The 140,211-nt window shown below is 38.4% G+C and overlaps 14 protein-coding genes and 1 long non-coding RNA gene across 20 annotated transcripts; 8 read left to right on the plus strand and 7 right to left on the minus strand.

Moving 5' to 3' along the window:
• Positions 1-13,768: 13,768 nt before the first annotated feature.
• On the minus strand, positions 13,769-15,628 carry LOC112199633 (high affinity nitrate transporter 2.5). The gene is made up of 2 exons (XM_024340616.1): positions 14,496-15,628; positions 13,769-14,144 (listed from the first exon to the last, which is right to left on the minus strand). Exons 1-2 carry the CDS (start codon positions 15,626-15,628, stop codon positions 13,769-13,771), a joined length of 1,509 nt encoding a protein of 502 aa, XP_024196384.1.
• Positions 15,629-30,594: 14,966 nt separating this feature from the next.
• On the plus strand, positions 30,595-31,955 carry LOC121052472. The gene is made up of 2 exons (XR_005809196.1): positions 30,595-31,284; positions 31,578-31,955. It is a non-coding gene; the product is annotated as an uncharacterized LOC121052472 (long non-coding RNA).
• Positions 31,956-32,995: 1,040 nt separating this feature from the next.
• LOC112196764 (alpha-glucan water dikinase 1, chloroplastic) lies at positions 32,996-44,573 on the plus strand. 5 transcript variants are annotated; one of them, XM_024337185.2, is made up of 33 exons: positions 32,996-33,223; positions 33,668-33,945; positions 34,028-34,075; positions 34,211-34,320; positions 34,422-34,500; positions 34,592-34,683; positions 34,781-34,934; positions 35,619-36,014; positions 36,120-36,230; positions 36,391-36,486; positions 36,602-36,742; positions 36,834-36,922; positions 37,274-37,408; positions 37,663-37,825; positions 37,938-38,027; positions 38,109-38,294; positions 38,681-38,743; positions 38,820-38,882; positions 39,004-39,063; positions 39,156-39,308; positions 39,469-39,552; positions 39,724-39,900; positions 40,035-40,141; positions 40,341-40,554; positions 40,633-40,736; positions 40,848-40,980; positions 41,197-41,322; positions 42,119-42,229; positions 42,685-42,783; positions 43,232-43,405; positions 43,484-43,576; positions 43,929-44,044; positions 44,169-44,573. In XM_024337185.2, the coding sequence occupies exons 2-33, from the start codon at positions 33,691-33,693 to the stop codon at positions 44,371-44,373; spliced, it is 4,227 nt and encodes a 1,408-aa protein (XP_024192953.1). In that variant the 5' UTR covers positions 32,996-33,223; positions 33,668-33,690; the 3' UTR covers positions 44,374-44,573. The 5 variants fall into 5 exon arrangements, with proteins under 5 accessions (XP_024192953.1, XP_024192956.1, XP_024192955.1 ...); XM_024337188.2 differs by having other exon boundaries at positions 34,034-34,075; XM_024337187.2 differs by having other exon boundaries at positions 32,997-33,223; positions 34,031-34,075.
• Positions 44,485-45,486, minus strand: LOC112199634 (heme-binding protein 2). Its single transcript, XM_024340617.2, has 2 exons — positions 45,117-45,486; positions 44,485-45,039 (listed from the first exon to the last, which is right to left on the minus strand). The coding sequence occupies exons 1-2, from the start codon at positions 45,350-45,352 to the stop codon at positions 44,622-44,624; spliced, it is 654 nt and encodes a 217-aa protein (XP_024196385.1). The 5' UTR covers positions 45,353-45,486; the 3' UTR covers positions 44,485-44,621.
• Positions 45,487-55,231: 9,745 nt separating this feature from the next.
• Positions 55,232-58,825, plus strand: LOC112196144. The gene is made up of 7 exons (XM_024336452.2): positions 55,232-55,975; positions 56,083-56,169; positions 56,260-56,472; positions 56,877-57,041; positions 57,275-57,328; positions 57,417-57,563; positions 58,187-58,825. Exons 1-7 carry the CDS (start codon positions 55,649-55,651, stop codon positions 58,562-58,564), a joined length of 1,371 nt encoding a protein of 456 aa, XP_024192220.1. The 5' UTR covers positions 55,232-55,648; the 3' UTR covers positions 58,565-58,825.
• A 6,711-nt stretch (positions 58,826-65,536) lies between these two features.
• LOC112197714 (lipase) lies at positions 65,537-68,621 on the plus strand. Its single transcript, XM_024338513.2, has 8 exons — positions 65,537-66,110; positions 66,227-66,321; positions 66,424-66,527; positions 66,654-66,754; positions 66,850-66,953; positions 67,356-67,793; positions 67,886-68,017; positions 68,119-68,621. The coding sequence occupies exons 1-8, from the start codon at positions 65,847-65,849 to the stop codon at positions 68,276-68,278; spliced, it is 1,398 nt and encodes a 465-aa protein (XP_024194281.1). The 5' UTR covers positions 65,537-65,846; the 3' UTR covers positions 68,279-68,621.
• A 6,816-nt stretch (positions 68,622-75,437) lies between these two features.
• LOC112199635 (L-tryptophan--pyruvate aminotransferase 1) lies at positions 75,438-78,173 on the plus strand. Its single transcript, XM_024340618.2, has 5 exons — positions 75,438-75,704; positions 76,014-76,317; positions 76,932-77,233; positions 77,356-77,657; positions 77,752-78,173. Exons 1-5 carry the CDS (start codon positions 75,469-75,471, stop codon positions 77,949-77,951), a joined length of 1,344 nt encoding a protein of 447 aa, XP_024196386.1. The 5' UTR covers positions 75,438-75,468; the 3' UTR covers positions 77,952-78,173.
• A 448-nt stretch (positions 78,174-78,621) lies between these two features.
• LOC112199923 (AP-1 complex subunit mu-2) lies at positions 78,622-83,316 on the minus strand. The gene is made up of 11 exons (XM_024340914.2): positions 82,922-83,316; positions 82,608-82,754; positions 82,434-82,496; positions 82,167-82,343; positions 81,973-82,076; positions 80,336-80,443; positions 80,126-80,222; positions 79,907-80,004; positions 79,611-79,752; positions 79,360-79,482; positions 78,622-78,992 (listed from the first exon to the last, which is right to left on the minus strand). The coding sequence occupies exons 1-11, from the start codon at positions 83,048-83,050 to the stop codon at positions 78,894-78,896; spliced, it is 1,287 nt and encodes a 428-aa protein (XP_024196682.1). The 5' UTR covers positions 83,051-83,316; the 3' UTR covers positions 78,622-78,893.
• A 7,174-nt stretch (positions 83,317-90,490) lies between these two features.
• On the minus strand, positions 90,491-94,630 carry LOC112200570 (lysM domain receptor-like kinase 3). Its single transcript, XM_024341606.2, has 10 exons — positions 93,695-94,630; positions 93,026-93,229; positions 92,765-92,904; positions 92,561-92,650; positions 92,378-92,483; positions 92,110-92,261; positions 91,835-91,932; positions 91,589-91,727; positions 91,130-91,228; positions 90,491-90,977 (listed from the first exon to the last, which is right to left on the minus strand). Exons 1-10 carry the CDS (start codon positions 94,332-94,334, stop codon positions 90,813-90,815), a joined length of 1,833 nt encoding a protein of 610 aa, XP_024197374.1. The 5' UTR covers positions 94,335-94,630; the 3' UTR covers positions 90,491-90,812.
• Positions 94,631-96,755: 2,125 nt separating this feature from the next.
• LOC112195883 (peroxidase 57) lies at positions 96,756-98,307 on the plus strand. Its single transcript, XM_024336111.2, has 2 exons — positions 96,756-97,104; positions 97,346-98,307. The coding sequence occupies exons 1-2, from the start codon at positions 96,847-96,849 to the stop codon at positions 98,135-98,137; spliced, it is 1,050 nt and encodes a 349-aa protein (XP_024191879.1). The 5' UTR covers positions 96,756-96,846; the 3' UTR covers positions 98,138-98,307.
• A 2,100-nt stretch (positions 98,308-100,407) lies between these two features.
• On the plus strand, positions 100,408-101,745 carry LOC112198538 (peroxidase 57). The gene is made up of 2 exons (XM_024339681.2): positions 100,408-100,754; positions 100,966-101,745. Exons 1-2 carry the CDS (start codon positions 100,518-100,520, stop codon positions 101,743-101,745), a joined length of 1,017 nt encoding a protein of 338 aa, XP_024195449.1. The 5' UTR covers positions 100,408-100,517.
• A 319-nt stretch (positions 101,746-102,064) lies between these two features.
• Positions 102,065-105,021, minus strand: LOC112198539 (protein POOR HOMOLOGOUS SYNAPSIS 1). Its single transcript, XM_024339682.2, has 8 exons — positions 104,662-105,021; positions 103,922-104,038; positions 103,721-103,786; positions 103,486-103,589; positions 103,144-103,412; positions 103,007-103,059; positions 102,777-102,804; positions 102,065-102,444 (listed from the first exon to the last, which is right to left on the minus strand). Exons 1-8 carry the CDS (start codon positions 104,938-104,940, stop codon positions 102,386-102,388), a joined length of 975 nt encoding a protein of 324 aa, XP_024195450.1. The 5' UTR covers positions 104,941-105,021; the 3' UTR covers positions 102,065-102,385.
• A 1,624-nt stretch (positions 105,022-106,645) lies between these two features.
• LOC112198000 (anthranilate phosphoribosyltransferase) lies at positions 106,646-109,911 on the plus strand. Its single transcript, XM_024338981.2, has 9 exons — positions 106,646-107,638; positions 107,726-107,883; positions 107,967-108,050; positions 108,160-108,212; positions 108,306-108,387; positions 108,726-108,833; positions 108,985-109,108; positions 109,245-109,330; positions 109,463-109,911. The coding sequence occupies exons 1-9, from the start codon at positions 106,780-106,782 to the stop codon at positions 109,703-109,705; spliced, it is 1,797 nt and encodes a 598-aa protein (XP_024194749.1). The 5' UTR covers positions 106,646-106,779; the 3' UTR covers positions 109,706-109,911.
• A 93-nt stretch (positions 109,912-110,004) lies between these two features.
• On the minus strand, positions 110,005-112,152 carry LOC112198001 (beta-amyrin 28-monooxygenase). Its single transcript, XM_024338982.2, has 3 exons — positions 111,128-112,152; positions 110,847-111,037; positions 110,005-110,745 (listed from the first exon to the last, which is right to left on the minus strand). The coding sequence occupies exons 1-3, from the start codon at positions 112,089-112,091 to the stop codon at positions 110,449-110,451; spliced, it is 1,452 nt and encodes a 483-aa protein (XP_024194750.1). The 5' UTR covers positions 112,092-112,152; the 3' UTR covers positions 110,005-110,448.
• Positions 112,153-130,169: 18,017 nt separating this feature from the next.
• On the minus strand, positions 130,170-133,018 carry LOC112200962 (ribose-phosphate pyrophosphokinase 4). 2 transcript variants are annotated; one of them, XM_024341973.2, is made up of 8 exons: positions 132,551-133,018; positions 132,130-132,445; positions 131,942-132,037; positions 131,753-131,821; positions 131,286-131,414; positions 130,837-130,936; positions 130,512-130,644; positions 130,170-130,360 (listed from the first exon to the last, which is right to left on the minus strand). In XM_024341973.2, the coding sequence occupies exons 1-8, from the start codon at positions 132,901-132,903 to the stop codon at positions 130,354-130,356; spliced, it is 1,203 nt and encodes a 400-aa protein (XP_024197741.1). In that variant the 5' UTR covers positions 132,904-133,018; the 3' UTR covers positions 130,170-130,353. The 2 variants fall into 2 exon arrangements, with proteins under 2 accessions (XP_024197741.1, XP_024197742.1); XM_024341974.2 differs by having other exon boundaries at positions 130,512-130,641; positions 132,551-133,016.
• Positions 133,019-140,211: the final 7,193 nt, after the last annotated feature.

The raw sequence follows: 140,211 nt of genomic DNA on the forward strand, positions 1-140,211 counted from the left end.
CCTAAAAACTGAATGGTTGAAATGTGGATATGCGGCCGAAAAGTAACCATAAACCTTAACCTCGCTCTGAAATTTCAGAGTGAGGCCTCACTCTGGATAAGATCTATATATATATATAAATGCTCATTTTGGGTTCAAACAACATTAGTACCTAAAAACTGAATGGTTGAAATGTGGATATGCGGCCGAAAAGTAACCATAAACCTTAACCTCGCTCTGAAATTTCAGAGTGAGGCCTCACTCTGGATAAGATCTATATATATATATATATATATATACACATATATATATATATATACACATATATATATATACACATATATATGTTTAGTAATAACTATAATTCAGAAACAAGCTAAGTTAATATTTTTAAGGACTAAATTATACTATATATTAAGCGTGGGTTTACTGTTACACTGTTCACAAGAGCGGGTGGAAAAGACGCTTATGTCCCTACTGTTCAAGGAGAATATCAGGCTGGCAAAAAAGTCGTTTTTGTCCTTGATTTTTTCTCAAAATTGCAGGCTGCCATTCAGGGGGTTGAAATGTCGTTTTTGACCCTGTATCCCTCTCTCCCGCATTGCTGCGGGGCTCAGCGACTAGTATTGTTTAGTTCTTGAGATTTTGACCATAAAACACTTCAGTCCCTAGCATTCTAATTTCACACGTTTAGTCCTTATACTTCAAAATTTCGGACCAATAGGTCCTTGCCGTCTAAAACCTTAGTTAAGTCGTAGTGAAATGTCTATTATGCCCTCAGTTCTTTTTTTTAATTCTTTTTTCTTTTTTTTATTCTTTTTCTTTCTTTTTATCTCTTCTCCTCCACCCCCTACGAGGAATGATGAAGAAAGAAAGGGGAAGAAAAAAAATTCATTTTCCAAAAAAATAAAATAATTAATTAATTTTTTAAAAAAAAGAACTGAGGGCATAATAGACATTTCACCACGACTTAATGGAGGTTTTAGACTGCAAGAACCTATTGGTCTGAAATTTTGAAGTACAAGGACTAAACGTATGAAATTAGAAGGCCAGGAACTGAAGTGTTTTATAGTCAAAAGCTCAAGGACTAAATATTGTTTAGTCCTATTTTTAACAAGTTGACATTCATATTTTTTTATAAGAAATAAGGCGTACGGAACTTAGGTATATATATAATTTTTTTTTGGATTATTATCACAAATAGTAGGTGAACTTATCCTCTATTTTATCGATAGTACCTGAACTTCAATTTTAATCACAACCAGTACCTGAATTTTTCGATTTCATTTTAAATGGTACCTAAGGCCACATTCGATCACTATTCCGGCCAAAGAAGCCAAATCTAAAAAAACAAAAAATAAAAAAACAAGTTCAAGGCAAGTCTATTATCAAAAAATTATCACTATATATGATCGCAACCCTCGAAATCATCAAAAATCATCACTATGATCGCCTCCCATGCCCTTTTTAGTCGGAATAGTGATCGGAGGTGGCTCTAAGTACCATTTAAAATGAAATCGAAAAGTTCGGGTACTGGTTGTGATTAAAATTGAAGTTCAGGTACCATCGATAAGATTGAGGTATAGTTCAGGTACCATTTGTGATAATAACCCTTTTTTTTTTTAGTAATAACTATATTTCAGAAACAAGCTAAGACTTATTTAATAATTTTAACAAGTTGACATTCATATTTTTTGATAACAAATAAGGCGTACGGAACTTAGGAATCTGGTAATGCTCTGCAAATTAAAGATATATATCTGCTTATGGTGATTTAGACATGGAATCATTTTGATATTACTCATATCGAGTCCTATCTTTGGCTTCTCCACATATACACGTCTTCAGGTTCTGCACATGAATAGGCCTGATTCGTTGCAGGAATATCCCAAGTCAACCATTCGGTTTCCTCACCAAAAGATGATCGTCTTGGGAGCACTAAACATGAATTCGGAAAAGACTGCTGGTGCTGAAACTTACTTTGTTTAAAATATCAAATATCTATAAGGTCTAATAGATCAAATTATCTTCATGATTTTGGATGATAAGAATGTTTCTAATTTCCAAAGTTCATACAGACTAACCCTCGGGGCTCAAAATTGATTAAGGGTGCCATGGTGGAAACCATACCATGTAATCTCAACTTTAGATTGGGAAGTCAGTACGTAGTGGGACGTTTTAAGGGTGGATTTTGTTTTGCAACTTCTACCACTACCACTAGCACTACAAATACCATAAGCTATCATATTTGGTTTAATAAGTACTTGATTTATTGGTGGTAGGTAAATGGTCTAATTTTCTGTGGATGGTGATTGAGGAAGAAGGTAACTCCAATTTGGAAACGAGTATCACGCTGCTCTAATTCTATAAAGAAATCGATTCAGTATCACCATGTGGCATGTAGTGTTGCAGGTGATTGGTAAGACGTTAATGCGATTGTAAATGGTTTAGGACATATAATACAAGCATTAAGAAAACACATTACAACTAAAGAGGACTTGATCGATCAATTATCACATGTCATGATCCAGCAGTAAACAGCACTAAGATATTGGAATAAAAAAAGGACCAACACTTCCAACTTCCCCTCAAAAGATTGAAGAGACATTCCTTTTTAAATTTCATTTTCAATTCCACATAATATATATTGTCACATCAATCTTACAACACCAACTTTATCTTTTTATATTTCCTTTTAAATTTTAGAGAGTGAATCAATGATATCAATGAATTTAATTAGGTGATGAAAAAAATATTGCGTGTTAATAGCAACCATTAATTATGTATTAATTTAAGGGATATGTTTACAGATTCTTTGACCAATATTTTTCTTCATTTAATTAAATTCTTTCCTATAAGTTTTCTTTCCAAATAGGTTTAATACATTGAATTAGTTGACAAAAAATAGGCATGTACTTTTTTTTTTTTTTTTTTTGTTAAACCAAGGTATCCCCCACTCGTAGGTAAGGACTAATCCCTCTCAAGCTGGGTTTACTTTTCTTTCCAAATATTAATTAATTTCGTCCAAAAAAAAATAGCATTAATAAATTGAATTTGAAAAATACCGTTTTTTTTTTTTTTGAGTCAAACTTCAAGAGCTTTATTGATCAATTCGATCGAATACAATCAGAAGCTAGAGCATCCAGAATATTTACTGGAGCAAGGTCTATCCATACATTAGTAGTATTGGATTCATAAGCAAAAACTGCTAATCTATGTGCCACAAAATTGGCAGTCCTAGGGGAAAAGGAGAATTTCAAATTATGCACAAACTTACTACACTGTTGGATGTCGAGCAGCAGGTTCGCATTTTCAATCAAGTCACAATCCCCCGTATTAATGTCTTGGATCACTCCTTGACAGTCACTTTCAAGGCATACATCATGAAGGCCTCTCTGCTTGAGAAAGTCCAGGCCTTCTCTAATTGCTAATAGTTCCACTTGCATTGGAGATGAGACGTGCTGCACAAGTTTGGAGAATGCAGCTACAAAAGAGCCATCACTTCGTCGGATTACTCCACCAATACCTCCAAAGTCCTTTGAAGGCAAGAAAGCTCCATCAACATTGATTTTGAGCTGATTGCTAGATGGTGGAGACCAATGTTTACTCAGTTTGGCAGCTGGTTCATGCACAGAAGGCTTCTGCACTTGTATAAACTATTCATACCAAGAGAACGTTGTAACGACAATTGCATGAGCATTGATGCACGTATTGTGCCACAACTTACTGTTTCTATTCTTTCAGAGAGCCCAAAGGAGCATAAGTAGCTTTTCCCATTGCTCATTATTAAGATGATGGCTCTGGTGCAAAAGCCATTCTTTGAAACTACCTGGCAGACAGCTACCAGTTGGAATATTTGATGCTGCAATGGCCTCTCATGCAACCTGGCAGTGGCAGAACACATGAGTACTTGTCTCCAAGGCCTCATTACAAAGTAAGCAATTGAAGGGCCCAGTATATCCCTTGTAGCTTAAACTTTCACGAGTAGGCAACGAGAGAAAATTGTGCGAAATTGGAACAAATTGGAGTTTCCAACAAAAGGACGAAATAGTCAATGCGGATCAACCATGGTCAACACCATTAAGGGAGAGGAATCCAATTGCCTCTTATAGTGTACTTACATAGCATTTGCAAGCATAATTAGCTATAAATGAGCCACGCTCATGTTACCACCAGCGGTACCAACTACCGCCAAAGGTATGACCTACGGAAACACCGCCAAGCAGGCTACCGCTTGAGCCCCGGCTCGCCCTCAGATCACCGCTGACGCGCCGCGTCAAGATGGCATCAGAAACTCCAGAAGCTGGGAACTGAAGAACATCAGTCCCACATCGAAAGCATGGAAGAGATCAGCCTCTTCCCCACCTATAAAAGGTTCACTCCTCTCTCTTCATTAATTACGCAACTACTACTTACCTACTGTTATGATGTCAGCACAATTACATTGACTAACTTAGGCATCGGAGAAGAGAAGACCGCCCAACGCGGTCTCCCTCTGACGCCCTTTGTATTTCACTTGACAGATAGCAGAGATCATCAATACACTCAAGTAGCGATCCGCCCACCAAACCGGCGTTAACCCAAGGCTTGGGTCACCGCCCAAATCTTAAACATTAACATATAGTATACCGGAAGTGCATTGAGAAGAGAGAAAAAAGAAAATAAAAGAAAGAAGAAGAAGAAAGAAAGAAAGAAAAGAAGAGAAAAAAAATTCATATTTTTTTGTGTTGACGTCAGCAATGATGATGTCAGCAGCCTTATCTTTTACTTCCTCCCCCCCCCCCACCAAGCATAATTAGCTATAAATGAGCCACGCTCATGTTACCACCAGCGGTACCAACTACCGCCAACGGTATGACCTACGGAAACACCGCCAAGCAGGCTACCGCTTGAGCCCCGGCTCGCCCTCAGATCACCGCTGACGCGCCGCGTCAAGATGGCATCAGAAACTCCAGAAGCTGGGAACTGAAGAACATCAGTCCCACATCGAAAGCATGGAAGAGATCAGCCTCTTCCCCACCTATAAAAGGTTCACTCCTCTCTCTTCATTAATTACGCAACTACTACTTACCTACTGTTATTATGTCAGCACAATTACATTGACTAACTTAGGCATCGGAGAAGAGAAGACCGCCCAACGCGGTCTCCCTCTGACGCCCTTTGTATTTCACTTGACAGATAGCAGAGATCATCAATACACTCAAGTAGCGATCCGCCCACCAAACCGGCGTTAACCCAAGGCTTGGGTCACCGCCCAAATCTTAAACATTAACATATAGTATACCGGAAGTGCATTGAGAAGAGAGAAAAAGAAAATAAAAGAAAGAAGAAGAAGAGAGAAAGAAAGAAAAGAAGAGAAAAAAAATTCATATTTTTTTGTGTTGACGTCAGCAATGATGATGTCAGCAGCCTTATCTTTTACTTCCCCCCCCCACCCCCAAGTGTTTGTTTTCTTTTTCTTTTTCCTCTCTTTCTCTCAATTTTGGACACATGTCCCTTATCTCTCTTCTTTTCTCTAACAAGCCACGACCACACACACCCATTAATCATATTCCAATTATCTCATTTTCTCTCATTATCCCATCATACTCTATTATCTCTTACCTCAACCCCAATTCCACCGAACACACCACCTCACCAAAATTCCACTTTCTCATCTTTTCTCTCTTCACCGAGAACACCACCACCAACCATTTTTCTACATTTTCTTCACTACACCAAAAAGCTTCATCAATTTCACAAATTTCAAAGAGAAAGCTTAAGCATCAAGAACTTCTTCACCATTAAATTTGGGTAAAAGTGGGGAGCATTAAATCAAGGCTAGCTATAATTGCTCTATAGCAATTTGTGGCTTGTCCTTGTTATTCTTTACTTCTCTTCACTTTTTTCTCTTTAAATTATATATTTGATGTTAGTTTGGTGATGGGTAGTGAGTAGTTTTATTGTAAGGGGGCTAGGGTTGTGTGCCCTAGTCCAAATCTTGTGTAAAATATGCTTTTTTTAATGTAATGATGCAATTTTCATATGATGGATGCTTATATATATTTTTGTTGGGTTAAAATGCATATCTAGGAGCCTAGTCAACTCTAGGGTGTGAATTTTGATCACGTTTAAAACGGAGTTAGAGGCTTGATCCCCTCTAATTCCCAAGCTAAAAACCTTCAATTTCATATTTGAGGGGTTATAAGCATGGTGATTTACATCCGTTGCGTGGATGAATGCGCGAGCAGGTATCTTAGTAGTCTAATTCTTCGATCTTTAGGCCTCTTGATGTGAATTATAGACTCTTGAACCAGCTCTAATTCATGCCAAGTGAGTTCCTACGACCCTTGAACTGGAGTAGGAATACCATGAAAGGGAATTTCAGTCCTTGAGCCTTGAACAGCCTTGAATACAACTACCGCCAAAGTAGAAAATTTGCATCTATATTAGATTAGCTTCCGACACATCAGATTTGAGTGAAGGAACCTCCCTAACACCCGACATTCTCATTCATCTTGTTTACACTTTTATTAATTAATTTCTTTGCATTTTATTACTTTTTGTTAAGTTCAAATCAACTCTTAAACATTGAATCCATCGACTCATTTGTGCATACCCATCTTGAGGCTACAAGTTAGTAGCTTTGAATAGGCTTGGTGTGAGCTAAGCCGAGCATTGCCAAGGCTTGGTGCCTTGATTGTTTATAGTTTTTTATTTTTACTTTATATTTTTCTTGTGTGCTTTTTTAGTATCCTACCGCCAATTATCTCGGTTAGGTCCAACACCTACTCCCAGAGGTACGATAAACGAAGGTCAAAATACTTCCCTTACTTGACATAGTTCGTACGCTTGCGAGAGTTTATTATTTAAGTCACCGGTTCAAGGGATACTAATTCATATCAAGAGGCCTAAAGATCGAGGAATTAGATTACTAAGCGACCCGCCCTCGCAATCACGCAACGGGTCTAAATCACCATGCTTATAACCCCTCAAATACGAAATTGAGGGTTTCTAGCTTAGGAGTTGGAGGGGGTCAAGCCTCTAACTCTATCCTAAACATGCTCAAAATACACATCCTATAATTGACTAGGCTCCTAGACATGCATTTTAACCCAACAAAAATTGATATAAGCATTCATCATATGAAAATTGCATCATATATTTACATTAAAATAAGCATATTTTATACAAGATTTGGATTAGGGCACACAACCCTAGCTCCTAACAACAAAACTACTCACTACCCATCATAAACTAACATCAATGTACATAATGTAAAGAAGAAAAAGTGAAGAAAAGTAGGGAGTAACAAGAACAAACCACAAATTGCTATAGAGTAATTATGGCAAGCCTTGATTTATGGCTCCTTACTTTTACCCAAATTTGATGGTGATGAAACTCTTAATGCTTGAGCTTCCCCTTTAAAATTTGTGGAATTGATGAAGCTTTGTGGTGGAGTAGTGAAGAAAAGAAGAAAGAAAAATAAAATGGAAATATGGTGGTAGGAAAATTCAATTGTAATTTTGAGGGGTTTCTCTTTGTAATTTTCCTTCTTCCATCGAAAAAAATACACCCCAATTTTTTTCTTTTCCTTCTTCTTTTCTATTTTTCCTTTCTTCCCCACGACACTTTCACATATGACCTCGTGGGTTAGACTCCACTTTTTCGCTTGAGTCAACTATAGTTGACAAATGTTGACTTTTTGTCATTTTGTTAGGAACTCCATTTTGCTTCAATTTCGAGCACCATTTGTCTCGGTTTCCACAACTCCACTTATTTCCTACAAATAAATAAAAATGGATTAATTACATGATAATTGGCTTAAATATTAGCTTAATTCTAGTATTTTAGATACAATTACATGCATAGAAATGCGTGTAATTAGCTAGGATGGTGCGAGGTGGTGGTCGCGCTAACAGGACCGGCAATTGAGCCCCGATGACGGTTTTCTTGGTCGGTGGCGCCACGGGTCTAACTCGATGGTGGTGTGAAGTGCGAGGACTTGGATCGGGGTTGGGTTTCTCCGTGGTAGCGTGGCCCATGGCAGTTTGGGTCGCAGGCAGTGAGAGATCGTGGCGGCGCGGATCGAGGCGGAGTAGGTCATGGAGGCATGAGGCGGATGGAGCTTAGGTTGACTGTTACGTACGACAGGGATGCAGATGGAGCAGGTGGACTGGACTGGACCAAGCTGATGGGCCTTGGGTGGATTTTCTTTGGTGGCTGCCCTATTTGGGATTTGAGTTTTGGGCTGGGGTTTTGGCCCTAGTCCATTTTTTTTTTTTTTTGGATTTGTCAATCACACGGTGTCCTCAAAAGCTTTCTAGGCCCAGAGACTAATCCGTGCTCAGGGGATCTTGTTAGTCCATTAATTATGTTTTAGTTACTCTTTTACAATAATTTCCTTTTGGGAAGTTAATACACGTTATGTGCACTCTATGTATCTCTAACACATCTGGAGTAATACCAAAGGAGGATCTCCACTATATCTACGTACATGAAATGTCTAATGAGTGGGTCTATTTTTATGTACCGCTGTGGGTACTACCACTATCTTCTTGTCTGTTTGTAGATGACAGCGAAGGGTATGTAACAGCCTATTCTGGCTTTAGATGAATATATTGGCACCCGACCTATTGGTTTGGGTTTGATTCAAAAAATTAATCGAGTGTATGTGCAAATCTATTGATCGAATTACATAAAAAAATTTCTATTCTTGATTGAAGAAAAATAAATTTTATTTAAATCTAAGCATGAGTACAATGAAAAGAAAAAATTAAACAAAATAAATTTTTTTAAGAAGAAAACCAAAATAATTTAGAACCATTAAATTTTAGAATGATAAGATAACATTTTTCTCAAGAATTACATGGCATGATTTGACAAATAGGTGATGTGTGTAGGTGACATGACATAACACCTAACATTGAAGCTACAAATCTTAAGCCTTATTTGAGGCCAACAATCATTTTCCTAATCAAAATTATTTTATACATATTTGATTTTTTGAGAATAAACTATTTCAAACTATTGAATAGACTTTATTTCTGCCTGAATTATAGCAAAACTTTCACGGTATTTGCCTGATTGGACCGAGTTCTGCATAGGCCCAAACACTAGATGGATTGTTACTTGGGCTTGATCTTAAGCTATATAAAATCACAATTCACAACCCCAGTGAGAGCCCCTAATTACACCACAATTATCTTGATGGAGATCAAATGATATATCATCAATTCCTTGCCAAACGAAATAAGCATGCCTCAATTACGACAATGTTCTAAGCTTCTAGTCAAGAGCAGGAAAAAGTTTACAATCAAATTACAACATTTTGTTTCTATGCATATATGAAGAGGAAAAATAACATCTAACATGGTGAATTGGTGATCAGATATACCAACTCAATGGCAAGAATGTTCTCTAAAGTCTTTTCTTTTTTAGCGGTGAAAATAAAATTCTATTAAGTAAACACAATATTACAAACAACATCGAACAATGGGCAAACAGAACAACAAAAAACTAAACAGAATACAACAAAAGCTCAACTATCAGCCAGCCAAGGTGCAAACCCTTTCAAGAGAGGAAACAACAATAGTAAGACACATGATCGTCACCGCTACAAATCGAACCGCTTTGAGACACATAAATATCACTAATTCGATGACTTAAAGCATGACAGTTAACTTTTCCACATTTAGAACAATTGTGGACATCCTACTACCATCAACAACTCTATATTGGGTGTATTTAGCACTGTTGTTGTATTTTTCACTTATCGAAAAAAAAAAAACAACAACCCTATATTGGGTTTAGAATCAGAACCCCAAATTCTTAGGTTCTATATATGTTTTTTTTTTTTTTGTGTGTGTGTAAAGGATATGTTATTTGTTTCAAAAGAAGAAACTCAAATAGAACATCATTTTTTTTCGACTAGTCAAATAGAAAATCTTTTTTTTTTTTAAGGGAATGTGGATTTCATTGACGCATGTCAAGATGGTCATTACATATCCTTCTGCTGCCTTCAACTAGACAGATCAAGAAGTTGTAGCAAAATTACTGTGATACATAGAAATAGACCACCTATATTCGAACTAACCGCTCACTGATTTAAAGTGAGCCTATAAACTATGGATAAAATGGAGACATAGAATATAGGCCCCAACCACATAGGGTTGTTAGGTTCCAAATACAAGGGAACTTAGTGTAATTAGACAAAAAAGCTAAAAACATAGGGTTGGGCCAATGGCCTAAACCCTAGCCCAAATAGCAATGGACTAGGGCAAAACCCTAGCCCAACAGTTCGCGGTCCAACAAGGGTAGTCCACCATGGAGGCATGCTCCAGGCCCAGCAGCCTGATTCGGGCCCAGTCCACCATCTTCTTCCATTCCCTCGTCGTCTATCACCTTCCGGCAGTGTTCCAGCCGATCCATAATGCCGACCCCCATAGACGCGATCCACGTCGCTGACCATCGTCATCCCGAACCACGTCGTCGATTTGCATCATCATGGAACAACCCTGTCCTTGTTCTGGGTTCTCACAGCCCCACACCACCGTCTATTGAAACTCCAGGCGGCGCCGGCGATCCAAGAGACCCATTGCAAGCACCGGTTACCGACCGGTAACAGCACGATCTGATCCTCCATCACCAGCCCAGCCGGATCGAAACTGACCAAACCGGAATCACGACCCCTCCGACAAAAACTCATGGGTGTTAGATATTGATCTCCCGTCCGGCAGCAACCCCATGACGATGGGGAGGCCGGAGGCCAACCAAACGTCGAGGCGCCGCCGGACGAGCACAATGTTGTAGCAAACGGAGACCTCCCGGCTTTAGGTTTTTTTTTTCTTGTAATATTTGTTCTTTTTATGTCAAATAGAAAATCATTTTGTTTAGCTTTTGTCTATGAAATTGAAGTGTTGTACGAGTATTGAATTTGAACATATGGTGCTCGAAGAACCAAAAGCTGGTCGTCCATGAGGTTTTGACTCGCTGACTTCATCTCTGTTTTTCCTTTGATCAAATCTCCTACTACGTGGGCCATTTTCGCCGAGCGTTACGTGGGGTGTTTCAAAATCAAAACTTACCAAATCTACGATCCATGAGCCAGAGTTACCGCTTAAAAGTTAAAACTTTGGCAGTGAAACCAAAATCCAAAGCAAAAAATTAAGCAATTAATCTACACAAACAAAAAGGGGTATCAAGCACTTTTACACCTCTTTGTCACTGGTCTTTCTTCTCATGGCCACCGCGTTATTCCATGCGTCGAGCACCGAGCTTTGCGCCGGAGCCGACTACAAAACTCTCTGTCGGTCCATCGGGGAAGAGCCAAAACCCCATACGCGGCGGCGGAGGCCATCGTCAAGCGACTCACTTCCGAGACCAAGAAAGCAAAAGCGTCCGCCGCTAAGCTCCCCAAAAGGACGCCTGAGTTTGCACGTCTCTGTATAGAGACGCCATTACCGACCTGGAGACGAGCGTGGAAGATATAAGGAGCCGTGACGTAGGCAGCTTCAACGTCAGTCTCTCGGCCGTTAGGAGCAACTGCGAGACGTGCAAAGACTCGTATGTAGAAATGGACAAGAAGTTTCCTCTTGCCAAACAGAACACACTCGTCCGGCAATTGACTAGCACTGGTTTGGTTTGTATATTTCAAATCTGATGAACTAAGGGGATCATATAGATTCAGATTGTATGTATCTGCTTTAAATTTAATAAAGAAAGGAAGTTCAGGATTAAATGGTCATATTTGCATTAAGAAAACAATCTTGCAACATAGTATGAAATCATTATGATGTCTATATTGCACTTCATATTAGGAGTCAATGTACTATGACTTCATATTGTTTTCAAGTTACTGTAACGTGTCGGCCCTTCCTGATTTTTAGTTTCGTGGATTTGATTCATTTAGGGAAATTCGTCAAAATAGTGTCTGAACTTTTCCAGACTATTAATTTTCATATCTATACTTTGAAAAGTGTCATAATGGTACCTGAAGTTTTGGCCCCGACCCAATTTTCGTACCTAGCAACAGTAAAATCGTCAACGGCGTTAAATTTTGAGGGGTAAATCTGGAACTTCAGGTATTCTCGACCAAAAAAAAAAAAAAAAAGAGCTGGCTATAGCTCGAACTGTGCAGCCTAACTCGCGATTTGCAATTGCCATGTCTTTCTTTCTTCTTCTTCTTCTTCGAATTGCTGCTACATCGAACCAAGGACAAAGCGCTCTCTCTCTCTCTCTCTCTCTCTCTCTCTCTCTCTCTCTCTCTCTCTCTCTCTCTCTCTCTCTCTCTCTCTCTCTCTCTCTCTCTCTCTCTCGACTTCATGCCTCACTCCACTGGTGAACCCAAACCCGGCCACAACCCTCTCCAGATGCGCCCACCCACGGAGGTGTCTCTGCGCCCCCGAATTTGATTCAACCCTTTCTACTATTTCGATTTCGATTCTGATTTGTTTTTGCAGGAGTTGGCAAATCATGCCTTCTTCTTCAGTTCACCGACAAGGCGGCAAGTTTTTGAGCGCCGGCCTCGATGAGAAAGATCTCCGATCTGGGGCGGCTGGAGAGACAGCCTCGACGAGAACAATCTCCTATTTTCTGGTCGGCTGGAGCGCTGGCCTCGACTAGCGCCGCTTCGACTCTGCCTCCAGAATCGCCACCGTCTCCGCCGCCGACGACTCCTCCTCCGATGCGGAAGCAACATTCAAATCCATAGGCACGCCTTCGTCTCCCTCAAGCCCTTCAATTCTAGGCAGAAAATCCAAGTAGTCCAAGAACCCTACTTTGTGAAATGAGCATCATCAGTTCACTTTTCTTTGTTGATCTGATTTGGAATTTACATCCATTTCAGTGGGTTTAGTTCACTAGTGTTTGTTCAGACTGCAGGACCAGCAGCTGGGACGAATTGGTGAAGCCCAGAAGGTGTTCGATCAAATGCCTGAGAGAGATGGTTTTGCGTGGACTACAATGGTTTCTTCTCATACTCGTGTAGCCGTGTAGGGAATATGATTTCGGCGAGGACATTGTTTGATGAGATGATAGAAAGGTGTACAGCTACTTGGAATACTATGATCGACGGCTATGTGAGACTTGGTAATGTGGAGTCTGCAGATTTGTTGTTTAATCAAATGCCCATCAGGGATTTGATCTCGTGGAATCAATTGTTATTCTCAGAACAAGATATTTGGAGAAGCATTAGCAATGTTTAATGATACAAGGTGGGTTGAGAGAATTCATGGCTGAGATTTTGAGGATGGGGAGACTGTAGGATAAGAATTTGGTCCAAATGCGAGGGTGGTGTGGAGAATTTGGTCCAGAAGAGAGAACAAAGCGTGAAGTTGCAGAGAGATAGGAGGATGAATACTGAAGTTCCAGATTTAACCCTCAAAATTTAACGCTGTTGACGACTTTATTGTTGCTAGGTACGAAAATTGGGTCGGGGCCAAAACTTCAGGTACCATTATGACATTTTTCAAAGTACAGGTATGAAAATTAATAGTCTGGAAAAGTTCAGACACTGTTTGAACGAATTTCCCGATTCATTTATGAAAGGAGGATGAGATATGCACCATTAAACACCTAGTGTTGGGTTTTCCTAATCTTCAGTTTCGATTGTTGATTTGATTCATATATAGTCATTATTTAGTGTCAACCAATATAGTCATTATTAAATCTAAAAGGTACAAGCATCAGTCCATTATTTGGAGCTAGGTATTGGTTTAAGCTTCCAGCTATATATCATTTGGAGCTAGCTTTAGGTTTGAAGCTTTAAGCTTCTTACAGACTTACAGTTGATGCAGTACGTACTAGCTAGTTAAACATGTACCGTTGGTGAAACCTCATCAGAGGTCCTGGTTAAAGAGTCAGACTTTCCCCTTTCGCTTCTGCTGTTCTCAGCGAATTTCACACTTGCACAATGAAAACCTTTCTCCTTCTCCACTGAAGTCCATTCGGACATGTAGTACTCCTCTTCAGTGGCAGTGTTTATAGATGATGGACCACTTAGCATTCCACCCCATTGCGGGAAATGTATTAGAGTCATTGGGAGAGTGCAGCACATGATCATGACCCCCATTAGAGTAATCCCTGTTTCTTTCGAATACTTGGTTCCTTTGAAGAAAATAAGTTGGGTCAGAACTGCACCCAAGCTTCCACCACCCCCTGTCATACCAGAGATGACACCTAGTGACCTGAAAATGAGATTCAAATTACAGTCAAGCCTAATCATGCACAAATGGATTTGCACATGTAATCTTAAACCGGAGGACAAAATATCATATCTATCAATGGTCTGAAAACATACAATAATGACTGATGACATATCAAGTAACAATTGCACACCTATATCAAATACACTACTAAACCGTCTAAACATTATCAAATACTATATATTTCTATATAAAAAAGTAACAATTCGATAACTAAACATAATCCTATGTACTTAGAGTGAATCAAATATGAAAACTGCATTGATCATCATATTGGGACATCAATATAGCATAAACTAAAGTAATTTTAATGTGTCAAAGTTGAAAACGTACCTTCTGGAAACAAAAGGTACCACTCCATATGTAAGCCCACAAGCACTTTGGCAACACAAGGAGAACAAAACCATGACACCAATAGAAGCCTTCAGAGAACCAACTCTCCCAAGAATCACACAGAACACACCCCCCAAAGTTTGCAGCACCCACAGAGTCCACAGCCTCCCCCTCATCCCAAACCTCCTCGCCATCAAATCTGATAAAACCCCTCCTGTCGGTCTAGAAACAATATTGGCCAACCCGAAAGTCGCCGCTATAATCCCTGCAGTGTGAAGCTTGAGATTGAATCTGTCGTAAAAGTACTCAGCTATGATATTGTCCACAGTGAGCTCAACCCCAAAGCAATAGCCATAAGTCAATGCCAGAATCCACCCTCTGTAATTTTTAACCCCATGCCAGAAAACAGTCGAAAACTTGTCTTTCGGTTTGTCACCGGACTTCTCCAACCGGTGGAAGTTACCGTCCGGCATATCCTGCCCGAACAGCAAAATGGCAAATGCGGAGAGCACCTGAAACACGGCAGGGATTTGGAACGCTATTCGCCAAGCAGTGAACTTGGCAGCGCCAACGTTATGTTGAATGAGGCCAAACACAAGTGGCATGATCAGCTGCGTCGCACCACCACCAAAGTTTCCCCAACCGCCGGCGAAGCCATTTGCCGTGCCGACCACCGGAGGCGAAAACATAGAGCTCATCCAGAACATGGTTGGAACAAAGTTGGCCAAAGAGATGCCGACGCAAAAACGCAATAAGAGAAAAGAAATGGGGGATGAGGCCATTGAGAATAAGAAGACAGCTGGTGCAGTGAGGAGTAGGAGTGAGGCAGAGGCGAGACGCGGTCCGAATAAGTCGGAGAGAGTCCCCATTGCTATTCGGGCAAAGACTGCGCCGGAGACAGAAGCGATTCCGGCGTTGCCGATGTCGGTGGTGGTGAGGTTGAGGTTGTCCCGGATGACGGGGAGTAGAGGTGCTGCGGCAAAAGTGGTGAGGAAGCATGAGAAGTATGAGAACCAAGCTAAGTGAAAGGCTCGCATGTGCGGTTTGGCTATGGAGAAGATTTTGAACTCTGTTGCCTTGTGATCAGAGTCCACAGTCAGAGCAAACTTTGGGGACTCGGACTGGAATTCCATGACAGGATTTTGCTACAAATTAAGGAAAGGTAATTAGTTAGCTATTGGGGTATAGAAGAAGATGGAATTTTGAAGTTATATGGACAAATTATAAGTACGTGAAGAGACTACCTAACACCATATTCTTAATTCATATGTGGTAATCTCTTAGAATGTGATGTAACTATAGTTTAGGAATACTACGAGGATTAATGCATGCAATGACGTTTAAATATTAGAAAACAGAAACTTAATTGTTTGTATTATATACAAATCAACTGCTAGCACCTCTGACTTTCACAATAACACCTGATACAGCATCTCGAAAAAGAAGAGAGTTACCCTCGTATACGGGGGAGGTATCCCTATTTATATATAAAGGACTGGGAGATCACTCGTATATTATCATGTGCTCTCCCCATCACTATTGAGTGGGAAACTCCTCCACTTATAACCCATAAGTTTGTACTTAATTAGTTGGTAAACGCATATGATTTAGTTGCATGTATGTTCATATTTCATTATTAAGGTACTCATGGAATGGATCGGACAGTGGTGAAGACGATAGAGGTCCCTTTTTCATCCCAACCAATGAAAGGTGACTAATTTGTCTGAAGTCAGACCTCACAAACTAACATATATAGAACTCTAAGTGATCACAAATCCACAAAAAAATTACCTAACTGGTTAAACTTTTCCACTTGAGAACTTTTACCAGAGCGCTAATCAGTGGATGTCATGGGATATGCTTGATTTCATGTTCGACTATATATACTTAAGTTCAAAGTAAGCTGGACCGAATCATTTAAATTCTTTGTAGTTTGTCTCATCGATCTCTTTATAGATTATTATGATCGAAACTCTTTGTTAGTCAATAATGACTAAATCGTACGCGTTCGGTAATATTTGAACTGACGAAGAACAATTTGTTTGATAAACAGTTAAATAACTATACAATATACGATAAAATTGACGCCTTTCAACAAAATAGGGAAAGAAAATTTAGAAGTTTGCCCTTGGCCCCTTGCGCGTAGTGTCCTATAAACCAAACAATAACATTAGGAGATTGCCACTTGGGCTTGCAAAAGATGGGGCTCGTCCTTTGGGCCTGGAGCAAAGGGTCGGGCTTAGCAACCTGTGTAATATTGAAGGCCTGCTTCCGCTAAATGATAAGGCCGGCATCGATCAAATCATACTTCATAACTTTCAATTCCCAATTCTTCTGGCAATATAATCAATAAAGCTCTACTGGCTAAGCAGAGATATGAAGTTATTCAATAAAGCTCTGCTGGCTAAGCAGGGTTGGAGATTAGTAAGAAGGCCAGAATCTCTACCTGCACGGGTACTCAAAGCCAAGTTCTTTCTTGATACGGGTTTCATGCGAGCTGGATTGAAGAAGGGGTCTTCATTTACATGGAGAAGTATCTTCAAAGGTAGAGAGCTGTTGTGCAAGGGTTTAAGAGTTCAAGTTGGGAATGGAGAGGACACATTGGTATTGAAGGATCCTTGGATTCCTATGCCATATCATTTCAAACCTTTCACACCACCAATGGAAGGCACTGAGGAAATGAGAGTAGCAGACCTTATAGATGGAGAAAGTGGGGAGTGGGAGATTTGGTTGCTGAATGAGTTGTTTACGGAGACTGAGGTTAATTATATTGCTCAAAATTCATTAAGTTTGAATGGGGGAGCAGATCGGTGGATATGGCATTTTGACAGGAAGGGAATTTACACTGTGAAAAATGGTTATCATGTTGCCAGAATAACGGAGCAAATGGATATGAGAGCGTCTTCTTCTGGGATGAATACAAGAAGCGAAACTATGTGGAAAAAACTGTGGAAAGTGAACGTACCTCCAAAGGTACGCATGCATGCATGGAGGTTAGTTAAGGGGATACTACCAACAAAAGGTACCCTAGCAAAAAAAAGGGGTACTATTGGATATGAGGTGTCCTTTCTGTTTCGTGGAGTGGGAAGATGGCATGCATGTGTTCAAAAATTGTAGTGTGGTGAACATATTCTGGAAGTGTGGTCCTATTAAGTTATGCCCAGCAATGCACCCAGCTCCAGACTTGGTGGAATGGTTCTATGACATGATTGATTTGCTGCATGGTGAGCATCTTGAGTTTTTCTTATTGTCTCTTTGGGCTATTTGGAATGAAAGGAATATCCTTGTATGGAAAGGTGGATGCTTCATTCCAATGAATGTGGTCAAATGGATGTGTACGTACTTTGATGAGTATAAGAAGCTCCATGCACGTTGTGCTAAGAAGAACGTACAGAAGGCATGTTACCAAATGGAAGTGTCCACCAAGTGGACGACTTAAAGTGAACATTGATGGAAGCTTTAGAGCTGGAAATGGCTATGGTGGTATAAGAGTTATTGTCCGGGATGATCATGGAGATTGCGTAGCTGCGTTGGCTAGACCTCTCCCTTATGTACAGTCTGCGTTGCATGCTGAGGTGGAGTCACTCCACGCCGGCTTGTTAGTAGCTATACATCAAGGTTGGGATGAGATTGAGGTAGAGTCAGATTGTGCTATGCTTGTAAATGCCCTTGATGGGGAGGTGGAGGACTTGTCAGAGATAGGCCGGATTGTAGAGGATTGTAAAAGATACGCTTGTTCTTTTAAGTCCTTTCAACTTCGGCATGTCTTTCGTGAAGCAAATGAGGTGGCCAATAGGTTAGCACACCTTGCTAGTTGGAATAGTATTGATGAATTTTAGGTAGAAGAGACGCCTGTTATTTTTCGGGACGTTCTCTATGAGGATATATGTAATGGTTCTAGGGGTTCAGGCAATTGTCCCCCCCCCCCCCCCCTATTGTATTCTTTCCCTATTAATAATATGAACGAGGCACCTAGTTAGATTGGTGCCTTTGCTATTTTCCAAAAAAAAAAAAAATTAAGAAACATGTAACATGGTGAATTGGTGGATAAGAGAAGACAAGAAGCAAAAGACGGGAGGAAATCTTTTGTCTCATTTCCTGTCCCTCCATTAATCAGTAGACACATGTACTTCCATTCCGTCTCACCTGACGAACATCTCATTCTGTTATCTTGTAAATAGATTTCCTTATATTTTTTAAAAAATGAAATACAACCCAATTCCATAGCTCTCAAATCTCTCATCCAGTGGTCACACCGTCATAGTACAACATGAGCGATCAATCTCTCACAAAGTGGAAAATTAAATTATGGTTTTCATGAGAGGCTCATAAGTGAATCTCTCTATTGGGCTAATTTGCACATCATACTAGCTTGAAGCCTTGAAATGCAAATCCAGATCTTGATACTGAGCATGAACCCATAACTTACTCGGGACCCCAGATCAAAATTATCTTACTCATGAACCCAGATCTTACTCATAAACTTTGATCAAGATGATCCTACTCATGTACCCGATCACAATAAGATCAAAATGACCAACATGGGCAAAATTCAGAAAAGCAAATTCAATTCCAAAAAGGAAGATTGGAACCTGTGGTTGTGGGTGGCAAAATTGAATTGAAACCAACCAAAATCTCGAAGATAGACCCCAATCGTAGAAAATTAAATCCTAAACAAGCTTAGCAATCCAACGTTGACCACATCTAATCCAAACCAAAATCTACTTCTCTGGTGTGCATTCGACCCGGGGAAGACGGTTCTCAAGTTTGAGAGTTGAGACGCGTTGTAACATAGTTAAATGACTTGGTAATTTTCATTATTTTTTAATTACATTTTTATTTTTGAAATTATAGGTTAACTGAGTTAACTAATTGTTAGATGAGTTGGACAGAAAGTACAGGTGTCAGCTGATTAATGGAGGGACAGGAAAATAGACAGGAAATTTGGGACAGAAGATTTCCTCCCGCTGATGCATCATTACTTTAGTGTTGACGAACTCCGTGTATAGATAAACCGCTAAGAAATGATGCTGCATCAGTGCATTTCTTAACAAATTAAATTAGACAAATTAATCCCATATGCTAGTGTTCGAACTTGCATGGAAAATATAACAATCACTGTAAGCACATGAATCATAAGCCTCCCTCCAGCCAAGGAAGTAAACGCCAAAAATTTGTAATTTAATATATAAACGGTAGTTTGAGGCGAAGAGATGAAACAGATCAGAGAAAAGGTGATAGATTGAATTCCAGAGTACTACAGTAGAAAACAAGAACTGAGAAGAGAAGGTAGAAGAAGAAGACAGGAATGTGATTGAGATTGAGAAGATGATGAACAAAAACTGGGAAGAGAGGAGATAGAAGCAGAAGAATAGGAACAGGATTGAGACTGAGATGACGGACAGAAACGCCGTTAGTCCGTGAAAATGTCAGAACTTGAGTCATCAAGAGTCATTTGCTCATGTGGATCATTACAGACCATTGGTATTGAATAAACGGCTGAAAACAGAAGGCAAGGATAAACGAGGATGAGAAGTAGCCAAAGAGAGGATCCTCTCCAAAGACTAGTATGTTTCACACGATGCATCGATCATTGCATATGCTCTACTTGTGGGAAACTGGAAAATAATGACACTTAATAATAAGTTAATAGGCTGGTTTGGCAAGATTTGAACCCTAAGCCCTCATTTGGTTGCCCGAAATGAAATTGGTTCATTGGTTTTTCTCATGAACATGGGAAAGTAAATTTCCCACTAGTTTCCCTATCAATGTTTGGAAACACTAGGAAAGTAATCGGAAAATGTATTTTACTTTCCTTTCCGATGTTTGGTTTGTGCATGAATAGGAAAGTAGGTAACATCAATTTTCCAATAATATCCATATTATCAAAACATAAACAATCAAAGATTTAAAAGTTTCTTGGATAATTTGGTAATAATAACCATTAAAATAATATTTAGAGTAGGTAATTAACTTGCAATTAATGTAAAAAAAGTATAAAGGAAAATGAATCTCATGAGGTGTGGGAGGATCCATTTTCCCCGTTACTTTCCCTTCATGCAGGAAAGTTGTTCATTTTCTTGGATGTGCCAAACACAAGAAATGATCAACTTTTCTTTCCCAACATTTCCATTTTGCGAACCAAACAAGGCCTAAATTCTATCATTATAACAAAGTGTGGACATTCTACTACTTGGAAGTTCAAACCATCCTTTGATGGAAGATACAAGCTGAAAATCATAATCCACCTCTCTTTGTTAAGCTAAAGTTTTCAACATTTTCATTTGTATAATTCTAACACTTGAGACAACTTGAGTGTGTGTTGAATTTGACTTATTTGAGGTTGTCTCATCTAAGATCATCAAATACATAAGTCAAGCACAACGAAGATTGAGTATGTAAGTGTGCTCAGAGACTAACTCATATTTCCTCACAAGACCATTGAAAATTAAGCTTAACCACGGCTCAGTAAACTGTTCATGCTGAGATATTGAAGTTTAAGCACTAATGCATAATTGTATTAAGGTTGACGAACTCCGTGTATAGATAGACCACTAAGAAATGATGCTGCATTGGCCTATAATTTTTGCATCCATTTAGTACACCACCAGGGACGTAGCTGTGCCTAAGACTATTTTGGATCAAAAGTTGTCAAGTATAGGTATAACCCAAATAATAATTTAAAAAATTTACTAAGTCTCGACACTTTGTGTAACGTCCCGAACCTAAATCCACGTGTTTACTAGTCATTTGGACGGTAAACGACCTTTACTTTCACTTTTACTTTCGGTTTAGTACTTTTAGTGGCCCTAAAAGTTGACTTTTTGTTCGGGTCAAAATTTGAGAAAATGTTCTTCATGGAAGTTGTAGAAGACGTTTAACCGAGCGCGTGCATATGTGGTACGTAAAAATCGGACTTCGTATGTGAGAGTTATGACCAAAATTGTAAAGTTACTGTTCATGGTAACTTTTGATAAAAATGGAAAGTTACCCGGGTAGGTTTCCATTTCCGGAAACCACCCCAGCTCTTTCTCTCTCCTCTCCCCCCGAGCTCTCTCTTCTCCGGTTCGGCCTCCTCCTCCCCCCTCCGATTTCCGGCGATTCCGGCCACCACAGGGCGTGCCACCGGTCACCAGAGGAGCGCCTCCTCCCTCTGAGCACCCCAGCAGCCTTGGTTTTCCACGATTTGGCCGGAAAACCACGGATCGAAGCCTAAACCACTCCGGCTGCAGTTTGGGACTTTTGCCGATTCCCGGCGATTTCGGCCACCTCCGGTCCCCATTTCTTCGTCGAAGGTTTGGTTTTTACCACTGATCATTTCCCCTATGGTCTTGTAACGCGATTTGAAGTGTAGAGGCCGGATCGAATTAGGGTTCTTGAAATTTTCTGGGTTTGTGTTCTTGGATTGATTTCGACTGTTTCTAGTTGTTATTTGGAATTGTTGTAGTTATGAAGTTGAATCAGTGTGTTGAGAAGGTGCTACTGTCAAATTTTGGTGGCCATCGGAGATGGTGGCGGCGGCGCCGCCACTGTGGGCGGCGGTAGCGGCGGCTAGGGTAGCTTTTTAATTTCAAATTCTGGCTAGTTAAATTCTATAATTATCATAGAGCATATATGTGAAGTTTGGTGAATTTTGGAGGAGTTTGGAATTGTTGAAGTTTGGAGTTTTGTGGTGGAATTATGGGAAATCCGACGGTCGGATTTCCCTCGTTTTCATTATGGAATATGTAAATTGAGGAATTGGAATTGTGGAAGAGATTTGGGTTGAATTTGAGAAGTATTGGAGATAGGGATTTTCGGATTTCGTTTAAGTTCGTAATTATTTTATCGGATTACCGTTTATGAAAATATAATTGTGTACAGGGCAATGTCGCGAGCTACGGCTAGATGAAGGAACTCGTTTGCGTGGTTGCCCAATAGTACTGTGAGTGGACGTTTGTTTTAAATAAGTGATGCATGCATTTATTTATTAAAGCATGTTCTATTTTATTAACATATTTTCCGAGCATATAAAGTTGATTGCGAATTATCTCATGGATTTGCTTTTAAGTAATGATTCTCACGAGTAATTATGATTTATACCGGTTGTGAGTTTCGGTTATTAAGTTGTTATGCTCGGATTCGAAATTATAAATGATGTTGATTTTCGACGAATTGATTTTCGATGTGATTTTCGAGATTTATACTGTTTATATTATCTTTATAATCGTCGATTTGAGATTTCTGAAAGATTTTCGAAACGGGATTTCGATGGAATAAATTCTTGTTTATTTATTCGATTTTTGGCATTGGGAATGCCTCATTGACAATCTACTTATTTCTTTAGCGTGTGGGACACGCTGTTAATTTATACGACTCTTTGAGTATTTCCGGGTACGGTTGGGAATCGTACCCGTGTTGTCTTTATACGTGGGACATGGGGAAGCTTTATTGATTTATATTCGATTTTTGGCATTGGGAATGCCTCATTGACAATCTACTTATTTCTTTAGCGTGTGGGACACGCTGTTAATTTATACGACTCTTTGAGTATTTCCGGGTACGGTTGGGAATCGTACCCGTGTTGTCTTTATACGTGGGACATGGGGAAGCTTTATTGATTTATCGGTTTTTAACCACCATACCCAGGGTCGTTATATATATATTATATTACTGGCTAGCCTATTAGTACTCCTCCCTACTTACTATGTGTTCGTAGGTGAGTAGAGGAGAGCATGGGATGCTCTAGAGTGTGGGACACTCCGACCCGAGCCAATAAGACTCCCTTCTTTTGTATGGTGAAATTTCTTCCCCATATTTTATTGTTGCTTGACTAGCGGGGCTAGTCCGATTTTCACTGTATCCAGCGGGGCTGGTCTTATTTTCTTGAGAAATGAGATTTCGGTTTTACGATATAGTTTTCGAATGTGGTGACTAGCGAGGCTAGTCGATTTATCGTTTTGGAATTCTTGGATTTAAAGCTAAATGTATTTTTCTAATTGTTGCATGCATCGGTTGTTAAAGAGAATAAATGTGGGAAAGTATGAAATCCTTTTTCCTTTAAATTGTTTATTTTTGTCCACTCACGCTAACGTTTTTCGTCTACTTTCCCCTGGGCCTTTCGGTTTCTAATGCCCAGTTTGCAGGCGAATTAGTGGAGGTCGGGCGTACATGACATTTGAGGCATAGTTGTCACTACTTCCGCAGTGTAGGATCACTTGATCCTTTACTCCTCTGTTATATCCCTGTGTATAGTAGTATTGCTCTGCATAACCTTGGGATTTGTATTTTTGAGTTTTGTGTTTTGTGAAAGTGGAGTTGTTGGTAATTGGGAGCAGGGTGGCTCCAGGAGCATAAGGTTGGTTTGCTTGAAGTGTTTAGTGTGTTTTACAGGTTTTTGGGTAGTCCATTTTAGAGGTGACTCTGCCGAATTTTTGGTAGAGTTATCCCTAAGGTGGGTCCCACAGGGCCACCTCGGGTTTCAGGGTGAAATTCGGGGTGGGTCCTGTCAATTTGGTATCAGAACATTAGGTTGTTAGGTTCTGTAGACTCGTTTCTATTCTGTTACCTTATATGCTTGGTGTTGCCCAGTACCTCTCGAGTGATGGCCCGACTGCAGCGGTTCCCCATCATGTACTCTTCGGTGCTGTGGTATTCATCAAGTGTGTAAGGTACAAAGTTAGTTGGTTTTCTTCTGGTGCTATGCCTCTTGTACGCCGACCTCCTAGGGTTTTCTTTGCGTATTCGATTGGTTAACTACCTTGCGCCTATCCCTGGTGATGGTAGAGTAAAACTACTCTACAGTTTCGAGTTGTGCTACGAAATGTGATTCGAGGAAAATGTTGTGGTTGTCGTTTCCTTGATGCCAACAAGGTTGTTGGGGCAGGGATTAAGGTGCGGAAACCGGAGTTCAAGTTTGTGTTTGAGTGTCTGAGACGAGCGACAATAGCTTTGGGCTGTCTCTAGATGATATGATTGCTTCGGGAATCAGGATTGTGGGTAGAAATGGACTTGGTAATAATGGTGGTTCTGACTTTGAACCAAGTTTCGGGAAAGATGTTTTGTGATGTGATTGGTTGTTAAGTAGCATTTGAAATATTATTGGAAATTTTTGGTGGTTCTTTGGGAACCTCAGTGTTGGAAACCATTTATAGAGAAAATTAAATAATTATTCTGGGTTGTTATGTCTAGAGGTTGTGTTTTCAAGTGGCTATGGTCACTGATGTTGGTAAGTGAGAAGTGATAATAGTAAATGAGACTTGTAAGTAGAATGAGATTTTTTAACAATTGTCGATTTGGGTCGTTGACCTAACCAAGGTGTATGAGCATAGTTTTGCTCGGAATAAAAGAGATTGATTTTTGATACCATGACTTTTAGTTTTGTCTACCTGAGTCTTGGATGGTAGCGAGTAGGGAGATTAACAAGAATGGGCTTTTACAGTTGATATGTGCTTGAAGTGCAAGAATCGGAAGAATGCTTAAGGTTTTATAATAGAGTTACGACTTTGGTCGGAAAATAATTGGGAGAGTTGGAATCAACTCTTCGTATGTGGTATTATTCAAACGGATTCCTTTGTTTATCCATTTATGAGTGAAACGGTTGTACGTAATTTGGGGAATAGTGATAGTGACATAGTTCGGTGTTCTTAGAAGTTCAAACGGAATTACTTTGTGATACGGAATCTGATTCGAATTTTAAATCACGGAGCCTTGAAGGTTGAATTGTGATAGACTCTTAGTGGAAGTTTGCCGGACGAATGGGTTGTGATATGATATTAGTGGATGGTGGAATAACTTAAAGGAAATAAGTTTTCTGTTGGCTCTGGAAATATTTTAAGTTAAGGCTTGACCAAGACTCTTGTTATCTTGGGTGGAAGGTATTGTAGTCTGTTTTAAGTGATGTACTTCAGTGATGATTACTTTGAGGAAATTGGATCATTATTGTGGTGGGACCACGTTCGGATCCGGATATCGCTTGGTGTGCTACAAGATGTTGGACGGGTGTCCTATGAATTATATAAAGGAAAGATCTTGTGAATTGTGTTGGCTACCTTGGGGGATTGATTATTGCTTGAATCGATTATGTGTAAGGGATTTCTTTGGAGGAATTGAGCGAACTTTGCCACCCTGGTGACCTTTAATTGGAAATGTATAGGAAGTTGTTGGTATGAGTGAAATCCGGTCACTACTTATCTAAAGTTAAGACAACTTGAACAGGAAGTAGGAGGTGAGTTGAAATAAATTGATTGGGCTTATGTTCTATCAAGGGTTCAATAGATATTTAAGTACTAATTGTTGAGCTACTATGGTTATGTTATTGAATTAATTCTTGGTGAAAAGATTTGGAAAGTTTTTGGTACAATTTTGGTTAGCACAAGAAAGTCATTGAGATCCTTGTTGTAACTAAAATTTTAGAAGTCAAGTGTCGATTGAGGAGTGGATTTGTGGTTATCTTATCCTCTTTTTGGTAAGGGCAATTGTTGTTTATCAGTTTTGGCCTTAAGTTAAATAAAAGGAGTTGGCTATATTCTAGTACTTGCAAGTTCAACGTGGTTTGACATAACTGATTTCCATTGATTCTTGTAACATCAGACAATGAACCTCTTCGATATCATATTTTCCTATCTTGAGAAGTAGACTCCGTTTCTGTGGTACACAAAGTGTTATTTGTTTAATTAAGTGACTTTGAGTTTTTTCTATTTGGGCACTTATTCGACTTTCTCTCCAGGTTGTTTTGAGCAAAAGAGTTTTTACGAATTTTTGCTTAGCAGTGGCTAAGAGTTATTGGTAATGCTTGAGGGCATATCTATACTTTAAAACTGTTGAGTCAGCAAGGGATGCTATTTTATTTGAATTTGATCAGAATTCCAATCAAGTATTGTTTTCGGTGGTGAGAATTATATTGGCATACGAAGTAGAATTATCATTTGTGGCATTAGAGGACAGTGAGAACGAAATGAATTTAACCAGATTTCTGACATATGATTATTAAAGAAGTGTATCCTTTGTTAAGAACAATTTTAGTGATGCATCTCCTCCTGGATTTGAGTTTTTGGGCTGGAGTAGAGTGAGTAGTAATGGTTTTGCTTTACACCGAGTTTCGAACGACTGGGTACTCGTTGCGTACCGTAAGTATTATCATGTGAGGAATTTTAGCAGTTTTGATTGGGGACGTTGGTAATTAGTAGATTCCTTGAAACACATTTGAGTCAGAAAAGTTTTCCACCACATTATTTTTATAAGAAGTTTTCAAGAGACAATGTTAGTTAACCAGTTTGAGATACTATAGGTGTGGCCAGCAGGGCAACTATCAATTGAGTTTTCGTAGTCGACTTGGAACATAAATTCAAGGCTGGACCAATGATTTTTAGTCAGGTATCAGGGTAACGCAGTGGATGTGTAGGGGCCCCATAACTACATGATTAAGAACTTATAGGTTGTTCGAAGCTACCTTTGTTATATTTGACAATTGTGGGATCTTTATGTGAATGATATTTGATCAATAATCTGTGCACAACAGGCAAAAGAGGAAGTGTTGTTTTGGGGTAGCTAAGTTAATTGTTTTGGACTTGTTGGTTAACAGTGACTATTTTGTGGCATATTAGTAGCGGTTGGGTTACCCCCATGAACGCACGTACGAAGGGAAAGGTATTAAGTATGGAATTGATATACTATCACAATATTATTGGAGAACGGGGTGGATCTTCACTGTGTGACGTAATTGAAGAGGTTACGAATGCTACTATTTCGATCGAATGGTTAGTGATGTCAATACCTCGTGCTATCTGAACTATAAGCATGTTTTGATTTGCTTGAGTAGTTGGAATTATAGGAAAATCTTTGGGGTTGTCAAAGTAGTTGACTTGTGATTGTAAGAGAAAAATTTGACCAAGGATAAGTCGACAAGCTTCAAGGTTTTGGAAACATTGGATGAGATATTGTTTTGATTAGTCTTTTGGGAGACTATGAAAAGAAGTTCATTCTGGTTGTGGGTTATATCGTTATTTCCACATCTTGGTTTTCTTGACGGGCGAGACGATTATTCCTTATACAGTATTCAAGATTACAGTGACTGGTTATATTTCTGCTTGAGGACTGTTCCTTTTTATATGTCGATTCCCTTATTTTTTTTTGGCCACCTCTTGGACTAGATCTAAAGTTAGTTTCTGCATGAGTTGAGCAGACTTGCATATCGATCGTGCGATATCATCCCCACTTTGTTATGATCTGAGTACTACCTTCGTTGAGGATGTTGCATTGCAGATTAGTACATGTGTGCTACCTCTACTTTAACAGTATGAAATTTCGAGGACGAAATTATTATAAGGAGGGGAGATTGTAACGTCCCGAACCTAAATCCACGTGTTTACTAGTCATTTGGACGGTAAACGACCTTTACTTTCACTTTTACTTTCGGTTTAGTACTTTTAGTGGCCCTAAAAGTTGACTTTTTGTTCGGGTCAAAATTTGAGAAAATGTTCTTCATGGAAGTTGTAGAAGACGTTTAACCGAGCGCGTGCATATGTGGTACGTAAAAATCGGACTTCGTATGTGAGAGTTATGACCAAAATTGTAAAGTTACTGTTCATGGTAACTTTTGATAAAAATGGAAAGTTACCCGGGTAGGTTTCCATTTCCGGAAACCACCCCAGCTCTTTCTCTCTCCTCTCCCCCCCGAGCTCTCTCTTCTCCGGTTCGGCCTCCTCCTCCCCCCCTCCGATTTCCGGCGATTCCGGCCACCACAGGGCGTGCCACCGGTCACCAGAGGAGCGCCTCCTCCCTCTGAGCACCCCAGCAGCCTTGGTTTTCCACGATTTGGCCGGAAAACCACGGATCGAAGCCTAAACCACTCCGGCTGCAGTTTGGGACTTTTGCCGATTCCCGGCGATTTCGGCCACCTCCGGTCCCCATTTCTTCGTCGAAGGTTTGGTTTTTACCACTGATCATTTCCCCTATGGTCTTGTAACGCGATTTGAAGTGTAGAGGCCGGATCGAATTAGGGTTCTTGAAATTTTCTGGGTTTGTGTTCTTGGATTGATTTCGACTGTTTCTAGTTGTTATTTGGAATTGTTGTAGTTATGAAGTTGAATCAGTGTGTTGAGAAGGTGCTACTGTCAAATTTTGGTGGCCATCGGAGATGGTGGCGGCGGCGCCGCCACTGTGGGCGGCGGTAGCGGCGGCTAGGGTAGCTTTTTAATTTCAAATTCTGGCTAGTTAAATTCTATAATTATCATAGAGCATATATGTGAAGTTTGGTGAATTTTGGAGGAGTTTGGAATTGTTGAAGTTTGGAGTTTTGTGGTGGAATTATGGGAAATCCGACGGTCGGATTTCCCTCGTTTTCATTATGGAATATGTAAATTGAGGAATTGGAATTGTGGAAGAGATTTGGGTTGAATTTGAGAAGTATTGGAGATAGGGATTTTCGGATTTCGTTTAAGTTCGTAATTATTTTATCGGATTACCGTTTATGAAAATATAATTGTGTACAGGGCAATGTCGCGAGCTACGGCTAGATGAAGGAACTCGTTTGCGTGGTTGCCCAATAGTACTGTGAGTGGACGTTTGTTTTAAATAAGTGATGCATGCATTTATTTATTAAAGCATGTTCTATTTTATTAACATATTTTCCGAGCATATAAAGTTGATTGCGAATTATCTCATGGATTTGCTTTTAAGTAATGATTCTCACGAGTAATTATGATTTATACCGGTTGTGAGTTTCGGTTATTAAGTTGTTATGCTCGGATTCGAAATTATAAATGATGTTGATTTTCGACGAATTGATTTTCGATGTGATTTTCGAGATTTATACTGTTTATATTATCTTTATAATCGTCGATTTGAGATTTCTGAAAGATTTTCGAAACGGGATTTCGATGGAATAAATTCTTGTTTATTTATTCGATTTTTGGCATTGGGAATGCCTCATTGACAATCTACTTATTTCTTTAGCGTGTGGGACACGCTGTTAATTTATACGACTCTTTGAGTATTTCCGGGTACGGTTGGGAATCGTACCCGTGTTGTCTTTATACGTGGGACATGGGGAAGCTTTATTGATTTATATTCGATTTTTGGCATTGGGAATGCCTCATTGACAATCTACTTATTTCTTTAGCGTGTGGGACACGCTGTTAATTTATACGACTCTTTGAGTATTTCCGGGTACGGTTGGGAATCGTACCCGTGTTGTCTTTATACGTGGGACATGGGGAAGCTTTATTGATTTATCGGTTTTTAACCACCATACCCAGGGTCGTTATATATATATTATATTACTGGCTAGCCTATTAGTACTCCTCCCTACTTACTATGTGTTCGTAGGTGAGTAGAGGAGAGCATGGGATGCTCTAGAGTGTGGGACACTCCGACCCGAGCCAATAAGGCTCCCTTCTTTTGTATGGTGAAATTTCTTCCCCATATTTTATTGTTGCTTGACTAGCGGGGCTAGTCCGATTTTCACTGTATCCAGCGGGGCTGGTCTTATTTTCTTGAGAAATGAGATTTCGGTTTTACGATATAGTTTTCGAATGTGGTGACTAGCGAGGCTAGTCGATTTATCGTTTTGGAATTCTTGGATTTAAAGCTAAATGTATTTTTCTAATTGTTGCATGCATCGGTTATTAAAGAGAATAAATGTGGGAAAGTATGAAATCCTTTTTCCTTTAAATTGTTTATTTTTGTCCACTCACGCTAACGTTTTTCGTCTACTTTCCCCTGGGCCTTTCGGTTTCTAATGCCCAGTTTGCAGGCGAATTAGTGGAGGTCGGGCGTACATGACATTTGAGGCATAGTTGTCACTACTTCCGCAGTGTAGGATCACTTGATCCTTTACTCCTCTGTTATATCCCTGTGTATAGTATTGCTCTGCATAACCTTGGGATTTGTATTTTTGAGTTTTGTGTTTTGTGAAAGTGGAGTTGTTGGTAATTGGGAGCAGGGTGGCTCCAGGAGCATAAGGTTGGTTTGCTTGAAGTGTTTAGTGTGTTTTACAGGTTTTTGGGTAGTCCATTTTAGAGGTGACTCTGCCGAATTTTTGGTAGAGTTATCCCTAAGGTGGGCCCCACAGGGCCACCTCGGGTTTCAGGGTGAAATTCGGGGTGGGTCCTGTCACTTTGTGTCTCAGTCACTGTCTGTTTGAGAAGTGAGAATCAATTACGCAGCTACCGAGCCACCTCCCTCTAAGGCTCAGTCCTATCGGTCTGACTTCCTCAGTCCCTCACCGCGACTCCCCCTGACTCTCTGAAGCTCAGACGCTCAGTCCCGTCACCGAGCCACCTCCACCGCTCCACAAATTGAAGTAAGGGTCAATTAGAATTGCTGTTCATTTGAGTTTTAATCGATTCTGTTTGTATATGAATGAATGGGTTTGTCCTTTTTGAGGATTGTTCGTTTGTTGCTGAAAAAGTTTATAGATGCGAGTCAGTTATATGCTCTCCGGGCCAAGATGATGATAATGATGTGAGGGTTGAATGCCATTTTTGGATGCGAGGGTCAATTGGAGTTGCTGTTTATTAAGGTTTTAAACTTTTAATTGATTCTGTTTGTATATGATGCATTGATGTTTGTATAATCAAAGTTTGATTTCCTTAGCAGCCATGGCTTCCTCCACGGTTTCATTTGGGTTATAATCAAAGTCTGTTTGTATGATGCATTGAATACATTAATTGTCTGTTTCCGTAGCTCCTCTTTGCTGTATACAATCAATTAGAATACCCTGCTTTTGTTGTGTAGACGATGATAGTATTGGAAGGGAGCAGCGGAGGACAATTTGGTTGGGGGTTTTATCCCTTCAAGTCTTCATCTTGTGAGTTTAATTTGGTCATAATTTTCTCTTGGGTTCCAAACCACAAAACAAAAAATGAGTTATTCGTAAAAATTTTATATAGCTAAAATTAACCCAACCTAAACTAATTCCTGGCTATGTCCATGTACACTGCATGCAACTAGTCTATAATTAAGTACCATTTACAAAATTTACTACCCAATAATGATGCATATGACTTTTTAAAATGTCTAATCAATAGAAGCCTTTTCTTTTTTTAAGCAACTTCATTCTACATCGTTGAGATTTTATATGCTTAATTTTCATTTCGACAGGGACATGAGGATCGAGGGCATCCCTTAACAAAATGAAGACAAACTAATTCCATATGCTACGTTTTAACTCGTATGGAAAATAGAACAATCAATGTAAGCACATGAATCATAAGCTTCCCTCCAGCTAAGGAAGTAAAGGCCAATTAAGGCCCCAAAAAGTGATCGAACTGCTTGCGTGCATGGTTGGGTAATTGTCTTCCCTTCACATGAATCGAGTACACCATTTTCCATCACTAACCAAACTTTCCTTCATTGATAATTAAAGCTTCGGTTTAGTTTAGTTTAAGCGATTCCTTTCGTTATCCTCGCACTAACGTGTTGTGTGTGCATTTTTTCTTTTCTTTACAAACCTATTGAAAGTGACAGGTTTGTTTTCGATGGTCGACTTCTTATTTCTGGATCTGAAAATTGCAAAAATCCAGGCTGAATGAGAAACAGAGAGAAAAGAGAAAAAGGAATGGTAGATATTGAAGACCGACTTCGTCCTTAGAATAATGGGTTCTAGCTAAGATATTGTATAGTATAATATCTGTCCCGTTATAATAAATATCTTAGAAATCTTGGATCCATCAATGCGTGCAGGGACTGAATCTAAGAGTACGTTGCTGTGCTTAAATTACATTATTGAGAAATGACAATTCTTGCAACTTGACAATGGGGAGGTAATAATACAATTCGAGAAGAAAGAGGTCTACCTTACTAGAATTGAAGCGGATTAGAGCATTTTATCAATAGTCACAAATAAATTGGACATTTCAACTATGTAGAAGCTAATTATCAATCAGTATTGAAAAAAAAATTATTTTTCATTTTTTAAGTCGATTAAAGTGTGATTTTGAATTATTTTACCTATAATGTAATCTGTGTATTGAAAATAAAAAGCATGTAAGATTCTTTGAATATAATTTTCATGTTTGTGCCTTAATCGGAAAGAAAGAAAAAACTCAAAAAAGGCTGAAAAAGTTGGTGGAATTGTCAATAACAGATCATTCAATCTCTTCACCAAATTACACTACAAGCTCAAAGTGGTGAACATAGTCGGGATGATCTTCTGTCTCAATGCGAGAGTTGAAGTTGGTTTTTACTAAAAGATGTAACTGGAGTCCCTTTCGTTTCGAGAACATACGAGGAGCTTAGAACAAGTCATGAAAATATCAGAGGGAAAAATGGAGGCCATTTATTGAAAATTTGTCAAAAACCCAAGGGCAAACGAAACACCACCCTTTTAAACACACGAGTGTAATAACGGGAACCGTACACTTAGAACAGACTTTTTCCGGTGAGGTCAGGACGACCCCAGACATCTCTTTCAGAGAGAGAGAGCCAGGTCACGTGCGAATAATGGGCCACGTGTCCTGGCCTCGACGGACATAAAAACGCCATGTCACTCACGTAGACTCGCTCTCTTTCTTTCTTTTGCTTTTGCTCTCCTTGATTTCCAGAACTGGTGGGAAACCACATGAATTCCCGGAGTCTCACTCACTGACTCTCACTCCAAAACCTTCTCCTTTTTTCTATTACAACCTTCTTCCATTTTCTTCTCTCTCTCTCTCTCTCTCTCTCTCTCTCTCAAAAAGAATCTGATCGCATATTCATTCTATCTTCCTCTCAAGAATCCACAGCTCGTATATCACAGAATTTCCCAGGTATTGTTTTCAAATTCCATTTGCTTCAAAACTCCCATCTCTTTTCTTCTTCTCTCTCAACTGTTTTAAAGTGTCGTTCTTTGCTCTTTGATTTTCGATTTTACCCAGTTTCAAAGAAAATGTGCCGAAGAAAGAATCAAATTTTGATTTCTTTCTGCGAAAAAAGGAAACGGCTTTATTCAGCGTAACAGATGTAATTTGCATATCACTTTAACTGTTACAATCTTGTTGGCTTTTACTTTGATTTTCAATTTTACCGATTCTCGCAAAGAGAATAGAAAATGAAAGAAATTTTGATTTCTTTTATGTTCCTCGGCTTTTTTGGCAAGCAAACACAGAATTAGTATGGGAATAATCTTTTAATTGTAACATGGCCTAGGTTGCTTTGATCTTTTTCTTTTTCATGGGGTCTCTCACTGTGTTTCAATCCTATGATCTGTTCAGAACTGTAAAGTGTGTCGAGGAATATGAGCAACTCGGTGAGCCATAATTTTCTCCAGCAGAATCCGCTTCAGAGCAAAATCAATTCTTCAGGCATTCCTGCCAACACATTGTTACAACCCAAGTGTATACATCCAGTGCCAGCGCAGCCGCGCAAGTCTTGTTCTATATCCAAGAAATTTTGTGGCAACAGTTTGCAGAAGCCGAAGCTGGCCATGGGGTCTCGTCGGCCTGTTGCATTTGTTCCTTGCGCTGTACTAACCACGGATCCGCATTCTGATGTAATGTTCCCATAGCTCGAAATGTCTATTCGTATTGTTGGTTTGGACATATTTCAATGCTGATTTAAGTCTTTGCTTGTAGCAGCAGCTTGCCGGGAAATACAACCTTGATGGTAACATTGAATTGCAGGTACATGTGGCGTAAGTGTTAGATGCTTACTAATCCGAGCCAATTTTACTGCTTGGATAAGGACTTATTGAATTTAACTGACCGAATATATGACACAGGAATCTGTGCTAACAGAAGCTGTATCTAAATGAGCAGGTTTATGTTGATGCTTCCTCTCCAGGGTCTGCCACTAAAGTAGAATTTCAGGTCTCATATGGCAGTGATTCTTTGGTTCTTCATTGGGGTGGGATAAAAGATAGAAAAGAGTAAGTTAACCTGCATTTACTTCCTTCAGTGAATACGACACTCAAGATTTCTACCTTGAAATTTCATACGTCTTCTTTCCTTGTGGTCATTTGCCATTTAGAAAATGGGTGCTTCCTTCTCGTCGCCCAGATGGAACCAAAGAATATAAGAAGAGAGCTCTTAGAACTCCTTTTGCGAAAGTAAGTTCTTAAAACAGCACAAATGTGCCTCACCATGCGTCTCTCATTTGATTCGATTAAGGATTTATTTGTCTATCCATTTTGTCTCTAGTCTGGCTCCAATTCCGTACTTAAAATTGAGATTGATGATCCTGCAATACAAGCTATAGAGTTTCTCATAGTTGATGAAAGTCAGAACAGATGGTAATCTTTTTCACGGCTTTGTTTTTCTTGACTTAGAATCTCTGCTATAAGCAAACAATATGGATTTTATTCTTCTTTATATTTTCTCTTTTTACAGGTTTAAGAACAATGGCGGCAACTTTCATGTTAAATTACCTTCGAAAGAGAAGTTGATATCAAATGTTTCAGTTCCTGAAGATTTAGTGCAAATTCAAGCATATCTGAGGTGGGAGCGAAAGGGTAAACAGATGTACACACCAGAGCAAGAGAAGGCATGTGAACTATACTCTCATATTTTACAAAACCCGAACTGTCATTGCTACTACAGCTCCAACTGTAATAATATCTTTTACTTCCCGTGGGGAGAAAGAAACACTAGAGAAAGAGAATGCATAATGCATGTGAAAATTAAAAAGTTTGTTTTTATTCTTACTGCATCTCCAAAAATCCTTTTCTTTTTTCATGTCCTGCAGCGACGAAGAAACCCATTCATCCTCATGGTTACACGAATGATGCCCATAAAAACTGCGTCTCCAACTTTAATTACTTCTTCTTTTTTCTCTGTTTTTAATTTTCTTTGCTTCGTGCTAGACCAATAAAAATCTAGTTATGTATCAGTCCTTGTCATTGAGTTCCCGATGGAACTTTTCCAAAGATAATGCTTGAAGTTTTTCATAAGGGTACAGGGTTCTTCTGTTGTAAGATGTCATGCTATCAAAATTCTGGACAATGCAAATCGACTAGTCAAGGAGAAACTTGTTAGGTTGATTTATCGATTTTTATGTTTCTTTTGTTTACTGTGAAAGTGTTAAATGAATGTTGTAAGATGTCATGCTATCAAAATTCTGGACAATGCAAATCGACTAGTCAAGGAGAAACTTGTTAGGTTGATTTATCGATTTTTATGTTTCTTTTGTTTACTGTGAAAGTGTTAAATGAATGTATTGGTTATATAGGTGGAGTATGAAGCGGCCCGAACTGAGCTATTGGAGGAAGTAGCCAGGGGTGCTTCCATACAAGAGCTCCAAGCAAGGCTGACTAAGAAAACTGATGCTAGTAACAGTCAGGAACCATCTCATGCTGATAACAAAGAAGTTTCCAAGGCCGCAAAGAAACATGAGAGTAAAAAGGTTTCCAGAACTGAAAGAATTAAGCGGAAGCAACGAGATTTAATGAAGATTCTCAACAAACATGCTACTAAACCTGTAGATGAAGCTAAACTTGCGCATGAAGAATCAAGGAAACCAAAAGCCTTGAAAGCAGTTGAGCTATTTGCCAAGGCAAAAGAAGAACAAGATGGTGCTTCCGTCCTGAACAAAAAAATCTACAGGCTCGGTGATAAGGACCTGCTGGTGAGAGAATTATGTGTTTATTCGTTCTGCTTATTTTGTTATTTCTGCTACAGTATGATCTTGTAGGGATTAAACTAATTTTTAGAATCCTGAAATATGTACAAGGTACTTGTGACAAAGGTTGCTGATAAGACAAGGGTTCATCTGGCAACAGATATCAAAGAGCCAATTAACATTCATTGGGCTCTATCTGTAAACAAAGCTGGAGAGTGGTTGGTAAATATTTTAAACCTATTAACTGATCAGGCATACAGGAATGCTAAATGTTTGATCAATTATCGTTGCTCTCATTTATATGTTTCTTGGGTACTTCTTCTTCCATGCATTGCTTGTTAATCAATCTGCATTAACTAGTCAACTATATTGGCATTTTCAGGAACCACCTCCAAATGTACTGCCCCAGGGTTCAGTTTCTCTAAATGGGGCTGTTGAAACACAATTTGTATCTAGTTCTGTTGATTCTACTTATGAGGTATGCCAAAGGGAAACATGTATTGTTCATTTGTTCCATTGGCTTGGAACTTTAAACTGGCTTATATATCCGAGACCCGTAGACATTAGTCTTGATATTCACAATAATTGTACAGGTTCAATCTTTAGAAATAGAAATGCAAGAGGAAAGTTTCAAAGGAATGCCATTTGTCCTTTGTTCTTCTGGAAACTGGATTAAGAACCAAGGATCAGATTTCTACGCTGACTTTGGTGTTGCGGTCAAGAAAGTTCAGAAGGTTGCTCCTTTCCTTTGGTCATAATATGTATCTACTGCCTTATTTAGACTCTGGATTCCATTACCTTACAAGTTAATTTCTCCCATTGAAGGATGCTGGTGATGGAAAAGGTACTGCAAAGGATTTATTAGATAAAATAGCAGGTCTGGAGAGTGAGGCGCAAAAATCCTTTATGCATCGGTCAGTATTCTGTCAGGAATTTAATAACAAAACATTTTATTGATTAGCTATTTCTTATTCCACTTTATGCTGTTCTGCTGTATATGTTCCCAACTTTTTAGGGTTGTAAGCTTAAAATGAATTCTCTTGTTAATAGACTAGAGAAGAATAGAGCTCGAAGAATGGTTTGGGTTGCTTTACTTGGGACTTTTAGATGTTTCAGTCATGCCAATTAAAGCTCTTTACTACATTTCAAAAAGAGATGAAGATCCTCTGACCCTGTGTATTTTGTGTATAAGAGTCTTTCAACATAAGTTCAATATAAATTTCATTTGCTTCTCTGTTTAAATCCGTTTGTTCTTTTCTTTGCAGGTTTAACATTGCAGCAGACTTGATAAATCAAGCAAAAGATGCTGGCAAATTAGGTCTTGCAGGTATTCTGGTGTGGATGAGGTTTATGGCTATGAGGCAGCTGATTTGGAATAAAAATTACAATGTCAAACCACGGTAAAGTTCTTTTTATTTTGTTGAAATACTTATATTTTTTTGGCTTCTGGACACTGAAATATGTGGATATCCTCTTAAATAGCTCCCATGTAGCATCAATTACAAGTTCCACTCACCGTTTTTGTTTCTCTTTTCTGATTTAGATATCAGCTGAATTTGTTTTCTATGAAAATGTGCCTTTTCCTTAATGTGATGGTGGCCATGTTTGATCTCCCTTTAAACCCATCAATAATTCTTACTCTCCGTAAGTGCAGTGAGATTAGTAAAGCACAGGACAGGCTCACAGGCTTGCTCCAGAATATTTACACAAGTCATCCACAGTATCGAGAGCTTCTACGGTTGATATTGTCTACTGTTGGACGTGGAGGAGAAGGGGATGTGGGACAGCGAATTCGAGATGAGATCCTTGTTATCCAGGTGGAGATTATTTATTGATTATATTGGACGTTCTTTAGGTGGTTTCGTATTCGACTCCCCTCATTTATGGGCTATGTTCATCATTGCTTGAATAATTTTTTGTTGGTGACAGAGAAACTGTGATTGCAAGGGCGGAATGATGGAGGAATGGCATCAAAAGTTGCATAATAACACTAGCCCAGATGATGTTGTTATATGTCAGGTATTGGACCCATGAGCTAGTGAATATCTATTCCATGTTTTCCATTGTTTGAAGTTTTCTCATTAAAAGTTGCCACTGCAGGCGCTAATTGATTACATCAAAAGTGACTTTGATATTGGTGTTTACTGGAAAACTTTGAACGAGAATGGAATTACAAAAGAACGTCTTCTAAGCTATGACCGTGCAATCCACAATGAACCAAGTTTCAGGGCAGATCAGAAAGAGCGTCTTCTGCATGATCTGGGGAACTACATGAGAACTTTAAAGGTTGGGATCCCTAAACCTTTCAGTTTTAAGTATTATGGTTTTCTTTTTTATTTGAATATCTGCATCACATAATTTTGCACATGATTATTGCAACCAGCAGGAAGATTTGTTGTGTTGCATGTGATATTGTGCTTTCATTCATGCAGTTTTTTCTTATAATATAGACATGCAGTTTTTTCTTATAATATAGATGATGGGTTGTGACAAAATGCATGTCATCAGAGGAATTCATGATACATGTTTCCCATTTCTATTATCATGAGAAGGGATAGTATCCAAGTCTATATTCTGATAATGAGGACAGTTTTTTACTCCTATTGCTTCCTGTTTATTATGTTTCTACTTTTTTGCATGACAAGTTTCTACACATCCATGTTTAAATGCAGGCAGTTCACTCAGGTGCAGATCTTGAGTCTGCCATCACAAATTGTTTGGGTTACAGTGCTCAGGTAGTTTTGATAACTAATTGGAATAGCTCAACACAATGTGGTTTTAGCATTTGACTGGATATTTAATTCTCTCCAGGGTCAAGGCTTCATGGTTGGAGTACAAATAAATCCTGTATCTGGCCTGCCCTCAGAAGTTCCAGTAAGATTCTTATCTTCATGTAAAATTCTTATTTGTTCAGTCCAACAAATTCTTATGATGCTTGAATTGAATGAGATAACTAACAAGAAGTTTCATATTGACATTTTTTTTTTCCAAACAGGGACTGCTGCAATTTGTAATGGAACATGTTGAGGACAAGAATGTGGAAGTCCTTATTGAGGTTTTGCGAAATGTTGATGTTGACAATTATTTTTGAGTCTTTCTCCTGTGCTTCAAGTCTGATTGTCAATGCTCTTTTAAATTTTCATTCAGGGTTTGCTTGAGGCTCGTCAGGAGCTGTGGCCATTGCTCTCTAAGCCTAATGATCGCCTGAAGGATCTCTTATTTTTGGACATTGCCCTTGATTCTACTGTGAGAACCGCCATTGAGAGGGGATATGAAGAACTGAATAATGCTGGGCCGGAGGTATCTTGTTGTTTAGGCTGTTACTTATATATCTCATCCCTTCCCCGCTTTCTTCTTCACTAACGTTGCATCTGTCTTGAGTCTCGTTTGAACAGTTCCAATGATATACTCCCAACTCTAAAACATATTATCTTGATCAGCTGATTTATACGTTATGCAGAAAATTATGTACTTCATCTCAATGGTTCTAGAAAACCTGGCATTATCATCAGATGATAATGAGGATCTCATGTACTGTTTGAAGGTAAGATAGCCACTACATGTAAATCCTGGTGCTAATGACGTTTAAAATGTCTAAGATATTAAACATGGTCAGAGGTCTTTTTTTTTTCTTTCTTTTCCTGTGTGTTTGTGTGTGTTGTGTGAGAGATGGAGAACTTGCCCAATTATTTGATTTCTTTCATTGTTTATGAAGGGATGGAATCATGCGTTAAACATGTTAAAGAGTAATACCGATAACTGGGCATTATATGCTAAATCAATCCTAGACAGAACCCGCCTGGCGCTTGCAAACAAGGCAGAATCGTATCACAGTATTTTACAGCCATCAGCAGAGTACCTTGGATCAAAGCTTGGAGTGGACCAACGGGCTGTATGTATTATTTAAAGCATTTTGTTCACTTGTGCCTCATGACTTCTATCTTTCACTTTAAAACCAAAGCATTGTGTTTCACATTTTGTATGATATAGATTCCTTCTTTCTGTCCTCATGATTATTTCTTGCAGTTGAGCATATTTACTGAAGAAGTTATCCGTGCTGGATCAGCTGCCTCTTTGTCCGCACTCGTTAATCGACTTGATCCAGTTCTTCGGAAAACTGCTAATTTGGGAAGGTTGATTGCGTTGCCATTTCTTAGCCTATCATATCATGTTTGATATCAAATAGTCAGACATTGAAATGGCAAATAAAGAGAATCAATAAAATGATGTTTCTAAAGCTAAGAAGTTTAACATGTGCAATGTCAACATCAATCACTTAAATGCCATGAGCCTATGACATGTTTCTAATGTTACTTTGGTTTGCTTGGACAGTTGGCAGGTTATCAGCCCAGTTGAAGTGGTTGGATATGTTGTAGTTGTGGACGAGTTGCTCACTGTCCAGAATAAAGTATATGAGAAGCCGACTATTTTGGTGGCAAGAAATGTGAGAGGTGAGGAAGAAATTCCAGATGGCACAGTTGCTGTGCTAACACCTGATATGCCAGACGTCCTATCTCATGTTTCTGTCCGAGCAAGAAATAGCAAGGTAATTTGTTTAATAATCATAGTTTTCTTTCCTCTATAACCGACATGTTTGGTGAAATAACCAACCTATTATTTACAGGTTTGTTTTGCGACATGTTTTGACTCCAATATTCTAGCTGACCTCCAAGCTTGTAAAGGGAAGTTATTGCGTGTAAAGCCAACTCCTGCTGATGTAGTTTATAGGTACTTCCCTCTGTTTGGTGAAATAACCAACCTATTATTTCAAAAATGTTGATATGCTTGATGAGGGTGAGCTGAAAACAATTTATACTTTCTTTGCATAAATAATTGCAGCGAGGTTAATGAGAGTGAGCTAGGAGATGCAAGTTCAACTAATTCAAATGAAGACATCCCAGCTCTGACATTAGTGAAGAAACAGTTTACGGGTAGATATGCCATATCATCTGATGAGTTCACAAGTGAAATGGTAAGGCTTGAAACATCATACAGCCAGCAAAAAAAAAAAGAGTTTTTTATTTTTTATTTTATTTTATTCTTTCTTTATTTTCTGTTTCACTGTTGATTAGATTTTTGCAAAATATCTTGCATAATAATCCTTTAACCTACCTATAAATGAATATCCTTAAACTCAGGCATCTTCTTAATTTCTGACAGTTTTCTGTGACGTCTATGGTGATGGCAGGTTGGAGCTAAATCACGTAATATTTCTTATATAAAAGGAAAACTACCCTCTTGGGTTGGAATTCCTACATCAGTTGCCCTACCATTTGGAGTATTTGAAAAAGTTCTTTCTGAAGATTCAAATAAGGTTGTCACCTCTAAACTTCGATAATCATATTCTGCACATATATTACTCATGCAGCTGTCATTTCTACTAATACCTTAACCAGAACAGACTGAAGTTATATTAATTTGTTTGGCTTTGTGTTTTTGGAAGTTAACCTGTCATTTTAACTAGGCGATGCATAGAAATTTAACTTCAGTAGTAATTTAATTGCTCCTTTCTCGAGCTAATGGTCAAATTGACTATGGTAGTCCTCCAAAATTGTAAGAAGACGAATGTACTTGATAATGAATAGAAATATAAAAAGAAGTTAAAGCTCAAGTGTTTATAAGGTGGAACTCTTAAAAATGTGAGTAGAACGATGGAAATGCAGCTATAGGTGCTGAGCTTCACTAGTGCATCTTTGCCGCGTGTCTCAATTGTAAAAGCATTTCTAGATGAAAATTACTTAAATAACTGCACCAATGTGTTGATATGTTGAAAGAGCTGCTTTTTACTGATCAATTAAAAAAAGATGTAGCAAATAGTTAGGAAATTTGCCAAATGACTAGAAAGAGTACTTCAAATGGCTTTGGTTTTGTGCCCTGCCTTCTTTCTTGTCTATTCTCGCTCTACAGTACAATAAAAGGACAACTGAAGATTCCATTTCATCTGCTTTTGTATGCATAATATAGGCATACTCCCTTTTCCATGGATCTAATTGCCAGTCAAAGCCCATCTTCTGTTTGTCTGTTTCTAATTCATTATTTATCCAGAGCGCCATGGTATAGCGTTAGTCTGACTTTAACTGTGTGTGCGCGCGCGCTTGTTTATTTTATAGGCTGTTGCTGACAAGTTAGAAATTCTAAAGAAAAAGTTAAAAGAAGGAGATTTTGGTTCACTTGGGGAGATTCGAGAGACAGTTTTACAGTTGACAGCACCACCCCCGTTGGTATGTATCTATTTTCTATTTTTTCTATTGAAGGCTTCAATGTCGAAAATTGTAATTTGTAACAGAAGATATGTTGCAAATGCATGCAATTTTTATTTCATAGCCTGCAATCACATGATCTCCTTATGGAAATATGTTCCAATCTGTGAAGTTTTGTGGTATCCAATCATTCATTTTCCAACATAAATTGTTAGTAAAGCAGGCAAATAATGACTTCTCTGATTTGGGGCTGAATCAAGAACTAAAGTTTTATATATGGGTTGTACAGAATTCTTTACTCAAACTAAAGTTTTAAGCTCAGTAAAGAGTTTTTATTGAATCATTGTTCTTGTCAGTCATTCCTTTTCTTGATAGGATATATAACCTGTAGTGGTACCTGTAAGTAAAATAACTCTAGGGGCCTCCAGGCAGAACGAGCAATTTAAGTGAATGCTTATTTTGAGAGTTACTTTCAGGTGCAAGAGCTGAAGACTAAGATGCAAAGTTCAGGAATGCCTTGGCCTGGTGATGAGGGTGAACAACGATGGGAACAAGCATGGTTGGCTATAAAAAAGGTAAGAATGCTTTGCTGCATATGCCCATTTGAACTTACATAGATCTTTGAATCTGGTGTTCTTAAATCCATTAATGCTAGGAATTTAACTGCCCTTGATATTAGTATTAAGCATTGAGTTATGTCTCAAACCAATCTTTTCACATCTATCTTCTTTCTCATTCCCAGTGTACTCTATTGAGTTGACTGGTATATTATCTTTGTTTCTTTATTGATGCTTCAATACAGTATGATTTTTTTTGTTCTTGGTTCTGTGGTACATGGCTAAAGCTTTCTGAAATCAGGGGCAGCAATTTACCATGTTTTCACTATGCTTTAAGAAAAGTAGATCTCACAAACATCATAACTTGTTATCAGAGCTCAAGCTGCCTATCAAGTTAATGCTGATCAAGTTGTTTTATCTAAAAGTTGTCTGATATATTGGGGTGTGCTCATCTCTTATAATCTAGGTCTGGGCTTCAAAGTGGAATGAGAGAGCATACTTCAGCACAAGAAAAGTGAAATTAGACCATGATTATCTTTGCATGGCTGTCCTTGTTCAAGAAATAATAAATGCCGACTATGCATTCGTTATTCACACAACTAACCCATCTTCAGGAGACTCGTCGGAGATATATGCTGAGGTATTCAGCAGTATATATGTAAGATAGAATGTTGATTTAATATCAGAGACATTGATTTGGTATGTTTTACCGTGATAGGTTGTCAAAGGTCTTGGAGAAACCTTAGTTGGAGCTTATCCTGGACGTGCTTTAAGTTTTATTAGCAAGAAAAATGCTCTGGACTCTCCTCAGGTAATGCACTTCACTACTTCAGTGCCAAAAGTGACAATAAGAGTAACAGACCATGTAGGGATTGAATTGCATTGATAACTTCCACATGGATTATATACCCAAGTAGTCTATGAATTTACCTAAATTGGTCATTGGCTTTCACTGACCATGTAATTAGGGAACACCATGTATCTCCACCATTCTTTGCACTTCCAAATAGATTATCTAATTTACCCGAGTAGTCTATCAATCAAAAAACTTTCTTTACTGCAGAATAAAAGTTTGATCATTGGCCAGACCATGTAATTAGGCAACACAATATGTGTATAAATCCTTACCATTGTTTGCACTCATGAGTGTGGATATTTTTCAGGTGTTAGGTTACCCTAGCAAACCGATTGGCCTCTTTATCAGACAGTCCATAATCTTCCGATCCGATTCCAATGGTGAAGATCTTGAAGGTTATGCTGGTGCAGGCCTTTATGACAGGTGAACTACCATACAACTGATCCAGGCAACATGCTTCTATCGATAAATGAATTCAATACAATCGACATAAACTTCTTTGTATTTTCTATTCACTAGATCTTATGTTGTTTTATGGTAATGATAGTGTGCCTATGGATGCGGAAGAGGAAGTCGTGCTTGACTACTCATCTGACCCACTCGTTACTGATGGGAACTTCCAAAAGACAATTCTGTCCAGCATTGCTCGCGCAGGAAGTGCAATCGAGGAGTTATATGGTTCAGCACAAGACATTGAAGGTGTGATCAGAGATGGGAAACTCTATGTTGTCCAGACAAGACCCCAGATGTGATTTTTCTTTTTGTTATTAGATTCTTTTATAGGATTTTCAGTATAGACACTATCCAATTGAAGGAAAAAAAGAAAAAGAAAAAAAAAGGAAAACAAATAATGAGGACCTGTGAGAAACTTACATGAGCATCCATTTTTATTTTATGAGGTGGTTCAGCTTACATGAAGCAATGAGCAATATGTCAATTGATCTTACCAAGACTACATGACTCCACAAGGATGTAATCTTTATTCCTCCTATTACACGCATCAGCAGTCGACAGTAAATCCTGAGAGATCCATCCACACTTCATTTAAGCGCCCAGAAACATGATATGAAGCATTGTACTGGGCTATTGTATAAGAACTCTTTTCTTTCAGGATTCCTGGTTTTCCATTCAGGTGCTTATTTAGGCTACTCACAAGAGTTTCAAATTCCTCATTAATGTCATCGTCCTTGGCAAACCCTGGAAACTTTCTGGCTGCTATGCAGCGACTTCTCAGCTTATCAAACTGCAAATTCAGTTCAGTGAAAGGCTGTGGTGGTGTTCTTTCATATTTGGCAGACAGATACAACCTTACATAGTATTCCGGTCCATGCACGGATGGGACAATGCTTGTTAATACCGGAGCTGTCATGGTAATCTGGGACGAGTTAAGGTTATCACCATGAATGTACTGATACAACCTACGAAAAGAGAGAGTGAGAGAAGAAAACATGGAATCAACCTATGAAAAGCGAAAACAAAAACAGTGTTGGAGAACCTGTGAAAGCCATCTTTAGTGGCTTTTTCGAATGAAGTTGTTTCTCGGACTTGAGCTGACATCCATGAGGATTCTCTGTAAAGTCTGACCTCAAAGTCTGATTCTGAATGCACCACTCTGTATTGAGGCGACTCGACAGCTTGACCAGAGAGTTCAACTATACTACCACAGAGGTAGCATATTACCATGATCATGAATAGCCTCTCCATTATTTGATGATTAGTGCTCTGTCCCATGAACGGACCTCTGCCTTTATAAGTAGCCAGCCAAGACAAATCTTATTTTGTGATCAATTTGTACGTAATCGAAGTCACTTCAGTTCCACCACCATTCTCTTTAATCTATTCCCCACTCACGTACAACAACTTGAACCAAAAATATTCCTTGTACCACTAGTGATTAGAGCCTTACCAATCCCAAATATATTTTGTATGGAAAATCATAAGTGCGCCAAATATGAAAGCAATGCAAGCACGCGTGCACTTGAAATTGAAAACAAACACAACATTCAAATTCTTCTAGAAAGACACCTGTTGACTAGAAGCTTGAAACGAGACTAGGAATTTGGGTATTGAAGGAGACGGTCCAAGTATCCCTAGTCTCTGTGTAGATGGGTTAATGATGAAGAATTGAAGATGAGGAATACCATCCAAGAATCGAAGGTGAGGATTAAGTTGAAGTTTCGGAGATAGAAGTACATTTACCTACACACAGCTAACGGTAAATGTCCTCCAATCTTCAGATCAACTAGTGTTGGGTTTCATTGATATGGAAGTAAAGCGGGGGTTTCGATTGTTTTTACCATGATAGCAATGAAAATTTTCTAGAGTAAGTGATCAATACATGTTACATGATGTTATCTTAACCATTAATATCATCTAAAGTTTTAACCGTTAACCTCTTTTTTTTTTCTTTTTTTTTTGAGATGAATGATGTCAACCTTTATCGGAAATTAGGGAAATTACATGGAACAAAGTTCAGCTGCAATTGCAGCTGATAGAAACTGAGGAGGAAATGAAAAGAAACAAACTTGAGAAAAAGAAGAAGCTTGAGCGGCTAACAGGTGTGCCACTTTGTTGCCATCTCTTCTAGCATGCACAATAGTCACATTTGGCTGTGATTCCAGTAACAACAACAGGTTGTCATACACCCTTCCTAGTGTAGACGTGTTAGGCATAGCAGCAGTAGTCAGTTGGCGCTGGACCTTGGTAGAGTCAGTCTCCGCTACTACCGGTTGCATGTCATGTTGAAAATACTAGATGGAACCAATATTAGAGAAAACTTTGTGTATCTAAGTTTATCCAAAGAAAATATGATTCATAACACTGAGATTTGCTAACGCAGTGTAAACCTCTCCACTGAGGAAACTTCACTGCGTGGCTTTTAACGTAGCCAACACGAAAAGGCAATCCAATATGAATCAATAGAGTTTACAAAATACAAGTAGTGTTGTTCATAACAAACACTTTCTCTTAGCAACAGATGCTAACTTGTTTTACAACTGTTCTAACTTCTAATTTTTCAACATCAACTACTACTAGCGAATCTGTATTCAATCATCCTCTAACTCAATCTTCTCACTGATCTTGAGAATGAATTATGCAAGTGATTGATAAAGCAATGAAACACATGAAACAACCACTGAGAGTTTTCAAAGACCGATATAAACAACCAAACTAGAAGTTCAAGCAAAAACCAATTTTATGCAACCAAAACTCTCACCAATGAATTAGTTTGAAAACCCTTTTATAGGAGCAGGACTCCCCCTCAATCAAATCGTATCTTAATCACAGAATAAGATAAACATGGAAGGGTTTTAAAACTCTATTTAGCATGTAATCGGTTATGCATATATAAAGAGATTTTGAGATCAATTAAAATCAATGCATATCAATTTCGAATCATGTAAATATGATATGTATTAAATAGACCTTTATCTCAAGATCAGTGAGATAGTTTCCTTGAAATTCTCTTCATGCGATCCTCCTTTATTTCCTTTGTTTCTGCGAGCAATTAGGAGAGTATCTCTCCTAGTTCTTTGCATGTCTGTTGTCCTTGAGATCTTGGGAAAGTCATGTGTTGAAGGGAGTAGTCCAAGTACTTACACATGTTCCATTATATAATCTAGAGCAGCTTGAAAGGCTGAAAGTTCTGCATGTTCTGGAGATAACAATTGACTGAGAGGACCTCCCCCACCAGCAATAAATTGTCCGTCTGAATCCCTTATCACAAATCCAAATCCACCTTTTCTTGTAGACTCATAGAATGAACCATCAATATTAACTTTAAGAGTTCCAATTGAAGGAGGCTTCCATTTCTCAACCCTCAGACATCTAGTTGCTTCAATCCTTAACTTTGAATTATGAAAGCGATAATCATGAAGTCGAGACATTGACCTGATCAATACATCACAAGCAGGCTTGCGTTTATCTTCCCAAACCGTTAACCTCTTACTTAGGCCCTAATTAATAATTTAAAATATTAAATACAAAATTATTTATTTATTCTTAAAGTAAGAAAGAAAAATAAAAAGCTAAAAATTATAAACCAACTACAGATGCCAACCCTTGGAAACTGAACTCCATAACAATTTAAAAAGAAAAAAAATTATAAAAAAAAATTCTCCGATAAATTAGTCTCTACCCAAAAACTATGGACTATAGCACCTGATTTTCGGCAAAAATGACATATTCTTATTTTCTCACCAATATTTTCTTACCTTCTAATTGATGTTTAAACATTTCTCAAATTGATAAAGTAAACAAAATCACAAAGTAAATGTTTTTACGATTTTTCGAAGTCAAAAAATAATAAAATTCAATTCATTCAAAGTTTCAATGTTCGATCAACCGGAAAGCATTCTAAAAATCATGCTCCACAAATGGTGAGCTCATGGTTTAGGAGAATTTCAAGAGAAATAGTGTTAATAAAGTTTAACATGTTTTATTATGTTATTGCATTCCACGGCTATCCCCATAACACCTCTCGACATGTCAAACTATGCAAAACTATATTTCTATTCAAATTGTCATGTATTTTAATCTCATCATTGGTAAATCATGATCTTTAAAATATGTTCTAATTGGCGGAATAGTAAATGAATTTTTTTGTTTGTTCAAAGAACAAAATTCATAAAACATAAAATTAAATAAAATAAAAAAGAGGTTGCCCCCATAACACCTCTCGACATATGTCAAACTATGCAAAACTACATTTCTATTCAAATTGTCATGTTTTTTAATCTCATCATTGGTAAATCAAAGATATGTTCTAATTGACGAAATACTAAATGAATTTCTTTTTTGTTCAAAGAACAAAATTCATAAAACATAAAATTAAATAAAATAAAAAAGAGTTCGACATATGGGTGTTTTGCAATTTCATGAATATTCTAAGAGTCATTCTTTACAAATACTAAACTCATGACATATGTGAATTTCAAATGACACATGGAATTCAAAATATGACTTCGTGATACATCCAAATATGTCAAACCATGTTGAAGTTAGTATATTTGCTATTAGCATTTGCTGAGTCTTTGATGTAATTTTGATGTTTATATAATACAATTGGTTGATTTAATAAAAAAAATATAATTCAATGTACTAAAAAAATCTCAAACACTGTAAATTTATTTCGTCTTGAGTTGAATAATTTTCATAACTAACCTTGATTTGCACTTATCTTATTGTTTTTACCCAATAATTGTACTTAAACTTGTCGATCAGGATCAAACTTCATGCATGTGCCGGTGAATCGAACATATGATTGATCATCATCCTTGTGTTCTCTCCTTAGCAAGCAATGCGACGAGACTCCTTAGGATTATGCACTTGGTTGGACTGACATAATCATGATGTACGTATTAGAGAGAGCTAGATGTGCCAATGTCCCCATGATGAAGATGATTGCCAAAGCATGCAAATAGTAGTAGGTAGAGAATTAATTCTCTAACAATTCCCACCTCCACCTAAGTTAATGAAATTAATCATAGCTTATTTAGCTCTGCAAATGCAATGGCCACTCAATAAATAATGGCTATGTTTGTTTGTTGTTAACCTTTAAGGATTAACTTGAAGCATTCTTATCTATATTTTTATCTTGGAAAGCTAGCTAGGATAGGCCATGAGTCCATGACCATGCATACTTGTTAGACACAATCATTGCTCAACATCACTGTTCCACGCTTTGGTTAGCTTTTAAATCTTCTTTCTTTTTTTTTTCCACTTTCGAAGACCCTTTTAAACTTGTAGCATTCATAATTAAAAAACATGCACACAGACCCACTGGGTTAAGAGTATCATTGTACAGGATTATTCTATTGGATTCAGGTATATATCATCACACTATGTATAGTACATTACACATTCAAAGATGGAGAGATTTGCTTCACTCCACATGAACAGTTGCATAAGAATTAGTGTTGGTTGGTTCTAATTCATCATTCTAAATTCTAAGAACCACCACCATTCTTTCTCATGATCGATCATATTCTATCTTTTCTTTTATGCTGGTATAAGTTCAATTTCACTTTTTAACTAAAATGGTAATTAAGGGGTTAGTTGTTGAGCGCATTCAGAGTATAGATGCAATGCCCAACTTGCGCATTCAGAGTATAGATGCATGTTCTTTGCTTGGTTCCTAGGAGGATGGAGGAAGATGTTCTCGAAAGGTTTACACAGTATGAGAATAGTTCAAGTATTTTGAAGATATTGAACGGTTCAGATGCAAGGCATAATTTACATAAAGTTCCTAGTCAAAATTATAAGGTATATATTGTAGCTATATATTCGATCCCTGTCCCAGAATTCCATAATTAGCATGCTCTTCTTTTCAAGTGGGATCGGATAATTATGCAAAGGTACTCACTCTTCTGTTAGAGCACCTTTTAGACTTTGAATTCAACCCCATTCGTTTCAGAATCGAAGATATACATTTGACCAAAACATATAAGCGGCTCCCATAAAAATAAGTCAAGGAATTACAACTGTGTCATCATGATTATCACAACCTAGCTATATTCTTCATATATTCCTTTGTGAGTTTAGGCTTTGATTACGAGCACACAGCAGCTTAGGGCGGCCTGCTATTTCTGTCCGCAAAATGTGGCAATGAACCTAACCTCTTATTATGTTTCACAATTCCATGCCGCTCATTCTGTTAAAGGTCTTCAATCCAGGAATCGAGACTCGAAAAGCTCACCTTTGGTTGCTTGTGGGGTTCTCAATCGACATTAACAACCTGGTCAATACACAATAGTAGTCATGTTGTCTCTGTCTAATTCCACTTCTAGTGATTCCGAATGTTTCCACATGGTTTTCAGGAAATGAGTCCTGGTCAATTCCTATAACCTTTTGGTGATAATACTTCTTTTCTTTGTTTTCTAGATTGAATCCCTTATGCAGAAGTTATAGTATCACACTAAAACAATTGGTAATAGTTAGAGAGGTTCGTCATTTAATATAATCTGATGTAAAACTAGTACTGTACGTATAAGTGAAATTCGAGGTCTTAGGTGTAAGTTACATATATACTTTATTCAAATTACACTTCTTGCAATTAAACCTCTTTTATTTGACAATTACCAACATAGAACACAATGTTTGCAGCTCTGATTTTTGTTGTAGTACATTTTAGTTGGTTTTACACAAAGCTGAAACTTCGCTGATATATGCAGATTCAAAAAATTTATTCAGACATTCAGTACTTCTGTTATCATCGAATTTTAGAGATCGAATTACTCCTTGCTCAAAATGCTGATATTAAATTTGTGATATGTAAACGTACATGTCGTAGCTTACTTTGGAGGTTGAAGCACTATTGCTAGATACAGCACTTGAATCATAACAAAATGCTGCCCCCAAATTTCCTGTTGGCATAACATAGAGATGGAGCTGTTTTGCTAGCTATCAAGTAGTAGCTGCATGCCACACATAAGGTTGAAAAAAAGATAGACTAAAATTGTAAGTAGACCTGGAAGTGACCCTAGTTATCATGTCATATATATGTTGAACTGGTTCTATTTTCTAGAGTCAATGCAACAAATTATACAGCAGTACTTAGACGTCAAAAAAGGTAAACTTTGGCTCCCATTCTGAGAGATATATGCACACATTGTGGCCCTACCTTGCTGTTGTTTATGTGAAAACGTAAAACGACATTCCTTTTCCTTTTTCCAGATGACTCGTATACACATATATACCCATAACCATATCATTGCTTCAAGGTGGAGACACCATCATTCTATCACTGTATCAATCTCAGATTAAAAACTGAGTAGGAAAAGAAATGAATTGAGCAGAATATATGGCCTAGCTAGCTAAAGTTTAAAAAATACAGGGCGCTTTAAACATATGTATGACAGAGTACAGTACGTACTACTGCAAAAGCTTTCTGGGATACAGAAATTCTAATGAACTACTTCTATATAGTGAAGGAATATTGATTATGTTGCACTGTACGCATTGCTCGCTTTAGTTTTGTTTATCATCGATCATCTCAGAACTTCAGCTTTCCTTAGTTCTCTGATCGAGGTTAATGAAAAGCGAAACACTGAATTTTATTGCATACATGTATATATGGATGATAACATCGCATGGTTTCCTCCAACCCTATATTTTCAATTTCGTACCTTAAAACGTTGTTTACTGTTTACGTACAAGCTTAAATCATGCTTAAAGTGTTTGCTTAATTAAATCTTCTTACTGCTACCTCAAAAACATAAATGAGTTCCCATGCAAACATACAAAGTTAATGATGAAGTAAAAGTTATTTGAAACATGCATTTACCGAAAAAGGTATAATGAACAAGTATATGTTTAATTAGATACATTTCATTAGTTAGACGGATAACCATATAACAAAATGAACAAAGAGGTAACGTACAAGTGTACAACTCATACCAAATAATAAGAAACACTAATTTATATTGATTTAACGCAAACATATAAATGGTAGGCTGATCACTGGAGGACTAGGGTTCTTACTGTTGTCATTTTTTTTTTGTTTTTTCATGCATCTTCCTCTGAAAACCATAATTATTTGTTTCCTGCTGGCCTAATTATGAAGCGGACCTTTTCCTTTTCAAATTCCTTGCCTTTGTTCCCTCTCTAAAGGAGCTCCCCATTACTTTAGCAGCCTTTCCATCAGCTTTAAGTTTGATTAATACAATTTTGCGATAGACTGATGATCACCCAAAATAATGAACCAAATTAGGTTGAACCCGTAGGATAAGCAGCTAGCCTAAATTAATGAGACTTAAACTTAATTGGCAGGCTAGATTAATTACTGGTTAAATCTCAGCCTCCGCATATACGTTCGGTGATAGCTGCTGGTTAGCCGGCCGCTGCATTAATAAATTAGAGTCCACACCTCTTTAAAAAGAAGCACTTGTACTTCAAAACTGCTAGCTATACCTATAAAATTCACATCTCTACCCAAAAGTCCAAAACCTCCGGCCAGGATCGTATGTATAGTAGCTAGAGTACTGGCTAAAGGTTTATATACATGGACGCCATTAACTATATAGAGATATCTGCAATCAGTTTTTGGTAGCTTAATCAGCCAGGAGGGTTTAATAGTTCTGACTAATTCAGAATTCCCTCGTTTCCTTTGTGTGGTAACCGATCGTTCTGTAATGAGAATGATACCTGTGGGCCATTTCCTATTGCTTTAATTTGTATATAATTTTAATTTGTATATAATTTCAAATTTACAATTAATATCTATAGGTATAATATATATAGAGATGGCCAGCCGGTTAAGTAGGGCTGTAGGAGTGATATAGTATAATGAAATGGCTGGGGGGAGTGGCAAGCATCATTACCGGAGCCCTAAAAAGAGAACCCATCTAGGGATTTCTGGAGAAAGCTACCCCAGCCTTGGTGCTTGATCCTTAATTTATCTCACATACAAAAAAATTAGCCAATTCTTAATTAATAAAAAGACATATTTATCTTACAAACTCATATGTTCACTCTAATTTAATGACGTCGTTACTAATTAATCTATGAGTTTGACAAAGATATCATGCATGGCCTACGTATGGATCTATATATATCCATTATTAATTTCCACAGCTTAGTTTAATTTATATTTGTAATTATATAAATCAAGAAATATTTGGTTGATTGAGGACTAGATTCTGATCATCACAATTTGCTTACGAAGTTTATGGTATTTTTTTTTTCTCATACTACTATTGCATATTCGATTCGCAGTTATATATACTATGTCTGGGAGTTGAATGTTGATCAGTGGAAATTGGCTAGTCACTGTTGCTAATTTGTTTCTTATGGCTTTGTCTTTAAGCAATTGTAGTTTTGGATAATAAGCTAGAAAATGAAGAGCTGGAACGTGGGATCCTTCTATTTAGGGTAATAACTAGCAAGAACTTACGTAGTAACACCAACTTCTCTATCATTTGGTTGAGTAGGTCAACTATCTAATTAACATTATATTGTCCATCAATTAAAGAAACTATTTGCTAATTGCTATAGTAATCTATTACTACCTAATTACAAAACCCATTTGTACGTTTAGAATGCAGATGGAAGCTAAGCCAATGCCCAATAGTGACTGGTAAGAGTTCGACCTACATTTCTCTTTAAGGAAGAAGTAGAATGATAGGGCACTATGAAAATTAGATAGTAACTCCTATTCTACAACCGACATTATAAATAGCTATTAATTAATTAGTACTACAACTATTGAATGAAATAGACTCGATCAATGGAACATAGCAATGAGCAAATAAACCAAAGAAAGCACCGACAAATAGATAATGAACATGCTGAAGAGCATCGGGTCGTCTCCTATTAAATGATGAACTTCTAAGTAAGAGATGAGGCCATGAGGGTGCCAATGCACTCTTCAAGTCTTCATGAAGGGGTTGGCGCCCATCGTAAGAAATCTCCCGTCAACGGAGACTTGCCTCTAATAAGAGAACACTACTAGCAAATAGGTCACTAGTTACTCCACTATTAGACACAATTTTGTAACAGTATCGTTTGATAGAGTAAATTAATGACATCTTTTGTTGCTTTCTGTTTCATTTGTGGGGTTCGAACCACGCCTACGTTCCCAAAATCAAAAGTTCAAAATTGGATGCAAGGAGTAAGAGCACACCAACACGACAATGGAAAAACAGGGTCGATCCTGAAGTTGAAAAGGAATGACAACGTTCTTTGATTGAAAAAATATGAAAAATGATTGACCTAGTTCCACTTCGATAACAAACGCATCCAAGCGGCAATGCATAAAACAAGTGCCGATGAAATCAAAATCCAAAAATCAAGGGTTTGGTTAAACAAAATAAAGATTGAGCCCCTAAACGCAACTAAGTTGAAGCATAATAATAATAATACATAATGAGGTTAATTGCATGGGGTGTGTGCATTCATAATAAGCATGCAGAGTCACTGCAGAAAACCAAGTACGCATGCCGACTGCCACTGCCAGCTCAGCATTCCCAACAAAATGTCACCATGACGTACGCCATTCTCCTATCTATTTGGCTCCTTCCTTCTCACAAAACGACGTCGACACCTTCAAAAACCCATGCTAAGCTAGCTAGCTAGCTACTTAGACCATGAAAGTCACATTAATACATCGTCTTAGTAAGCGACAAGATATTCTTTTTTATTTTTTTCCCAAATTATCCAATTACATCAATAAATTATTTACGTAAGGAGTTTATCTTATAAGAGGATATGAAAACTCTCATTTGAGGACTGACTTGCAATATAATTTAATCATCGGATGTTCCTCTTATGTCCTAAAATTCAAACAAACTCGATCTAATAAAACTCAATCTAACGAATCTCTGGTTCAGAAGATAATTATTTGTCAAAATTACCCTAATCCCTACTATATAAATAATTGTCATCATTTGCATGTAAGCCGGAATGAAGACCTATTTACTGAACAACTACTTGGATAATAAAAATCAAAGCAAATTAAGAACTTGGGAGGGAGTAATATAGAAACAGAAGTGGCACAAAGAACTTCTAGGGAACTGAGAAAGGGGAACCCCCCAAAGCAAAGGACTTTGGAAAACCAGACTCAAGTGAAATTCCCATCTCTCTCTCTTTCCTCTCCACAGGAGCAAGAAGTAAAGAATAACAGAAATATATCAGTAGCATTTTCCCCTATAAAATTTACACAAAAGCTAAAGTTTCAGTCGTTGTATTGGAGACTGGAAACACTCCCTCTCTCTAGGGTCTCTCTCTCTCTCTCATTCTGTCTGTCTCCTTTTTTTTATTTTCTTTCTTCAAAAATTAAAATACTGAAGCATGATTTCATCACTACCCAGTATATATAACTACACTCCCACATGGCCAAAACTTTAAGTAAACACAACCTCCTATTTCCCATTTGCTTGCCTCTCTTATTTTAATCAGGTCGTGCTCGGAAGCTCAAGTTCTCAGAACATAAACCCCAAGAAGGCTCTTAGAATAGAAGGAAAATTTTCTCTTATTCTGGGGCTCAAAATCCTTGAAAATGGTGAGGGAGTGAGTGTTGGGTTTCTTAGAATGGTCGTCATGTGTTGGAAGAGCAATAGATTGTGTTATTTTGATGACAGAAGAAGACACCAACATCAACGTAAACAACAAAGGGATTCAACAGAAGAAACAAGACAAGAAAACTTCACAGCCATGGCTTCTAGCTGGTCTAATGTTTCCTCCCCAATCATTCCCCTTCTTGTTTGCTTCCTTTTTGTTTCTTCTTCAATATGTCCGGTAGTCCAAGCCGCCGAAATGGCCAATCAGACTTTCAATCCGGAGCAACAGTTAAAGAAGCTGAAGAACATGAAGGCTCGTCTCAGAAAAATCAACAAGCCTGCCCTCAAGACATTTCAGGCATAATTTTTACCTCCACTTCCTCTGTTCTTGCTCTGTTTCTGGCTCTGTTCCTGCTCTGTTTTACTCTGTTCTTGAACTGTGCTCCTTGTTTGTTGATGGTGCAGAGTCCAGATGGTGATCTTATAGATTGTGTTCTTTCTCATCAGCAACCTGCTTTTGATCATCCTCGATTAAAAGGACAGAAGCCATTGGTATTTAACCCGGACATTTCTTCAAAATTCTTAATCCCAGCTGAAAAAGTGAAGCAAGATTGAATTTCTCTTTTTACTTTCAATTTGCAGGATCCACCTGAGAGACCAAAAGGTCTTAATCCCACTAGTATGATCCATGAAAATTTTCAACTATGGAGCTTGCCAGGTAATATATGCCCAGATGGTACAATTCCGATTCGAAGAACAAGAGAGCAAGACGTGCTCAGAGCTAGCTCGGTTCGAAGATACGGAAGAAAAACACCCAGGCATGTTCGAAGAGATTCATCCAGCAATGGCCATGAGGTTAGTACTTAGTAGAATGAATGCACAAACATGTAGCAGAGAAAATCCCAGAATTTTTCTGAAGGGTCACAATCATATAATTATTTCAGTCAATTTAGACCTTATTAAAGAAAAGAATGGAAGAGTGTGGGTACAGAAAACTGCTTTACTTATGTTCACTGTTAAGTCATCTTCTTTCTTTTATAACCATGGGAACAAAGTCGGTGATTTTACTGCTTTTTTTGTCCACCACTTTATTTTTGTTTTCTTCTGGTTTGAAACTTTGAAATTGATTTTAATAAAAAAAATATAAAAAAAAACTAACACAAGCAGTATGAATTTCCATACATGTTGCAGAATTTCATGCTTCTTCTACTATATCAATTCTGGGTTTTTATAATTTTGTGATTATTATTTGGTTGCAGCATGCAGTTGGGTATGTGAGTGGAGATCAATACTATGGAGCAAAAGCAAGTATCAATGTCTGGGCACCAAAGGTTGCGAATCAATATGAATTCAGCTTATCTCAAATGTGGGTCATTTCTGGTTCATTTGGCGACGACCTCAACACCATTGAAGCTGGTTGGCAGGTACCGCTGAAGTTAGCTTGTAAAATTTCTCTGTTTCATTCTTGTTTAGGACCATTCGAGTAAGTCAAGTCCATGAAAGCTACACTCTAACGCGCAATTTCACGGTTGCGGAGACGCACCAAAAAATGCGATTTCACATTTAAAGCAGTAGTAATCAAAGCTCAACCACCTTGCTCTGTTTTTCTTTTGCGTACAGTAGCCATGGAAGCTAATATCATTTAATTTCTGTGCAGGTCAGCCCAGAGCTATATGGGGACAACTATCCTAGATTCTTTACTTATTGGACAGTAAGTAACAGAAAATTAGTCTCATCTTTCCATAGTTGACATTAATTACTAAACCTAACTTAATGTTTGAACTATTGTTCATTTTCAGACAGATGCATATCAAGCAACTGGGTGCTACAATCTGCTGTGTTCGGGTTTTGTTCAGACGAATAGTCGAATCGCCATTGGAGCTGCAATTTCTCCAACCTCTGGTTACAATGGTGGACAGTTTGATATTAGTTTATTGATTTGGAAGGTAAATAACTAGCCCTTAAATTTCATGTTTTCTGCTAAATTTAGACACCAATTAGCTAGGATTCTTGGCCTATGCTTAAATCTGCAACAAGACCAAATTTAGCCAGAAATGACAAGAGCAGACAAAACCCAGAAAGGAAAATTATGAATGTGTGTTGAAGCATAAATTCTTAGATTTTCACTATAAAGGCGTGCGGGAAAGCGTTGGTAAAATTCCAAAATAATGGGCTGTAATTCCGTTGTGCTTTTCTGCTTTGCCAGATTCCCTTCTTTTACTAGAGAAATATACCTCTCCCACTAAAACTTTAATGCTACTTAGAGAAAGTTTCCCATTACCTTCAACAATTAATTCCATTTCTATATAGATAAAATTAAAGATTATGCGGAGACTGTTTATGTTACGTGACATTGATGAGTGACATAACAGTTTAGTTAAAAGATAACATGTGTTCTATAAATAAAATTTTAATAATCATTGTCTTTTAACTAAACTGTTCTGTCACTCAACACTGCTTCTCAACATGAATAATCTCGTTATCAATGTTACTAATGAGTAATTATTCTCAAAGATGAGTGAGAGTAAAGAGGACATATTCTAAAGTGTAAAAGCGTATTGTTTTGTAGGATCCAAAGCATGGAAATTGGTGGCTGGAATTTGGGAATGGGGTTCTAGTTGGATACTGGCCATCATTCTTGTTCACTCATCTTCAAGACCACGCAAGCATGGTACAATTTGGTGGAGAAGTTGTAAACTCAAGGCCTTCTGGATCTCACACTGCAACACAAATGGGAAGTGGTCATTTTGCAGGAGAAGGTTTTGGCAAAGCTTCTTACTTTAGAAACTTGCAGGTTGTGGATTGGGACAACAGCCTAATCCCATTATCAAACCTCAAAGTTTTGGCAGATCATCCAAATTGCTATGACATCCAAGGAGGCATTAACAATTTTTGGGGGAATTACTTTTACTATGGTGGTCCTGGAAGAAATGTGAGGTGTCCCTAAGGGAAAAAAGGTATAGAGCTAGGGTTTTATATTTTTTTACATAATATTAAATTTTTCTCTCTTTTTCATTTTCTTTTCTTGGGTGATTTGGGTTTCTATTATCCATTAGCAATTGAGTTTGGGGTATTCTTGTATTTGTTTTCCTTCCCTTTTTTCTCCCAACTAACAGGTGATCCATTAATCACACCACCCTTAGGGACTCATGTAAATTTGGAGGAAACAAAAGGTAATAGTGAATATACTATGGCTTGTGATTTTTCAGTTCCCCTCTATATACTTTATTTACCAAGTTTTCAAAGCAAAAATTCTTCATTGTTCTAAAAATTACAAATCATAAGTTGTTGCCAAATAAAAATAACAGTTGCCAAGGAGAAAATGCATGCCTCTAAAACCTAAACCCTAAAAATTATAAATAATTGTGACCCAAAGCTTATCTAGGCTTATATATAATTATCTATCATTAAGCTTTCTTGCCTTTGAAGACAGCACTGTTTCACACACAGAAACGCAATAAACAAACCCAAAAGAGTATTCAACTAGTACCCCAAATATAAATCATAATGACTATCTATATGAATATGATAGCCACAGCTCATACTTTGCGTTACCACATGAACTTGTCGAAATTGCCTCCTCTATGCATAATTTCCATTTTTCTTAAAGTTTACTTTAGCTCTTAATTGTCATAATTAAACTTCATGTAGTAGAAAAAAAGGTGTCGACACTCGACAGTATCATATAGCCCAGATTCGTTTACCATGAAAATCAATGATGTCTTGGAGTCTTTCTTTCCCATACTTCAAACCCGCGTTTTGAATCGTAAACGAAATCTCATTTGTTATGTACAAGATGATTATGCATTTTTCTTTGGTTATAATGTAGAAAAGAGAAGCTGACCTTAGAAGCCAAGTCGGTGGTTAGTGATAGAAACCAGAATTACGGTGGCTAGTCCAATTTAGATTTTTGATGAATAAAAACATATACAAAGAGAAGACGTCGTGGAATATGAATCAAGGACTTGAGAAAATCTCATTATGTCACATGGGATGTGGTATTATTCGTATAAACTCAGTGTGGAGTATTGACTTTGGAAGTGCATTCCATTATATTCATAGGTCAAAAATCTAAGGTTCAATCAATGTTATGACCCAAGTTTGCCTCCTGCTCTTCCGCCACATCTTAATGCGCTCACTGGATATACAGCTGGTGGCTCTGGAGCTGTCAATTCCAACACTATCGAAAATCACGACTCAAAACTCTTTCGAAACAAAATGGGTGTGAACCCACGCGATGGAAAAATAGGTTGACAAAGACACAAGCATCTGGTAGCCAGCTCTTTGTAATATATTTACAAGCTATGCTCACTTCAGAAAAGTTATTTTCCTGTGTGCAATAACTTGGAGAATATGGAAATGGGGCCTTCATGAATTGAACTGTCAATAGTACGTAAAGGGTTCTTGTCAAAGTGGTACAGATCATTCCTGAAGAGGCTGAAGCTCTTCTGAAACCATCTCAATAAAGTTCCTTCATCTTTTCCCCAAGAGTTTCAGCCTCTTCAGTCATCAATTTCTTACAGTAACAGTTGAGCAGGGCATTGCAACTGAGATGGTTTTGAACGACTCAGGAAGATTCTTGAGTAATCTTCAGCAGGAATTCCTCCAAGTTTGGGAACGAGATCGAGATGTATAGCCCGACGACTAACATACAGTCTTGTTCATTCCCCTATTAACCATAGTTTCAGAGAGCTATAGTAGGAAAGAACTTGGCATCTGTGTCTTGCAGTTCAGATTTAAAACACATAAAACAAAGACAGATAAAAATTACATTCAAATATGTTACGAGACCAAGCTTCATCCTATCCGTTATTATCACAGCGCGCAGGAGAATATATAGCTAGGATGGCATTTCGTAAAGAGGCACCAATTAATGGAACTGGATATTGGCTAATGAATAGATTCAAAACGCAGCCATCAAATCGAACAACTAGAAAACAAGCATTAAGAATACCTACCGTTAAATTTACAGTAAAAACTTCTGATTTTTTATTGAGTTGAGAAGATCAGTAGACATGAACGAAGTTACATTCTAATGCTACTTCTACCTAACTTTCCAGAATTGGAACTTGGAAATGTCATTTGGGCCTACTATGTTGTACTAGGCTTCTCACTCCGGTCGTAAAGGTTGGGTTTCTTTTCCCAATAAAATTTAGAAGGGAGGTGAGTTAAATATAATTGGGGCCCCTAGTTTACTTGGAGGTTTAACGTGGCAGGCCCAATATCGCAGCCGTCTCGTGCCATGTCCAGTGGGCTAGTTTGATCCGCTCTACGACAAAAGCCTAGTTTATGTCGCAAACTTGCGGATCCGCAAAAGTGTCGAGGCTCTGCTAATCCACACATTTTTTGTTGCTTTTGTCTTGCGACTTGCCTTCATGTTGTGCTCGTGCCAAGTTTATGTTAACCGCGTCATACTCGACTCATTTACACCCCTATTTTCGTTTCTCGTTTATGATGACGGCCGGGCAATCAAGCTAATGTATGATTTTTAAGGCATTTTAATCTTTTGCTTTCACATTATTAACACATAATTTTATGACGGAAAAAACTTGGCACCGAACCATTGATCTGGATCGGTATGAGTTTGACACATATTTATTTCAATTTAAGGTTTTTAAATGATTTTGAAAAATAGATGTCAAATTTCTAGTGGTGCATATGAGTGGCTATGGATGGATAGCTGCGTTCGAATTGGTTTCGGACCTCAAGTTGCAACTAGGTAGGAATATTTAACAGTCAAACTTCTTCGTCAAAAACTACCGAAGACCAAAAGATTATAAACCTTGTTGACGAACTCAGTTGAACCAAGGCAAGACCTGAAGAAGAAAAATGAATTACGTCGAGATTAATTAGTTGAACGAAGTTTTTGCAAATTGCAAGATAAGAAAACTCTAGAATTTAGTAGATTGGTCATGAATTACGTCACACACGAGTGGTGGTAAACGATTCTCCAGAAGAACTAGAAGCTTCCAATGGATTTGATGGTTTTGATTCTTCTTTCACATCTGCTCCAGCGCCTCCACGTGGCACAAGCTAGCATGCAACGACGTCGTTTTCCCCGGTACCCGATTCTTCTATATCTGCGTAATTTCTCTCTTGCTGTCTTGCACAGAATTAGCACGATGATTTCCATACAAGATTTGGTGCCGCACACGAAAAATGATGTTATTGATTTTAACGACATGTGAATAACGAAGGGTGATTAACAAGTAATTAAGAATGTAAGCGAATCTGAGGGGTTTGGTAGATAATTAATTAAATTAAAAAGGGGTTAAGCAGGCTTTGGGTTTGGGTGGCGAATCTAATTTGCGGTCAAATCTTAATCTTTTGCCCCATTTTGGACAACAAAAGACAGCGCAAAATGGCTCACCGTCCACCAAACTTTTTTTTTTTCTTAACTTGTAGTGTAATATTCTGTGTGGCTGAGAGAGCACATAGCTGGCTGCTTTTTTGCCTTTTTTAGAATGGTTTTGAATTTTTTGGTTTTTATTTATAGATTGTCGCACCTAACAATGAATTGCATGTGCAAATAAACCACTTGCTATGAGTAAGAGAATGATCAATCATCTCCCACCACGTTTTGCCCTTGCGTGCAAGATACAATGATACATTCCATTATTGCGTTGATTCTTTATAGAATCATTTTCTCCTTTTCTCTTAAAATGATATTTGGATCTCCAATAATTTTTGAAAATTTTTAAATCTAACTCTGCCCTTCTAAAAAAAAATTAAAAATAAATAAATAAAATCTTGACCTTCTCTTCTCTCCCCTTGCCCCTCTCTCATTCTCTTAGGCCTCGTTCAGTTCGCAGAAAGTAAGCATCAGGAAATGAAAGTTGTTCATTTCATGTGTTTGGGATGCAAAATGAAAGGAAATAATTTCCTGAAGCAAAGAAAAATAGCAGGGAAAATAGTTCATTCCATACTCCAAATGAATCACTTTCTCCCCTTTTTCCTTACATTTATTACTCACAACACATTATTTTATTCCATTAATTACATACTTTTTAACAGCTTTTCGGATAATTTTCTTTACATTACCAAACATCGGAATGGAAAGTACTTCGAAAATTTCATTTCCCTTCCCATGGGAAAGACAAAGGAACTACTTTCTTTTTCGCGAACCAAACAAGGCCTAAGTCAGACATGAGGATTATTGGACAACTTTGATTTAGGTAGAATGTTAAAGATTGCAAAATGGAATAAAACACAAAACATATAGACAAGAACAATCGAGAACATAATGATTGAAAAGCAATTTCTATTTCCTTTTTTTTTTCTTTCTAGTTTGGTTTAATTACTTCACTTCATAGAGTTGATCGTTAATTGTTATCTTAGTCTCTTTTTATGATTTTTTTTTCATTTTTGCTAGAGTGGACTATGAAGCAACAGATTTGGGTTTAGGAAAATTGGTTTTGATAATAGTCTTCTTGTGGTATTGTAAATTGCACGATTTATTAAGAAATAGAACGAGGTTCATAAGAGTATCCAAGCTTACAAGGTGAATGGTGTTAAGTCATGACTATGACCTGAGTTTTAAGTGATTGAAAAAAAAAATATATATATATATACATATATATATATATATATATATATTACTTGTAGATTTCTATTGGAAAAAAACTGTGTGGATACAAAAAAGGGTAAGATTGGAAGTTTTGTGTAAAATATAGAATTGGAGATCCAAATACCAATTTAGGAGGTGTGAATATAAGTTTTTTTTAATATTTTTTTTATCTATAAAATTACAAAAAAAAAAAACAATAGTCTCAAGGGTTAAGTATCAAACAATAGTCTTAGTCTTTAATTTTTAGGGTTGCCAATGAAATGCGGATACCACTTGAGCTAATGATCACATGCAACCATGAGTTGACATTTACGAAGTTCGATTTCCAATCTGTTTTACTCTTCTTCTTCTTTTTTTTTTGGTAGCTTCAATATCAAGATTATACTAACAACTTTTCGTATCCCGAAGTATACGCCACAAGTGTATCTACTTTGTTGTCAAAATTTGAGAATCATTTTCAACCATTCTAACATCGACTTTACTTTTTTCTCCATCAATTTTAATATCATCTTAATATTATGATTGTAATAACAGCTCGGTCATAGCTCAAAATATACTCTACAAATTTGCTTTTAAATTTCTAGTGTTTAACGATTATAAATTTCAATTCATGTTTGCTTGTTTTCTTTTCTCCAAATTTATCAAAATCTCAACTGTTGACAATTGGAAACTACAAGTCAGAGCCGTCAAACCTAGTGTTGGTATGAGCTATGAAGGAGTATAGAAACATAAGAAGATAAGGGCATCTCCAACCCTAGTGTCAAAAGCCATTTTGGCTTCCCCAATCCAAGTCCAGCATCTCCAACCGAATAGAAAAATGAGTTAAAATGACCCCCAAGTTAAAAGCTTAGTAATTTTGACTAAGTTTTGTAAAACGAAAGCCAAAATGGAGAAGAAGGGAGAGGAGGTGAATCCCATGGTCCATTGAGATTATGTTATGGCTTTTGACTAGACAGGGTTGGACATGTAAAATCTGAATGAATAGTAATGACACTAGGTGTGTCAAATTCATGAAGTGGCTATGACTTTTGACTAGAAGGTTGAAGATGCCCTACAAACTCTGAATAAGTAGTTGTGGCCCGGAGAGTTTACCATCCACCTAGGTGGTGCTCACCTTTTGACAGTCTACTTCCTCAATTCCAGCCATCGGCGATTTAACCGCTTCGAAACAGCAGGTAAACCAAGAGTTTTCAAGCCGGACGTGGAGATACCAAAGGGTACGCATTCACCGCCGCAATTTGTGCCTCCGCCGAAGACCCTTCTTTCAAAAGCTTGAGCAGCGGCGTCAACAATTATCGACAAGCACCCTTGGCTAGCTGGACTGGCTCATCAACAATTATCTTCTTGTTCCGGTCGTTGTCCCTTACCAGCGAGACGAGTGAGCTCGCCGCCTCGACTCTGTCCCGGAGCTGACCCACTTGAATGGTGGCGATGGAGGACCAGACCCAGCTCAGAATCGGGTCGTTGCTAGCAATGGGCGGTAGGGAGAGGTTGGCGCCGTCGAACTCTAAGACGGAGAGGAGCCACTTCATGTCACCGATAGAGGACTCGAGGAGGTTGGAGACCTTGCGGAAGTCGGTAGTAGTGGTGATGGAGAAGACCTGACGGAGAACGTGAAATGAGTAGCTGTCGTTCTGCCACGTCACTAGGTGAGCACCGCCTAGGTGGATAGCAGAATTTTCGGCCGTGGCCACATTCATAAATAGTTCTAATGTCCCCGCACGCATCTATTAACTACTTCGATGCCCCTCTCGAGTCTTAGCACCGATAGCAGTTAGGACCTTGTCCCATCTCTCGCTCATTAATAATGATCAATACTAGCTAGTACTAGCAGAGTAGCAGCAGCCACATTTTCCATGTATGGTAGTCCTTGCTTGCGTCCGGTACCCGTCAATCACCCAACTTCCGGCGAGGGCGCGTGAGTGAGAAATTAAAGAATGCCATTATTAGACCGGTTGTAGTTGGTCCGCCGTAGGTAGCCCAACCTATCAGTCGGCACCACCATGCTTAGCTCCAGCACACTCGCCCCCATACTCTTTTAAGTCGAAGCGAATTTTTAATTAATGAATTAAGTAGATACAACGAATAATAAAAAATAAAAACCTTATCTGCAAAAATCCGAATCTTTCATAATTTCCAGCTTACCTGTATTCATCGTTTGTAGCTATTTCAGCGGGTCCCACCCGCGGGGTTGATAATTTCTTGGAGCGTATTTAACAAGGAACACGTGGCGCCAATCGGAGCCAACGTTTTTTTGTTTCCCCTGTTTTTTTTTCCTCCGTTTATTCTGGCTTCTTCGTTCTCGTTCGTCTCGTATGAATGTGAATGAACAGCGAGCGAAAAGAAGAAGAGAGGTATTTATTTGTGGGGTTTGTGATAATCGCGTGAGAGAGAATATAGTTGGGCAACGAGAAAATTGTGGAGAAGAAAAACAAACCCCATTTCCCTCTCGAGTCTCTCTTATCTTTTTGTCTTTCTTTTCTCTTTTGATTCCACCTTCTTCTTCTCTCTGTGTTTCCGTTGGATAACACAAAAACAAAAGAGGCCCGCGGAGTTTCAGAGAGAGAATTTGTTGTCCCCTTCTTTTGTGGAAGAAAAGAAGGGGGCTTTTTGTTGTGTTATTTAAGTTCTAAGGCCCGCCTCATTGGGGCTCCGGTATTAGATGTACGGTAGTGTGAGGAAGATGATCAGATTATGGATAGCCGCACTGCAATTTTCGGAGCTGTTTGTGAGCACCATGGTTCATTTGCTTTATGGGTTTTACATATTCAGCTCAGCCGTCGCCGGTGACCTCTCGCTGGCCTTGAATGAGCTCTTGTGTAAGCCCAACACCGACACGAAAGAGTTGGTGCCCAGTGGGACCTCGGCCAATGGGGCTCTGCCTCCTATTGTTTTGGTCCATGGGATTTTTGGCTTTGGCAAAGGGGTATGTTGGTGTTTCGGTGTTTGTGAAAATGGGTTGTGATTGGTTATGCATTTTCCCCCTTTTTCTTTTTGGGGGGTTTTTTGATTGGTTTGTGTAACTGGGTTTTTGATTTGCAGAGGCTGGGAGGTTTGTCGTATTTCGCCGGAGCTGAGAAGAAAGACGAGAGGGTTCTGGTGCCGGATTTGGGATCTCTGACCAGCGTTTACGACAGGTTTGTGCTTGGAGCATTGAAAGCCTTTTCGATCTTTGTTATTTTATTTGTTTTAGTACTATCTGGGGGCTTAGCGAGATTTATGGGTTTTTGGTGGTTTAGGGCTCGTGAGTTGTTCTACTATTTGAAAGGCGGGCGGGTCGATTATGGTGAAGAACACAGCAAAGCCTGTGGGCATTCCCAGTTTGGCCGTCTTTATGAACAAGGTTTGGTTCTGTTTTTCCTCATGTTCAATGTTCTGTTGTTTGATGAAAGAGCAAGAAATGAGATTGTTTTCATGATAAACCTCATATCATAGCCAGTCTCAAGTTTTGGTTGTGGTTGAATTGCAGGGCACTACCCTGAATGGGATGAGGATCATCCTATTCACTTTGTGGGGCATTCCGCCGGAGCTCAGGTCGTCCGTGTTCTGCAGCAAATGCTTGCTGATAAGGTGAGTCCAAATTTGCAGAACCAAATTTTTGGAAAGAGAGTGAAGGAGCTATGAATGGGTTTTGGACTTAAATGTTTCATTCATTTTGTTTTTAGGCTTTCAAGGGGTATGAGAATACTAATGAGAATTGGGTATTGAGCATCACATCATTGTCCGGAGCGTTCAATGGGACTACAAGAACTTACTTGGATGGAATGCAGTGAGTTTTATTTCTTCAGCTTATTCCTTTTCCTGTAGTTGAATTCTTCAACTTCGTTCATCGCAAGTCTGGCCGACTTCACAAAAGAACAAAGTAGATAGAGACTTCTATGTCACCTCAGATTTACCGTCTTTTTCTAAAGTAACTCATTCTAACAGATGCAAAAGAAAGAGTAGAATCAAAGCAACAAAAAACTGACATAAAAGCTGTAACTTGCTGATCACTCTCAAGCACTTGAGCATCAAATTTTCATTAAAGTGATCTAGTGGATTTCTCAGTTGGGGACTTTGTAGTGTCCTATAAGCAAACCAGTCATATTCTACAAATTGTAGTAAATTTATGTCATTCTCCATATGACTTTTATGTGCTAAAACATTAACTGTGGTTTCCATGTTTCATCAGGCCTGAGGATGGCAAAACCCTGAAGCCCATATGTCTGCTGCAACTATGTCGCATAGGAGTGATTATTTATGACTGGCTAGACATTTCCTGGCTAAAGGAATATTACAACTTTGGGTTTGATCACTACAATATCACATGGAAAAAAGTCGGTGTTTGGGGTCTCATTGATTGCCTCTTGGGAAATTCGGGACCATTTGCTTCTGGGGATTGGATCCTCCCTGACCTTACAATTCAAGGTTCCATAAGACTCAACAGCCATCTACAGTCCTTTCCAAATACATACTACTTCAGCTATGCCACAAAGCGCACTAGGAAGATATGGGGTGTCACACTTCCTTCTAGCATATTCGGAATTCACCCTCTGCTTTTCATCAGAGTACTGCAGATGAGCCAATGGCGTCATCCTCCTGATGTCTCTCCCCCATATAAGGGTTACAGGTGTGTTTTCAACTGCACATTATGCTATGGTTTGTTAGGCATCAACGTAAAGTGCAGAGTGTGACTCAATCCTTGTGTAATTGAATGTGCAGAGATGAGGATTGGCAAGAAAATGATGGAGCTCTCAATACCATCTCCATGACTCGCCCTCTTCTTCCTGTTGAACACCCAGGCCGTTTTGTGAAAGATGATTCAGAGTGCCACCCCTTGCAACCAGGCATCTGGTTAGTAATGCTTCTTATTCGAGCATCATTCTTCTCATAAATAAAAGTGAAACGATAAATGTGGCTGGGAATATTAAACATGATGAGTTTGCTAAATGCAGGTACTACAAGATTGTGGAAGCTGACCACATATTCTTCATTGTGAATCGGGAGAGAGCAGGAGTTCAATTTGATCTGATATATGACAGCATTTTTGAAAGGTGCAGAAAGCATGTATTTAGAAAAACTCCACCAACATTACCCAACCAAATGCACCATTAGTTCAGCATCCATCACTCTCACTCATATACTAGAATCTAGAATCATAAAGCAAGCACTAGTGAATTGTACCCCTTCTTTCTCTGACTTCATGTAAATGCCCATTTTCTATCCTATTTTTTTTCCTTTTAGTCCTCCCTGCCAGGTACATTTTGTCTAGCTTGTACATGATGTAGTGAGAGATATTAGAGGCCTAGCTTATACATCAGACTGCTTTGATCTTTCCGAAGTTAGATGATGTATTTTAAGGACAGTCATTATCATTTAAGCGAACATATCAAATTCCTTCCTTGGTTATGAAATTGAACCTCAACTTTATGATTTTCATCTATAAATCGTTCTTACAGAAGATGGTGCATTATGACTACAATTTCTCCATGACTATGCATCGTTTTACAGAAACTTCATATGTTTTATTCGTTCAAGCTAGATTTATGTGGAAAACACAGGTGATGTATGTGGTAAAGAAACGCAGATTCTAGTATACACTCTATCCTTGTTTTTTGTTGTTGAAAGGTACACTATGTACTTAAAGAAACACAGATTCTACCTGATGTTTTTATATGATTGTCTTGGTTTTATAACTTTGCATAATCGTAAAAGAAATAATGGTAAGAAACTTAATGGTGAAAAGATTTTGGTGAGAAAATAAGAACAGAGAGCTTCTATTCATACCTTTAAAATTAGCATCTGGACCTCTCTATTTTTTCAAGTGACAGTTGACTTTGTCAATTAATGTCAAATTGCAAATAAGAACACAAATAAAGGGAAAGGAAAAAAAAAGGTCTCTTCTTCTCATATCAAATTACCAATATGTTGGCACAACTCTTAAAGATATTTCGGATGTTACACATGAATGGAATGAAGTTTCAACAATTCGTTGGGTGTTACTTGGTTTTGGAATATCCGTGATTCTTTTGATTTGCAATAGTAAAGTTGCAAAGGCTTCTTTGGAGAAAGTACTGGCTAACAATGCTAAGATAGAAGGGTCTTCAATGTTGGCCATTTTAGCAGGTTCATCTCCGGATCTTCTGAAAATTATCATCATACAAATAGACCCATCCATAGACCCATTGAGAGTAACTGCATATTCAATGCATATTTTTCTCATTCATTATTATTTGGTGTAGATTTCAGTTTGTTTTTTTTCATAGGAATGAAAATTTCTCTACAAGAGAAGAAAATTTCTCCCACAGCATTCATGTACAGCATCCACATCAGTTTGTTTGCCATTCCAATTGTACCAAACAGTTCTCAGCAATTAATTGAATGCGTAATGATCATTTTCAAATTTAAAAAAAAAAAATCAAATAGGAAGATATGGTTTACATCATAACGATTGCATTCTCCCATTAATTCATTACAACAAATTAATTGACATCAACATATTATTCTCCCTCAATCCCTCTTGTAATGAGATAACAGAAATTGATTATGTAAATACGGGATGTCTCTGATTATGCTCCTCACATGCAATTTCATATACCCTAGGTCCTTAAATTCATGGATTACATACGTGTTGTCGACAACTTTGATTCATGGTCATGGACTCCGAGGCTATCCTCTTTGAAAAAAGGCTTTATTGATTTTATTGGACGATGAGCATTGTGGGAAAGTTAGGGAGGTGTATATAGCATATTGGTCATTTGTAAAAGTAAGTTGGAGGTCTATTAAGTGGGGAGGTCTAAATGCCAATTTTAGAGGTATGAATAGAAGCTCTCATAAAAACATGCAATTTTAGCCAAAAAAAAAAGGTGTTATAGTCCACAGTTCTGGATGAGAAATCCAATATTGGATAATTTTTTTTCCTTTTTTTGAGAGACAAAGCCGGGTTGGATCCCATGAGGTTCAAAAAGCATATTTCGGTATGCTTAGCCGCATTTGAAAAAACACCTTTAGCCTCGCTTGCTTCGACATGGGCATTGTTAGTGTCAACAAACATAGACACTGTTTATCTCGCTTGCATGAGAGTTATTTGGTCTCGTTACATGCACATGGTTGTGGGGACAATTAGGCTCACCATACATGGGCATCGTTAGCCTTGCTTGCATGGGTGTGGGCACCTTTATCCTCACTTGGATGAGCATAAGCATTCCATTATTTCAAATTCATGATATATAGTCCCAATTTTTTTTTTTTCTTTTGAGAGAATATCGTCCCATATTTAGGTCATTGGTTACTCGTAACTCGACAATCTGTAGTGATAAAACTTGACACATTTTTTGTTGGATGGAACACAACCCTGCACATTCAACTGAAGATGTTACCATAGATGGAATTTCTCGGTGGTTTCTATGAAATCATAACAAAACAACATAGCTAAAAATAAAATCAGTGACGAACTACTAAGTTCTTATAACATAGCTAAAAATAAAATCAATGACAAACTACAAAGTTCTTACAACACAGCTAAAAATAAAATCAGTGACGAACTACCAAGTTCTTTTCTAATACGCTAATACTAATTCAGCTTATACAATTAAAGACAGTAAATAAAGCATAGATCTTCACCTTGATTCTGAAGCAATGGCTGCCGAGTCCAATCTCCAGCAGTGATCCTGAAATCTGACAGCTAAGAATCGATTGATCAGGTCAAATGTAAAACATAAAAGAAGCCGATTCTTAAAGATGGCAGTTGTCCAGTTGAGCTTCTGGTTCCGTCTTTATTATGGGCTTATGTAGGTCGATCTCCTTGTACTTTAGTCGGGCCTATATTTCGGAGTTTTGGTCTTCTGCTAGGCCTTGCACATTGGGCTTTTCGATAGTTTGAATTTTTCTTGGGCCACCATTGACATCATGTTGTTAAGTTTGTGGTATCTTGTTTACTTGTTCTGACTTGAAAAGTAATCATCATCTCATCTTCTAAATGATTGTCCCTTTAAGGCTCATGAAACACAATCACTTCGATTCTTAAGGTAAAAAAAAAGAAAGAGTGTGTTATCTTAATGTAATTTTTAAGGGAATATGTCTTATTATATTTAACTGAATGGGTTCAACACCAAAGAAATTTTACATTTCAACCAAAATATGAGCTCCATGACTTCAAAATACTTTTCAGAGTAACATAATAAAAGAGAAAGAACACTAATTGTGAATTCAAAGGTTAAAGGGTCAACCAATATTTCCTTTTTGTTTTTTAGGGCATGGTTGGGGTAAATTCTAGATGCTCGAATGAGTCAACCAAGGGATTGAAAGAAAACTTGAAATAGTTTAAAGAATAGTTACACTACTATGAGTCTAGTTCTTCTAACTTTCATGTTGGAGTTGATTATGTTAGAGCACCAATCCTACTTTCGGAGCATCATACAAAAGCTTGAATCATGCCAATTTCCAAACAAGGAAATTATCTAAACTTAGTACAAGAATGGACACAATTATGCTCTAATCAAACATAAGCATCGACCCTCACATTTTTTTAGGGGAACGGAATCATGTTCCATTAAATAACGATGTCACTGCATCAAGTTAGAGGGTTTCAAGAAACCACTCCTAATATAAGATCAAGCATAATACAAACTGCACAAAGCAGCCAAGAAACTCCTAACCAAAAGACTATAAACCTAAAAAAACTGCAAGAAAAGAAAACCTCCCCAATCTTATGCCATCCAAGAATGGAACACATTCGACTAGGGAACAAACTGCAAAACAAAAAAAAAAAGATCACAAACCTACACAACCCGAAACAAAGCAACTATAACGAAGCATTAAGGCCTAAAGACCCAATGGTGTACGTCTTTGCAGACATCATAGCCAAAGCTTCATCAAGGTCAGTGTAGGCTTGCAGCCCTAACCCTCTTGAGGTAGGGCATTCAGTTCTTCCAAAGCTGGCTCCCCCTCACCCCCCACTGAGGTGGGTGTAAACACAAGCTTGGGCTTGTTCCAACGACCTCGAGGTCTACCCTTCTTCTTCAAAATCTTCCCATCAGTTACTGGGTCCTCGACTAAGCTATCAAAATGCTTCAGACACTTCCCATCCTCAAGCCACTCCTCCTCATGAAGTCTTCTCACACCCAAAGCCCTCACATTAATTTTGCGCCAAATAAGTAAATATATTGAATATAAATCTCATCAAATAAACAAAACACGATCTCTATAAGATACATGATTTTCGATATTTTCAGTACATTGTTCAATGTGATTCAAAGTGCAATGGAATTAATCATGCAAATCAAAGGATTATGTATCGAACATGAATCATGCTCAATCACGTTGCAACTATGATCAGTTGGCACGTGAATCATCATTCGTGGCACATGTGAACTATATGTAATGTTGATGTAACACAATGTGTCGGAACCAATTAAACATGTTTCTTGAATCAAATTTACGTTCAAATTGATTAATTAGGAGACTTGACCTAAAAGTGTACATAATAAATTTGCTGTAAGACCAACAAAATTTGACCCAGATGAACGATTTCATATAGCCAGGTCTTACAGATCGATGTGGACTAATTTAAACATGGATGACTTGTGTCAAGAAATTAATGTAAGATCGGCCGACCAAATACTTAAGAGTCGATCATTTTATATATATTCCATGGAAGACGGAATAAGTCAACGATCCTATGTAATTGAAGAATCAAACCAGTAGATCAGAATGTTAACACAACTCCGGTTTACTTGCCAGAGTTCGGTATGAAATTTCTGACATGTGATGTAAACATGTAGACCAACATGTAGCTCGGCTGTACTCGATCGCCACCGTGTTATTATCTACAACTACTGATACTGTCATTATTAGATCTGAAGTTCGAAGTTTTCATCCCGCTCAGTATTTTTTTTTTGGGATTTTGTCCATTTACCCCATTTCTAGGGATTTTTTTCCCACTTACCCCATTAAGTTTTTTTAATTCTCTCTTACCCAATACACTCTAAGGGAGTCTTCCCTAATACCTTTTTTTTTGTTTTTAATTTTTTTTTAATACCATTTTACCCTCACCCCCTTGTTACTTAGAGAGAGAGAGAGAGAAAATAGAAGAGAGAGAAACCATGGGAGACTTCGCCGGAGCCCGTCACCGGCCGCCGGAATCCGGTCACCGGCCGCCGGAATCCGGTCACCGGCCGCCGGAATCCGGTCACCGGCCGCCGGATTCCGGTCACCGGCCGCCGGATTCCGGCCAACTTTCGCCGGAAACCGGTCACCGGTCGCCGGATTTCGGTCACCTACTGCCGCCCACCGGAATTTGCTGAAAATCTCACCGGAAAGTTTTTTTGCCCCCAATAGACATCTATTGCCCCCTAGTAGATGGGCAATAAACCTCTATTGCCCCCCAATAGACGTCTATTGCCCCCTAATAGACGTCTATTACCCTCCAATAGACGACTATCAGCCATGTATTACCCCCAATAGACGTTTATTACCCTCCAATAGACGACTATCAGCCATGTATTGCCCTCCAATAGACGACCATCAGCCATGTATTGCCCCCAATAGACGTCTATTACCCCCCAATAGGACTTTCAGTTGCTAAAATGAGAACTAATCTCCCTAAATTTAGACAAATAAAACTTTGATTACAGAAAAAAACAAGGAGATTACATAAATTCAAAACGTCTATTGCCCCCAATAGCCGTCTATTGCCCTCCAATAGATGGGTAATAGACGTCAATTAGAGAGCAATAGACATTCAAAACTTTTTTTTTCCTTTTCCCTTTTTCCTTTCCTTCTGTCCTGTTACTTAAAAAAAAAAAAAAAAAATAGAAATTGATTTGGGCACCCAGAGAAAAGCTCTGGGCACCCAATCACCTTTCTCCTCTGCCACAGCCTGGGTCGAGCACCGGCGGCGTCCAGGAGGCCATCGAAGACGTCATGTGGTCGTCGTTGTCAGCGCCGGCCGAGCTTGGGCGAGCTGCAGCAGAATCCGAGCAAAAGTCGACCAGCACCGGCGAGGCAGTTGGACGCGGTCGAGCTCCCCGGCGAGTTGCACGGAATCTGGGCGTTGCAGCAGTTGGACGCGGTCGTTGTCAGAGCTACAACGGTTGGACGCTGTTGAGCTCACCTGCGAGTTGCAGCAGAACCTGGGCGAGAGGTCGAACCTCGCCGGAGTTGGAGATCCGGGAGCGATGAGAGAGAGAGAGAGAGACGGAGAGAGAGCAGATCGGAGAGGAATGATAACAGCGAGTGTCGGAATGATAACAACAACGACGGCAAGGCTGCGGAGGCTCGGGATCGGCGAACAATCGAACGACGACGAGAACGTTCAAGTGGCTGGAGCTCCGATTGGAGCTTCTTTGTCGTCTTCAGGCTTGGACTGCATCTCCGGCGCGGCGATCGCAGAGAGAGAAATCGGAAGTGGAGATCGGAAGGGGAGAGAGAGAAAGGAGAAAGAGGGGTTTGCTGGCAGCGTGGAGAGAGAGAGAGAAGAGAAGACAGAGTGGCATAATGTAATTTTTTAATTAGGTGGAGGGCAATGTTGTCATTTCTCTTTAAATTGGGTTAGTGGGAATAAAAATCTGTTGCTGGGGTAAGTGGGATAACTTTGGTTCATTTTGGGGCTTTTGGTCAAGGACCCTTTTTTTTTCCCTCAAGGCTTAGTTGAGTATTATAATCATTAATCGGTCATGTAGCAACATTTTTCACTAAGAAAATAAGGTAGCCGACACTTTGGCGAATTATGGTACGACTTTTTCTAATTAATGTGGTGTGGTGAGACGCTCATCCGTCTTTTATCTTATCAAATTGTGACAGTGACTTATTGGATGTTTCCTAATTTTGGTTTCGATAGCTTATTTTTTCGTTTGCAGATTTGATCTCATTCTTAAGTTGTTATTTTGCTGGATTTAACCTTCTAAAAAAAAAAAAAAAAAAATTAAGTCGGTCGTATCTAGACGAACTAGCTAGGCCTGTAACCCAACAAAAACATTAATACATTTCTGCAAAATCCTCCTATAAAAAGAAACTTTATCACATTAATTATTCAGTAAATTCATGTATCAAAAAATGGGTCGTTGTTAGATTCATACCACATTAGTTATTATTAGATACTACCATAACTTCGTTGAGATTTTCTGCCATTTGTTAGGAGTATTGTTACCAGCTTCCACATATTATTATAGAATGATAAGAATACTCCTAACATATTATTTTGGTTGTTTTTCTGCCATAAAAAGGCGATCTTACCATCTTCCATATTATTATTACGGTAAGATCGCCTTTTTATGGAATAAAAGCAACCAAAATAATTGGAAATCATGCACCCTCTCAACACTGAGCTATATAAAATAGAGAAGCATGAACGAGGAGAACCAATACTGAGAGCATTGTCAATCCAAAATCAACCTATTCGTGTTCTTAGAGAAGGAGATAAAATGTGCGGCACCACTGATCAGAACCCTAACCCTGCAACCCCTAACAAAACACCGTCAGCTAATGGCAATGGCACAACAAGGTCTAGCGTTTCACCTGACACTGTCCTCAATCTGGAACAGTAAGTTCTTCGATCTTTAGCTTTCATCGTTCACCATCTTTTTCTTCCAGAAAGTTGTCATTAGGTTCAGATTCATTGGGCATTTCTAATGTAATAAATACACACCTCATCGATCTGCTGCCTTTCTGTTGTTAATAGCATAACACTCATGTTGAATGAAATGAGAGCCGATTAGCAGTCACGGAAAGAATGACTGCTACTCAATTCCAAAAGCTCAATTGGACGGTTCATTATCATTCAACATGTGCGTGGTTCGAACTGGTAGAAAAACGAGTGTAGGATGATGTTTAATGAGGATTTTGATGGCAGGGGTGACCCAACAATGTTCGAACCGTACTGGAAAAAGATGGGGGACAAGGGTACGATGGTGATCTCCGGCAGCCAGTGGATGAGCTATGTCAGCGATTTCACCAACATCTGCTTTTTTATGGAGCCAGAATTTGAGGGTGCGGTTAGAAGACTTCATCGGACGGTTGGGAATGCTGTGGTGGACGGCCGTCACATTGTGGTGGGGACAGGCTCCACGCAGCTCTACCAGGCGGCGCTGTATGCTCTCACTTCTCCTGGTGGGGCGGAGCCGATCAGTGTCGTGTCTGCCGCTCCTTACTACTCGGTAAGCCTCATTGACCCCCCTCCTTAATTAACCGTTATTATATAATTAGCTGAGTTCTTGAATTAATATCCTACATCTTTATATACAAATATACAATTACGTTTAAGTCTAATTGAAGGTCTGGGGGAACCTAGAACCCTGATATTTTTTTTATTTTTTTTGAAAAGTTTTCTAATTATGTTATATTACGAATACAATATCAATATATATCAGAATTTGTCTCTCTAAATAAATTCACCAACTAATTAAAGCTCAAAACTTTTATTGGTCTTGGATATAATCATATCGAAATTCAATCCTTGAAGGGGTGACATTACGAGAAGACTGTCCGTGGAACATGCAGATGTTTGCATGGAAGAAGGGACAAAGAGGCAAATGTGTCTTTTGGGAAACACAATCTTGCTTCGTAACATGCAATAAATTCTAACCTGTTTTTTGTGTCCTCGGCCAATTTGAAAATAAGTAACATGGGCATGTCTGGCTAGTTTGCTTAACAATTAACCAGCTCACTCAAGGTCAACGTAATTGTTTTCGATCTGTTTAATTTTCATGAATAGATTCCCTTATGTTGATTATTCAAACTAGCTTGCTGACTTTGGTTGCTTCAATTGCAGTCATATCCAGACGAGACAGACTATCTCCGTTCAGGGCTTTACAGATGGGCAGGTGATGCGTATGCCTTTGATAAGAAGGGACATGGAGATTACATAGAGGTGGTGAACACTCCAAACAACCCAGATGGTACTAATCGGAAAGCCGTGGTGAAACACAGACCAGATGATCAAGTTCAAGGGAAGCTTATTCACGACCTTGCCTACTATTGGCCTCAATACACTGCCATTACTGCTCCTCTCGATGAAGACATTATGTACTTCACATTTTCAAAAAGCACGGGACATGCTGGTTCCCGTATTGGGTAATTAAGTTTGATGTCCTTTGGTCAGCTAGATGCTAAACCGTAAAAGTACGTTGAGTGTTAACGAATGTACTAATTATGTGATTGAAAGTGACATCAACTTTGTACTTGCTTTCTTTCAGATGGGCTATCGTGAAGGACAAAGAGATTGCTAAGAAGATGGCTAAATTCGTAGAGCTGAGTACACTTGGTGTGTCCAAAGTTTCTCAGCACCGAGCTGCAAAGTTAATGGAAGTGATTTGTGACGGCTATCAAAATTGCAAGGCCAAAAACTGTGAGCTCTTCTTTGAGCACTGCCAGAACCTCATGGCCCAAAGGTGGGAGAGGCTGAGAGAAGTGGTCGAGCGCAGTGAAATTTTCAGTCTGCCCAAGTATCCCAAAGAGTACTGCCTCTTTTCTGGAGAATTCAATGAACCACATCCAGGTAAGGATGGCATATATATGACTTTGTAAGCAATCACAAATTGATCTTCAAGATTCTAATGCATCGTTTGGTTCTCTTTGATCTGTATATGCAGCATTTGCGTGGTTGAAGTGCAAGGAAGACATAGACTTGGAGAAGTTTATAAGAGGATGCATCAAAGTGCAAGGAAGAACCGGGAGGAAGTTTGGGAGTGATCAAAAGTATTTAAGGCTTAGCATGCTAAGCAAGGATGAGGTTTTCGACCAGTTCTTGGAGAGATTGTCAACTATTAAAGCCATTAGTAATGGGTATTAAACCGCAGTATTCTAGCTTCTCAGGAATAATATGAACTGTAGTTCTATTTATAGTTTTATAGTAACCCTGAGAAGGGTAAGGGTATTTTGTATGGTGATCTTGAGCAAGAATTAGGTTTTTGACCAGTTCTTCGAGAGATTATTGATCAACTGTTATAGAGCCATTAGTAATGGCCATTAATCCACAGGATTCTAGCTTTCAGGAATAATATGAAGCTAAAAAGGATGATAAAGTCATTATGTATCGTCATCTCATACAAAGGAAATAATATTTATATTGAAGGTTCCTTTATTTTATTTTATTTTTTACTTATGTTGAGCATAATTCTATCCCTACATAGGCGATTAATTTAGTTCCTGTGGTTCGTTTATAAACCCTAGAGGGTTAGAGGGTTTACGGTGTTGGTAAACTCGTTTAACAAAGTAATTCAAAACAATTATATTATAAAATATATTATGAACACCTTCATCCAAAACCAAAACACTGAATTTAGTAAAAATACTTGAACAAAGAATAATTTCGATTGATTAATATAGTCATTACAGGAGAATTTATTTGAGATAATGAATACTTTGGGAAAGAGAAAATGATGTACTATTCATGACTATCAACAAAAAAGTGGATGGAGAATTTCCAATATCTGTGGGCAGAAAAGGTAGACACGCAAGAATTTAACAAAAGGCAGACAAAATCCAAAATAACATTAGTCGGTTCTTAATTCGATACATATCTTCCGGTAACCATCAACTTACAACACTGTTGGACAAACATTTATAATGCATGGACAAAATCAAAGGTCAGGGAATCCATTTTTCTCAACATTTACTGATCCCAGGCAACTGGCTATCCAATAGGGTCTTTTAACTTATCCGGCAGTCTTTGAAACCATTCAATATCATACATGAATCCCGTTGATCAGAAAACATCAAGCGTGTGCAACTTTCATATAAGCCTTAATTCATACTCGCCTGCCATGGTTATGTATCTCACCCATGGAAGAGCTTGGTATCCACTCTTTTCAATAATCTTCAGGTAACGAACCTACAAAACCCAGCATTTACGTAAATGTAAAACTAATTTTGCTTTGATTGTTCGTATTTCAACATAATCATGAAAGAGTGTTATTAGAAGACTACTTATTTCTTATTTCTTAATAATAAACAGGCTAGCTCTCGACCATTTACTATATCAACTTGACATCCTAAATGGAACTCTCTAGTGGTTTCTGTTGCATACGAACTGCCAGTTGAGAATAATTTGAATCTAAAAAATGCTACTCAACAAGAACCGACAACGACCTTAAACCTTATCCATCTTTTCTGCCTAGGAGTCCTTAACAAAAATGATGGTCTAAGAGAGATCTAGATGTCCCGTAAGTAGCAAAGCAATCATGTCCATAAAAGAATACCTGTATTCCGGAAACAGTAAAATATGGTATCTCAAACTTCACACGTATAGGAGCTTTTCTTTCAGGAGTTGCTTCTTCAGCTGTTACACTTGGAAGGTGAAACTCTGCTCTCAACATATACTCCTATAACATTTCAATTAAAAGCAGGATTATAAGAAAGCTGAAGTGCACAGCACAAAAGACAACCTAAAAATTTATTTAGTATAGCTACAACTCCTGAAGTGTGCACAGATAAATAAATTAATCCATACCTTGCCACCAGGAAAAGATCTTATCTTCCACATTAGTGCATCATTTTCAGGTGCATATGTTGCAGATCCTAATGATGTCCGAATATTTGGGTTAGTAGCATCGGTTTGCACAGGTACCTCAATCTCAACATTTGTTGCAGTGCTGTGAAATTAAATTTTCATTAGTACTAATGGAATCTTGGACATTAGGGTTCCCATAGCACAGGGCAATTGACTCGACAAGAGGCATGATTATGCAGCAGTAACTATACCCCAGCCCCTCCCATCTCCAGAAAATGCATGAAAAAAATCAATACCTACGCTCCTTGAACTGGCTTCGAGCTTTTACCAGGATCTCGATGCGACTTTTTGAATGCCTTTCAATTTGAGCTTCAACCCAAATTAGAGGTTTGACCTGAAAGAGATACAACGAAATTCATTACAATCAATAAATCCAATAGAAAATTGACAACAAAAAAGAAAGTCCAATAAAAAAGAGAAATCAAGAAAAGTACATTAATAGAGCATGAGGTTACCTGCGTACTCAGTCTATAAGTCATGAGATCAAAAGCTCCATCAGGTGGAACGAAGGATATTGTCCGATCATTTTCAAACCGGGCCAAACGCACACACCTAAGAAAATTTTAAGATTTAGTGCGAGGTTGTAGGAATGTTGATTGGGTAACCTCTCAAACAGTAATAAGAGCAACACCGGCACTCAGATACCAAAGATTAAAGCTACATACTGATGAAATTTGATGTCTTCCAAATCAATGGCCTTTCCCTTTGTTGTTCTGCCTTGTGCCTCCAATAGCACTCTATCATTTAAGCCCAGCTTACACTCGGGCATACCACTGCAGCAGGAAATAAGTATATAGCTATCAGATGAGATGACAAGATTTACTTAAGCATGCACTTATAATTAGCAAGGTCTACAAAATTTATTATTATTATTTTAAAAGACACTGCAACAGTAAATACACCCTTATCAGATGTGAACACTAGATACTTCCTTATATTTATCAAGGTCTATAAGATTTATTAGGAAAAAAAAAAAAGGATTGGTTAGCAGAGACTATACATTCAACAAAGAAGTATTTGGCTTTTGTTCAGGACAAAAATAAACAGTACAGATATTGAATGCAAGTATGCACCTTGACACTGGAATTCAGAGAATTAGGAAAGAATAGGTGTGAATGAACAGTGTTGAACGCATCATAGTGAGTAGATGCTACATGCTAGGAAGTACCAAAATAGCAAAGGATTTCAACATTTACAAATGCAGAAAGGACACACAGATTCAACTAATTACAGCCACGCATCATATTGAGAAAATCTGCAGCTATCCAATAAAATGAAGTCCCCTAGAAGACAAGTGAGAAAGGAAGTAACTTCAATTCATGAGTTGAAAATTTTATCAATCTGCCCTGCCCATCAGTGTCAAATTTTCTAGAGATCTTCTACTTAGACGTCCACATTTGCTCTCCTGACATCCATATACACTTATTATTCTTCAAACCCTAATTTACCTCTCGCAAGAAAAACTGAAAAAAGGAAAAAGAGTCCTGCACTCCTGCCAGACATAAACCCACAGCCCTTGCATTCAACACCACGTAATGTATGAAAGGGTAACTAACTACAAATTGAGGTTGCACAGGTTTGTGTGTTTTTGATATGGTTATTGATAATTGTTTAATTATATGATATAATGACACGATGCTGGGATAACAATTCAACGAAAGTACTGGATGCGGAGGCGTGAGGTCTGCAACTCAAGTACCCACTCCTATTTTATTGTTGCAGTTGTCGATTACTCGATTTGGAGGTGTTGAGGTCAGTCGCCGAAGAAAAGTTTCATGAAGGTGATGAAACGAAGACCTCCCCCAGTAAAATTTCTTTTCCTTTTGATTTGTCATGATTATTTAATTTTATTTGAGCGTGATAAGGGAATTTAAGGGGTATGAAAATTAAGAGGGAGGTTCCAAGAGAATTTTATTTTTTTATTTTTTTATTTTTATGATGAACCAAGGGTTTAGTTAGTGGTTTTCACAGCAACAATTATTGAATATTTCTAAGAGCAATATTTATTAGGATTTAGGATTAAACACTGTCCTCTAAACATGAGTTCCACCCTAGAAATGGATTTGCACACTAGCATACAGCAAACAAACTAGAAATTCTTGAATTAAAATCTCAATCTAAATATTTATGCTTACTAGGCATTCGGTAAGAGCATAAATCTACCAATATGTTCAGCTACAGAAACACAAAATAGACTACTAAATACACAGATTAAAGAAACTAAATAAAATAGATATCTTTTTTTGAATAAGGAAATAAAATAGATATCTTTGCTAGAGGAAACATAACAGTGAAAACACACCTCAAATAAGTTCTCATCTTCAAAGCACCAACAACATCAGACCTAATGATTTGACCATTGCTGTTGACGAGTATATTAACGCTCTCCACTACATCAAGGAAAACCTGCAAGAATCAAGAAAAAGAAAAAAGGAAAGTCATCCACTGTCTGTTGCTTCAAAGAAGGATAATTTGTTCTTTTCCCTGTGTAAGTACCTCATTCTTCTTGTAACGTATCCCTTCACTGCGCCAAGACACTGCATTTGTTACGGCCATTGGGGGCCTCTGGTTAACTTCCATCCTGTAAGCATCAGTCTTGATAAACTCGCTTAAAATCTTCGCTTCAGTAAACTGAGGGTAACCGAAGTCCATCATTTCATCCAGCAACTCATACTACAACAAACGACACGCAGAAACACATCAAACCACAAAACACCAAGATCGAAACCAACCAAAACGAAACGGCACAAAAAATCTCCTTACCACAACCACAAAGTTATCCCTAAGCGACTCCTCTTCTAACTCTTCAAAATAATGCTTGAACACCTGCCAGTCACAAAATCCACAACAACCAATCACCAATTCCGCAAATTCAAACCGAAACCAAACCACGAATCGACGCAGGCACGAAGCTCATAAATTACCAATAGATCTTACATCAACAATGCGGTGCAGAAAGAAGAGAATGCTGGCAGCATTGCAGTTCTGCCTAGACGCCGCCATCAGGTACACATTGTTATGCTGTAGAAACATGTAGCTTACGCCATTATCGTGCACAACCGGATCGTGTGACTCTGCATCAACCTGAACCACATAACAATGCCGCCATCAGATTCGAATCCACTAATTCCACAGCTAATAGCAAACAGAACGAACTCAAAACCGAAATTCAATCCACAGGATCAAACTACCACGAAAACTAAAAGAAGCGAAATTTGGAGAATTGGGAAAGTGAAAAAAGCGAGGGGGACCTCTTTCTCGATGAGCTTGGTGAAGAAGCGCTCGGCCTGGACGGCGGAGACGTCGCCACGATAGTCGCGCCAGATGAGAACGCGGCCTTTGATGTCTAGGAGGAACAGCCCCGAGACTGCCCCTGCCATTAGGGTTTCTGGGGGAGGCTCAGATCGGAAACCACCGGATGCGATCTGTGATTCTGGATTGGTGGGGAAGTCAAATGAGAGCTCAGGTAGATCTAAAGGCTGGAGCTTTAGGGCCTCACGACGACGTCGTTTCTGGCATCAAAAGGTTTAATCTTTTCAACATGGAACCGGAGACTCTATCTGCCTCAATCTATCTATCTCAGTCTGAGTTTTTGGGAATGGAGGTGAATATTTGCTTCTTTCAGACGTTAGAGGCCAGCGACTCAGCTGCTACGACGTCGTTTTGCGTTGCTTAATGGGAAAAAGAGTTGGCTGTGAATCCCCAATAATTACCACGCAAGATTTCTATTTGTGATATTGATTGGAAAATGGACAGGCTTATTGAGAATCCCTTCAATGGATTATTGAGAATCCCTTCAATAATTACTCCTGTTCAATTTTCAATTCGATCTCATGGTTTACGACACAAAGAATAGTATTTACAATAGACTATAAATGGATGGTTAGATTATATTAAATACACTCTTAGGTTATTAATAAAAATATTTATTATAAATATCAAGGGTTGAGATCATCTTATAAGTGTTGAGTTATTTGCACCGTCGGTGCATAGAATAATTTTCATAGACTAATCAAAGTTAATACTTAACTAATTTTAAAGTAACTGTTGAGAATTAATCGTTTAAAGAGTATTAAGAATGTGTAGTACATTACTCTATTAAAACGTTCAATTTTCAATTCGATCTCATGGTTCACGACACAAGGAGTATCTACAATAGACTAATCAAAGTTAATATTTAACTAATTTTAAAGTAACTGTAGATAATTAATTGTTTAAATTCCTTTTTTTTTTTAAAGGAAAAAAAAAGTTTTGACAATATTAAACGTAAAAATAGTTAGTGTTGCAGGTGCACAGGTCTCAGTGGTCTCACAATAGTTGTACCATATTTTACATTTTGTCGATTTATATAGTAGAAAAGATAATCATTGTTGAAAATACTCTAAAAGTATTAGTGCGTTTCTAATTATATAATCACAAATTTTGATAATAAATAAAGAAAAAAGATAGTCCTAGTTAAAGCGTAAGCACTCGATAAGCTCTTATTCTTATAATTCAATATTAAATTGTGTGTCTGGCCCAAACTCTAGTTGTTTGTCTGAGTTATAATAGGGTTAGTCTTACAGATATTTTCGAAGATATCTAAATCATTGTACGATTATGTTTCTTTATAAGACTCTGATTCTATGTTAGTAATCATCTATATAAAGAGGCCCCTATTATCAATGAAAGCACAACTCATTCTCTCAATTCTCTCTGCTGTTCTCTGCATCCTTTTTTCCTGAAACACATTATCAACACGAAGCCCTAAATCTGAAACAAATACCCAAAACCTAAATTCGAATACAAAACCTTGAAGCTTTTTTTGCCTCCGCCTCACACCTTAAAGAACTTGATCCCAGGAGTCTAGAACCGGCGACAGAATCCCAAGAACCTGCTGGAAAAGTACCGAACCGGCCACCGAAAGTAGAATTAGAGAATCCACCAGTTCACCGCCTTCCGGACCTCCAATTGCCACCAAATTTTGTCAACAGCAATGCCTTGATCCCAAAATTTAGGAACCGGAAGCAAATCGCCAAGAACTAGTCTAAAAGTCACCAAACCGTCCGCCTAAGTGACTGAACCACAAGCAGAAAACTAGACAGATGCCTTTTTAGGGCAATTCCGGCCAACCACTGGCCAGAAGCACCTTTTTCCTGCCAACTCCCAGCTAAAAGTTCCGGCAACCCCCATTTGTCCTTTTCAAGGTAATTTTTCATTAAAGTTCCCGCTTTTGTGTACTTTCCTTTAAGATTTAAATTCTTTTCTTTTCTTCGGGGGATTGCAATCTCCCTTCTTTTACCCCCCCTTTCTTTTCTATAGGGGAGACCTAAGCCGAACTGTGGGGGTTGGTGCTATCTCCAAGCTTGGAACTTGTTGAGACCTCCAAACTTAGAGTTTGTTGAGAAGATACGATCGACCACAAACACATCATTGTTTCGATCTAATCCAATACCTCTTGGAATCAAATTTCTTAGGAGCCATCACGCTCAGAAATTCTTAATTTCTTGGGAGCGACTACGCTCAGAAATTTCTTTTGTTTTCGTAGTAGACTTTTTGCTCCGAAACTAACCATTTTTCTTGTTCTCTTTCAGGATGAGTAACCTGAACAAACTGGACTTTGCTCCATTGGGAACAATTGGCTCTGAATATCACAAGTGGGTTCGTGATGTCCACCAACATCTCGAGGCCCAAGGAATCCTGGATACGATTCTTGAACCTAGTCAGGACGTGCTAACTATTGAGCAAGCTCAAGCTTTGGTAGCAAATAGAGCAGCCTTGGAGGAAAATAAGGCAAAAGCCATCATCCTAATGACTTATCATATGGATGATTCGCTCCAATACGAGTATATGAATGAAGAAGACCCCAGAAGGCTGTGGGTCTCACTCGAAGAATTCTTTGGCAATGCCCGTGACTCCCTGCTTCCTGATCTAGAAGTGAGATGACATAATCTCCGCTTCTGTGATTTCAAGACAGTCCTTGATTACAGCTTGGAATCATTTCACATTAAATCCTTGATTGAATTGTGGAATTATGTGGTAAAGAGATCACAGATGTGATGTTGATTTAGAGGACTCTCTCTACCTTCCCCGTCTCTACTTTGATGGTTACTAAAAACTATCAAATCGATGTTACTGCAGGACGGATCACAAGGTTTCATGAGCTCATTAGAGCCATAAATATCGCTGAAAAGCATGGCAACATCCTTGTGAAGAACTATAATTTGAGACCAGTGGGAACAAAGTCTATTCCAGAGTTCAATTATAGTTGCACCCTTAAGAGACGGCGCTAAGAGCGAAACCCTAAATCTAGGAAAAATTCTGGACGTTCTGGTCCATATTCTTGCTCTATTGAGGAAGGTAACAGCCAAAATAGGTGGACACGGAACCGAAGAGGTCAATGTGGAAAGAGAGAGGAAGGTAACGCCTCTGGCCATGTTGATGGCGCCACCAGTACTAAGAGTCATCATAATGACGCTTTCAAAATGCCTCAATTATAAGAGTCTAAGCAAAGAAATGTATGTTCTCTATGTGAATCATCCAGTCATTGGGCACACATTTGTAGAGCACGTGAGGATATTGTCACCTCCTACAAAGCATATTGTGAAGCAAGAGAAGCTCACTATGTGGAACAAGAATATCAAGAAGGTGATCTCGAACTAAGGGTTGAAGACTTTAAATCTGGTTGGGATCAATAGATCGCCGATTTTGAATTAGTCTTTATTTTTCAACAGATGTAATGGTCAATTTCCATATATTTCATAGTAAATGCCATTGGCTTAGTTTCTCTTCAAGCAGGTTCATCCAAAATGAGTATGATGTCTAGGAACGTTTTGAGATAAGTGGCACTTAAGAGAGCTTTGCTCCACTGATATCTCTCTACTCACTCTGTCATATTTATTTTAGAGTTATCAAAGGAAGTCAAACGACTACCATTGTTTTGCATTAGCTAGTATTTGGATTAGATTATCTTAATGATTAAGAAACAATGATGTACTCCGTTGGCTTATGAATAAAATTTCTAGTTCTTTTCGTTATGACTCCATTTTAATTCTGAGCATATTCCTATGTGACTACGATGGTTGGGCCATCAAGATTAGTTCAAGGACATGGAATAGCCCAAATTCCCTTGCCAAATGGCACCTTGATCACAGAAACTCTCTATGCTCCTAGGGCAAATCGAACCCTATTGAGCCATTCAAGCTAACGGATTCCATGAGAAAACGCATGTAGAGAACGGAAATGAGTTCCTTTGCAATACCTCTAATGATTGCGAATAAAGGCGCATCTTAGAGAAACTTATGTGTCTCTCTAGTGAACTTTACGTCACCACTATTCGAGCTATTAAATCCAAAAAAATTATGAGAGAAGATCTCTTAGATCTAGACACATATTGGCTTTGTCACGAAAAGTCATCCTAGTCATGATATGATGATCCGTCTACTAAAGACTTCACAGAGACATCCATTTTTTTTAGCGAAACGAAGCACGAATTAAAGGTTGATTCTTGGACTAAGTATGACCGCCGCTGCTACCTATGGCGCCGCCACCATCCATCGCCATCTTAGGGCTGGCACAGTCCATATCCAGGACACCATGGATGATGTCCATCATGGTGATGGCGCTCCAGATGATGCTACAATCACCAAACTTTGCTTCTAATAACGTTACAGACGCTCATGCCCATCCAAAATCCTCATTGGTTACTTCTAAAGCCCCTCGCTCATTCTACAAAGTCTGTTCCTTATGGAAATTAGGATCGTGACCGTCTTATGCAAATAATTCGAAAATACTCATTCTGTTCTTACATAGAATCATCCAAGGGGATTCTATGGACCTATTCAACCAACTTGCGGATGTTAAAATATTTCATGATGTTAGTTGACAGGCAAACATGCTGGTCACGTGTTGTGTCATTGTCCACTTGTTATGCTGCTCATACTACAGTCCTAGCACATATCATATGATGACGGATTCACTCCCCAGATCATCTCACTTAGTCAATTAGACTTGACAATGCTAGAGAGTTTACATCGAAGACTTTCGATGATCATTGCATATCACTAGGACTGATGTTGGACATAATATTCCCATGTACCCTATATCCGCTTGGGGTTATGTAATATCGCATGCAGTTATGCTAATTCGTCTACGACCCACCACTACTCAATCTATCTTTGCATTACAGATAGTGATTGGGTACATGTATCTCGTACTTACGCATATTTGAGTGTGCTATTTATGTGCCTATTGCGTCGCCGCCGCGCACTACGATGGGTCCTCACCGATGAATGGTAAATACGTTGGATGTGAGACTCCAACAATCATTCGCCACTTAATACCCTTGGTAGACGATCTCTTTACCGCTAGATTTGTGGATTGTCACTTTGATGAGACAGTCCTCCCGTCATTAGCCAGAGATAAGAACACAGATGTTCAATATGAACGACAGAAATTGTCGTGGCCTGTCCCAACTATGTCTCAACTCGATCCCCGTTAAAAGGACGAGATCAAACATATATGCTGTAAATATGCCTGTAAGGATGGACATCTCCACGAGAGGACGTAATGCCACCCTACACGGAGGTAGGCATGACACCAACGCCATAGAGAGTGGCACTCTGGCATTACAGGTCATGGCCCCAGCTAGGATGCGTGGGAGGCCCATGGGTTCGAAAGATGCTTTGGCACAACTCAATCATTTGATCATCGACACTCAAAATCCATCTCATGAAAATGTTTCGGATTATGGTTATCATTGGGGGACGCCTCAACGTCAAAACTTATTCATAAGAATATAGAGCTTTCTGAAAATTACACTAGTGTACATGAGATGTGGGTAAAAAGTCCATCATGATTGATGATGTATTCATGCATTTCATTGCTCATGAGTTTATTATGTCCGATAATATCAAACTACACTCCGTTGATGAATGAATGTCAAATTAGAGAAAATTGACCTAAATGGAAAGATGTGATCTAGGTTAAGTTGGATTCTCTAACGAAGATGAAGCTTTTTCGAGCCAGTGATGCCGACACCTCTTAACATAAAACCTATTAACTAATGGGTCTTCGTTAGAAAGCGTGACGAGAAAAAAATATGGTAATCTCGCCTTATGGCGCAAGGCTTCTCACAAAACGCCCTGGAATCGACTACGATGAGACATATTCTCTCTCGTAATGGATGTCATTACACTCCACTACCTTGTCAGTTTGGTAATTTCCAAATAACTGAACATGCAGCTTAGGAATGTGGTCACTACGTATCTCTATGGGGATCTAGATACGGAATATACATGAAGGTTCCTAGTGAACTTAATTTACCCAAGTCAAGTGGTTCTAGACCAAAGAGCGCGTTTGCAATGAGGTTGAAATGCTCACTAAGTGACTACTTGATTGGGAAGGGATATGTAAATGCCCGCGCATTTTCATAACAATTTCAGGATTCTATCGCAGTTCATGTAGGTTAAATGATCTTAATTTGAAGCCCTTAGAGAGTTAAGGGAAACCGCTGAACACTTGAAATCTGAGTTTGAGATGAAGGATCTTGGAAGAACATGATTTTATCTCAGTTTGGAACTTGAGCACCGTGTTTATGGATACTTAGGCCTTTTGACAAGGTCAAGCCTTCAAGCACGCCTATGATTGTCCGTAGTCTTGATCCTAAAAAGGATCATCTTCGTCTGAAGGATGATGACGAAGATGTGTTAGAGGCAGAAGTGCCCTACATAAGTACAATATGCGCATTATAGTACTTAGCTCAATGCACAAGACCGGACATCTCATTTACAGTGAACTTGTTAGCTAGGTATAGCTCCGTGCCAATGCGACACCATTGGATTGGTATAAAAAATATCTTTCGATACTTGAGATGTACGATTAATATGAGCTTATTCTATCCCTACAGAGAGATTATGGATTCAGACCCATCATACACCAGGAACGCAGCCAACACTGGCTAGCGTCCTTTATCCCCATCCCAAAACAACATTGGTGTTTTTGAAGGTTTTGTTGATGCTGGGTATCTCTCTGACCCACTGACCCATAAAAGTCATTCCTAAACTGGTTATGTGTTCACCATGGGTAAGACCATGATACATTGGAGGTCTACAGAACATACCCTAGTTGCTACTTCTTCTAACCATGCAGATATTATTGCTCTTCACGAAGTAGTTTGTGAATGTATGTGGATTGGATCCATAATTACACATGTTCAAGCAATTGTGGTTTGAAGTCTATCACAGATGAGCTTACAAACATTTATGAGGATAATGCTGCTTGTATTGAACAAATGGAGTAAGGCTACATAAAAAATGACAACACCAAGCGTAATCAGCAACAATAGACTCTCCTCAAGATCAGAGTGAACTAGGTTCAATCTGAGGACAGTGTGACAGACTTGTTCACTAAGTCATTGCCTAATTTCACTTTCGAGAAACATGTTGGTAGCATCGTTTGCGGATGTTATCCGAACTCCCATGACCGTAGTCATTAGGGGGAGATGTCTACATGTATGGTCTCGAAATGTGAAGCGTGTGTTGTACTCTTTTTCTCCTTCGACCGATGTTATTTTTGTCCAACTAGATTTTTGTTACTCGGCAAGGTTTTTGACAGGCAACTAGAGGCCGGAGCACCGCTTTTGGGTGACACAAGGGGGAGTGTTTAAGGACACTTAGATTGTGTGTCTAGCCCAAACTCTAGTTACTTGTCTGAGTTGTAATAGGGTTAGTCTTACAGATATTCTCAAAGATATCTTCGTAGATATCTAAATCATTGTACAATTATGTTTCTTTGTAAGACTCTAATTCTATGCTTGTAATCCTCTATATAAAAATACCCCTATTATCAATGAAAGCACAACTCATTCTCTCAATTCTCTATGCTGTTCTCTGCATCCCTTTTTCCTAAAACAAGTATAACATTCTTATTATTTTCGGCCAAATTAGATCACAACTGGTGTCACAAGCTAAATAAACTACAACACAATATCCCACCATAAACAAAAAAGTTGCTGAAGAATCTACAAATTCACTGCAAACTCCAATAAATCTATGTACTATAGGATAGGATACATTTATGTAACCAATTACACTAGTCAAGAAAAGAGAATGATCATTTAGAATGCGACCATTATCTAAAGTAAGAGCTGCCTGCTATTGATCATCATCTTCCACTAAACAAGCCACTAAAAACTTGACTGTTACCGCCAAGTGATGCTTCCCACTCAGTAGAGGTTGTCACTATATGTGAGAGCAGCACAACAATCTCTCTCATTTCTGGCCTTCCCACTGCTTCTTCACTCAAACACCACTCTGATATTTCTGCCATCTGCAACACTCATGAAATTTCACATCTATATCAGAGACTGATAGCTCAAAGGTAATCTATAATACCCTTTCTGATTGAATGTTTAAAATTATATATAAAATTGAAGATAAACCCTGAACTGCAGACGAATATGTGTATATGAAATCAGAGACCTTGAATATCTCTTCTATAGGATAGTTGCCCTGGAGACTAGGGTCTGTGACAGCCTCCAAAGCTAAGTCTGGTTCACCATCTTGGAACACCTTTTTTATCTGGCAATATGAAAGAAATCAAATTCAGATTTGCAGATAGTGAGCAACAAAGTACAAAATAGATACTTTGTTTACAATTTTGCATCCAGGTTCACGTTTAATGTTGTCTGATTTGAAAAAAGAAAAAAAGAAAAAAACACTATGTTAATGGTTTGAGTGATGGGAATTTTTACATCAGGGGTTAGGGGTTTTGAGGTTTGGAAGTTTGGCACTGGTTTCATTGTTTGAGGATTTAAGATTTAAGATTTGGGGTTTTTGTGGTTTTTGGAGTCTGGGACATTGTTCCAGTTTGGTATTTAATAGGTGAACCTTATATTTTACTTGGATTTCTGTTTTGTTGACGATTCAGTTGAAACTTACTACTGTAATCAAAGATTTCATCTTTGCAGGCTCCCGGTTGTCACGGAACAGTGCAAGTTGCCCTGTAATCAGTTCTCCAAGTACCACTCCAAATGCAAATACATCAGTCTTGTGAGTCACCTGGAGCTCCTGCACAGATCTTTCACAATAACATATAAAGTAAGCTGTATGTACTATGTACTTATTAACTGCTCTAGCATCATTTGCTAGTAGCATAAAGTTATAAACCAAAGACAGTAAACTTACTCTGGAGGGAGATAGCCCGGTGTTCCAACGAGTCTTGTGGCTATAATATCTTCTTCATTGGTTCTGCCAACAAGCTTTGCCAAACCAAAATCTGCTACCTAAGGATATGCAAATTAAGCTAAAAACTAAAGTACTAACCATATATTGTAAGAAAGTATAATAGATTGTTGGATTAAAGCATATTGTCTACAAGGTAAACTTTGAATCTAGATAACTTAGTCAGGCTGACAATAGCGAAGGACTAGAACATGTTAATGAAGTCATGGGTTTGGTACCTTTGCTCTGAGACCCTCATCAAGTAGAATGTTACTTGTCTTTATATCACGGTGCACATATCGAGCTTTTGTGTGGTCATGAATGTATTCAATACCTTTTGCAGTATCCAGTGCAATTTGTGTTCTTGCAGTCCAGGAGAGAGGCTGATGACCTGATTTAATAACATTTTAGTGTTCTTTAGGAATGCATTATAGGTACTTAAGGATCTCAGCATTTACTTAAGTTAAGCAATGTATCTGTCTGTGCGCAGTGGTGCGATTTGAATACCTTTAAGCAATGGATCATGAAGATGTTCGCTCAATGATCCATTCTGAATATACTCATAGACCAGGTAGAGGTGGTCATGGCCACTGGCGTACCCTAAAAGCTCAACCTAAAACAAAGATTTTGCAAGTGAATGTATGGAGTCCTACCATGTAAGTGGCCATTTATAAAGAAATGACTGCTCACCACATTAATGTGATGGATCTTGCATAAGACCTTTAGCTCTGCAAAGAATTCTTTGCACATGTTTGATCTCATCTTCTTTATGGCGACCTCCTGAAAGTTGAAGCAGCTTTTATCTTCTGAAACCTAGTGTAAGAAGATACGTACAGCATAGTTTTGTGGCTTTGTTTGGTGGAAATATAGAAAACTAGTGGGGTTCTGCCATACCTTTTCCCCTAGTACTCCGAAGTATACTTTACCATATCCACCCTCTCCAATGATCTTACTTTCATCAAAATAACCGGTAGCCTCTTCTATCTCCTCGAGAGAAAATACTACCGGTCCGTCTGATTCAAAAACTGTTGCATCTGTAAATCAACAATGTAGATTTACTTCAATGAGCAAGTTTTCCATGTTTATATTTCCAGCATATTTTTGGTCCAACATGCATAAATGAGTACTTATCAGTGGGTTGTAGTTTTATCTGACCTTCCATGTATTGCTGATGAAGTAATTGATTATGCAACGAAAAAGATTTATTGGCAGACAAAGTTTTGGATACAACTTTTGGAGCTTCCATATTTTCTTTGGCTGCAGCTTTTCTCCTAAATAGCAGGAGGATGAATGTGCTTAGTGAAAGCAATGTCACAACTGATAGTATGCCAACCAATATTGCCCACTTGTGTCTGCTTCCTGATGAAAAAAAACAAGGACCATCAAGCTCCTACAGAAAATCATCTGTGAATTTCAGAAATTCCTGTGTAAATATACATACATGTTATTGATTTTTTCCGTATCTGCTGCTTTTCTATTGTCAGATTTCAGCTCTGACTATTGATATATAGGATTTAACTGGAGAAATGTTGGGTCTATGTAACCCAATTCTTTCTAGGATTATGATCGCAAACTACACGTTTGCCATCTTAAAACAAATGTAAAAACTTATAAATTATCAGTGGTAGAAGATTGAAAAGATACAAAATGAAAATTGCTGACCAACAAATTCATGATACACCAGCATGCAACAAATAACATCTCTATATCGGGCTGAATCACAAAGCAAAAGTGAATTTTTCTATCTTTTGAAACTCTGAACGGAGAGACTCTAGACCATTAATTCAGATAAATATGAGTCAATGGATCTCAAATAAAGCTCACCTGGCTTTTTAAGTCCATTCTTTTCCGAGGGCACAAACAACACCCAACCGGGTTGTATGTATGACGGGTTCTCAACCTGATTCTTGTTCATGCTTTCTATGTTTTCTATCTTGGCAGACAGCAGAGTGGCAATATCTGTCAGTGTATCTTTGTCCTGAACTGTGTATGTTACCACAATCTGAGAATCACTATCTACACACCCACAAGGAAGATGAATGGGAAAATCAGCTCCTATTGTAAAGTTGTGCTTTCGTTCTTCTATGACAGATAAAACTTGCCCACTGTAGATATTATTCGAAACATCATCAAATGTGTCTGACGGTTTCACTTTGTAGATTGTATCATAGAAATATCCAGTAGTGTTGAATATGCTTTTGCAAGAACAAGGTACACTTATGAGATGATCGTCTTTATTGTGATACTTTATAGGATTGACTTGAGATGGATTGACAGAGTAAAAAGAGGCGATTTCTTCTTTCTGAAAACCGCTGTTGATGTGGTATAGTGAGGCATTACACCTCGCGATTGTTGCAGCAGAGCATTGGAAAGGGACTATGTCAGAAGTTTGGACAGATACAGCAAAGGAAAAGGCCAGAAATACGGTGAGGATCAGACAATGAAGGAGATCAACCGACGCCATGGTTGTGCTGTATGGGACTTCTCTCTATGCAGGAAAGAAAGAACAGAAATGTAAGAGACTGTCAAGCCATACCCTTCTAATTTGTCATTTGCTCCAATTAATGGGCAATGGAGACAATTGGTTACAACGTCATTTTCTTTTTTTATTTGTTAACTGCCTAGTTTTCTCATAGGTTTATAATAGAGTTGAATTTATATATGAAGCTCTATACAGGTAAGTTTATGAGACCTTTTGTAAGCATCGACGATAATCTACATGTACAACTTACTGGTCATTGTCATATTTTTGTCCGTGGCTTTATCTGGGGCCTTTCATGGTTTCAGGAATGCCAGATCATTCAATTCATCTGTAGTGTTCGTAACTCGTTACTACTTTAGTACTTTATGCTTTTGCACACCAGCTGTTCAATGCAATATATATTTAAACATTACCAATTTTAAATGTAATTGCAGAAATGAATAAGATCAAGTATGAGCACAAGGTGAGGGTTTCGTTCTTTCGTTATTTACTGCATTACGGCCAATATGGAGTGAAACTTGATATTATGGAGTAGGCATACCTCATGCACAGTTACGAGAGCTTTGTTTTGACCGTTTGTAGAGCATGGTTGGCTGTTTTGAGCTTGTTTCTTTAGTCCTTCAATTGATGGCCGGCTGTTCTTTGGTCTGGAACCGAATATTTTAATCTTTCTTCTCAATCAGATATATCCAAAATTTGTTTTTCTTTCATCACTAATGAGATTCACACCTTCAAGAAATATGCCTTCACAGTCTGCTGAGAGCTATCACACTCCTGTTCTTCTCTATTACTTCTTATTCTTTAGGGAGGCATAAAACTTTTGCATATTTTCTCTGCATGAATAGGATGCTCCTCATATTCTTCTGCCAAGAATTGGTTTGTCTTTATTAGAAGTGATTAATGTCATACCGCCGTCTTTTATTAAGGAAAAGAAAGAAGAAAAATTGAAGGTGTGTCCTCAGATTACACCGAAGAGCTACAGATAACATTAAACAGGAGTTAATTAACATCATGAAATCAGACCGAGAAGTTAGTTTTCGATATATACGTTATGGTTTGTGGTTTCCATGCCGGCCAAGAAGCATATTTTAGGAGTTGAGACTAGAAGTCAGAGGTATATAAGACTTTGCGATAAAGCCGGTTAGCACTTAGCCCTATTGCTGTAGCAAGTTAACGACTAAACTAGTGATTGCAATGGAAAGCTACTTGTTTGGACTTTAATTGGAGCATAGTCCGATATACTAATTCGCAGGTCTTGAAAGCTTTGATTCTACAATGCCTAGTTTTCTAATTGGAGTGGCATTATCATGGAAAGTTACTGTGTAAAGTACTCTCATTTTATGAACTGTTAATAATACTTGCCTAACGTAAAGGTTTTACTGAGCCCTATTGACCATGGCCGGCCTCTCCAACTTAATGAGAAAAATGAATAGAGACTTCATATGGATAACAATAATGATCGTGAAGTATGTTTGCTGAGTATATGGGAAAGCTAGTAGCTAGGTAGTGTGACATCCTCGGAGGAGAGATCTACTGTACTCAAGTAAGCATGTTAACCCAAAAGCAACTTGGAGCTACCATTCTTGGATGAGACTTTCAGTTGTTACAAATGATACCGGAGCACGTCCCTATCTCAGAGTCGAGTGGCATGGAGATGAATCGCTACATCTCACATAGGAGAAGCTCATCCGGTATTGCCCACTGCTACTGGCCACCTTCACCTTCTCCCACCTAAACAGAAATGCTACCATATGACAGTGTCTGCAAAGACCGCAATATAGAGCAGTTGGGTAGTGCTTTAACCGTATAACCGCGTACCATTTCTATTTTCTAAAAGGCCTTGTACCAAAGTCCGTATGTTTCTTTATCGCTATGGGTTAATGACTTAATGTCCATGATTTAGTATTCAAATCTTTTTAATTTTTCTGTACGAAAGCAAAGTAGCAAACTCATACATATTACAATACCAACCAAATGTTCCACGTAAGACCCAAGTTTAGGACCTTTGCTCACAAATAATGTCACGGGGAAGTTTTTTCTGTTCTTTTTTGAAAGAACTGTATGTAAGGGTGATTTTTTATTTTTTTTATTTTGGGATTTAAAATAGCAAATACCTTAAGTATGTAGTCATGATGGCTGGTGGCCCTTACTTCTCTCTGTGTCCAAAGAAGGCAACTATAGATGCATTCCACAAATTAGAATTTCACCACAGATCTCTAAATTTGAGTTTAAAAATAGAAAAATAGCCTGACAAATTTAGGAAAACCCTTTTTTTTTTCTTTTTTCTTTTTTTTTGAATGGAGGAAAATTACCAATCTTTCTGTAACCAAAAACTAGAAAGAAATAAAAATTTTGGCAACCGAATTCTGCAGTTCCATTCTTCACTATAAAAGGTGATGTGCGTATAAAAGAACCCCACTCAATGTCTTAAATTGTGACATTGCAAGAAGAAAAGCAGTTGTCATCAATCAAGATATTGAGTATTGACTTAGAGATGAGTCGTCGTCTAATTGCCGCAACTATCCTCACATTCACCTTGTTCACCATCGTCATCCTTCCCTCCGCGGCCCAGGAACCAGGCGAGGGACCGGTGAAAGTAGACGGAGGGCACGGCTTGCATGTCGGGTTTTACGCTAAGAGTTGCCCGAATGTTGAGGACATTGTAGCTGATGTTGTAAAACGTGTTCAGCAGAATGATCCCAAGCTTCCTCCTGCCCTCATCCGCCTCTTTTTCCATGATTGTTTTGTCAAGGTGAGCATTGCATTTGAAAATGTTGAATGAAAATGTTACTATATGCGTTGGTTAAATTTATAACTTTTCTCCCACAACATATGCATATAATTAAACCCATTATTATTGAGAAATTACGTGGTAATATAGTCGTGTTGCTTTAGAAAAATCATTCAAATTAGGAGGGTCATATGAGACCCGCACTCACTTATGGGTCTAAATGCTGGCCGTGTGCATAACACTTCATGTGTACGTGCAACAGGGTTGTGATGCCTCAATCCTGTTGGACACCACAGCATCTGGCAGCAACCTTGTAGAGAAAACATCAACAGCCAATGGTGAAACACTCAGAGGTCTTGAGGTCATTGATGAGATCAAGGCCGAGCTCGAGAAGCAATGCCCACAAACTGTATCCTGCGCTGACATATTAGCATATGCTGCTCGGGAAGCCGTTGTACTTGCCGGCCTACCACGTCACAATGTCCCCGCCGGTCGCCGTGACAGTAGGACTTCACGTTCTGACGATGCCGATGAAAACCTCCCTACAGCAAGAACGCCTCTGAATGACCTAATACACATTTTCGCCAGGAGAAATTTCACAGTAGAAGAAATGGTTGTCTTGTCCGGTGCACACTCCATTGGCGAAGCACAATGTAAGCAAGTTACAGACAGACTATACACGTTTAGCCCAGTTGTGCCCAGAGACCCTGCCCTAGACCCAGCCTTTGCTAATGAGCTAGCAGGAAAGTGCCCAGCAGAGCAGCCTCCGGGCCAAGCATTACAATTTAAGGTGGACTTTGATACCACAACACCACTTGTCCTCGACAATAATTACTATTTGAACCTGCAGAAAGGGAGAGGCTTGCTTCAATCGGATCAGGTACTGGCTATTGATCCCGGCACCAGACCATTTGTGGACCAAATGGCTGCTAGCAATGAAGCTTGGACTAAACGATTTTTAAAGGCCATGATCAAGATGGGGAGAGTAAATGTTCTCACCAAAACTGAAGGAGAGATAAGGACAAACTGTCGGGCGGTAAATCCTGCTCAATAGATCTTGATCGGTTGTTCCTGCGCAAAGCTTGAAGTAACAATTACTGTGATTTTGATTTGCTAAATGATTTTTTGATTGGTTTAATATATACTAGACTCCAAACACACCCTATGGGTGTGGATAATTACATGAGAAGTTATTCCATAGAATGTGGAGAAAATTGCTGCAAATATTTTGTTTTTTATTTTTAATTTTTTTTTAATTTTCTTTTGTTTTTCTTTTATTTGTGAATTGACCATTTTGTCTTTCTCAAATATTTGAGTTCAAATGTTTTTTAATATTTGAGGGATATTTTGATAAAAAAATTCAGTTTTGGAGAGTAAGCTCTCTTTTCTTAATAATAGTATAGATACTAACATGAGCCCACACACTGTGTGAGGGAAGTTTAAAAAAAAAAAATTCAAAAAGTGTGGAGAGTAGTTAAAACTTGAAAGTAGTGTTCTAAGTTTCATTCCATTTTTATTTTATTTTATTATTTTGGTATCCTTATTGATTATTTTTGTTTTAAAGCATTTTAATATTTGAGTTCCAAATTGACTTTAGTATCCGTATTGATTATTTTTGTTTTAAAGCATTTTAATATTTGAGAGGTAAATTGGTAAAAAAAAAATATCAGTTATGGAGAGCAAACTCTCCTTAATAGATGAGAAATTTTGATAGATAACTTATTTTATTTAAGTGGAACTTTATCTCTATTATGGGATTTATGGCCAATACCAGAAGATCAGCTTTTTAGTGAAGCTTTTGACACCAAAGTCTACGCTTCCTTTCATAGGAACTAGCATTATACCCGTCCAATGCCTGGAGTAATAACAAAAACCTTGATACGTTTTGGTCTCAAATTTCAGCCACTAAAAAAAGAATAAAAGTTAAGAAACTACCTGCAACAATTTATGGATTGAAATTGTGTTTCTAACCCACTCTTTTCTTCTTTTATGATATTTTTTTATTTGATTTTGATATTATACCATAATGACATTTTAGATGTATTTATTTTATTCAAAAGGCATATATGTCAGTTTAAATTTTGGCGAAGCCTTTGACACCAAAAGAATGGCTTCCATTTGTAGTAGTAGATATAGAGATATGAGAAATTTTGATATATAACATATTTTAAGCCTTACAATAGACTTTTATCCATACCCCTAATTATAATTCTAGGTAACCCACCTTCCCAATCCTATTTTTACGCATCTTTCTTAATTTCCACATCTAGGCAAGCATGAGAAATTCTTAGGTAGGGGCTGCCATGTGGTAGGGCAGTGCGGCCCACCAATCAAAACTAAAAAAAAAAAAAATTCTTGTTCCAAAATTGTCCTCAATTTGCAAGGTAAAATACCCAAAATACCTCCCCTGCTAAGCAGTGATTGGAGGGCCCCACTGCCCCACCACGTGGCAGCCCTACCTAAGACCTTCTCTGCAAGCATTGGCGGAATCACGTGAAGACGAATGGGGGCAATGGCCCCCCGGTGAGTTTTTTGTTTTTATGAAGTAGCTTCATTTTTACCCAAGATCTATGAGGAAAAAGAGCCCTTGTAGGATCAAGTAGCAAAAACCAATTAGGAATCTTCATTTAATAATCCTTCTATGGCAAAGAACTACCAAAACCCTAGGTATATATACCAGGTTTCAAGGGAATGCAACACACAACCTCTCAATCAACTAATTATACAGATTACCCAAGACCTTCAACCTAGTTGAAACTAGTGACCCTAGGGTTACACCCCAGCAAACCAACAAAGCTAAAGTCACGCTTTAGAGTCATCTGAATCTTTCCGCTAGAGCAGATGGTGAGGATGACGTCGGAATTGGAGTGGTCGATCATAAATGATTTGAAGCATGTCGGTGGAGATCCCGTTACCAACCAGCCGCCGCAAGTTGGGGTACACTGACTCCACAAGACCATAACAGAAGTACTAGTTAAAACCATGCTCGAAGGCAACTACCTACCTTAAGGTTCAAGGCATATATAGTTATGGTTGGTGGCCGTTACCTCTCTCTCTGTCCAAAGAAGGCAACTATTGATACATAACTGATTTGTTCCACGTACCAATCTCCAAACTTGAGTTTTAGAAGAGAACAACAGCCTAACAAATTTTTGAACGGATGAAATTCACCAACTTTCTAGAACCGGAAACGGGAAAAAACATATTTGGCAATGGGTTAATGGTTATACTTATATCAATATAAAACCGAATTTCTTGGTTTCATTCTCTTATGTTCTTGTGAGTACCATTTCCAAAACCAAAAACAAAAATTCCAATAACCACGCTATTTGTGATGGGCATATAAAAGAACCCCGCACAATATACAAGTTGTGAGATTGCAAGAAGAAAAAAGGCAGTAGTCATCAATCAATTTATTGAGTATTGACATAGAGATGGTTCGTCCTCTAATTGCCGCAACTATCCTCACCTTCACCTTGTTCGCCATCGTCATCCTTCCCTCCGAGGCCCAGGGACAAGGCAGAGGGAACGACTTACAAGTCGGGTTTTACGCTTCGGGTTGCCCCAAGGTTGAGGACATTGTTGCTGAGGTTGTGGCCCGTGTTCATGAGCAAGATCCCAAGCTCCCTCCTGCCCTTCTCCGCCTCTTTTTCCATGATTGCTTTGTCAAGGTAAGCAATTTCTGAAAAATTTACTATATGCACGATTATATATATAACTTCTCTCTCATAAATGTATAGAAAAAATATTTAAATTACGGAGACCTCACTTGTAGGTCTAAATATGCTCGATTCTATCGTAGAATTCTGCCTGTATTTGTCCTTACGTAAAAGTATATAAATATTACTCTGAAGAATGTCTAATAATTCATGTGTGCAACAGGGTTGTGATGCTTCGATCCTGTTGGACGCGACATCATCTGGTGAGCCTATAGAGAAAGCATCAACAGCTAATGGTGAAACACTTAGAGGTCTTGAGGTTGTTGATGAGATCAAGGCCCAGGTAGAGCAGGAGTGCCCCAAAACTGTATCCTGCGCCGACATATTAGCATTTGCTGCTCGGGAAGCCGTTTATCTCGCCGGCCTACCCGGTCATAATGTCCCAGCCGGTCGCCGTGACAGTAGGACTTCACGTGCTTCTGATGTCGATGTCAACCTCCCTACACCTGGAACGCCTCTGGAAGACATTATAAACATGTTCGCCAGAAGAGGCTTGACGAAAGAAGATATGGTTGTCTTGTCCGGTGCACACTCCATTGGCAAAGCACAATGCACCCAATTTACAGACAGACTATACAAGTTTACCCCAGCTGTGCCCAGAGACCCTTCCCTGAACCCAACCTATGCTGATGAGCTAGCAGGAAAGTGCCCAGCAGAGCAGCCTCCGGGGCAAGCATTACGTTTTACGGTGGAATTTGATCCCACAACACCACTTATCCTCGACAATCAGCACTATCTGAACCTGCAGAAAGGGAGAGGCTTGCTTCAATCGGATCAGCTAATGGCTACTGATCCCGGCACTAGACCAATTGTGGACCAAATGGCTGCTAGCAATGAAGCTTGGGGTAGAAGATTTATCAAGGCCATGATCAAGATGGGAAGAATAAATGTTCTCACCAAAGATGAAGGAGTGATAAGGACAAACTGCCGGGCGTATCTCTAAAATGGTTGTACAGGTGGAAGAAAAGATTCCACAAGATATTTAGTTTTCTTTGTACATAAGGATTCTTTAAAATGGTGTAGAAGTTAAGAAATCACCTTAGAGTTATGTAAACTACAGCTATTTTTGTAAACCAGAGTTAATTTTCAATTGTATATATATAGGTTTGCTTGTTGTAAGAAGAGGATCATTGATCACTACTCCACCTTCCTCGTACTCTATTTTTGTAAAACACTTTCATTAATTTCCTTGTCCTTGTGTAAGAAATTTCCAGCAATAAAACCTTGTCCTTGTGTAAAAATGTAGGAGTGTGTAACAGTTATTTGTTCCTGGACAAGGCTTCTACTACCAAATATTATAATTTGATTTGTTTTTCTATGGTAACTTTCTATTACGATAGAACAAAATGGTTAGACAATGTACCATTTTAGAGACAGAGCTATAAATCCCTACTAGTCCACTTAGCTATAAAACGCTAACAAGGAACTTAACTACTCAAGTATAACATTTGAAATAAGAGAGATGGGGAACAATTCAGGATGAACATGTTATGGGATGTAGGTGGCTGAGACTAGCTCATGGCTGGGAAGTTGGAACGATAGAAGTGATGTGGACCGCCGTAGATGATACAGGTACATGACAACTACAGCTTCAAATCAGCCCCCATTTCGCCCATAACTGTCTCAACTTGGCTCAATATATCTGAAGGGAAGAAACAAATTTTCATTTTAAGTAATAGTGGAAATAAACTCTAACCAATAATATTAGCAGCTTATGAACATGGTGTTCTTCATACTGTTAGTGTGGAAATAAACACTAGACACATCAAACTCAAGTTAGAATCTACATTTAGGAACAATCAACCTTGAATATGCAATTTCGAAGGTGTTTGCGATTGGAGATGGAACAAAAACAGATATGGCTCACAGCTGGCGTAGGTATAGTTATATCAAACAAGTTGTTAGTTTGCATAACATAACATAACTTACATGGATTCATCGCAAAAGAAATAAATAGAAACAAATCGAAGTTACCTTGGAAGGAAGAGTCTTCCATACATCTCTGCCAAATAACAAAGTAACAAACATTAAGTTAGTAAATCAGCGGTTCTTTCAAACATCAATGGCTCTTATGATCTTAAACAGATACATTGTTTACTCTTATGATCTTAAGCCTAGAACAATTCTATGTACTCTCAAACAACAATGTCATTACTTTTCTGCCCAAGACTACTCCCTAAGACCTTCAGTTAAAGCATAAATACCGCAATTAGGGCCTTGAGATCGACTTCCTTTGATGCAGTTGATTGTGCTGGAGCTACATTGAATCATGGAAAAGGGGTCATCATAAGGAATCGGAAAAAGGTTTCCTGTTTAGTGCTAAGACAACCCAAATACCAACCTTGCTCAACCAGAGGTTGACAGTTGGACACTAATGAGGTGAAACTAGGAGGAAAGGCAGCAAAGTTGCTCTGAAAGTTCTGAATAGGTGACATGTGCTGCGTTTGTCTGTGTTGAGCTGCTTCGTGTTTCCAGGTTGGTGACATTTGAGGTGTATAATCCTTCATTAAGCTTGGTGACATTTGAGGAGTATAAGCCGTCATTAAGCTTGGTGATATTTGAGGAGAATGACTGTGAACAGGAGTCATGACGACCAAGTCCTTGGAAGTTCTGAAACACAGAGAAGAACCCTATCACTACTTTTTGTTGAAGTATTTAAGGAGATAGTAGGTACTAATTTTACCTATTTAGAGGTCTATTAGAAGACATGAACTCAGATTGTGATGAAATTTCAGATCCATAGTCAGTATTAAGAGGTTGAATATCCCTCCCTTCCTTGAAAATCTCCTATAAAAAAGAAGAAGAAACCAATTACGCATAAAACCCCCAATTCAAAACAAAGGAGAAAATCTTCCATAACAAATAGGAATGAAATCCGTATCATAAGTAGACATTCGACGTTGTTGGCTGTAAATCACCTTCATAAGAGTTATGAACTTCTCTGCTTCATTGACTGTCAAAAATCGAAAAGCAAATTTCTGGATCTGCAAAGAAGATGTAACACAAGGATATAGTGAGCTTTTGATTATTTTATCTCATGTAGCCTAAAACGACTGTTACTGCCTTATTCATACCCCAAACTAAAACTACTACTTACAAAAACTCACTGAGCAGCTTACCTGGCCCAAAGAATCTCTGTAGCTGGCAAAGATGGCTCTACTGCCCCTGGCAGGATATCCAGACATGCATGCAACCTGAGGCCAGGCAAAGAGTAGCTTCGACACGTAGTGCTCCTCCTGAAACATGATAAACCATAACAATTAAAGCACTGTCAAATGCAATAAGCAACTTTCTGTGAAAGTGGAAAAAAGGGGGCCAAAAATAGTAACCAGAGCTCAGTACCGCACTACACAGAATGATACTGATTCTTCTCCCAAGTGAAACTCATCAAATAAGCCATTACAACAAGGCCTCTAAATTACGAGTATCCAGATTGGGAATAATCATGAAAATCCAAACAGTATTTGAGCAACTATAACGCCAATTCACAAAAGTTACAATCAATCATTGAGTGTGGACTTTCATCGAATACTTTACGCGCAAGTCTAAAACGTCACAACTATGGAGTTGATCATTCTCGCAAAAACGACGTCGCACTGTCGCAAAGTAAAAGTTTTCTACATCATGTCACACCCCTCGCCTTTAAAATTTACCTCCGGTGCCGTGAAACTGTACTACGTATATATGTGCGAGAAACTATATCTACTAATTAAGTTCAATTCATGCTAATTCAAGTCCGATTTCACTTCGACTTCTCAGCAACCAAACGGAATCAACAGTCGGAAACGTCAGAGCTTAACAACAACGACGACAAAAATTCAAAAAGCAAAGGAGAAGGTTCTAGAGGAGGAGGAGTCACCATGATCTTGCCGCTGGAGCAGACGGTGAGGATGATGTCGGAGCTGGAGTGGTCATAAATGAGTTGAAGCATGGCTGCGGAGGCGGCGGAGATCCAGTTACCGACCGGCCGTCGATTCCTGACCTTCATAGGCAGAGGGACGAGATCTGGACACGTCGAGGTGAGCGGAGGGTAGCCGAAGAAGCGAGCGAACTCGACCTCCCACCGCTCTCGGATGGAGCTCAGAGACGATGACATAACCGGCGGATTGCTTGGTATCAAAGCCAGAGTGCCCGCCATTTTTTTCAGGCTCTGTGCTTGTCTGGATTTTTGGAGAAACGAAACGTGTTTGAAATGGTGAGGAAATGGAGTGGAGTGGAGTGGAGTGAAATTATAGTAACGGCCCGAGGTGCGGATCGCGTGACTGGACCAGGTCGCCACGTCCCCAGCACTTTCTAGAAAGAGAGACCATGCATGGTCCAATAGGATACTATTAAATCTTGGTCAATGCCAGTGGTAATACTGTAATAGTTAGTAATTTAGTTCTAAAGTAGTAAATAGTAACTCATATGTGCAGCTATTTTTTAAGGATGCACTTGCTTTCTTTCTTTCTATCCTGCCCTTTCGAACAACCCAAGAGTTAGCTTACATTGCCCCTACATCACAGCTGAGAGACTTCCGTACGGCACCCGCACCACATGGCAGTGCGGCGGTCCAATCAATGCTAAAAAAAGAGGGGCATTTTAGGTATTTCATATTAAAAATCAGGTGCAGTTTTAGAAAAGAGGAAAAAATTTATTTCTACTGATTAGAGGGCCGCACCGCCACGTGGTGTGAGTGCCCATACACAAGAATTTCTCACATCACAATTATTAGTTAAAACCATACTAAAAATGCTGGCGGAAAGTCAATAAGTAGAATTATAGATTTATACGATCTCAAATTTGTCATACGGAGTTACGGACCAACTCCTAAATGCACTGAGAGTTTAAGGTATTTGTTAATTATCTTCTCACACATTCTTCTATCTTCTCACACAAGTCAATTATGTTATATTGTCATTCAGCTTTATTTATATTATCTTGTTTCCTTATTTTTTTTTTCTTTTTTTTTAGAGTAAACCTTAAAGATTGGATGACCATATGTCCGTATATAGCATTTTTCAGCACATTGTCAATGTTACTTAATAGCCAAAATGATCTCTAAGTGTCACATTATGTCAATTTCCATACTTAAGTTTTAGTTAATCAAATATACATTTTCACTGACTAAGTCACATAAAGACTACATTCTTTTTTTAAAGATAAAGATAAACTTTTATTCATTAGATTAAATCAATACAAGCATGGGAATGATTTTGTGTACTCCTAGCACCCTCTCTAGGCATAGAGGTATGTGAGGTACTCATATCCGTAATTTGGAAGTTAAAGGCATATTGCTAGCGATAATAGACATGAGTCAAGGAGGACCATCCTCTAACCATAAAACACGCCCATTATCTCAGGCTACAAACATTCAAAGACTACACCTTGAATGTCAAACCAAAATGTTAAAATATTTTCAAAAACTAAAACGATCAATACAAAGCACTACAATTAATATGAAAGTTAAATGGTTGAGTTTGAGTTTTTATCAGTTTTCGCTCAAAAACTCAAATAGTCGTTATCGTGTTCAACGTGACAAATTTCATATACTTTTGAATATCATGACTTACGTGCGTAAAACTATTTTTTTGTCTGAAAATCTATTAAAAAAAAAACTAAAGTTGTAATTACTTAGGATTTTGTCAATAATTTCTGCCAAAAATGCTAGTTATACCTGATAAATTTTGGTAATAATAATTAAGACTTAATCTCCGATCATTCTCAAGTTATATCGATTTCTGCAGAATTTTTCTTCTCTGGATCTCACTATAGTAAATCTTTTTAATCCGATACTGTGCCTGTGTGCGATAAGGATAAAATGTTATATCCGAAAAATTTCAAAGTCCAAAGCAGAACGTATAAAAATGTATAAGCATCATCTTCGCACCAACTTGGCACCAGTTTTGCGAGCTTCCCGAAGCACCAGGCCACCATCATCATCAACACCAACAAAAACGAAACCAAGTGCAGCACCGCCACTCCCATTTCTCCAGCGATGAAATCTCTTCTCTATCCACACCCTCTTTCTCTCACCTCCATCTCCACCGCCAAACGCCAACACCTCACTCTCTCCCACACCCGAACATTCCTCAAACTCCCGGCCAATCACGGCGACCGTTCCGCCGTTAGAAACCCAGCTCTGACCGTCAGAGCCGCTCTCGACTCCGTCACGGTTAACCAATCCGGAATTTCATTGCCGGATGCCAGAAATCCAACGGTTTCATCTTCTTATAGAGACGCCAAGTTGCCGAGGCCGAATCCGACGGTGCTGGAAGCTCAGACTAGGGTTTGCACCGGCCCTACCCAGACCAAGCCTCTCGGCGAGGACCAGGCGATGAAGGTACTCGACACCATTCTCAGATCCGCCACCGGAGAGCTGAAGGATGAGGAGCCAGTCTCCAAGGCGCAGCTCGGAGCGTTCTTCGCCGCCATGACGATTCGCGCCAATTGTTTCCCGGAGGCGACGCAATGGAGCGAAGGCGAGACTCGAGCGATGGACAAGTACTGGCCGCTTCTGGTCCGGGCGCTGCCGCCGGACGTGGTCTTCATCGCCGACCCGGAGGGGTCGTTGATGGGGATAGGAAGCTCGATCGGGCCGCAATTCGTTGGGAACGGGACGAGTGATATGAGATTGGTCGGTGCTCTCCGGGAGGTCTTGGCCGGCGGCCACCTCGGGTATGAGGAAGTGCAAGGTGTTTTGAAAGACGTTTTGCCGTTGAAATCGACGACGGAGGATGGGACGTCCGCCGGAGTAAGTGAATCATTGCTTTCGGCATTGTTAATAGGTCAGCGTATGAACAGAGAAACAGACCGTGAATTAAAAGCTTACTGCCTTGCATTTGATGATGAACTTGGTAATGGCTCTAGTTTGATTGTATCAGATAGTGATTGTTTCTTTGTTTCTTATTCCTGGATGATTTACTTGTGTATTGATTGATTAGGTGAAACTCCGATTGCTGATGTGAAATCACTAACTCACTATGGCGAACCTTATGATGGAAACACTCGTTTCTTTCGTAGCACATTGTTTGTTGCTGCGGTCAGGTCTTGTTATGCTGAATCATCCCTGCTTCATGGTGCTGAATGGATGCCTCCAAAGGTAAGCTTTCGGCTCTGGGAACCTAAATTGAACGGAAAATGGAAATCAAATGAGCTCTTGTTGACCAGCTTTATGTTTTCCAGGGAGGTATTACTGAAGAACAGATGCTCAAGTTCATGGGAGCAGATACTAGCTTAACCCCGTCGCAGGCAAAAGTACTTCTAGAGGTCTCTGTTGTTCCCAGATACTTTTTGCTACACTTCCTCATTCCTTTTTGTTTCGCTGACTTCCTTTCTGTTGGGTTTACATTCTTATTCTTCTAACTTCTTATTTCAGGATGAAGAAGTTGGGTTTGCCTATATAAGTCATCGTGAAGCCCGCCCATCTCTGTGTGAATCTCAATCTCTCGCCAATATCTGAATAAGTTATGGATGTACTGTAATCTGGATGAAGCTGATAACCATACTTATATACATTTGCAGATATTCATTGCTGAAGTTGAGGGAACATATCAAGAAACGCCCCCCACTGGCAACGTCTGAAAAGGTTCAGCAATTTGTGAAGGTATTTTATATCACTTATTGCTCTAAAAAAAGTGTTTGTAAGTTATGATCCTTGCTATTCTTGGGAAAGAAGCTGTCAAATGAGAATCCTGACTCCATCTTGGAGACAGAAAACTGTGTGTAATATTTCATAACAGATGGGATTTCTCTAGTATACTTGTCCTCTATTGGTTTATCTAATTTAATTTTATAAGACTAGTAAGGTCATTAATATGCCATAATAACAAAATGTGTACACGCCATCACACTGTGTCGACTAAAGTGACAAATACCCATCATTAGCATGTAAACTTTGGTTGCACTATACAGACTTTGAAATATGTTTCCATTTGTTGACAGGCCCGGGGGAAGGAATCAATTGTCTCCGGATTTTATCATGAAGGTTATGAGGATTCACTCTTAATGCTTATGAAAAGAAGAGGTGTTCATTCTGGCTTGGTGGTGAAGGTTGGAATTTTACCAATTGTTGATCCTAATTCAATGAAATACAAAATATTATATTTAAGTTTGAGTTCAAGTATATATATCAAAACTTTAAAAGAATTTCAGAAGTTGACTGGTGCAAATAAACTAAACTTTGACTTTACTGTTAGTGCAGGGTGAGGAAGGGGCCCTCTCAATGACAACGAGATTGCGCTCAGTAAATTCATCAAAAGGAATTCCTGTAAACTACTGTTCAGGGTTCCGTTCACTGAGCATGGCTTCTGCTTGTGAAGTTGATGGTTTGTTTCTATATCATCTCGTGCTTCGTTGTTCACTCAACTGGGTCTAGTTTGCAGTTTTTAAGATCTATAACTTTAGGGGTTTATGAATCAATTTCTTGCCATCGAAACTGAAGCCGGAAAGTTTGGGTTGCAGGGGTTTCACGTCAGAGTTTTAACCTGGAGGTTAATGCCGTAGACTACGGTTTCGAACCCACTGATACCCCAAGAACTGACAGATCGGTAAGTTACTTGAAGTTCCTACCAACCCCTTTCTTTCCCTCCTGTCTGTGTGTGAGAGAGAATTCTTGTGGGGCATGAATAGGATACTCATATTTCTTTCTTGACATGTAATTTCATTTTGTTCAAGTTTAGGTCTTGAAGAATATAGAGTTGGGTTTAACAGCTCTTCATGGTCAAAAGGGACCGGCTTATGATCGAATAGTCTTAAATGCTGGAATGGTTGATCACTTGCTCGGATGTAATGGTGCAGAAGACATATCTGTGGCCCTGGATAGAGCTAGAGAGGCTATTGACAGTGGCAAGGCTCTAAAAAGGCTCTGGAATTACATAAAGGTATCTAAACAAGTGAGACACCGGCCTGTGATGTGTGTTTAGTAGATGAGTAGATGTGATAAAGGAATAGAGGAGGGATATGGTTTAGTATCTGTCCAATTACAGGTAGCATACAGATCATACATTTGTTCCTCAGATTTCTACCGCAGGTGGCATCCAACAATGCTTTGTTTTCAATGTAAGTATCTCTTTATCCAAGATTAACAATAAAACTTCAGTTTGAATTGAATATTTATCGCATTGGGTCATTGAGGTAGCTGGTACCCATATCAATTTGACTATAACTGGTCATGATACCAGACATACTCGCAATAAATCTATTGAAGGAGGTGCTTGCTTGTTGATATTGATTTCCGTAATAATAAAACATGATCAAAAGCACACTTCATCAATGTCACCGATGTAAACTTAAGAAATAGAGGTCGTTCGTGGCCGAGTCATTGAGGGATGGTGTTGCTTTTTTTTTCTTTTTCTTTTTGGGATTTAGGGGTAGTATCTATAAAATGAAAAATTGGAAGATCTAAATCTCAACGTGGAGGTTTAAGAATTACTTATAGTTATATATAGACATATTTGGAGACTAAGACTCTGTATGTATATATTTTCTTGCATATATAATATGCAACATTATTGCCTACTTGTAGATCCACTGAATCTGCTAGACGAGAGCGTGGTTGACGCTTATTTGCTAATCCACTCTAAAAGATAAACCCAATAATATGGTTGGAGTCTACTGAGAACTGGTTGGCAATAGTTGGCACTCATTTTCACCGTGCATACGCCGACTAATAAGGTTGGAGGCGAATGAGAATCCCTTCTTCGGGAACGGGATTCATACCACCTGCGATCTTAGCGTTTGGATTTATCACATCCCATTTGTATTTGGTCACAATGTGGTGGAGCGAACACAGGAGTTGCAAGCGAGCATATTCTTTTCCTGGACAAATTCGAGGTCCGCTTCCAAATGGGATGTTCGAGTAAGCAGGGGGTGATTTTCCGTTCTCGAACCTTGTTGGATCAAACTCTTCTGGTGCTGGAAAATACTCGGAGATCTTATTTGTGCTGCTGGCCGACCAATACACCTGCGCACACGTACAATTAGAGAGCATCACAAAAATAAACACCTCATCTTTAGCTAATAATGATCCAATTAGGGATATGAGGTCATGGTCAACGTACGTACCTTCCACCCTTTTGGAATTGTATAACCTTCGTAGGTGAAGTCGGTAATGACCTCTCTAAATGTTCCTTGAAGAGGTGGCACCAGCCTCATAACTTCCAGTGCAACACCCCAAGAATATTTCATCTTCTGGATATCATCCCAATTAAGTGCTTCACCGGCAGATTGTTTTGAGCGTGTAATCTCTAATTGTTCTGCGTTGATCCATCAAATTCTGGTGATTAATTTACGGGTTACGTAATATTGTAGATTTAACAACTAGCTAGAAATTACTTAAGAGTTACCTGTTCGGACTTTGTCACATATTTCAGGGTTCTCTCCAAGATACTTGATTAAAAAACTTGTAGCCATGGAAGGCGAGTGGAATCCACCGGCCATCAAACCCATAATTTTGTCAGCAACTTCGTTCTCCGGTATGAAACGACCGGTGGGATCTGCGTTAAACAACATGAAAGACATGATATCGTGCATTTGCACTCCACTAGACATTGCTGCTTTCTTCTCCTTGATCAACAAAAGAACCTCCTTCCTCATAGCATCCGCGGCTTTCATTGCGCGATAGAAGGTGGTTCCTGGAACACTCAAAGGAACAGTGTGCAGCCCTGCAGTTATGATATTCATCAATTCGGTAAACTTTTCAGTGCGGCCTTGGTTGTTTTGGAGTCCGGTGAAGAAGCGAGCAGATAGAGTCATCACAAGTAGCTGAGCGAGGTGGTATACCTCAACTGTGCTTTTGCCATCCCAGTGAAGCTTCAAGTGCTCCTGAACCAAAGAATCCATGGTTTCTATGTACCGAACCAGAGCTTCGGGTTTAAGAAAACCGGGGGCACGATAGATTTGGACCGCATCGGCTCGTGGTATGGTGGCCTGGGAAGCAGCTTTTTGATAGGAAGAGCGGAAGAGCTTCTGCATGGAGTGTGGACGCCACGCCAAAAAAAGTTTTTCCTCGTTGGAAGCGATAAATTTGTGACCGGGAATGCCACAAAACACCACTGTTGGCTCGCCGAAGACGTTGGTTTTGAAGAGTTTTGGGGAGTATCTTTTCATTCTGTCGCCCACAAATCTTTGCTGCGTTTCATTGATGAATGAGAAGGTCTCACCAATAATTGGCCATCCAAAACTTCCCGGAGGAAAGTTGGTTTTGGCATTGGATTTTGAGTACTTGAAAGCAAAAAAGAGAAGAGCACATATGAAAACGAGAACAGATATAGGAAAGAAGAGAGTCAGATTCTCCATCTCCATTTGCATGGTTGTTATAACTTATAAAGTTATAAGTTTAAGAAGAAGAAGATGGATGTGCATAAAAATTCTGCCAAAGCTTTCCTTTTATAGTTGTATGCCAGAGCTCTCCCTTTATGGTTGTTATATATAACTAGTATTTATTAATTACTTGTGAAGTTGTACTGTTGTAGAAAGGATTTTCTTTCAGATAGATGAAGAGGTAGGTCTACGTACGTAACTATTATGGCATACCAAAGATTTTGACGCAATTTCTGCCTTTCTCATCATTTTGTGCTTTAACCCCTGCGTTTGGTTAAATTTTTATTAGTCTGCAACCACATGCTTTACAGGTGTAGAAATTTTTTTCTATTATAATTTTATTTAAAATTATTTTTAAAAAATTGCAGATAGTGATTAGTTATCTGCAGAGAAAATAGATTCAGTGGATAGTTTTTCTTAGGGTGGGTAGCTTTTTTCACGTACTTGTTTGTTTCTCATGTACAGTATATAGAAATTGCAGATGCAGTTGCAAATCATAGATAGATAAACATAGCAAATGCAGTCTTTCACCTTTTGTACTATGTCTATAGTATATTTAAAGGGTGAAACGGTTCAATGGATTGATGAAACAACCAAAAGTTGGAATAGTACATACACCAAAATATCAGCGCAGGGATAGCCTCCATTGGTACACAACTAATCCATGAACATTAAAGCTCCATGGTCTAACCGAGCAAAGCACTTTGCCTTCAAAGAAAAAATAGGTTGTGTCTATAGTATATGGTACTGGAAACATATGAAAAAGTACTTGTTTTGTGCTTACTATGTATATTTATTTTCTTGTAAAATGACGTTTAAGAAAATATTTAGCAAACGAATATTAAAAATCTTAGGGAAAGTGAATGAATAGCAGCATTTTCAGAACCATGTCCATTTTAGTCTTTAGAAACAATCAAAATAGTTTTACATTAGCTTACTAAACACCTCCATGTCTTTTTTCTAATCACCGCACTATTATAAACACAACTTACTAAACACTTCGATTTATTTTTCAACTGAATATTTTCACAGTTGTTGCTGTTGTTGTTTTATTTTATTTTATAAATGATTTTCTCACAGTAAATACCAAACTAAGCATGTCTGTCTAATGAATGGCACTTTATTTCAAAAAAAAAGAATGGCACTTGATTGAGAAGTGAACAATGTTATGAAATTAATTAAGGTTAAATATTAGGGTATAGAATTTCTACCATTCTAACATCTAGTCTATAAATAATTAAATAGGTTTTCTTTTCCATATTTATGAGTTTAAGGAAATATACAGTATTAGAGTATTTTTAGCAAACTCTCTATTTTGGCTTCTTAGTTATTTTGGAGAGCTTGTTTAACTTTTTGTTTATTTTAGCAGTTGCACCAGATTCCTAAGTGACTCTCCATTATAACTTTTAGCTATCTCGCTTCTAAATATAGAGAGCGAGATGAGGTTCTCTATAATTTAAAACATTCCTTTTAAGTTGTTCTATGTAATTTATAAAGATATTTAAACTATTTAATCTTCATTTAAAAAATACTATAAAAAAAACTAGCTAAAATAGAGAGCATTGATGCAAACTATTTCTAAAGTGACTTTTATACACCAACAACTTTTCTAAGAGCATTTTCAACATCTTCTTGAAAATTTCTTATTACATAATTAAAAATTAAAATCTTTATAATACTCTACCGTTTCCCAATAGAAATTTACTAGGGTGCGGCTATTGTCACCATACTATTTTCTTTGCTCACCCTGCTTGCTCATTACACGCGACATCTTAATTTCAATTATTGTAAACTTATCTAACCCATTTCTATTTCCACAAATATCCTTATATGTGAAGAATCAAGCGTATCCCCCAAAAAACTGATCCTATAGCGCTAGCGCTTCGTGTTCACAAAAACTTAAAGGTTCCACCTACTCAAAACTCAGAGGGGATGCCGTCTACTACTAAAATCCCGGTTTTTGCAACAATTGAGAAAGAAAGAAGAAATCCGTTAATAAATACTATATAAAAATAAAAGGATAAAGAAAGGGTAGGCTTTCTACATATATATCGTTCAAAATAACGATTTTTGTTAGCTGTAGTAAGGAAATAAACTTCATAAAAGTCAAAATATTAAGGACTAAATATTGTTTAGTCCTTGAGCTTTTAACCATAATTTCACACGTTTAGTCACTGTACTTCAAAATTTCAGACCAATAGGTCATTGCCGTCTAAAAGTCACGGTGAAATGTCTATTATGCCCTCAATTTTTTTAATTAATTAATTTTTTTTTTTTTTGGAAAAGGAATTTTTTTTCCCTTTCTTTCTTTCTGTTTATTTTTTTCTGTTTTTTTCCCTTTCTTTCTTTCTGTTTGAAAAATAAATAAATAAATAAAGAAAAAAAAAAAAAGAGAAATGAATAAATTTACTAAAAAAAAAGAACTGAGGGTATAATAGATATTTTGCCGCGACTTTTAGACGGCAATGACCTATTGGTCTGAAATTTTGAAGTACAGAGATTAAACGTGTGAAATTAGAAAGTCGGGGACTGAAGTGTTTTATGGTCAAAAGCACAAGGACTAAACAGTATTTAGTCCCAATATTAATATGAAGAAATATGGAAAACAAGGCGGGGATTCTCTACATTTGGCAATTTGGTAAAAAAAAAAAAAAGACTTTTCTTTACATCTGAAAGTTCTTCCATTCTGACTATATGCAAAGCTGGAATTTTCAATTTAGCCAGATGGGAGATTCAAAGAAGCTTTAGCAATTATATAAAGCTGGATTGTTCTTGAATTTCTCCTTCCCAAAATTAAGTTTCATCCGTTGATCTGATCTCATAAAATTCTTTTCGAAAAACATTTAATCTCATACAGTTCGAGCTCATTGCTTGGCTGTAGTTTGACTATTGGATGTATCCCACTGGGATTATTCATTGGGAATTTCATAAAGACCAAAACTCAGTTCTCTCCAACCTTTTGTTGGATGTTCCCAATTCATTTTTGTTTTTTTTCAATCCGATTCCTCCTGACATAAGCCAGAGAAGCAAGTTTACCATTTTCTTCACTCTCTCAATTGAAAGGACAACGTTCTTGGTATTCGTCCATTTTAAAAGGGCCAAATCCCAATTCTCTTCCACCCAGCCTGCGTGGACCATTCCCAGTTGGATCTCAGTTCGAAACTTTATTCGTTCTTTTCATTTGTTTTTTTTTTTTGAAGTAATTTTTTCATTTGTTTTTTGAACAGAGATAACGTAGTTGTGATTGTTTTAACAAAGAAAAAATAAGAAATGACATGGACCAATTAGAGTGGTACATCACATATGCCACGTGGAGTGACGGGAGTACTAAAAAATTTCTCTGATTCCACAATCAAATAACATTCATTTCTATCATTTTTAATTATGAATAACTTTTTTTTATCAATTTAAAAGCGCTTATGGCTCTGAGAATTCATCCTAATAGGCTTATGGGCATTTCAAAGTGTTAGAATGATTCAAAAGAAGTTTCCACTTTGTGAGGACCATTGCAAGATTTTCAAGAGCTCCGGCCAAAACAGATCAACTTATTATTATTTTTTTGGTCAATGATTAACTTATTTGTTTTTTTTTTTTTTTTCAAAGGTGATCATCTGATTTGTTGATTCACATAATATTTTCATGAGTATGTACAAAACTAGCTCCCTTTTGAGAACCTTGACCTTGTTGTCGGATCTGGACTAGCTTTTATAGGAGATAGACAAACGATTTGGAGATGTATATCTGTGTTAAGTAAGAGAAAGAAAATTCTTCGTTTTCTTTTCCGGGGCTATGGTTGAAAGATAATGAAGGCGGCACTCTTATTAAGAAGGTTTCAGAGTCAATTATCTGGAATACTTTGATAGTCGACTAGTCTTAGCTAGTCCTGAATATAGGAATGCCCTTCCATGACGACAATATATACGCATGTGCTAGAAATGTAAAAAAACACCTTGCTATGAATGTAAAGTTTAATATTTTGATTGAGTTGTGGATTTGTTCATTTTATTTTAAATATTTGAAATATATTTATTGTAGAGAAATAAATGTATTATTATGTTCAGATTGCAAATTAATTAGTTTTTTTTTTTAAATGCTGTCACTCTTACACACTGAAATCAGATTTCAGTGTGTAAGAGTATGCATGAAAATCCGTGTGAAATAGAGTTTATACATTTGCTACAGAAATCCGTGTGAAATAGAGTTGTTCACACGGACTGTGTTTCATTATGGTAATTTATATTTATGGAAAGATAGTGGGGCCCACGTCTAATATTCACACGGACAACATATCTCACACGGGATGAGCATTACCCTCCCTCCAAATCACACGGTAACTCAATCTGTGCATGTACCGTGGGTAAAAGCCATCACACACTGAAATCAGTATGAGAAAGTCTTACTACCCACTGATTAAAATCTGTGGGTAATTGTTGTTTTGCTAGTAGTGCAAATTGTAGCTTTCTTTTTCTTTTAGACTGAAAACAAATTGTAGCTTGAAATATAACTGCAGGAGCTTCCTACGACTTTCGTGGTAAATATTGTTGATATATATATATATATATATATATATATGAAAAGCTACTGCAGTAATGTAGCTAACACATGCCTGAAATCTCCTAGTTGATCCAGATCACGCAGGACCAGTTTGGTAAGAACTGGTGCGTACTAATTTGAGCTCATCCATTTTGTTTGCCCGCTCATAATGTATTTTCTACTGCACTTTAACTGGGTAGAAGTCATATATATAAATTAAACATAATAAATTGAGAACAAACTAAGATAATAAGACTTTACTCAATTTGCACCTGATTGGACCAGACAATCAGTAATGTTATAGCACCGTAAAATGATTATTAAAACTTGCGTTCCTAAAGACTCGCTTCACCCAAATTTTCAAAGAGAATTTGCAAAACAAGTTGATGTTCTTGTGGTAGGCCTCAAGCATGCTCTAGGACGTCAGATGAGACATTCTCATCTTCTATTCCTTATAGAAGAGGCCTAGTGATTTTTGTAGTAATAATCCCTCATTGTCCTAGTTAAAAGAGTCGGTTAATTAGTGGGAGTTCTTTTATTTATTTATTTCTTGAACAGAAGTGGGAGACTGGGAGTTGCTTTAATAAGACTGTGTAAGAGGATAACCTTGGTAAATGTGCTTTCTTGCATCATCAGCCCAGAATTCTTGGGTTCTTTAGCAATCAAACTTGACCGTGGCTACTGTTCGATATGAGCCAATATAATTTCCATTCCAGTGTACTGCTGCATCTGGAAACTGCCTTTATCTCGCACCATTGAAAGTGGCGGGGTGCCTCACCGGTGCCCAGAATTCTTGGGTTCTTTAGCAATCAAATTTGACCGTGGCTACTGTTCGATATGAGCTAATATAATTTCCATTCCAGTATACTACTGCATCTGGAAACTGCCTTTAGGTCGCACAATTGAAAGATGATGCAACACCCACGAAGCCATAGTTTCTAAAATGTCACCGTTGTTGAAAAACAGATGGCGGAGAGTATTTGACTGTTCTCTACATTACATTTCTAGTCAATAGTTTTAAAACCATATGTCGCTAGGTGTAATCAAGGTCATAACTAAAAGCATCAAAACTGATCTCATTCATCTAATCTGAGTAGCGTATGCTTGCAGCTCCTTCAATTAAATTCATGATTTGTTTTAATTTCACATTAAAAAAAAATCGATTAATATCCTTTATTAAAGACATGAATACCTAGAAGGCTAGATCCCATATCAATGTGAGATGTAATGAGTGCGTGATTGATGTTGAAATGACTAGAAGATTTGCTGAGAGGAAAGATGGAGGTGCTGAGCTTCAATAGCCATGATAGGCTCTCATCATCTCTCTCAGTTTTTTTTTTTTCCTAGATTTTTCAGAGGGTAAAATAGGATTTCAAAATTTTCAAAAAATATGGAGGTTTAAATACTAAATATGGAGGTATGTATGAATAGAAGCATTCAAAAAAATTTAAAGGCTCCGGAAAAAAAAAAAATCAAAGAATAGTACCAAATTAATGATCAAATTTTACAAAAGAAGAGGAGGTTTAAATATTAAATATGCAGGTATGAATAGAACTATAGAAGCATTCAAAAAAATTTCGAGGCCCCGGAAAAAAAAAAATTAAAATTTCAAAGAATAGTACCAAATGATCAAAACTTTACAAAAGAAGAAGAAATCAGTATCGACCCAATTTTAAAGTATCACTAAATATAACTCGTCTTGCATTTTTAGATGCAAAGGTACTAATCCAATTTACATAATCAAGTTTTCCAACCATATCTTTTTCATTAAATTTACAATGAATTCATTACAATTACAATCATATCAAGAAAGCCTCAAGCATATAGCAAAAAACTAAATAGTACTTGTATTGAATGGATGCCAGAGCATTAGAAACAAAAATAGAGAAGGAAAAAGCTAAAATTGCTTCAAAATGTAAAAGAAAGAGCTTCAAACATCTTATCTTTTTGCCTTTCTAAAAGATAAAATATAAATTCAACTCTTCAATTCCTAAATTCAACTTTTTCAACTGACCCTCTCCTAAACTCCTAGTCGCCTTCTGCCCTTCTCCTTCTTGGTTTTGATCTCCTACTCTCCTTCTCCTTTCTCTTAATTTCCTTTTGATTTTGATTCCCGAAGTTGCAGATTGAATATTTGAATTCAAGTTTCAACTATGAAGGCCTTGACTTTAACAAAGGCTAAAAGGAAGGAGTTGTCGCTCGTTTGCATGTAACAGCAACACAACTCTTCATATATCTTTTTTTTTTTTTTATATATTATTATTTTTTTTTTTATTGCAGACCAACCTAAAAATTTTTTTTAGGCCCCTTAAAACTGAGGCCCTAGGCCCAAGGCCGGCACTGCTGATAGCATATATAATTATATATTGTCTAGTAACCTGACTCCTTTAAGGCCGCGTTTGGTTCGCGGAAAGGAAAGGAAAAGAAATCAATTCCTTGCTCTTTCCATAGGCATGAGAAATTGCAATTCCCAATAATTTTCCTTTCCAGCGTTTGGAAAGACTAGGAATGACAGGACCCGCCCCGGATTTCACCCTGAAATCTGAAGTGGCCCTGCGGGGTCCACCTTAGAAGAAATTCTTCCAAAAATTTGGCAGAACTTTCCCTAAAATGAACTACCCAAAACCTGTAGAAAGAAAATTTACACTTCTAAATCAACCCATCCTTATCCTCCTGGAGTCACCTGCTCCCCAAATCACAACATCTTCCAATTCACATTACACAAATCTCAACTTAATAACATTAATTCCACAGGTAATCAGAGCAATTCTAATAAAAATGGTAAACAAGGAAAACCTAATTCAAAGAAAAACGCGGAAGCCATGCTGTTGACTATGCCTCAACTCCATGTACGCCCGACCTCAACTAATTTCGCCTGCAAACTGGGCATTTGAAACCGAAAGGCCCAGGGGAAAAGTATTGAAAAACACGTTAGTGTGAGTGGATAAAAATAAATAAATAAATAAGATGATTTAAATGAAGCAAACTTAAATACTTTTCCCACTTATTTAAATTTATAAAACTTCGATGCATGCAACGTTTATAAAACTTTATTTCTTAAAATCAGGAGACTGGAAACTGGAAACTGTAAATCAAACCCGCTGTGTATCGTATCATCGGACTAGACCCCGCCAGCCCACAAATAATATAAAAGTAGGGGAAGAAGATAGCCATACGAATGAGCCTCCCAGGCTCGGGTGATAGCCTCCCAGGCTAAAGTACTCCCATATACTCCCGTTATGTACCCACACGCCACTAAGTGTAGCGATTAGGATACTGGGCTTCAGCATTACTGTCACAAAGACAGTAACCAGCGCCACAAAGGCGGACGGGCTTCGGTGATCCCATCACCTCGCCACAAAGGCGGAAGATCAATGCTAGCAATGATAATAGTCACCCAAAGTATGGCAAAAGAAAATCCGAAAACCACATAAATCCATAAAACTTCCCCAACTCTCGCAAATGAATTTCCAACGACGTGTCCCACACGTTAGGAGTATCTCAAATCAATAGTAGAAGGGCAAAAAATAATAATAAATCATAATCTCCATAAATCGAAAACAAAACCAATTCCAAAATCATCATCAAGGCATTCCCAATGCCAAAACCGAAAGTCGATAAATAAATATGAAATATCAATAAATCAATTGCGTGTCCCACACGCCAAAAATATTCTCGGGTCAATGATGAATAAGCAAGGAAATTCAATAATGAACTAATATTCCACTTTAAAATAAATAACATGGAAAATACTTTGTCGAAAAACAACATAAATCAAAGTTTCGAATACGAGCATAGCAAAATTAATATCCGAAATTCACAACCGAAATAAATCGTAATCACTTCATGAAAATCATTATTGAAAGCAAATCCACGAGATAAACCGAAATCAAATTCTGAAATCAATTCATATTCTCAAAAATAAATCATAAATCCAACTCCGAGCATAATAAGTTCATATCCGAAACTCATGAAAAGTCAATGTCAAACTATAATCCAAGACAAAATATCATGCTCAATAAATAAAATGATAATTCAATAAATCAATAATTTCAAAATAAATGCATGCATCATTATTTAAAACAAAAGTCCACTCACAGTACTATTTAGGCGTTCACGCGTACGAGTTCCTTCGTTGAGCAATAGCTCAGTACGTCGCCCTGTACACAAATATATTCCGTGAATAACTATTCTAATTAAATACGATTCTCAAAATCGAATCCTCATAAATCATCTCTCCAATTCTTCTCGGATTCAACCCACATTCTACCACTAATACCAATTCGTTATCTTAAAGGTTCCAAGTCAGAACCGAGAGATATCCGACGGTCGGATTCTCGTAAATCGATAATCGAAATCCTAAATTTCCAGAAATTCATAATCGATTAAAAACTTCTCCAATTCCAACCAAATTCACATATTCAACCTCTACAAAAATTATAAGATTTAACTAGCTAAAAAAAAAAAAAGAATTTAAATTACTGTTTAAACTCCACACTGTTCACGCACCGCACTGTTCACGCGTGACACTGTTCATGCGGCGGCCAACTCCTCCTCCGGCCACCAAATTTCAACCACATAATCATCTCAACATTCTAAGCATTTTTCATAACTGTGACCAAGTGAGAAAATACCTTGAAGTGCTCCAATTTTGCAGATGAACACAAACCAGGAAATCTCCAAACCCACCAATTTGGAAATCCTTCAAATTCACCTTCCAAACCTGGAAATTTCAGCTAGAAGTCTTGAGGGAAGATGATCAGTGACTTGAGGCGCTCCTAATAGAACCAATTTCACCGCCGGAGATAGCAGAAAACTGGAGAATTTCGGATGAGAAGCAAATTGCTACAGTAACAATGATTGCATAAATTCGGGGTTTTCCGGCCAAATCACCGATACCCACTGATACCATCGTATAGAGGAGGAAGAGAAGGTCCAAGGACAACTGGAATCACGTCGATCCGACGCCGGACGGTGAAGAAATCGGAAAAAGAAAAAGGGAGGACGACGCAGGGGAAGAGGGAGAGGAGAGCGAGAGGGTCTGATACGCTAAAAACAAGCGCTCAACTTAACCCTGCAAGATGTAGTCGTTAGCAATATAGAGTAAGCAGGGATCGTTCAAGCCGGGGATTGAGGGTAACTTTATAATTCACACAAAATAAAACAAAACTAAACTAAACTAACACATAAAAAAGAATAACAAAAATCTGAACTAAACTAAAGAAAATGTCAAACACTAGAAAAGAAGAAAGAAAGACGGAGGGTCAGAGAGGGGATAGAAGAGTGCGTTGCAATCCTAAGTTGAAACAGATTTGGGGTTTTTATGTTCCTACGAAAATAAAAGAGAAAACAAAAGGAAAACAAATTTGATTTTTGATTTTGAGAAAATAAGATGGAGAATATGTTAGAGACTCGGAAATCCACCACCAATTACTTTCGAACAATGTTAAGTTAACCTAGTTTCAATTACTAAGGTGTGAACAGAAATCAACCAAGAAACAAGTCGGAGCAGATCATGTCCCTTATTAATGTTTCCCTAATTACTTAGTCTACGTGAACGCACAATAGCTAAGCCTATCAAACATGCAATCAAGGTATAGAACGCTATCCTATCAACAACACATATAGTGTCAACATATTTGAAGCATTAAGATCTCATGGAAACGATTGATTATAGAGTTGCAGTCTAGTGTGGAACGCCTACCTAGCATGCTCTTCTAGTTGTTTAAAACATCAACTTTTGTTCAAAGCCTTGCATACTTGTGGATTAGAAAACAAGACGATTAGGTGAATTATTTTCTAAACCTAGCTCCAATTACATGCATAAATCCTATGTTGGCCACCATAAAACAAACACATGTAAAAGTTTTCAATCAATCAGAGATAAACAACCAATCCACACCACAGATCAAGAAACTAAGTTTAAACAAACATATGTTCTACATAATTGGGGCTTCAAACCTCGCCCCTAACAAAAGATAACTAGCCACACATCGTCTTAAATTCAACAAATAAAAGCATGAGTATCAGATTACAAGATAATAAAAACCGTAAAAAGGGAGAGTATGCGAGCTACGAATTCACTTTTAGGCAGCCTTAGATGCAAGAACTCCTTCAAGATGGGTCACGGCAGAAGCTTGATGGAGATGGATGGTGATGTGCACGGTTTTCCTTCTTGAAGACTTGGGGAATTTTTGAGACTTTGTGTGCTAGGGTTTGGGGGCAGAAGATGGCGCTGTAGGATGGTTCCTTTCAATGTGTTCAGAGCCTCTATATATGTAGAACGCACAGCCTAAGTTTCCTTTTCCAATTCTGCTTTGAAAGCCTCCCCTAGTTGCTTGAGGATTACCCTACTTGGTGCATAATTAAATGATTTTCAAGCCTCAATAATCTTCGAAAAATCTTGATGAATCATTCTAGGACTCTCCTTCATATTTGCAGCAGTAATAACCTTCCAAAAATGCCCTGGAAATCCGTCCAAAGAAGAATTCTGCAAAACCGTCCTGTTTTGACTAGGATTCAATTTCTGACTCTGAAGCTTCCTTCTTGGACAAGGAACGACTTCGTCTTGACAAGTTTCTGGATGGTTCTTGACTCCCACGTGCTCTATGACATCATATCATCTAGAATGATCAATAACCTTCTGGAAAAACTCCAATTAAATCGCCGGAAAAGATCTCCCAAAAAGCTTCGTGAAAAGCTGACAGTTTCTGCCTTATCGGGAAGCATACTTTGACTTTGATTTCCTACTGCCTCGTTGACACTTCTGACCAGTTCTTTGGCTCTTGTTGAAGTATAACATCATTTATTTAAGGTTCGCTGGTCCTTTCTTCAAATTTGCAGATGGAATGATGCAATAATTGCTCCTCAAAACCGTTCCCAGAAAGCTGATTCTGAAACTGCAGTTTTCTGCTTTGCAGCAACTGTTTTGCACAATGAATTCCGTGGACTTCCCTTGTAATTTCTGGCCAAATGGTTGATCAAAATTGGTCCTCTGCATCATTACTTCATGATTCATGGCTCCATTGCTCTCTTTAAGCTCTTATTTCTCTTGAATCACTTCACGAACTACCTAAAAAGAAAACAAAGTTAAAACTGACTTTTTAAAGGAATTAACTAAGAAAAGTGTAGAGGATTGCACATTATATTCGTCGCATTTATGCTCCTATCAGGGTCCGGGTAAGTTCTGCAATGGGAACTTATCTCGGTAAGTTTCCTTATATAGAGAGTTACCATGAACAGTAAATTCACCTTTTCACTTATAACTTTCACATACGAACTCCGATTTTTACGTACCACATATGCACGCGTTTGATTTAACGTCTTCTACAACTTTCATGTAGGAAATTTTCTCAAATTTTGACCCAAACAAAAAGTCAACTTTCAGGGCCACTAAAAGTACCGAAACGATAGTAAAAGTGAAAATAGTTGTCGTTTACCGTCCAAATAACTAGTAAACGGGTAAATTAAGATACGGGACGTTACAAGGAATGTAGTCAAAATACACATTTTAGTTTCCATTGCAGGGGTAGCGTAAAATTTAGTCATATAATTTTGCAAGTGGGTGGGGCCGTGGGGGGGGGGAGGGGAACCAGTTTCCTTGTGGTAACCCGAAGGGGTATACCACAGCGCCATAATATTAAGCCAATAGGAGCTCGATATGTAGTAGACGTACCGTAGACCTACCAACTTAATACTACAAAGCCTTTTGAAAATACAATTTTTAGAAAATAGGAGTCCAAGAAAAACTTTTAAGAAATGACTTCAAATTAACAACCCAACATTCAAATGAACAAGTCTGGAAATGATTAAAAATAAAGTGGAAAAGTGCATTGTGACGCCTTAGGGCTTACATCATAACCGAAATGGAAGGAGTTCAACAACAATAATAAGACAAAGAGTGAGGCGCGCTCCCAGGTAGGCGGACCTCACAGAGTTCAACATGGAAAGAAAAACAAGTAAATTAATGGAATACCAAAGGAAAGAACTTGAAGCAACAGGAACAGCAACACACGAACTCGGCCAACGACCCACTTCTAATCCAAATCGTCCGGAATGACCTCGTTGTAACCTAAAATGTAGGGGTGAGTATTTCGTCCTCGCTAGCCCAGTATGGGCCGACCCAACCTTAGTTAGGTTTGAAAACTATTAGATCAAACATGGCTATTAGAATATAGGTTGCGCGCATTTGTAAAATCAAGTAAAACAAATGCAAACAAAAACAATCGCAGTTGTTTCTATTCAGGAAATCTTATGCAGCATGCTTCACACAACTTGGAGGTCCGAGATACTTACCTGCCGGCTAAACTAAAATAAATCGGTGACCGACCTGGTTCTTCGTCCTTCGAGAACCAGCCAACTACTTTGTAGTCCTTGTGACTACAAGTAGCGAAAGTGTCCATTTCCTGGCTCTGAGTCTCCTATGACTAGTTCACTGTCTGTACTCACCTTTCCTCGACAAACATAGGAGCACAGCCCCCTCCGGAGGTTCACGGTTATCGACACCGTGGGATCCCAAGGAATCTACGGGTTTAGGTCACAAGCACAAACATACAAAGGGTACAATATCTCAACATGCAAGTCTAGCCTCGGTTTTCGCAATCAACAATTATCAGTTATGAAAACATAGGTATCACGAGGCATCGACTAATGAACAACCAAAAACATACTTGCAGGCAACATAATATTATACTAGAGCATTCCACATATATCAAAAAGCCTCTAACAAGGAAGGGACAGATCACCCTATCTGGAAAATGCTGGCGTACTCCACACTCTGATGCTTTCCGCTTAAGCTTCCTTAACGATCGTGTTTCCTAAACCATTACTTAGTTTGTAAGTAATTATCCAAGTAAACATCATGATCAACTTTAAGTAATCGCGCACACTAAATCCTTTTTATTTCAATGAGGCCATTAATTATTTCTTTCAACATTTACCAATTTGGGAAACTAACTTCTTTCTTAAAAAGGAAAACATCTTTATCGCTCCGCTAAACTATCGCCAACCCGAGTGACCAAAGTCGAGTCGATCCTGACGTTTTACGAGGTCGGTCAACCTTGGTCAACTCTCTGAGTTGACTTTTGACCTTTGACTTTGACTTCTGACTTTTGACCAAGTATTCCTTTATTTACCATTATTTCTTATTTATTAAAAATAAATAAGTAAATAATTACAAATAAAGTTTTACTTTTACTTTTACCAATTTACTTCTCCTTTTTCACCTTTTTTTGTACTTTTACTGTGACTTTTACCTCCACACTTTCACTTTTTACCTCATTTTTACTGAATTTACCTTTACTTTCACCTTCTTCACTTTTTACCACTTCACCACAGTAAAAACTCATTTAATCCAACTTTTATCATTTTCTTTATTTTCCTTTTCTTCCAGAAACAAAGCCATTTCTTTCCTTCTTCCTTTTCTTTTTCTTTTGGCCAAAACTACACAACAACAATCAGCAAATCTTCAACACCAAAATTCCAACACTTACTAATTAAACCTTTCTCAAAGATCTAATTTTCACAATTTTTCCAACAACAAAATCAAAATCAACCAAATAAATTCCAAAAAATTCTAGGGTTTGTCCAAAACTCATTCCTTACCCTTTCTTCTTCAAAACTCCCGGCCTATTCCTTCTCCTTGGCCTTCTTCACCTACAAATCCGTCCAACATCATCGTCTCAACCAAAAAACTCGAAAACAAGGTTGCATGGATAGATCCTTACCAAAAATCTTTGCCAAACCCGTAGCCTAGCTTCATGGTTTAAGGAGAAATCGAATTCATGCAAACAAAATCACAAATCAAAATCAAAAACTCGGATTTAGGAAGAAATAGGTGTAGATCGGATGAATAGAGGCTAGATTAGGAGGGAGATTACCTTGATTTAAGCTTGGAAAGAAGAAATCACAAAAACCCCCAAATTAGCTTCGGGTTCTAGGGTTTTTGGAGGATTGAATGGCCAAATTTCTTGATTTTGGTTGGAGAAATGGAAAGAGGGAAAGAAGAGAAGAAAATCTGAAAATTTTGGTGAGGATTGGGATTCCGGCGACGGCGGCGGCCAGCGGCTGTCTGGCGACGTCTGGTGGCTTCCGGAGAGAGAAGGGGACGAACGAGAGAGAGGGAGAAGTGAGAAAATGAGGAAGAGGCTAGGGTTTTGAGAGAATGAGATGCTTAAATACCTCTCTCATTAATGAATGCGAAAAGTCGAATCTGCCCCTCCTTTTGGGCCAATGGGCTTGGGATGCTCCTATTTCATTATCCTCTTAATTTCCCTCAAGCCCAATCCGAAAATTACATCTTCAAACATCCTAGTTTCTCCGATACTTCACCGAATCCTTTCGGAAAAATTTTCCGGGCTTGTCATAAGCCTCGATACTCTAAAAATAGTTTCCTAGACCCAAATTGGATTTTCTCTAATTTCTTAATCCTTTAAATGGCCTCAAAATCTTAACCTAAGCGCGAATACTTTCGTACCTCACGAATACGTAATTTCATACGTTATATGACAAATTAAAATAAATAAGAAAAAGTACGGGGGTTTACATTCCTCTTCTTTTTCCTTTCCTTTGGGAATCATTTTCCCTTCCTTGGCCATCCCAAACACAGGAAAACACAAGAAAGGAAACACTTTCCTTTCTCAATACCCAGATTCCCCGAAATAAACACAGCCTAAATGTTGTACCTAGATCTAAAGTACATCCTTTTGTTTCTCTATTATTGTTCTGCAGGTCTAAAGATGGCCTAGTTCAGGAATAGAAACTTTTCATGTTTATGTTGAGATTTGTCATTCCAGTTGTAAATTATTTACAGTTTTACACCCTGCCCTGTACGATAAGTGCTTGGCTCCTTTACCTGTTCAATTTTCTTCTTCTTTTTTTGTACCAATTGCTTCTCACAAGTCTATCCATGTCAAATTGTGATCGACTTTATAAGAAGGAATGACTTACATGAAGGAGCCAAGCATTGTTTCCGTGTGCGGAGTATGACTCACCTGATTTCAGAATCCAAGAATAAAGGTCAGGTTGGAAAGACTTACCTGAGATACCCATACAAGAATAAAGGTCATGATACAATGACAAAAACTGCAATACCTTTTTCTTTTTTTTCAAATAAACTGCAATACCTTTTTTAACTAATCAGAATTTGATGTAAACTCTTCCGTTAACACTGAGAATCGTTAATAAGATCAAGTAACGTTTAGAATTATTTGGAAGGCAAAAAATCACAAATAGTCACTGAGTTATGACTTATTCGACACTTAACTCACTGTATTTTCAACAATATCACTTAACTCACTCATTTTTACATCTGCATTTCACTTAACTTATTGCCGTTAATTCTACCATTAAAAGCCATTAAAATTGAGGGTATATTTGTCAAAATGCTTAAAATACATTTTTAACTTAAAAAAAATTCTAAATTTATTAGATTTTTTTCAATTTTTTTTATTTCTGAAATTTCTAATAAAAAAATAATTTTTAATTTAAAGATATAATTTGATAAAATAAATTGTCTTTTTTTTTCAGAATTTTTTTTTTAAAGTTAGAAATGCATTTTTTTAGTGTTTAGACAAATATATCCTCAATTTTAGTGGCTTTTAATGGTAGAATTAACGATAGTGAGTTAAGTGAAAGGCGGAAGTAAAAATGAGTGAGTTAAGGGCATATCCAACAAACTAGTTAAATTCAAATTTTAGCTATATATAACTATTTTTAAAGCAAAATTCAACTCCAACAGACTAGGAGAGAGTACAATAAAAAGTTTTGTGGATTATCAAAAAAAAAAAAAAAACTAATATTTCTCTTCTCGACCTAGCTCTGCTAGGGTTTGAGGCGGCGGCATCTCCTTTGAGATCGGTCTTCCCTGTATCTACTCCACTTCAATGGAGTCATTCATGGGCTTTGGTTCATCTCTTGCCATTCTTCTTGCCTTTTGCTATGGGGTGGTTTGCCGGGATTTTGGCCGATTGAGGGTCGGAGACTCGGGGACGAAGGTTCTGAATTCTGGCCTTGAAAGAGTGCAAGGCCAATCATGGTTTTCGGCAGTCGCTCACGGTGGTGTTTTGGCTGATGGTGACGATGGTTGGTCTTCACATTCGACTGTTGGGGGTTTATGGGTTCATGGCAATTCTGGCCTTTGGTCTTGTTTGTGCATGTTGATTCATACTCTCTCTTCGACTTCTCCAAGTCGATGGTGGGATGGGGATCAGGGATCGAGCCAGCGGTGGTGGTGGACTGGTCATCAGGGATCACGATGGCGGATATGCAGAAGGTTCCAGATCTGGGATCTGGGTGGTTTTGGCACACGGGTCTGGATCTGGGATCCAAGTGGAGATTGGGCTTGGTATATGACCCACTATCTTTGGTGGGCTACATATCAGTTGCTAGATTAGTTTGGGACTCTTGTTTACGGGTATTGGATTCGAGACCCAAGCTTATGGTACCTGTTCGTGAAAGATCGTCTGCCAACATGGCCATGTTTTGACACCCTTGGCTAGCTTCGATCTTTAGGTGGGAGAGTGCCTTCATTCCGGCGCCAAGTTGATTTTTGTCAAATTGTGCGTTGGAGTTCGATGGGTAGTCAAACCACCGACTACTCAATTCACTACACGGCTGCAATCCGTAGTATAAAATCAGCGCTGCGTTTCGACGCTGCTGCTCTTGCATTTTTAATTCTTTGTATTTCAGATGCAATTTTTGCATCTTTTCCTTTCGCATTGTTTATTTTCTTTTTTATGCCTATTGGCATGGTATCGTTGTAATATTTCAATTTCAATAAAGGGCTGACCTCATTTTACTATAAAAAAAAACTCCAACAGACTAGCTATTGCTAAGTTAAATTTAGTTTTAGCTAAATTGACTAGCTATATTTAGCTAGAGAATCATGTATAACTAAAGCAAAAGTTATATTTCTCTCTCCTCTTTTATCCATATGTCAGTTTATAATTAGATAAAATATAGTATATTATTTATAAATAGCTACTACTGCTGGAGCAACATTGTTAAATCAATAGCTATATTTCACAATTTTAGCTATATTTAACTACAAAATAATTCCTACTGTTGGAGATGCTCTAAGTGATATTATTGAAAATATAGTGAGTTAAGTGTCGAATGGATCATAACTCAGTGACCACTTGTGATATTTTCTCTTTATTTGGAAGCATAAAACATCTTGTCAAGTCTGCTCTTGGGATACAGATGAAGAGGTTTGGCATAATGTCAAAATCGAATTATGGACCATTGGCTTGTCCTTTTATCAAACCAGATGTCGGTTCTTCCTTCAGGAATCAGGTGACATGTGCCAATCTATGGAGTTTTATGCCGGGTCAATAAACAGACCGACCTTCAACAGGCCTGGCTCGTTCTGTACACGGGCCTGGTAATCTGGTATATTGATCCAACAATTACAATTTAACGGGTTTCCGGGTTTCCACGTTTGATCCAATAATCTCAGCCGTTGATCCGTTGATATTTGATGTTTACTAGTCAACAATCATCACAAGTAGCCCTATCAATATTGCTGTACCCGAGTTTAAGCTCTCAATCCCCATTTATTAGCTCACACCAAGTAAAGCTGACATTTAATGTCATGAAAGTGCACAACAGTTTGTACAGCCAAAAAAAACCAAAAATGCACAACAGTTTGTACAGCGAAAAAAACCAAAAATGCACAACAGTTTTTCAATGCCGCGGAAAGTTTGCATCATTTGGTCGTCTAATTGCTGCAAGAAGTGAAAAATTCTCAGCCGCATAACTACTCAAAGCCGCATACTTTCTCTATGCCTAATGACTCCAAAATCCATCGACACTAAAAAACAGGAAGAAATGGGTTGGGGTGAAAGAACATTTATTCAATGCTTCTGTTTCACCTACATTTGAAGAGTAGTTGCAATGGAACCAGCAAGGCTAAGAACTTCAAATGGTGGATTGTGCATCACATCTCTCACTGTGGTGGGACACGAGTCTGTAATCCAGAAGTATGTCAGCCCCTGCTCAGGGTTCCCTGCTTGCAAAAAGAAAGATTGCACAAAGAGATTAGATTTCGTACTTTGATAGTTATAACCAAGTTCACACCAAGACTACAGATTTTAGTTTCTGTTAGATTATATACGAGAAAGAAAGTGAATCACAAAAGAAAAGCAATCAATAAAAGGCCAGAGGCCAAAGGAGCAAAAGGAAGCAGTATAGAATGTAATACCTCCTTTATCACTTCCGAAGCGTTCCCATGATCTATTAGGGAAAATCCCATGTGTTACATATGCACTTATCTTTGCTGCTCCATGGGCGGCTAAAACTTTCTAAAACAAGACAAGAATGTAACATAGCAATTCAGATTACCTTATCAACAAGTGGGGACAAACTTTTTCCCTTGGAAAATGAACCTAAAGCAGGACTGTGTGACAACTAGCAAGAAAGAAGCAAATGAGTCTAACATCCATTTTAGATTGAAGTTCCAACCCTATTGGCCAATGCTATCTATTCTACCTGAATTAAATGAACAATTTAATTATGATCAAAATTATATGGTTAAACAGTTATGTACTAGGCATCCAATTAAGCAAACCAATCATTCCCACCTTTCCACTTTCTTTTTCAGGTTTATTAATATGAGGCAGCAACCAAGAAGTTAAGTCAGGATTTGGATACCTGACATTCAATCAATGTGCCACCAGATTGAACCAAATCATCAACAATCACAACATGTCGTCCCTTAGGGTCTCCCTCTTTAATACGAACAATACGTTGGTCACCTTCCCGAACTTTGGCACAAACAATCTGCGTTTCAATTGTTGACAGGTTATGCAGATAACATAAATAAGCAAGCCTTCATGCAGTAACATGTACAGCTGTAAACGGTCAGCTAAGGAACATGGAACTATTTAAACTAAGGTGGAATATTTAGGATGATATAAAAGGACAGTGTGTGAATTAGTGCACCCTGCAAAGATAAACTTTTGTCCAGCTTATTGGCATATCCATCCTATTTTTTTCACCATAACCAATTCATAGAGCTCGACCATCAAAGCCTTTAGAGTCAAAATAATCCAAAGCACAGGCACACACAAGAAGCAACAGATCCTCATTGATATAAGGAAACACATACAAACACATACTGTTGGGAAGTGCTGTAGCTGCTTATGAAATCGTTTCCATGCGCCATCATCAGGAAAAGCAATGGTTATCTGAACCGTGAAAACAACAGCACAGCATGTCAGGGATAAAACAGATACAAAACATCTACACTCCATAACTCAGACATCAAAAACAAGACGGGGAAAGAAAAAAGAAAAAAAAAGCCTCACATTGTCAGAATCAGGGAGCTGTTGAAGCCTAGTTTTAAGCAAAGGGATACCACTCTCAAAACACGGTAATATATTATCACCAAAGTAAAACCTCTCCTACACATGCACAAAACAACAACAACAATCCGGTCAGAGTTTCGTCAAAAAATTCATTAACCATTGAACTGTGTATTCTAATGCGCAGAAACCTGCAAGGCATGGATATCATAGATAACCAAACTAGTCGGCCCTCCCATCGAAATTGGTATATTCGACAATGCCCTTGCCAGTGTGAAAGCAGTGGCAACATCTCCCTCATCCTCCATACGCTCCGACGTCCCAGTCGGAAAAAATGGAAGCACAAGCGTGAATGAGGCGATGAACAACTTCGGCAATGCATAGATTACAGAGAGCTGCTCAAAAATCACCGACGGAGAATTAAACGAGGCCAGAAACGCCACATGCCGTCCGCGAATCGCATGAGCATTAGGTATGAAAATGTTAGGGAATCCATCAGCAAATTTCCTATCAAAAAAAAAAAAATTGAACACCGAATTTTTTATTTTTTTTCAGCAACAATGAAATCTCAATTCTTTTGAATAAATTCAAAATGCAGATTGAGAGGTTCACCTCCAGGTGATGCTACGGAGCTCAATTCCGTCGGACTCAGCGGCGACTTTCTGAGCGAGCTCTTTGGTCTCGGCGCAGTAGAAGAGGCAGACCTTCTTGACGGCCGATTCGGAAGCCATTCGCACCGGAAGGTGCTCCGGCGAGTTGTTGTTGTTGAAGAAATGAACCGGAGGGTCCGGCTCGACGGTCCAATTGTTGGTGCTGGTGATCTCGCACCTGATGCTATTGGTGCTGTGCTTCTTCGTCTTTGTGCTCGGTGCTTTGATGATGACAACAGCGGAGGAGGACAAGGGTTTGGGAAATTGGAGGTTAGGGTTTTGGTAGGAAGACGGAAAAACTCCAGTGGCCGCCATGTGGCGGTCACAGCGTGCTTTGTGGCTTCTTCAAAGTCCAAGCGGTGCTTTGCTAGCTGGCTTGCTAGGCGCTGTGTCTGATGGCTTTCGGTTAGTACCGGTAGACCTTTTGAATCTCCAAAATGGCTCATCCCCTTCTAAACGCGGCCGTTTCACCATAAATTCGTTTATGGATAAAATTTTGGGATTTTGTCCATTTACCCCATTTCTAGGGATTTTTTTCCCACTTACCCCATTAAGTTTTTTTAATTCTCTCTTACCCAATACACTCTAAGGGAGTCTTCCCTAATACCTTTTTTTTTGTTTTTAATTTTTTTTTAATACCATTTTACCCTCACCCCCTTGTTACTTAGAGAGAGAGAGAGAAAAAATAGAAGAGAGAGAAACCATGGGAGACTTCCCCGGAGCCCGTCACCGGCAGCCGGAATCCGGTCACCGGCCGCCGGAATCCGGTCATCGGTCGCCGGATTCCGGTCACCGGTCGCCGGATTCCGGCCAACTTTCGCCGGAATCCGGCCAACTTTCGCCGGAATCCGGTCACCGGCTGTCGCCCACTGGAACTTGCTGAAAATCTCACCGGAAAGTTTTTTTGCCCCCAATAGACATCTATTGCCCCCTAATAGAGGGGTAATAGACGTCTATTGCCCCCCAATAGACGTCTATTGCCCCCCAATAGACGACTATCAGCCATGTATTGCCCCCCAGTAGACGTCTATTGCCCCCTAATAGACGTTTAGATTACCGAAATAGTAATTAATCTTCCTAAAACTACACAAATAAAACTTTGATTAAAGAAAAAAACGAGGAGATTACATCAATTCAAAACATCTATTGCCCCCCAATAGAGGTCTATTGCCCCCCAATAGACGACTATCAGCCATGTATTGCCCCCCAATAGAACTTTCAGTCACCAGAATAGGAACTAATCTTCTTAGATTTAGATAAATAAAACTTTGATTAAAGAAAAAAATGAGAACATTACATCAATTCAAAAAGTCTATTGCCCCCCAATAGACGCTTTAACAGACTTCTATTGCCCCAATAGAACATTTTTTTCCTTCATTTTTTCTTTCTTTCTAGGAATTCTGCACCATTTTATGAAAAAAAAAAAAAAAAAAAAACAGATAAATTGATCTGGGCACCCAGAGAAAAGCTCTGGGCACCCATGTCATCTTCTCCATTTTTGTTGCAGTCGAAACTGTGCCAAACCTGCCAAACTGGACTCGAATATAAGGAACCAACCATGAAGATCCGAATTCCAACAAGGCGAAGCCCTGACCGGGTCGGGTCGGCACCGTCGTCTCTAGCATAAGAGTCGCTGGTGATGATTTTGTGGTGGTGGTCCTTCTTGCGGTCCTCGGCTCCATGGCCGGCGTTGAGATTGTCAAAGAGGGAGTCGGTGCAGTTGACGGTGTCGCAGGTGGTGAAGCAGAGGCGGAGGCGCTCGGAGACGATCTCCAAAACTGGATCCAACAAAATCTCCTGGCCTCCACGACGACCCAACCCATTCCGGCGACGTTGCGAGCCTGGTGAGACCGGCGGCAGAATTTGAAAATGACGACGGAGGTGAGAGAAAGCAGATCGGAGAGGGATGAGAGAGAGAGAGAGAGAGAGAGAGAGAGAGAGAGACTGCAGATCGCAGAGGGATAGGGAGAGAGGAGAGAAAATTGATGGCATATGGATGTAATTCATTAATTAGATGGAGGGTAAAATTGTTATTTTAGTTCAAATTGGGTTAGTGGGAATTAAAATCTGTTGCTGGGGTAAGTGGGAAAAGTTTGGCTCATTTTGGGGCTTTTGGGCAAGGACCCTAAAATTTTTATATCCTAACTGTAAACTTTTCGTGCGGGGTGTATTATCCCGTGTATTAATTTCGTAAAAAAACTATATATATATATATATATATACACTATTATTAAGAGAATATATTTTATTAGCCAAAACTAAAATTTTTGATAGATTTAACCCTGAAATATTAAAAAATTTTGATAATAAATTAAATCACAAGGGTAAATATGACAATTATAAAGTAGATTTTTATTAAGAAAATTAAAAAAAATTATCCCACAATCCCCTCTTTTCACTCCTACTATTTTCTCTCTGCAATAACTATTTTATTTTATTTATTTTCTTGAATAAAAAACTATTTCACATGAAGAGCATGTATAAAGAAAGCTAGTTTATATTATTAAGAGAAGAGAGTTTGTTAGTCAAAATCTAAAATTTTGACAGAAATGACCCTAAAAAATTAATAAACTTTGATAATTAATTAAATCGCAAGGATAATTATGACACTTATAAATTATTTTTATTTTAAAAAAAAAACCCCAACCCATTTTTCTCTCTCATTATCTCTTATCTGTAATAACCATTTTCTTTATTATTTTTAGAAAGAAAAAAAAAAATATATATATATATATATATTGCACATGCAGAGCATGTGTATAGAAATGCTAGTATTTTTTCAGAAAAGAGAAATGCATTATTATTATTATTATTATTTTTTGTTGAGAAATTGCATTACATTAAGCAATTGAAATGTTTATGTCAGATATTAATATTAGTTAAGGTGGTCCATTCTCTATCAAGCTTGAAATGCAAGAAACATAAGTGCGTGCCTGGTAACCTATGCGCTGCCTGATTACTTTTTCATGTAGTATATATATACAAATAACTAAACTAAAGAAACGGAAAAAGATTTTCGTTTTCTTGATTATGTTCCCCTCTACAGACCAATCATCACCTTCACCGAACAGATCCTTAATCGCAAATAGTGAATCTATTACCAAAATAATGGGTATTGGTTTTGGTGACTAGATGGAAGTACTTAAATGACTAACATGGGAAACTTTAAAGTATCAAAATTTGAATATCGTGATAGTTTTAGTATCATATGAAGATTTGAGACAAATTTACATCCTAACCTGTTTGGCTTCTTATGTTGTGATGCCCCAGAAATTCGTATTTATTTTCCGAGGATTTTCCGGAATTTAAATTATGGATATCGGACGGTTTCGTGGCTCGTGGACGGAGCGGAAGTGTTTCGGACGAATTAATTATTTGAAAGGTATGACTTTAGGGGGGATTCAAGGTTGACTTTTGATACGTTGAGATTCTCCGAAAACTTCCTTCACGAAAGTTGTAGAGCGCGTCGATACGAGTTCGTGGATATGTGGAACGTGGAAATCGGAGTTCGTATGAGGAAGTTATGGCCGTCGGAAAAAGTTTCCATTTTAGTATATATGGGATTTTTCCGGAAAATTATTCATAAAATCAGATTTCCATTTTGGGAAGGATTTTTTCTCTCTCCTCTCTCCCGAGTTTTCCCGAGTAGCCATCTTCACCGAGCTCGTTCTCCCTCCTCCGGCCACCAATCGACGAGATTCTTCTTCCTATCTCTTCGCCTCACTCCCATCTAGCACCCTGTGAAGTTTCACTATGTGGGTAGACCTGTGCACGACGCTACAAGGCCGAGAAGTCGCACGGTGGAGCTGCAAATCGCCTTGATCGGAGTCGGAGATTCCGGCCACCTTTGCCGGTGTTTCTTGAGGGCTTTTGAAGCCCATAAGACGTTGATGCTTCTCCCAAAACGGTTTGGGACGATTTCACTTGTGGAGGACGAATCGAAGCTTTGAAATTCTAGGGTTCATCGAATTTCAGATGTTGCGAGGTAAATTCCGGCCAAACGGCTATGATTTAGACTTTGTGTTAGTTATGAAAGTTTAAATTGGAGATGAGATGAAGAACTTTGGTGTTGGGAGTTTTGTCAAATTCCGACTTTGATCCGGCGGCGGTGCCGCCACTGTGGTGGTGTTTTCCGGCGGTTTCCGGCCACCTCATGGATAGTTTCTATTCTTGAGTTCGATCTACTCGTCGATACGAGTATTTCGATATATTGTTTGTAATTTTTGGAGATCGTATGAGCATGTTATGATTTTTTACGGTTTCGGACCGTTTGATGTTTCGATCCGTGAGGATTCGAGCTTCCGGTCGACTTGTGGTTTTGGCATATCGATCGTAGAAGTATTCCGGAGACATTGGGTGGTCTCGGATGTGGTTTCGCCTCGATTGGCGTCACTTTGGGGATTTTAGTTCAAAACGGGGGTTTCGGACTTAAATCGTTTGTGGATTGTTGCTAAGTTGAAACCGTATGTGATTAGGTGCTTGACGAGGTATCCTTGGACGGTTGTTTTGTGGTGTGGCTGCCTTGTTCAGTATTGAAGACGCAGCGGGAGTTTCGAGGTGAGTAATCTCACAAGGTTCATTATGAACAGAATTACCATTATTGTTTTGGCGTTAATTATTTAACTGCAAACTATAGTTGGTATTAGTAGGCATTCCTGAGCGAATGACTACGTATATGTATATTTACGTGAAATATATATATATATTCTTGTGGATGATGTGTGATGAATAATATGCATGATGAGTTCATATTATTGTTGAATGAGACTTTTCATAGAAACAATATTGTGGAAAAAGATGTTTTCTATTGTTTGAAAAGCATTGAGTTTGATGTTACATTTTGGAGTCAAGCGTGACTCATTTTAAATGTATTGGTCTTTGTACCAAGGGTCACAGATGGTGAGCAGGGATAGGGAAAGCCGGAATTAGATAGTCGTAACGTTTTTAGGTCAGGTGTGACTTACTTAACGTTGACTTGAGACCAAATGGGGTCTGAAAAGCATGGGTCGCAGATGGTGACCAACGGTTGGTTCTAAGACCAGATGGGGTATGAAAACCAAGAGTCACAGACGGTGATAGGTTGCAGATGGTAACCAATGATTTATCTGTGTTATGAGTCTAGTTACCATAGATGTATTGTGGCATTTCTGAGTGAATGAGTATGTGTGTACATATATATATTATGGGGTATATATATATACATATGTATTCATGTATTGGTTGCATTTCTGAGTGAATGACTATGTGTGTACATATATATAAACATACGTATTCATGTATTAGTGGCTTCATGGTGAATCTGTGTTGATGTGTTGTGTGTCTAGGTTGGACTGATTTGTTGTTGGTACATCATGGGGTTAGTGGGGAGCTATCTGATGTTCATGAGTACGTGTTTCTTTAAAAGAGAGTTTCGGGGATTCTTTCTTTTAAATGTCCTGGGAGGACTTGTGAATCATATTATATATGTCACAGATGGTGACTAATGGTTGATCTGAGACCAGATGGGGTCTGAAGATCATATGTCACAGATGGTGATAGGTCGCAGATGGTGACCAATGGTTGATTTCGAGATTGAATGGGGTCTGAAGATCATATGTCACAGATGGTGACAGGTCGCTGATAGTGACCAAGGCAAGAAATAAGGAATCACGCAGTTAGCCGGGCGAGTGGTTACGATAAGCTAGAGCGCTAGTATGTCTGCCATGGTACCTCATGGATCTAAGTAGGTTACTTATGATTCCTGGGTACGTATTTTGTCCAGGTTGGACTAAGAATCATATGCTGTTTGTTAGGTTAACGATAGGTATGATTGATGTGCGTGTGTGTTTTATCCAGGTTGGATCAATTAATCATATTTGAATTGTGATGTTAACGATTTATATGATTTTGTCACGATGTGGCTTTTGTGTTTTCCTTTTTGGGAAAGAGTATTGTTTTGGGAAGCATGGTATGTTTTCCTTATTCTCGAGTCGAAAGGTTTTCCTCGTATTGGCGTGAGTTGTGCGGGCTTTTATCCCGTAAATTGGTGTGAGTTATTTTGAGTTACTCATACGGGCTTGCAAAAGCTTACCGGGTTTGTTGTGTGACAACCCGGTGCACTATTCAAACGGTGTAGGGGTTAATCTTGCAGGTCAGGGAAATCGTGGCTGAAGCTGAGGTATCTAGTTGGCAGCAGAACTGGTAGGAAGCAAATTTGATCTGGCTTTGCCATTGTTATGACTTCCGCTTTGTAGTGAACTCTGAGGAGTATTTACGTTTTATTTTGTGATGGCAATTTAATTCGTAAACTTATGTAATATATAACTCTGTGGAGCGAGTGTATGTTATCTTGGATGATTCAGTGTATCAGTAAGTACTTGTTTTATGGGAAAGATGTTCCAGGTATTTGTATTGATGACTGAATATTCACGCATGTATAATTATGGGATTATATATATCGATTTTTATTGTTGTAAAAATCAGGGGCGTGACAGATTGGTATCAGAGCGTAAGGTACATATTTGGTGATAATCAGTACTACCCGAGTGATGGCCCGTCTGCAGCGGATCCCCATCTTATGCTCCTCAGTATTGATATAATCACTGGGTATGTAGGAGTGCTAGTTGTGAGTTAGAGTATAGAATTGTCAGAGCATTGGTTTGCTCTGTTGGTGAAGTTGTGAACCTAGGTGTTGGTTCTTTGAGTTGCAGTCATTGAGGAATGGGAACCTCTGGATTGAACTCTGGGGGGTGATAAGGATTATTTTAGGAGAAAATTGTATCCTTTCATACGAGCTTAGTTGTTAGATTGTTGTAGTCATGTTGTTTGACTTAATGTGACCTCCTGAACTAAATTATATGCAGGGGTTACTATGAATTGTTTTGCTTGTTTTAAATTGTGATCGCCTTGTTTTCTTCTTGATTTGATTGATTGTTGGCTTAATTTGTGTAATGGAACGCTAGTTGAGAATCTAAACATGAGGCTGTAGTCACCAGTTGACTTATGTAGGCACGATATGGAAGATTATGGAATTGATGGCCGTAGGTGTGAGCTATGTGTATATCGTGTCTAGGTTGAGGTGACTGATCACAGATGGTGATCGATATTGAGTCACAGACGGTGACTGATCACAGATGGTGATCGATATTGAGTCACAGACGGTGACTGATCACAGATGGCGATATATTGAGTCACAGATGGTGATTGATCACAGATGGTGATATATTGCGTCACAGATGGTGATCGATATTGAGTCACAGATGGTGACTGATCACAGATGGTGATCGATATTGCGTCACAGATGGTGACTGATCACAGATGGTGATATATTGAGTCACAGATGGTGACTGATCACAGATGGTGATATATATTGAGTCACAGACGGTGACTGATCACAGATGGTGATCGATATTGAGTCACAGACGGTGACTGATCACAGATGGTGATATATTGAGTCACAGATGGTGACTGATCACAGATGGTGATATATTGCGTCACAGATGGTGACTGATCACAGATGGTGATCGATATTGAGTCACAGATGGTGACTGATCACAGATGGTGATCGATATTGCGTCACAGATGGTGACTGATCACAGATGGTGATATATATTGAGTCACAGATGGTGACTGATCACAGATGGT

The sequence above is a fragment of the Rosa chinensis genome, chromosome 4, assembly GCF_002994745.2.
Source record: "Rosa chinensis cultivar Old Blush chromosome 4, RchiOBHm-V2, whole genome shotgun sequence".
Taxonomy (NCBI): Eukaryota; Viridiplantae; Streptophyta; class Magnoliopsida; order Rosales; family Rosaceae; genus Rosa; species Rosa chinensis.

What these genes read in the sequence shown, in the direction of transcription:
- LOC112198538 (XM_024339681.2), top strand. Translation starts at nt 100,518, where the DNA reads ATGGTTCGTCCTCTAATTGCCGCAACTATCCTCACCTTCACCTTGTTC. An exon ending in TCCATGATTGCTTTGTCAAG is followed by an intron (nt 100,755 to 100,965) that starts GTAAGCAATTTC and finishes TGTGTGCAACAG; the next exon opens with GGTTGTGATGCTTCGATCCT.
- LOC112196764 (XM_024337185.2), top strand. Translation starts at nt 33,691, where the DNA reads ATGAGCAACTCGGTGAGCCATAATTTTCTCCAGCAGAATCCGCTTCAG. An exon ending in CAAAAATCCTTTATGCATCG is followed by an intron (nt 36,923 to 37,273) that starts GTCAGTATTCTG and finishes TTTTCTTTGCAG; the next exon opens with GTTTAACATTGCAGCAGACT. An exon ending in TCCGAGCAAGAAATAGCAAG is followed by an intron (nt 40,555 to 40,632) that starts GTAATTTGTTTA and finishes TATTATTTACAG; the next exon opens with GTTTGTTTTGCGACATGTTT.
- LOC112199633 (XM_024340616.1), bottom strand. Translation starts at nt 15,628, where the DNA reads ATGGAATTCCAGTCCGAGTCCCCAAAGTTTGCTCTGACTGTGGACTCT. An exon ending in GTACCTTTTGTTTCCAGAAG is followed by an intron (nt 14,145 to 14,495) that starts GTACGTTTTCAA and finishes TCTCATTTTCAG; the next exon opens with GTCACTAGGTGTCATCTCTG.
- LOC112200962 (XM_024341973.2), bottom strand. Translation starts at nt 132,903, where the DNA reads ATGGCGGCCACTGGAGTTTTTCCGTCTTCCTACCAAAACCCTAACCTC. An exon ending in ATGATATCCATGCCTTGCAG is followed by an intron (nt 132,038 to 132,129) that starts GTTTCTGCGCAT and finishes GTGCATGTGTAG; the next exon opens with GAGAGGTTTTACTTTGGTGA. An exon ending in GCACATTGATTGAATGTCAG is followed by an intron (nt 130,937 to 131,285) that starts GTATCCAAATCC and finishes GTCTTGTTTTAG; the next exon opens with AAAGTTTTAGCCGCCCATGG.
- LOC112196144 (XM_024336452.2), top strand. Translation starts at nt 55,649, where the DNA reads ATGGTCGTCATGTGTTGGAAGAGCAATAGATTGTGTTATTTTGATGAC. An exon ending in CATCCAGCAATGGCCATGAG is followed by an intron (nt 56,473 to 56,876) that starts GTTAGTACTTAG and finishes ATTTGGTTGCAG; the next exon opens with CATGCAGTTGGGTATGTGAG. An exon ending in CCATTGAAGCTGGTTGGCAG is followed by an intron (nt 57,042 to 57,274) that starts GTACCGCTGAAG and finishes ATTTCTGTGCAG; the next exon opens with GTCAGCCCAGAGCTATATGG.
- LOC112198000 (XM_024338981.2), top strand. Translation starts at nt 106,780, where the DNA reads ATGAAATCTCTTCTCTATCCACACCCTCTTTCTCTCACCTCCATCTCC. An exon ending in CGTGAAGCCCGCCCATCTCT is followed by an intron (nt 108,213 to 108,305) that starts GTGTGAATCTCA and finishes ATACATTTGCAG; the next exon opens with ATATTCATTGCTGAAGTTGA. An exon ending in CCCCAAGAACTGACAGATCG is followed by an intron (nt 109,331 to 109,462) that starts GTAAGTTACTTG and finishes GTTCAAGTTTAG; the next exon opens with GTCTTGAAGAATATAGAGTT.
- LOC112199635 (XM_024340618.2), top strand. Translation starts at nt 75,469, where the DNA reads ATGCACCCTCTCAACACTGAGCTATATAAAATAGAGAAGCATGAACGA. An exon ending in CTGCCGCTCCTTACTACTCG is followed by an intron (nt 76,318 to 76,931) that starts GTAAGCCTCATT and finishes CTTCAATTGCAG; the next exon opens with TCATATCCAGACGAGACAGA. An exon ending in ATTCAATGAACCACATCCAG is followed by an intron (nt 77,658 to 77,751) that starts GTAAGGATGGCA and finishes CTGTATATGCAG; the next exon opens with CATTTGCGTGGTTGAAGTGC.
- LOC112198539 (XM_024339682.2), bottom strand. Translation starts at nt 104,940, where the DNA reads ATGGCGGGCACTCTGGCTTTGATACCAAGCAATCCGCCGGTTATGTCA. An exon ending in TCTAATAGACCTCTAAATAG is followed by an intron (nt 103,413 to 103,485) that starts GTAAAATTAGTA and finishes TCTGTGTTTCAG; the next exon opens with AACTTCCAAGGACTTGGTCG. An exon ending in ATCTCAAGGCCCTAATTGCG is followed by an intron (nt 102,805 to 103,006) that starts GTATTTATGCTT and finishes GTTATTTGGCAG; the next exon opens with AGATGTATGGAAGACTCTTC.
- LOC112200570 (XM_024341606.2), bottom strand. Translation starts at nt 94,334, where the DNA reads ATGGCGTCGGTTGATCTCCTTCATTGTCTGATCCTCACCGTATTTCTG. An exon ending in GAATGGACTTAAAAAGCCAG is followed by an intron (nt 93,230 to 93,694) that starts GTGAGCTTTATT and finishes TTTTTTCATCAG; the next exon opens with GAAGCAGACACAAGTGGGCA. An exon ending in TGAAATCTTTGATTACAGTA is followed by an intron (nt 91,229 to 91,588) that starts GTAAGTTTCAAC and finishes TCATATTGCCAG; the next exon opens with ATAAAAAAGGTGTTCCAAGA.
- LOC112198001 (XM_024338982.2), bottom strand. Translation starts at nt 112,091, where the DNA reads ATGCAAATGGAGATGGAGAATCTGACTCTCTTCTTTCCTATATCTGTT. An exon ending in ATGTGACAAAGTCCGAACAG is followed by an intron (nt 111,038 to 111,127) that starts GTAACTCTTAAG and finishes GGATCAACGCAG; the next exon opens with AACAATTAGAGATTACACGC. An exon ending in CAATTCCAAAAGGGTGGAAG is followed by an intron (nt 110,746 to 110,846) that starts GTACGTACGTTG and finishes ACGTGTGCGCAG; the next exon opens with GTGTATTGGTCGGCCAGCAG.
- LOC112197714 (XM_024338513.2), top strand. Translation starts at nt 65,847, where the DNA reads ATGTACGGTAGTGTGAGGAAGATGATCAGATTATGGATAGCCGCACTG. An exon ending in TTTTTGGCTTTGGCAAAGGG is followed by an intron (nt 66,111 to 66,226) that starts GTATGTTGGTGT and finishes TTTGATTTGCAG; the next exon opens with AGGCTGGGAGGTTTGTCGTA. An exon ending in CCCCCATATAAGGGTTACAG is followed by an intron (nt 67,794 to 67,885) that starts GTGTGTTTTCAA and finishes TTGAATGTGCAG; the next exon opens with AGATGAGGATTGGCAAGAAA.
- LOC112199634 (XM_024340617.2), bottom strand. Translation starts at nt 45,352, where the DNA reads ATGGGACAGAGCACTAATCATCAAATAATGGAGAGGCTATTCATGATC. An exon ending in ACTAAAGATGGCTTTCACAG is followed by an intron (nt 45,040 to 45,116) that starts GTTCTCCAACAC and finishes CTCTTTTCGTAG; the next exon opens with GTTGTATCAGTACATTCATG.
- LOC112195883 (XM_024336111.2), top strand. Translation starts at nt 96,847, where the DNA reads ATGAGTCGTCGTCTAATTGCCGCAACTATCCTCACATTCACCTTGTTC. An exon ending in TCCATGATTGTTTTGTCAAG is followed by an intron (nt 97,105 to 97,345) that starts GTGAGCATTGCA and finishes TACGTGCAACAG; the next exon opens with GGTTGTGATGCCTCAATCCT.
- LOC112199923 (XM_024340914.2), bottom strand. Translation starts at nt 83,050, where the DNA reads ATGGCAGGGGCAGTCTCGGGGCTGTTCCTCCTAGACATCAAAGGCCGC. An exon ending in TTCTGCACCGCATTGTTGAT is followed by an intron (nt 82,497 to 82,607) that starts GTAAGATCTATT and finishes TGTGACTGGCAG; the next exon opens with GTGTTCAAGCATTATTTTGA. An exon ending in CTTATAGACTGAGTACGCAG is followed by an intron (nt 80,005 to 80,125) that starts GTAACCTCATGC and finishes TATCTCTTTCAG; the next exon opens with GTCAAACCTCTAATTTGGGT.